This window comes from Lepidochelys olivacea, assembly GCF_965140295.1.
Source record: "Lepidochelys olivacea isolate rLepOli2 genome assembly, chromosome: 2".
NCBI lineage: Eukaryota > Metazoa > Chordata > Testudines > Cheloniidae > Lepidochelys > Lepidochelys olivacea.
In genome coordinates, this window is record NC_140412.1 from 146101612 (window position 1) to 146245790 (window position 144179).

A 144179-nucleotide genomic window follows, 5' to 3' on the forward strand; every position below is an offset into this window, starting at 1 on the left:
GGCTGTAACAAACGAAGGAGGAAGGGTGAGGGAAACCATAATAAAAACATGTGTTTTCATAGGCCAGCTAAGTAAACAACTAAATTGTTTTGAGACTGTCATTTTGCCAAAATATATATAGATAAACAAACAAACAAAACAATCAGAAGTCCCTACATCCATTTACTTAGGCACTATCATCTGTCAGTTTCCCGTAGGTTGTTGGAAGAAGTGGGTCTTGCAGAAGAGGGATTTGGAGAAGAGGGTAATGGCTTTATGGAATAATTTGGGGAGGATGTTTTGCATAGAAGATGTGGGGCAGAAGAAAGCACAAAGATGCTTATGAAAGAACTGGACAAGGGGGCAATGGAGGCTGGCAGCATTGGTGCAGGGGTGGAGGGGGTGAAGGGAACATTCTTTTGCAAAATGAGTCAGATACTTTTAAGGTTGATTAATGCATTTTTGCTTCTCCAATTAAGAAATGAGAGGCAAACCTGTGCTGTACTGGCCCTACAACACTCTGATTTATAGTTAATTCATTTGTGCTTTTCTGTTCTGTGCAGCTTTAAATCAAGCCAAAACCCCACAAAGCACCATAAATAGTTAGAAATGAAGACTTCCGTGCCGTTAAAATGTAACCAGAGACTGTTCAGCCATTTTGATTAAAAGCAGTGGCCTACTCTTGTGTTAGGCATGTAATGGAGAGTTCTCTAAAAACACATTATATTTTTTTTCTGGACGGCATTTTACAATCAATAATGTCCTGCTTTCTATTAAAAATGCTGCCAGAGCAGGCATTATGTATCAGTAAGATTTCTAGTGTTTCACAGTAATACATCTAATAATTTGAAAAGAAAATTAGCCTAAAATGATTGAAATCTTGAGGCAATGAAACGGTACTGGTGATTTTATTCAGAATGTGTCCAATATGATTTTCCATTTGGATTCCACATTTTTAAGCTGTTTCAATATATTATTATAAACATTATCTCCAGATTTTATGGAGTCTTAGAAAGTTTTTAAATTATTGAACAAAAGAGAAAAATTAAATCTTAATGATTAAATAACAGGACATTTATATACATCAGTGGGTTTTCTCAGATACGGGGCTCAAAGTACATACAATGTCTATTGAGGAAAAATAAAAAATTCAACCATGCAAATCATCTTTACAAACCAATTGTTCCACTTTCTTTGAAAAATCTGACTTTTACTTTGTTACTGGCACATCATTTTAAAATGACTCATAAATTTTAAAGGTTCATTTATGTTTTTTGGTTTTAGTATTGCCGTTGAAAAGCTGACAGGCAAACATGCTGTTGTAGGAGTACTGCATTGTACTGGGAAGATAAAAACTATTCTACCATCAACGACTTTGAGCCCTATAGTGGGTGCATCTGGTATCTGACATATCACCTGATCTAATCACACTGGTTTATCTCTGAACAACAGCATACCACAATACCAGCATAGATAGAACAATTTGACCAATTGCGTGATTTCATTTAACAGTTTTTCAACACCAGAATCTTTCATTGTTATAATTCTGCTTTTATGAATTAAAGGTCATATATAGAGCACACATGAGGTCTAAATTTAGTCACAGCAGACCACAGCTCCACATAAAGACACATCTTCAAGTTATGTTGACCTGCTAGGAAACAAAGATAAACAGCACAGCAAACATGTACCTGCAATGCACTGCTTCCCTATTAAATATTAACTGCTTCATTTCTACATTTAAATGAACTGAGCAGTAATGGATGGAATTTCCAGTACTGATGTCTGGTGCTGCTGTCATGGAAAGAAGACGAAGACAATATGGCCTGCATGGAGCAAATGACACAATCATAACATCCGCTCTAAAGTGACTTAAAGATGACCATTCGCCAGTCCTAAAACATAATCCTAAACAGCATTTGTTTTCTCTCCCTCTGTAAATAGATCAAATTATTTAAATGTCTCCTTGACATTCATGGTATCTAACAGAAGCTGAAGTAGAAAAGGATGGGTGGTGTACAGCACTGAGGAGATAGCATAGTACTTGGTTTTGTTGTTTTGTTTAGCATTGATGTGCAGGGTGCAAATATCAGCCATCAGAAACGGGAGGAGTGACCCACCCATATTTTTCATGGGTCTTCACTAAACTCTTAAATGTTGCTTCAGCTTCCTTACGACTGAAGGACTTTTTTGATTTGCCAGCTTTTCTGCAGATACGGCCCTGCACCAAAGAAAGAGAAAACATTCATTAAAGAGGTGAACACACAGGTCAATTCCAATTTAAGCATTGAACAAGTAAAAACAATAAGAATTCACAAATGGTATGTCATAAAACACTCAGTTGGTATTAGTATTAGACCCTTATGTCCTCTGTCTGATCACAAATGCTTGAGTAGGTCTGACTGTCCACCCAGCAGAGAACAACGATACTCAACATTGTTAGAAGACAGGCAGACACACAAAAGCAGCCCCTTATTATAAAATAGCTAACTGCTGAATAATGGGAGCAGGGAGAAAGGTAGATGGCTTTCAGGAAATCTCCTACCGCTATATAGATGTAAAAGCACATTTGCGAATTGAGAGGGCTCAAGTTCTGCAGCTTTCCCCACCAACACTGTTACTAATCTTCTCCTTTGCCCTTCCCAATTCCCTCCCACCAACTTAGTCTGGTGCTTCCCTAAGGCATATCAGCCCCAGGGGTTGGAAAATGCTTTCTTAATGACCCAAGATTGTGTAAAAGCTCAAATAATGCCATACATGATTATTGTCATTAATATTTACAGTTGATCAAATTACGATTTACGGACAAATCAATGAGTATTAATGAATTATATTCTTATTGAGGTTACTAATGCCCTTCTTTTCCTCTGCAAACAGGAAAATGTTATCTTTCATGGTTGATTAAATGCTGTTTCCAATGTAAAAAAGTAGCTTACAATATGAATGTGCTTTTAAGTGTATCCTGTATTATACCCAAATGCTGCAAAGCACACGATTCCTAGTTATCTGTTAATTTTTCTGTAATCAGACCGTCTCCATATAAATTCATTTTTAATATAAATGTGCAATTTACCAATAAACAGCCCAATCCTGCACTTCTCTGGAATACTGTGATTTACTACCATGTGTGGTAAGGAACTTATGCAGGATAGTAAGTGCCAGTCCTAATAAAAAACATGAATATCATGCAATCCATGCCTTCTGTGCATTATGAAAAAGGTCATGTGTTGTCCATTAATAATGCTCTGAATGATCCAGTCCTCCATGAATAATTTATGACTAAAATACTCAAAGATATTCTCCAGAGGAAACTGCCAACATGGTAAATTGTCCCAGTGATAGCATAGTAACATCACTAAACAACAGGACACTTTTCCTGCTGATTCAGCATAGTTTCCCTCTGATAATCTGAACTGAAAAAAATAAATGGACCAACACCCAGCCCTATTCTTTCTTAAATATAAGAACAGACTTAGTGTAATATTCCAAATTGGATTTAAAAGACCAACCTGCCCATTTCTATTTTTGTGACTTATACATATCATTAATTTTATGATAAATGAAAATCTAGAAATTCAAACTCCTTGCATCTTCGTTAAGGCAGAATTAAATATGGGTATCAAATGTCTGACAGGACACTATTTCAAAAGCATGTTTGACATGACACCCAAGTAATAGGCTGTTAACAGCTTATCCCATATAATAATTGTAGAATAATTTTGCACCTTTGCTGAGAGTATGAATTAAATTATTTGTGAAATCAGCAGGCTAAACAGACACTAGACAATAATATAACTGCAAATGTATTCCACTATACAATAATATTGATCTTAAAAATGCTAATTTGTATTGCATATATCAGGGGAGGGCAAACTACAGCCCGTGGGCCGGATCCAGCCCAACAGGGCTTTCAATCCGGCCCGTGGGATTGCCAGCCCCGTGGCACAGCAGGGCTAAGACAGGCTCCCTGCCTGCCCTGACCCCGCACCACTCCCGGAAGCAGCTGGCACCACGTCCCTGCAGCCCCTGGGGGGGGGGGGGCGGGGGCTCCGTGCGCTGCCTCACCTGCAGGCACCCCGCAGCCACTACTGGCCGGGAACGGGGAACCATGGTCAATAGGAGCTTCGGGGGTGGTACCCACAGGCGAGGGCAGCACATCGCAGAGTCACTGCCAGACATGTTGGCAACTTCCAGGAGCGGCACGGGGCCAGGGCAGGCAGGGACCCTGCCTTAGCCCCGCTGCGTGACACTGCCACCCCAGAGCCACTCGAGGTAAGTGGCCCCAGACTGGAGCCTGCACCCCAAACCTCTCCTGCACCCTGCACCCCAACCCCTGCCCTGAGCCCCTTTACTCCCTGCCTTGAGCCCCCTGCCCTGAGCCCCCTTCTTCACCTCAACCCCCTCCTGCACCCCAACCTCCTATCCCAGCCCTACATTCATGGCCCTGCACAGATGTGGTCCTCTGGACAAAAAGTTTGCCCACCCCGGGCATATTTCCAATAAGTAAAGATTTATTTAGATTATTAAACTACCACTTTATCATAATTGTTTGACAATCTGATTTGAAAGCCTTTGTTAGATAGAACAAAAATGATCTGATAAGTGGTTGCTCTTGTGCAACAGTGTTACACTGAGCAGTAACCAAGGAATATATCCTATTCTTCTACACTTTGCTGAAAATCGGGATAGGTCACAATTTTTGATTCCCATATTTTGGTCCTGATTTGTTAACCCTCAGTTGATAGACAGAAAAATGGAAATTGGTTTCAGGGAATTAGTGTTCTTTTATTGGTAAGTCTGCATTTCTTGTTGACTTTTAACAATAGCTAAGTAATTTGAACTGAAAATTGCCATCTCTAATTACATGCAACTGATTATACTGAATAAGCAATTGAGTTTGGAGTTAAAATCAAGAGTATAAAAATCAAAATGGAACAAACAACCCCTTCCCTCCCAAGACCTACACCCCAGCAACTGTTAAAGGTTTGAGCATTGGCCTGCTAAACCCAGGGTTATGAGTTCATTCCTTGAGGGGGCCATTTAGGGATCTGGGGGCAAAAATAGGGGATTGGTCCTGCTTTGAACAGGGGGTTGGACTCCTGATCTCCTGAGGTCCCTTCCACCCCTGATATTCTATGATAAAGGTGTTTTAATAGTCACAGACCAGATGTTCTCAAATTGTGATTGGTTGACAACTGGTGGTCCACAGAGCACTTGCTAGTGGATTCCAAAAAACTGACTGATCACATTCTCCTTTTCCTTATTTCTAGCTGCTAACTGCACTAAAAGGCAACTAAAAATGCATTAAACACTGTTCCTACTATTCATTTTCTATTTAAACAATTTTTGTAGTTTCCACAGGGATAGCATGATGTTTCACTTAATTCAATTTTATCACAATGTCCAAAATATTAAAATTAACTGACAGAAAACAAACAAACTAGTCAGGACTGTAAACTGAAAGGAATGAGGATAAAATAGAGAGTTATTTGAAAAGGGTCAGGTCAGGTTTTCTTTTTCTAGAAAGATATCACAATACAGTACAGAAATGTTTCCTATTGCTAATTACTATTAGACGTTAGTAAACTAGTTAATATTAAAATGACATTAAATTCATGTAATAAAACCTCTACCAATGTGGAATTTTTCCCAGTACAGTATATTTTCCAGTGTTCCCTTCAAAATGTCTCAAATGATAGGGCTTTTGTTACAATTGCTATGGTATAACTGAGAATTTTAAAGTTTACCTTTGAAAATTGCACTAACACATACATTTGTGTAAATACATTTTCCCAGAAAATATTCATTTTCAGTTTGAGAGAAGTAATATATAAATGCATTTAGTGATATTCAGCATCTTTTCAAATGTTCATGGGTGCAAAATCTACTGTCCCCTTCTTTCCAGAAACACTAATCAGATTGATTTAATGGAAACACAACACATTCTGAATGGTTAATTCAGCTGAGGTAACATTCTGGGTTTGTTTGTTTTTATATTAAATATTTTCTCCTTTTTATCCTAAACCAAACAAGCATAGGGAATGTATTTGTACTTAGAGACACATGAGAAAAAGGAAAAATATGAAGTCTATCAGAAAATGAGTCCAACAGCTTCCACTTAAACTCCCACAGGAACTGATCTAGTTAGATATCAGCATGTTTTAAAAGTCTCATCAACTGAAAGTTTTTGGAACCTGACACATTTTGTCCACTCTTTAATTTTCACAGATGCAGCTATTACCATTCTAGAGGTGCCCAGAAATAGAATTTTTGGGGAAAACATATGCCATCTTTTCTCTACAGCAAACAAGCTACACAATATGCAATACAACTAAAATATCAAAGATATAAATTCTGAAATCCCCTCTGATACTAAATGGGGGCTCTGTGACTGTGGGGCCTGTTTTCATTCCTTTATCCGCTCATGCATCCAGGCAGAGTTCCTCTGGGTGGCATCTGCTGGCTCCTTGGATATCCTTTGAGGAGCAGCGGGTGCTGTCTGGGGTTCTCTGCTCAGTGTCACCTTCAGGTTCCCTAGTTTTGGCCCTTTGACCCTCACACCTGTTCCTGTTATTTTCCTTTGTTGTCCCCTGAATTTAGTTGAGTTCTGGGCTCAGGAGCTCCTCCCCAGACTGGAGGGAAAGGGACTTTTAGCTGTGGGCTGGCTTATGATCCCAGCACCCAATAAGATCATTCTCGTGCTGCCCTCTGGCTCTGCTGTATCACTATATATATATAACTATTATTATGGTTGCCCCAAATTTCCCACTTGCTTATAACTTGGTAAAACTTTAAGCATTCTGATTGAAATTTTCCATTTTCTATGTCAGCTATCTGCCTTTGGCTCCATCTCCCCCCGCCCCCCCCAGCTAACTGGTACAGCTGTTTCCAAGAACGCGGCTAGGGAAAAATGTTTTCTTCCCCCATGTTAAAAAATTCTTGAGATCTTTTCTTTGAAATGCTCTAGCATTTCCATGCACTGGAGCAGGAACATGACATTTGTTTGGTGGGGGGCATGGCCTTAGCATCAGGGAGTTCCTTTTGCTATATCTGTGAAAATCCACCCACATTTGCCAAGTTATAAGCCTTTGAAAATGGCAATTCATACAAAGGGTGCTGGAACATTTTTATAGTGAGGGTGCTGAAAACCATTGAACAAAATTGTAAACCCTGTATATGATGGAAACCACTTCAAGCCAGGGGGGGCTGGCAGTGCCTATGATTCAAACGTTTATAATGGGAAGTATCAGGCAACTTCTTAATGTGTGATACTATCAGCCCCACCTATAATATATTTTAAAGCTGCTATTTGAAAATGTAGCAATCCTAACCTTTGCAGGTGCCTTTTGGCAATTGAACATCATAAATGGCCAGCACTAGCTGTATCTTGATTGCACATCCTATGCTTTATCTAAACTAGGGTCATCTTTTTTCTTGCCACTTCCCAGTTCAGGATTGGTAAAACTAAACTAAACAAGGGTGCCATCCCGTAAACTCTAAAGCACATGAATAGTTATTGCTCCCAGGAGCAAGGACTAAGTGCATGACTAAAGATTTGAAGTATCAGGCCCTAATTCATAAAAGACCAATTCTGAGTTGAATTTGATCAAAATGTTCTATAAAACTTAAAAGCAACAGAAAACAAGGAAGCTTTTCATAAAGGCAGTTAAAACAAATGTACCTCCCAAAAGTGCCATCAGCTGTTTCCATATACTACTAAAATATGAATGAATCATTTTTAAGGATTGGTGAGACCCTTTTCATAATGAGCTAATTGAGGTTAAAATAAAGAAATATAGAGGACAACAACACTTCCATTTTTTATCATCATTTATTTATGTAAGCAGAACTTTGAATTGCTTCTTTTTTAAAAAAAGACTTAATTTAGTATATTTAAACACAAGTCGAATTATATTAGCCTTACTGAGATAAACAACCCAATTGACTTCTCTGTGGCTACCTGAAAAAGGCAAGCAGAAATTGGCCATCCACCACTCAAAAATCAGATGTAGGTCCTGCTCCCACTGAAGCCAAAAGCAAAACACCCACTGACTTCAGGGAGCAGGACCAAGCCTTTAAAAAAGATATTCAAAAGCTACACAAAAATATTAAAATACTAGCAGAATTTCACACAAACCATTACCAAGTTAGCCCACATTACCAGCTTTATGGAATAATTTTTCACTTTGTCAAGGTTCCTCCCCCACTCTGAACTCTAGGGTACAGATGTGGGGACCTGCATGAAAAACCTCCTAAGCTTATCTTTACCAGCTTAGGTCAAAACTTCCCCAAGGTACAAAATATTCCACCCGTTGTCCTTGGACTGGCCGCTAGCACCACCAAACTAATACTGGTTACTGGGGAAGAGCTGTTTGGACGCGTCTTTCCCCCCAAAATACTTCCCAAAACCCTGCACCCCACTTCCTGGACAAGGTTTGGTAAAAAGCCTCACCAATTTGCCTAGGTGACTACAGACCCAGACCCTTGGATCTTAAGAACAATGAACAATCCTCCCAACACTTGCACCCCCCCTTTCCTGGGAAATGTTGGATAAAAAGCCTCACCAATTTGCATAGGTGACCACAGACCCAAACCCTTGGATCTGAGAACAATGAAAAAGCATTCAGTTTTTTACAAGAAGACTTTTAATAAAAAATAGAAGTAAATAGAAATAAAGAAATCCCCCCTGTAAAATCAGGATGGTAGATATCTTACAGAGTAATTAGATTCAAAAACATAGAGAACCCCTCTAGGCAAAACCTTAAGTTACAAAAAAGATACACAGACAGAAATAGTTATTCTATTCAGCACAATTCTTTTCTCAGCCATTTAAAGAAATCATAATCTAACACATACCTAGCTAGATTACTTACTAAAAGTTCTAAGACTCCATTCCTGGTCTATCCCCTGCAGAAACCAGCATATAGACCGACACAGACCCTTTGTTTCTCTCCCTCCTCCCAGCTTTTGAAAGTATCTTGTCTCCTCATTGGTCATTTTGGTCAGGTGCCAGCGAGGTTACCTTTAGCTTCTTAACCCTTTACAGGTGAGAGGAGCTTTCCCCTGGCCAGGAGGGATTTCAAAGGGGTTTACCCTTCCCTTTATATTTATGACACACTTATATATTTTGCTATTGGTACTTTGAGAAAATTATTACTGACTTGTAGTTTGGCTATGAAAGACTGTCATGTCAAACAGAAAACTTCAGCAAATGATTTGTGTTTTATATTGAAGCCTCTCATTTTTTTCTCATGTTTTAAAAATATCTAATTTGTTCACAGGATCTGTGCTTAAGTAAGGGGTGTAGGGGCAAAGGCTTTGGTTTTGTGGAACATTGAGGCTCCTACTATGGAGAGAGGTGGCTGTATGGTTCTTGCATCCTCTAGATCAGTAGTAGGGTTACCAATCTCGAGTGATACAGGGGATCCCTGGTATACATTGGGGTTGCATTCTTGAAAAGGGCAACAGATACCAAAATGATGGATATCGGGGAATTTTTCCCCATAGGAAATAATGGCCCAGTTCTCGCCCACTCTTCTGAGCATGCCTTGTCCCCGCTCCTCCCTCTCCATCCCAATGCCTCCTGCATGCTGCTGAACAACTGTTTTGCAGAATGCAGGAGACGCTGGGAGGGAGAGGGAGGAGTTGATCGGCGGCCTGTGGGGCCGCTGGTGGATGGGAGGCACTGGGGGGGTTGGTGGGGCTGTTGGTGCTGGCTGCCGGTGGGTGCTAAGCACCCATGGAAAAGCAACGCAAAAGATGAAGCAGCAAGTTGCAAGCGACAGATATACGGATCAAGACCAATGTGAATTGGAACACGTTCTCCTATTGATGAGCAATGGATATTGATGCAAAGGGGGAAACATATACTGGGGATCTCCTGTAGATTATCTGGAATAGCAGGAGTGCATAATCACGAAGGGTGAGGGTAATAATGGGGCAATCATGGTACAAACACCCAAATATGTAAACCAACCTCAAGGTGTCATGCACATGACAAATCCAAGGACTTGTTGCCAAGAAGGCCAATGGCATTTTGGGATGTATAAGTAGGGGCATAGCGAGCAGCTCGAGGGATGTGATCGTTCCCCTCTATTCGACATTGGTGAGGCCTCATCTGGAGTACTGTGTCCAGTTTTGGGCCCCACACTTCAAGAAGGATGTGGATAAATTGGAGAGAGTCCAGCGAAGGGCAACAAAAATGATTAGGGGTCTGGAACACATGAGTTATGAGGAGAGGCTGAGGGAGCTGGGATTGTTTAGCCTGCAGAAGAGAAGAATGAGGGGGGATTTGATAGCTGCTTTCAACTACCTGAAAGGGGGTTCCAAAGAGGATGGCTCTAGACTGTTCTCAATGGTAGCAGATGACAGAACGAGGAGTAATGGTCTCAAGTTGCAGTGGGGGAGGTTTAGATTGGATATTAGGAAAAACTTTTTCACCAAGAGGGTGGTGAAACACTGGAATGCGTTACCTAGGGAGGTGGTAGAATCTCCTTCCTTAGAGGTTTTTAAGGTCAGGCTTGACAAAGCCCTGGCTGGGATGATTTAACTGGGAATTGGTCCTGCTTCGAGCAGGGGGTTGGACAAGATGACCTTCTGGGGTCCCTTCCAACCCTGATATTCTATGATTCTATGATTCTATGACTAGGAGGCATGTAAGGAAAAAACATTTTTAATTGTCTATATACTAATGATAGCAGCCTAGATAATAAAGAATAGTTGTAAAAGCGGCAAAGAGTCCTGTGCATCTTATAGACTAACAGATGTATTGGAGCATAAGCTTTCATGGGTGAATACCCACTTCGTCAGGGACTCTTTGCCGCTTTTACAGATCCAGACTAACACGGCTACCCCTCTGATAAAGAATAGTTGGAGATGCTTGTGAATGATAAAAAATATGATACAGCTGATATTACTGAAACTTGGTTGGATAGGTCATATGACTGGAACATAAAAATGTATGGTTGCAACTTGTTTCATAAGGACAGGAAAAAAGGGGGAGGGATGATACTTCAAAGACACTATCACGGGTCACAGACTCATAGACAATTCAGAATCACAGGACCCCAAATGCTTTATGGATTAAAGTTGTAACTAGTAAAACTAAATTTGGGGTACTGGTGGGCATATGTTACAGAGTTCCAAATCTCACTAGAGAACAGGAAAACTGCTCCTTAAGCATCAGTTCGTAATATGTAGAAAGAAAAACTGGGTTGTCATGAGTTGACTTCAATTGGGGGGATATTTGCTGGACATCTCATGCAGCCAGTTCCAAAACTTTGTCAGAATTTTTAAAAATCATACATAACTGAACACAAAATACCTTGCACACAACATGGGGTGACTCAGTATTAGTCTCATTCTCATGGACAAAGAAGAGTTGATTGCTAACCTAAAAATTAGCGGTTGTCTGCATACCAGTGATCATGATCTGACTACCTTTACATTGTCCAAACAGAATATGGCACCACCTAATAATATATATATATTATATATACAAGGAACTATACAAGGACCAAGTTTCCAAATGTAAAGCAATTGTCTGCATAACTGACTGAGAATATTTGTTTAAAGAGGGAAGTGTTAATGACAACTGGGAATTGTTCAAGAATAAGTTACAAGTTAAAAATATAGGTGACTGATAATGGAAGCTAAAGGAACCAATGAAATATCAATGGCCAATAGGATTAAAGACAATAAGAAAACATTTAAAAAACATATCAGGAACAAAAACAAACAAACAATAAAATCCTACGTCAGGTATAGGTCCACTGCTAGATGCAAATGGTAAAACTGTAAATAGGGATATAGAAAATTCAGGAATCCTTAATAGACATTAATGTTCTATATTTGGAATGAAGCGGGAGTCTGTATCTGTCACAAATATAAAGGGAAGGGTAAACCCCTTTAAAATCCCTCCTGGCCAGAGGAAAAATCCTCTTACCTGTAAAGGGTTAAGAAGCTAAAGGTAACCTCGCTGGCACCTGACCAAAATGACCAACGAGGAGACAAGATACTTTCAAAAGCTGGGAGGAGGGAGAAAAACAAAGGGTCTGTGTCTGTCTGTATGATGCTTTTGCCGGGGACAGAACAGGAATGGAGTCTTAGAACTTTTAATAAGTAATCTAGCTAGGTATGTGTTAGATTATGATTTCTTTAAATGGCTGAGAAAAGAACTGTACTGAATAGAATGACTATTCCTGTCTGTGTGTCTTTTTTGTAACTTAAGGTTTTGCCTAGAGGGATTCTCTATGTTTTGAATCTAATTACCCTGTAAGGTATCTACCATCCTGATTTTACAGAGGTGATTCCTTTACTTCTATTAAAAGTCTTCTTGTAAGAAAACTGAATGCTTTTTCATTGTTCTAAGATCCAAGGGTTTGGGTCTGTAGTCACCTATGCAAATTGGTAAGGATTTTTACCAAACCTTCCCCAGGAAGTGGGGTGCAAGGGTTGGGAGGATTTTTGGGGGAAAGACGTGTCCAAACCACGTTTCCCAGTAAACCCAGATAAAGTTTGGTGGTGGCAGTGGAAATCCAAGGGTAAAATAATTTTGTACCTTGGGGAAGTTTAACCTAAGCTGGTAAAAGTAAGCTTAGGAGGCTTTCATGCAGGTCTCCACATCTGTACCCTAGAGTTCAGAGTGGGGAAGGAACCTTGACAGTATCCATCCCATATAATGTTGTGGATGCAAGAGAAACTTTACCATCTATAACAAAAGAAAATGAGAGGAAGCATCTGATACAATTAAAAATTTTAAAATCAAAAGGCTTGGATAGCTTATTCCCAAGATTCTTAAAGGAGCTAGCTGAGAAGCTCTATGAACCATTAATGTTAATTTTTAACAAATATTGGAAAAAAGGGGAAATTCCAAAGGATTGTAGGGCTGCCAATGTAATTCCAATATTTATAAAGGTTAAAGGGGACAACCCAGGAAACTATAGACCAGTAAGCCTCATATTGGTCCCAGGTAAAATAATGGAACAATTAATTTGAAGTTATCCACAAAGATTTAGAGGCTAAAAATATAATTAATGCCAGTCAGCATGGTTTCATGAAAGGTACGTCTTGTCAAACAAACCTGCTGTTTTTTTGACAGGGTTATAGGTCTGGTTGATAAAGGCAAGTGTGTTGATATAGTATACCTAGATTTCTCCAAGGCATTTGACTTGCTATCACATAGTATTTTGATTAAAACAGTTGCATTAAATGGAACTAACAGGGCGCAGATTAGATGGATTAAAAACTGGCTCACTGACAGATCTCAAAATGTATTTGTCAAAGGGGGGGGGATATCAATGAGCAGGGCCGTTTCTAGCAGGATCCATCAGTGATCAGTTCTTGGTTCAAAACTATTCAGTATTTTTATTAACAATCTAGATGATGTTATAAAATTATTGCTGGTGAAGGTTTCAGATATCACAAAGATTGGTAGGGTAGTAAATAATGAGGAGGACAAGTTGGGCAAGATTCACAAAGGGACTTAGGTGTTGCAATGCTCAGTGTCACAATGCCTAATTTTAAGTGCCTAGAAAATCATTCGGATTCACGAGGCCTGAGTCAAGTGCTCAAGCTCCCTATACAATGAATGGAGGGAGAGGAGAGCCCGAGAATGGGATTCATGAAAGCCAGCATGCTAGGTGGTTCCCTGTCTAAACTGGCCAATGAGAGAGATGTGTCCTCAATCCCAGTCCTCTCAGGAAGTTTAGCACCTAAATTTAGGTTGGAGGGAGGGGCCTATGTCTGCTTGGAGTTCACAGTTCTGAATACTGTCTTAAGAATTAGGCATTAGAGGAGGATCTCTTTGTAACTTTTAGCCCATTGATTAGGGTATTCACCTGGGATGTGGGAGACTACCTGGTTCAAGCCCCCCCACTGCCTCAAAAAGAGAAGGCATTTAAACATGGCTCTGCCACATTACAGGTGGGTGCTATAACCACTGGACTATGGGATATTCTGTTGCGGCACTGCCTCAATAGTTCCAATTTAGATAAATATTTAAAGAGTCATTGAGTGAGAAAAAGAGAGCGAGCACATATAAGAATGAATCTATTACCTGGTAGTTATAGCACTCATGCAATATGTGGGAGACCTAGGATCCAGTCCCCCTGCTCCAATGTACACTAAGTTTAAAAGTTATGAGGGAGGTCCCCCGTCCCTACTGCTGTCTAGTGTGGAATTAAGAATGCTCTAAGCATGCCTACTGGATTGGGACTCACAGGCAAGTTAGGTTGGGGAATGGCTATTTTCCTCCATTTTATGAATCACACTGGTGCTCGAGGCATCTGGACACCTAGAATGAGGGAGCAGTGTGCATGCCTATAGGTGAAATGTAAGTGCCTAGAAATCTTTTACTTCAAAATCTTAAATTCTGAGTGAGTTTAGGAGTCAAGGTTTGACAGCAGCTGAGCAGAGGGATTTTGTAAATTCCAATGGCAGTTAGGTAACCAAGTCACTTTGTGAATTCAGCCCATTATTGTTTCAGAGTGACCTGAATCACCTGGTCACAATCCAATAAAGGGAATTTTAATACAGGCAAATGCAAGGAAATACATCTGAGAATAAAGAATGTAAGTTAAATCTATAGGATGGGGGACTGCCTTGGAAAGCATTGACTCAGAGAAGAATTGTAGATAAACACCTCATCATGAGCTCTCAGAGCAATGCTGTGGCAAAAAGGTTTAATGCACTCTTTCGGTGTATAAAAAGGGGACTATCAAAAAGAAGTAGGGAAGAGACCTTGCCTCTGTATACAGCAGAAGTAAGACCGTGACTAAAAACCTGTGTCCAGTTTTGGGGTCCACACTACAAGAAGGATGTGGAAACATTGGAGAGAATTCTAAGGAGGGCCACAAAAAATGATCAAGGGGCCAGGAAAGAGGCCTTACTTTGTGAGGCTTAAGGAGCTCAACTTATTCAGTTTAGCAAAAAGGCGGTTGAAGGGTAACTTGATCTCTGTGTCTAGGTTCCTACACATGGAAAAGATATCTGATACTGGGGAGGAGGGCCAGGGGTGGTGCTTTTCAACTTTGCAGAAAAAAGCATAACAAGACCAATGGCTGGAAATGGAAGTTAGACCAATTTAACCTTGAAATAAGATGTAATTCCTAGAAGTGAGGGTGATTAAATATTGGAACTGCTTACCTGGGGACTCGCCATCACTTGGAGTCTTTAAAATGATATTAGATCTATTTCTAAAAGATATGCTGATATCCACCTATGGGATTATGTGTGCAGGGGCAGGGAGTGGACAGGGAATGGGGTGGACTGGATGGTCGTACTCAGTGGGGTAGTCCTAAACTGCAGTTTCCCTTGTCAGCTTGGCTCTCTAGCCCTGCTCCCACACTGCTTTCTAACCTTACCCTGACACTGCATGGGGAGAGGCATATAGCAGTGTGGGACTGGGCACAGTGGGGTAGTGGAGACAGAACACTGTTCCAGTAGGGGTCCTTTCTGGTCTTGGATCTGTGAATCTATGAATACCCCTGTTCATCCCCTTCCTTCTCAGGACAAGGGGAGAACAAGAATCTCTGCATTTTGTCCTCAGTTTACTCAGAACACTTCCAGCTCTGCATTATGACTGAAATAGAATCTCATGCTTCAGGAAGGCATTTTTCCCCTCAGTGCACAACTGGACAGCTGTAGTCTGCGTTTTGCTTTATACCACCCTCTGAAGCATCAGAAATTAACCACAGCTAAAAGCAGGACAGGACGGCCTAACTGTATGGATCCACAGGTCTAGAACCCAGCACGCTAGGCTATTAAGAGAACTGACACTGCTCTACTGCCACTGGAAAGCCATATAGAATAGCATCCAACAATTCCTGGAGAATTAGGCACTGCAGAAAGTAATGCCTGAAGAGGCCAGAGCAACAGAACCCTGCAGCTGCCTGATTGGTCCACACCAGGAAGTTGGCCTAAGGGGCAATCTGAGCAAAAATGCAAATTGTTACTGACTTTGTCTTTTACACAGGCTTGCTCCTGACTTTGACTCTGGCCTGGCTTGACCTTGGTACCCTCTCTTTATTTGGCTTACTAACTAGTCCTGACTCCTGCCTTTGACCCTTGCCCTGTAGATGCTACTAGGCTGGCTACCTATGCCCTGGCCATTACACTAGTGCTCTGAGGTGGTACACAGAATCTTCTTTCTTACATGCTTGGCTGGTGTGTCTTGTTCATGTGTTCAGAGTCATAATCAGCATTTAGAATTTGGAAGGCATTTACTCCCAGGTCAGAATTGCAGGGATCATAGGTGTTCCGCTGGAGCCTGAGGCATTGATTAAGATCATCTCAATGTATCTTGAGCATTGGTGGCTCCTTGATCTCTCCTGTTCTCTGCCTGTGGCACCCAACAATTTAATCTCCTGAGGACTGAAATGCTTAGTCTAACTCAAGATATTGAGCTCACTATAGGAGTATGGGTGAAATGTAGTGGCATGTGATATGCTGGAGGTTAGACTATACGATCTAATGGCCCCTTCAGGTTTTAAACTCTGTGAAATTATACATATGGAAAACACATTTTCAGCATCTAGGCCACTGTGCAATATTATGTTGATTTCCCTGCAACAGACTTATTGTGTTGCCCAATAGTCATGCTGTTGCAAAATTCAGCTAGAGTAATAAAGTGGTTCCCATTTATTTTAGTGGGCTGCTCTTTATATAAATAGCTGTGAAGACCTGCTTAACTTCAGACCAATAATAGCTGAGTGTGGTTCAGGCTCTCCTAATTTCCCCTAATCCCTTTCTGATAGTTATAGAATGCTGAACCTCATTCTATGCCACCCCCTCCACTAGTACAAGACTAATGGCATTGCCTAGCTGGATTTCAGTGTAGTTGAAGGTAATCAGGGTGACTATCCTATTGACTTCTACAATAGTTCCTAAGTGACTAAGATATTGCAGGACTAAGCTTTGTGTTAGCAGGGTGCAGAACTTATGGGCTTGATCCTGCTTTCCTTACTGATTTCAATGGCAGATTTCAGGAAAGCAATAATTGCAGGATTGTTGAAACGCTAAATGCCACAGATGATTTATGAAAAATAGGGTCTCTACATTCTCATGTATAACTGCCAGTGGAAAAATTACTCTAAAATTATTCCCAGGATATTATAGTAATCACTGGTCACATAACCTATAGTATATGTCACATTTGTTCAGTTTTCTAAAAATACAATATTTCTAATATCAATATTTGACATAAATTATTTTTCTTTCCTGTGACACTGTATAATTGAAGATGACCATTTGTGTCATTGTCGCTACCACTGTTATACAAATCTTATACAAAGTATATCATAGGTGTCAATGGAAAAGATACTGTCTATCAAGTATGATTATCCTTGTTAAATCCATTTATCATTGTTTGGGGCAGTAAATTTCCATGCACATGGCAGAGGATATAAAAGATACTTGAGACATCTCCATTATGCTTCATTCCTGCTCCAATTCTCTGGACTGTGGATTTACAACTAAAAGGAGTATTTTGAACAATGGACTGAGGACCTTCCAATCTTTTGGAAGCTATCAAAGAGACTTTTGCAGGCCAGCAGTCTATTCCATCACTGCTATGATCCTGGTCTATGAACACTGAAAATCACTTGTATGTATCTGATTCCTTAACCATTCAGTAACTCTCTCCTTTTCTTAATAAAATATTTAGTTTACTAAGGATTGGCTGACAGCCTGATAGTTGGGTAAGATCTAAGATACATATTGACCTGGGGGGTGTCAAATTGGTAGAACCTCATATATGGGGACCTGTTTGTCTGGATGGGAGCCAAGGGCTGGAATGCCTAAATGGGAATGTGTTTGGCTTCTGATTAACCAGTGTGGTGCTGCTCCTTTGTTACTGGTTTAGTGAATCTAATTATAGAATGTGGAAGTATAACATTGTATAAGGGGACATGCTGGATACATTGTATATGAGAGGGCATGCCAAAACATGTTACAAAGTATCTGAGGGAGCATACGGTAGGGACAGTTAGCTTTTGAATGGAGAAGCAATTAAGATAGAGCCAGCACATCTAAGAAGCAGGCATCAGAATGGAAGGTATGAAGGGCAATTAGTTAAGTTAACTGGAAGCTGTTAAAGGAGATTGTTAAGGGTGGCAGGTAATTGAAGATACGTGACTGGTCTCAGGGATCTCAAAGGGTGGTGACTAAAATCTTTTTCTTCTTTTATCTGTAACTTCTCTGTAACTTGTTCTCCAAAAAACTGTATAAATTAAAAGACACAAGCCCCGCTCGGGGGACTCACTTCTAAATGTATTAGCAGAGCAGCTTTGCTAATAAAACAGAGTGGTCTGATAAATTGTGAGTCTGAGTCAAACTTTGACAATTTGGAGGTTCTACTGAGATGGCAAGCGGCTTCACTGAGGCTGTGTTATCCCTGACTGCCTTGCAGGATGATCGTGGCAGCCGGCGCCTGGACGCTTAGTCCAAGCGATCCTCCACAAGACAGAAAGGTACACAGCAGCAGCGCAGTCTACACCATTGAACTTGTTGGTTCCCACTCTGTTCGGGTAGGGGTCTTTGGATCCAGCTTCTGGAATCAGACGTCTCAGGTAATTATTATTTTTGTGCTTTAACCAGTTTGAGGACTGTCTTGTCTTTGTGTCTATCCGTCTTCCCCATGGTGTGTGTGTGAATCTGGGAGCCATCTCTGTCCGGAGACTGGCTGACCAAGGGGTCCCCGTCCCCACGGTCTGAATAAGTGGAATCTGCACAGCTGCAGCCGCACCACACCTTGGGTATAACCCCTGGTGTGAAAGCAAGGGCAGTTGAGGCAGTAGCCTGTGGGGTCCTTTCTGTGTGTTGCACCGGGTACCGCTCTGCTGAGCCTGAATTTCCTTCTTGTGTGAGTGCTGTGTGAAGTCCTCCTGGATGGGTAATCAGAAGTCTAAGGTAGAACAGTTCCCTAAGGGAAATCCAGCTTATTTTATGTATTTTAGGAGGGGTCTGGACTCTTGTAGGTTTCTTGAAAAATGGTCCAAATTAGTTCTAGAGAACCCCAAATTACAGTGGCCACTGTTAGGTTCTTGGGACAAGGATCGAGTGGACGCTTTAAAAAGCAAACTCGTCCTCCCAAAAACCAAATTGGAGAGAGCAGAAGTAGACTGCTTCATGCAGTGGTGGGAAGAGGCAAATCATAGATGGACCGAGTCAAAACTCACCTCTCTTAAAAATTCTATCAAAAAAACCTAACAGTTCAATTGGATGCAGTCTCTCCCACCACTAGTCCAAGCGCTCCCCTTTGCCCAGTCCTGTGCAATGATGCTGATCAAATCCGACCCCCACCATACTCCTGCGCAAATAAGAAATCAGAAAAGGAAAAATCTTCAGTGACTACAGATAATGAAAGTGAAGAAGATACCCTCATTGGCCTCGCAGCTCTGCAAAATATTATGAAGAAGAAATCCAAAGCAGTCTGCAAAGATTCTCTTGACATCTCTTCTTGGAAAAGAGAACCTGATGGGAGGTTAATGAGAGACTCTGATCAAACTGTTGTGGTACCCTTACGAGTCCTTAAAATGGGAGAAAGTGAGTCCATATGGGATTATAAGCCCTGGACTCATACGGAACTTTTATCTATAGTTAAAAATTTTCCCAAACCACAGGAAAACTCTGTCAAATTTGCTGAGGAGTTTCTGTTAATCTGTGAAACCTATGAACCCTCTGAGACAGATCTCCTCCAACTGTGTAAATTGTTAGCTCCTGGCAGTTATTATGAAAAATGGTTGGCTGCCGCAGACTGGCCAGCTGAGGCACGCCACTCAACCATAAAAAGTACTGGCCCAGATTCGGCATACAGAGACCGGTGTATGGCTCTTTGGAAGCGCCTGCATCAAGCCATTCCCAAAGTGTGGTCTCCTAAAACAAACTGGACAGCAATACGTTGCTGTAAGCAAGGGCAAGGAGAAAGCCCAGGTGACTATAGGTCCCGGCTAACTGATATTTTCCTACAACATTCAGGAATACAAGAGCCCGATGTAAATGGGCAGGGGGCCTTGGCACATGCATTTGTTGATGGTCTTCTCCTTGCCACAGGCAGCATGTTAAAACGAATAAGTGTGGGATGGGAAACTGAAACCATGGACAAATTGCTGGCAGTAGCAGAGCATTGCCACTGCACTTTAAAAGGAAAGGAGGAACAGTCCTCCCAAAAGTTAATGGCTCTGCAGATACAGCATTATTCAGGACTAAGCAGACCACACCGGGGACAGGGACGGGGTTGCAGAAGGGGGCGGGGGGCTGGATTAACTGGGGTTTGTAACAACTGTAAACAGCCTGGTCACTGGAAAAAAGAGTGTCCAAGACAACCTAATAATTGTATGGGAAATCAAGTGAACCCCCCGCTGGTTCCTCCAGCTGATCCCCAACCCTATTTTCACCCCAACAATGATGGAATGCTGGGGAACCTCACAAAGTTTTAGTTCCCTTATTACCTCTGTCCCCTACTGGAGAATGTGTCCTGACTGTAAATGATCTCTCTCTCCCTTTCCTTGTTGATACTGGAGCTTCTCTTTCTACAATCCGCACCACTGACTTGCCTGAGGTTCCCCGATCTGGAAAATCTGTGTCTGCTGTTGGCATTACAGGGATCCCTACCTCTTTTCCCCTCTCAAAACCTTTGTCTGTTCAGGTCGGTCCCCACTCTGAGGAGCATGCATTCCTCCTCTCTGATTCCACCCCTGCAAACCTTCTGGGATGGGACTTGCTATGCAAACTTGGCTGTTCTATTTACTGATCCCCAGATGTATCTGCAAATCCCTCAGTCTATCTGCAAATCCCTCAGTCTTCCTTATGTGATTCTGTAGCCTCCCTGCTGTCTGAAACTTCCCTCTCCACTCCGGTCCCTTGCTGTCCCTTAACTCCATCCCTAGAGCACCTAATCTCTCAGGTTCCTTCCTCCCTATGGCCATCTCACCCATCTGAAGTGGGCCGATTAAATACTGACCCAGTTCGGATTACTGTAGACAATTCCAAACCTCTGCCTCGCCTGTCTCAGTATCCTTTGAATCCTGAGGCAGAGGCTGGGATTGCTCCAGTTATATCTGCATTAAAAGAACAAGGAATTATTGTCCCTTGTTGCAGCCCCTGTAACACCCATATCCTCCCAGTTCAAAAGGCTGAGGGCAAATCGTGGCAATTTGTTCAAGACCTTTGAGCTATTAACCGTATTGTCATACCTTCTTTTCCAGTGGTTCCTAACCCTGCTACAATACTAGCGTCTATTCCTCCAAATGCAACCCACTTTACTGTTGTAGATTTGTGCTCCGCTTTCTTCTCTGTCCCAGTTCACTCTGAATCCCAGTATCTCTTTGCCTTCTCCTACAAGGGTCAGCAATATACATGGACTACCCTTCCCCAGGGGTATACAGAGAGTCCATCCTATTTTTCTCAAGCCCTAGCCAGGGATCTCGCTGATCTGGTTTTCCCATCAGGATCCACACTGATCCAATATGTGGACGACTTACTCCTGTGCTCCCCCTCTCTGTCTGCCTCAGAAACTGATTCACTAACACTTCTCACAGCTTTAGCAAACAAGGGTCATAAGGCTTCTCGCACAAAATTGCAGCTCTGCCAAACCTCTGTCACATACCTAGGCTTCCTTCTCTCCCAGGGCTCCCGTTCACTCTATCCAGCCCGGGTACAAGCCATCCTTGGCTTTCCCCAGCCTTGCTCTCCACGCCAGGTCAGAAAATTCTTAGGCATGACAGGGTTCTGTAGGCAATGGATTCCCCAATATGCTTCTCTGGCTAAACCACTCCAAGAACTCACTCGATCCTCTGTACCTAACCCCATGCCATGGCCACTTGAAGCAAATGCTGCTTTCATCTCCCTTAAGCAGAATTTAGCCTCTGCCCCACCTTAGGGTTACCTAACTATGACAAGCCTTTTACCCTTTTCTGTCACGAACAATCTGCTTGTGCCCTCGGGGTTCTTACTCAGGAGCACGGTGACAGAAATAGCCTGGTGGCTTATTTTTCTGCAACCTTGGACCCTGTAGCCCAGGATTTACCCCCTTGCCTACGCGCTGTAGCTGCTGCAGCGCGCCTGGTCAAGATGTCTGAGTCCCTTGTCCTCTGCTCTCCTCTCACTCTCATGGTTCCCCATTCTGTGGAAACTCTCCTTCTGCAATGCAACACTGCTCACCTCTCCTCTGCTCGCCTCACTAGGTATGAACTTTTGCTGCTTTCAGCCTCACATATCACTATTAAGCGCTGCTCCCGGCTAAACCCTGCTACCCTCCTTCCTTTACCTAGTAATGGTGAACCCCATGACTACCTTGCAACTGTCTCCGCTATCACTGTCCCGCGCCCCGACCTTTCAGATGTACCTCTCCCTAACTCTGACCTGGTATTATTCACTGATGGGTCCTGTTATAGAAATGACCAAGGCCACCTTCTTGCAGGGTACGCTGTGGTCTCTCTCTCTGAGACCATAGAAGCTGCGCCCTTACCCTCTGTGACCCCTGCCCAGGTGGCTGAACTGATTGCTCTAACCTGTGCCTGCTTTCTAGCCGAGGGGCTCTCTGCCACTATTTTTACTGATTCTCGGTATGCCTTTGGGGTTGTGCATGACTTTGGCACCCTCTGGCAGACTCGAGGTTTTCTTACCCCTACTGGTACCCCTATCAAGAATGGCCCCTACATTGCCGCCCTCCTGTATGCAGTTTTACTACCGTCTGCCTTGGCAATTGTTAAGTGTACTGGCCACTCAGCAGCAGACACCGAGGTGGCAAAAGGTAATGCACTTGCTGATGCTGCTGCAAAACATGCCGCCACTATAAAACCTTCACCAGAAGCGTTTCTTGGTCTCCTCTCTGTCTCTGTAATGCCACCATCCCTGTCTCATCTTGCTCAGCTCCAGGATTCTGCCCCAGAAACAGAGAAAGACTCCTGGAGTGCTTTGGGTTGCTCTTTGCATTCTGATTCCCTTTGGCGATTGCCCACCGGTACATTTGTAGCCCCCCTCTCACTCCACCCGTCTCTAGCCGCCCTGCTACATGATGTTTTGCATGTCGGCAAGGAGGGGATGGTCTCTGCTATGAGTAAGGCGGGGTGGTGGGCTCCCCATTTCAGCTCCTTTGCAACCTGCCACTGTGCCGCTTGTGTTACTTGTCAAAGCCACAATGTAGGCAAATCTGTAAAAGTAACACAAGGGTTCCGGGGTTTGCCTCAAGCACCTTTCCTACACTGGCAACTTGATTTTGTACAAATGCCAAAGTGTCAGAAATATGAATTCATTTTAGTTATAATATGTCTGTTCTCGGGTTGGATTGAAGCCTTTCCCTGTCGCAAAGCTGATTCATTGTCCGTTGCAAAATGTCTGTTAAACCACATTATCCCTACCAAGAGAATTCCTGCCACTTTGTCTAGTGACCGGGGAACACATTTTACTGGAAAAATTGTTCAACATCTAAACCAGGTATTACATGTCACCCACCTGTTGCACTGCCCTTACCATCCACAGAGTGCAGGGGCAGTTGAAAGGCGAAATGGTTGCTTAAAAATAAGCTGGCAAAAAGCTGTAGTTCCACAGGGTTAAACTGGCCAGCTGCTTTACCACTGGCCCTTATGGAAATTCGGTCATCCCCATCCCAGAGACACAAATTGAATCCATTTGAAATCATCATGGGACGCCCTATGCGAACAATGGCTACTATTACCCCAGCCCCAGACCTCAACCTAACTCACAGCACACTCCTCCAGTACTGCAAAGGGTTAATGCAAGTTGTGAGCTCCTTCCATTCGCAGGTGCGAGCAGCTTGGCCGACGGAACCCACCTCTGCTGCCTGTCACACTCTTGAGCCTGGTGATTGGGTCTACCTGCGGCACCACCTTCGGAAGCACGCCTTGGAACCCTGGTGGAAGGGTCCATACCAGGTACCGCTCACCACCCAGACAGCAGTGAAATTATCCAGCATCGCTGCATGGATCCATGCCTCACAGTGTAAGCCAGCGCCACCTCAAGGGGACCAAGCACCTCTGCAAGACCACGCAGAACCAGCTTCAACCCCAGAAGACAAAGAGGAACAGCCTGCAATACCTTACAATCTGCGCTCTCGTAAGGGTTGCCAGAAGCAGAGGGTAAGCAGACAGCAGGACCCAACAAACAAGAAGCAGTAGTGAGCCTAGCGTCTGCTGCCTGGTGGACGTAAAACCATGACTGAGGTTCCCTTGAAAGGGGTTGTCGGAACCAGAAAGGGTCCTGCTTCCAACACGTGTCCTTTGAGAAGCTTAATCCTCAGCTACTGTGTCCTGAGGGTCTGGGGAATCCAGAGTGACAGTGACAATTCTTTCATCCAACAACAGGTGCAGATAGCCCAGATCCTGAATATTTCTAATTGCTGGGTCTGCAGCCACATCCCAGCTCACTCACAAGCTAGTATCCCCACCATGGCAATCCCTTTGAATTCCTCAGAGCTTATTGGAGAACCCTATCCACTTAAAAGGACATAGAAGGAAAATGACACTTGGGGGCTGGGAAAAACATATGTTCCTAAACTTATAAGTGTGGTGAAAGGAAAGGGCCACTGGTGCTGGGTGTGTAATGGGACAGGGCTGAATCTAGGGAGGAGCAGCTGTCTCCAATACATCGTGTCCCATGGTATATGGGACTATTCAAACAAGGCTGGAGAATGGCGAACTGGGTATGGAAAGATAAACTTCCTCTCAACCTGGGACCAAACCAAAGATTCAATCTCTTGCTCCCCCTACAGCCTCCCTGAGAAAAACAGCACCATCTACAAATGTCATGTGAATCCTACTTCTTCTCCCAGTGAAAATCATCCTGTGCCCTTTGGGGGATACTATTCCTCCTTCATAAATTCTTACATGTCAAAGGGTTGCAGTCAACCCTTCCCAGCTTTAATGGGACATTATTGGGTTTGTGGGGAAAATGCTTACACTGAGTTACCAGCAAATTGGTCAGGTATCTGTTATCCTGCTCAGCTTTTCCCACAATTCCGGGTGCTTCAATCCCTCCCACGAAATCGCCTCCGTAATTTCAGGCGAAAAAAGAGGGACTTGCCAGATGCTAAATGGTATGTGGATAACATAAGCCCCCTAACTTGGGAAGAAGCGGTTGGCATTTCTTTAGTCCCAGTGAGGGAGGGGGGTAATCCACCATGCAAAAAGGCTTTTAAGGTTACAAGCGGTGGTTGAGATCATGGTCAATGAAACAGGAGAGAGCTTAAAAGCTCTAGCCAAAGAAGCAGGAGCGGTCCGACAAGTGGCCCTCCAAAACTGTCGGGCATTAGATATAATACTGGCAGCCAAAGGAGGGACCTGTGCTCTAATTGGAACAGAATGCTGTGTATACATACCTGATAATACTAATGAGGTAATTAATTGTGCTAGCCATCTGGAGCAAATTGCATACCTTCCCCACGAAGAACCAAGTTCCTTGTGGAAATGGATAAGTAACTTATTCAATTTCTCTAGTCTGGGAAACTGGTTGTTTCAAAGAATCCTGACTATCCTATTTGGAATTCTAATAATCTTTGTGTGTTTTCAATTGATTTCTTGTTGTATCCAAAACTGCACAAGACACACCATCCATCAGGTTACCCCTAACCAGAGTGCTAATCTAATGTTGTTAAATGTCACCAGTGAAAGTAATGAAAAAGAACGATTGATGTATGAAATCCAGTAAGTCATTGGTCCTGGGCGTAGCCTTGACCAAAAGGGGGAATTGTGGAAGTATAACATTGTATAAGGGGACATGCTGGATACATTGTATATGAGAGGGCATGCCAAAACATGTTACAAAGTATCTGAGGGAGCACATGTAGGGACAGTTAGCTTTTGAATGGAGAAGCAATTAAGATAGAGCCAGCACATCTAAGAAGCAGGCATCAGAATGGAAGATGTGAAGGGCAATTAGTTAAGTTAACTGGAAGCTGTTAAAGGAGATTGTTAAGGGTGGCAGGTAATTGAAGATACATGACTGGTCTCAGGGATCTCAAAGGGTGGTGACTAAAATCTTTTTCTTCTTTTGTCTGTAACTTGTTCTCCAAAAAACTGTATAAATTAAAAGACACAAGCCCCACTCGGGGGACTCACTTCTAAATGTATTAGCAGAGCAGCTTTGCTAATAAAACAGAGTGGTCTGATAAATTGTGAGTCTGAGTCAAACTTTGACAACAATAAATCACCAGTTTTGGGGGATTCTCTGCCCTGTTTCTTGTAGTCTGCTCAGAGTGTGGCATTCTCAATGTGGCCCATCCCAGGCACCCACTCACATTTCCTATTATGGAAAATCTTTGTTCCATACATAATCACTTGAAAACTTTAATAAACAATCTTTGTAAACAAGGAAAGAGAGTTCCCTAACAGAAACAGCAGTACTGTTCTGTAATTGAGCTGGACTCACCCAGCAGTGCCTCCTGCTGGTTCTCCTTGGGAATTAGCTCGTCAGCCTCTGGAGTGCCCTCTGCCGTCTGGTGATCCACATTACCACTGGCCCTAGTCCCTCCCAGGACCCGGTGCCTCCTCCCCCTGGGGTGCTGCCCCCTGGCAATAAACCCCAACAATCCCTGAGGGTCTCCCCTCCCCAGGGAACCCCCACCCACTACCGCCACCTTGCCTCAGTCTTGGCTACTGCCAGTCATTGCTTAGCCCCGCTCCCCAGGGAAGACTGCATTGTATCTGCCACTCATCACAGGCGAGTGCAATTATCTTACTCACACACTTAAGTACCACTTAAACCTGTGTCAGGCCAGACCCAAGAGGCTGTGCAGTATCATAATGCTCACCAAAAACCTCGCATTCAATTAAGCAATCATGACAGTTAAATCATTTGTACATTACATATTATACATTTTGGACCAAACTATACGTCTTTATTCAATCTTTACTAGGTTCTTACTCATGCAAAATATTGACCAAAATTAATGGATGCTTTGCCTAAGTAAAAACAGAGTCAGAATTATACCTTTGTGATCCCTCTGCTTGGATCTCCCCTTTCCACATGTAAAGGGGACTCGGCTGCCTAATGGCTGTGTTCCCCCTTTGACAGATCCTGCTGATTGGGATCTGTATGGGAGAGTGGGCAGGTTGGAGGGGGTAGGGGTGTGCATCCTCTCACCCAGCCTGGTGGAGCTCACATTGGAAAACTAATACAATTGAGGGGTGTCCCTGGGACAGCCATGGCCAAACAAGATGATGGCAATAAGATTCCAATGGTGCAAAGGCCAAAACTACTGCAGAAACAGAGCTTCCACATGCAAGTCCCTGGCCTTGCATGGATCCCCTGGGATTTGTTCCAATTCTGGGGATTTTCAGAGCTTGAGGGTAGCCCCATAGACTGGTCCATGTGGACCAAACTGTCCCTGCCTCACAGAGTAGCACCTTGTGACTCCTCCCACATATTTTCTGGTAAGAGAGGACAATTAGGCCCTGAGTAAGGCCTTCAAGATTTGACTCTTATTTCAGAAGTGTGATTCTTTACAATATTTAACAAAAAAAGGCAAATCCTACACAACTCACTCAAGTGAGCAGCCCGACTAAAGTAAATGGGAACCACTTGGGTGATTCAGGCTCTTCATATAAAATTGCATCTAATCAGTTGTGATCAAAGCAGGTGTTTCTTAAGAACTCGTCTATTCAGGGTATCAGCCAAGTACTGCAAGGGAGAATTAGTTCTATGTGCCAGGAAAGTATGTTTTAAAAACAGTAATTTTTCTCAATTTTAATGATTTCACTAATTCAATCATTATTTTTAACAATATGGTACTACTATAGAATATTTTAAAAATCTTTAGAATAGTTTCCCTGTGTATACTTTGAAGGGATAAAGTGAAGATTATTTTCTCCCTGCTGTTTAAAAGAACTAAGACATCTTCCTATCTCAGTGAGTTGGAATCCCTGTGTCTCCACTCCCACTCCACAGAATAAATTTGCATAACAATACACTCTATACTTAGGACAGCAGCACAATGCACATGAACAATGTTGTTTTTTCAGCTCATACATCATTTTCCAGCATCTCAATGGTGCAAATAAAAGATGAAGTTTAAAATCCAAGCTTCATAAATTATAGTCTAAGATAGCTCTCAGATTGCTACCTGATTTTCTTCATGTATCGAAGGGCTTGCCTTCATCACGGGGAGATCAACGCTGCTGCAATCAATGCAGCAGGGGACTAACGAAGACTTGCAAAATCGATGGCAGAGTGCTCTCCGGTTGACCCCGGTACTCTAGCTCTCTGAGGGTATGTCTATACTATGAAATTAGGTTGAATTTATAGAAGTCAATTTTTTAGAAAGCAATTTTATACAGTCAATTGTGTGTGTCCCCACACTAATGCACCAAGCGCATTAAGTCGGTGGAGTGCGTCCACAGTACCAAGGCTAGCATTGCCTTTCGGAGCATTGCACTGTGGATAGCTATAGAATCATAGACTATCAGGGTTGGAAGGGACAACCCCCTGCTCAAATGGCAGGACCAATCCCCAATTTCTGCCCCAGATCCCTAAATGGCCCCCTCAAGGATTGAACTCACAACCCTGGGTTTAGCAGGCCAATGCTCAAACCACTGAGCTATCCCTCCCCCCACTATCCCACAGTTCCCGCAGTGTCTGTCGCCCATTGGAATTCTGGGTTAAGCTCCCAATGCCTGGATGGGGCAAAAACATTGTCACGGGTGGTTTTGGGTACATGTCGTCAGTTACCCCTCCCTCCCTGAAAACAATGGCAGACAATCATTTCGCGCCTTTTTTCCATGTGGACGCCACACTGCTTTCAGCAGACGGTGCAGTAGGACGCTAACCTTCGTCGTCATCCACTGCTTTTGCTGCCATTCTGCTCTCCTGCTCTCCTGATGCTATGAATCCACCTTGCAGGTCCTCTATATGACCGTCGTCATCCACCGCTTCCACTGGCACTCTGCTCTCCTGCTCTTCTGGTGGTCTCGTGGGGCCGATTCCACTGCAACTCTGCTCGGCTGCTCTTGTCTCACCATCACACAGCAAGCGTGCAGCCCACTCAGCTGTTGTGTCCTGGCAGCAGACGGTGCAGTAGGTCTGCAAAACTGGTCATCCAACCACCGCTTCCCCTGCACCTCTGCTATCCTGCAGACACCATACACAGGCAAGCATGGAGCCCGCTCAGATCACCGCAGCAGTTGCAAGCATTGTAAACACCTTGCACATTATCATGCAGTACATGCAGAACCAGAACCTGCAAAAGCAGGCAAGGAGGCGATGGCAGCGCAGTCATGAGAGTGATGAGGACATGGTCACAGACTTCTCTCAAAGCACGGGCCCCAGCAATTTGGCCATCCTGGTGCAATGGGGCAGGCTCATGCCATGGAACACCGATTCTGGGCCCGGGAAACAAGCACAGACTGGTGGGACCACATAATGTTGCAGGTCTGGGATGACTGCCAGTGGCTGTGAAACTTTCACATGAGTAAGGGCACTTTCATAGAACATTGTGACTTGCTTTCCCCTGCCCTGAAGTGCAAGAATACCAAGATGAGAGCAGCCCTCACAGTTCACAAGCGAGTGGCGATAGCCCTCTGGAAGCTTGCAACGCCAGACAGCTACCGGTCAGTCGGGAATCAATTTGGAGTGGGCAAATATACTGTGGGGGCTGATGTGATCCAAGTAGCCAACACAATCACTGAGCTGCTGCTATCAAGGGTAGTGACTCTGGGAAATGTGCAGGTCATAGTGGATGGCTTTGCTGCAATGGGATTCCCTAACTGTGGTGGGGCCATAGACGGAACCCATATCCCTATCATGAGACCGGACCACCAAGGCAGCCAGTACGTAAACCGCCGGAGGTACTTTTCAGTGGTGCTGCAAGCACTGGTGGAGCACAAGGGACATTTCACCAACATCAACGTGGGATGGCCGGGAAAGATACATAATGCTCGCATCTTCAGGAACTCTGGTCTGTATGAACAGCTGCAGCAAGGGATTTACTTCCCAGACCAGAAAATAACTGTTGGGGATGTTGAAATGCCTATATGTATCCTTGGGGACCCAGCCTACCCCTTAATGCCATGGCTCATGAAGCCATACACAGGCAGCCTGGACAGTAGTCAGGAGCTGTTCAACTACAGGCTGAGCAAATGCAGAATGGTGGTAGAATGTACATTTGGACGTTTAAAAGCTTACAAGCACAGTTTACTGACTCAGTTAGACCTCAGCGAAAGCAATATTCCCATCGTTATTACTGCTTGCTGTGTGCTCCACAATATCTGTGAAAGTAAGGGGGAGACATTTACGGCGGGGTGGGAAGTTGAGGCAAATTGCCTGGCTGCTGATTACATGCAGCCAGACACCAGGGCGGTTAGAAGACCACAGCAGGGCGCACTGTGCATCAGAGAAGCTTTGAATACCAGTTTCATGGCTGACCAGGCTACGGTGTGACAGTTCTGTTTGTTTCTCCTTGATGAAAACCCTCCCCCTTGGTTCACTCTACTTCCCTGTAAGCCAACCTCCCTCCTCTCCCCGCTTCGATCACTGCTTGCAGAGGCAATAAAGTCATTGTTGTTTCAAATTCGTGCATTCTTTATTAATTTGTCACACAAATAGGGGGATAACTGCCAAGGTAGCCTGGGAGGGGTGGGGGAGTAGGGAAGGACAAGGCCACACTGCACGTCAAAACTTATTGAATGCCAGCCTTCTTTTGCTTGGGCAGTCCTCTCGGTGGGGTGGTTGGGTGCCTGGAGGCCCTCACACCGCGTTCTTGGGCGTCTGGGTGAGGAGGCGATGGAACTTGGGGAGGAGGGCGATTGGTTACACAGGGGCGGCAGTGGCAGTCTGTGCCTTTCCTGCACCTCAACCATACACCTGAAGATATGTGTTTGATCCTCCAGTAGCCTCAGCATTGCATCCTGCCTCCTCTCATCATGCTGCCGCCACCTGTCCTCTCGTGCGTCCCTCCTGTCCTCGTGTTCATTTTGTGCTTTCCTGGACTCTGCCATTGTCTGCCTCCATGAATTCTGCTGGGCTCTTTCAGTTTGGGTGGACTACATGAGCTCAGAGAACATTTAATCACGAGTGTGTTTTTTTCACCTTCTTATCTGCGCTAGCCTCTGGGATGGAGATGCTAGTGGCAGCATTGAAACATTTGAAGCTGCGGGAGGAAAAAATGGGAAAGTAAAATTGAAAAAGACACATTGGCCATTTAAAAGGAGGGGCTGATGTTTTTGGGTTAATGTGCAGCACAAACCCACCTAACACCCCCCACCCCACACCCAATTCTCTGCAATGATCGCTTCACCCCTCCCCCCACCGCGTGGCTAACAGCGGGGATGATTTCTTTTCAGCCACAGGCAAACAGCCCAGCAGGAACAGCCACCTTTGAATGACCCCTTAATAAAATTCCCCTATTTCAACCAGGTGACCATGAATGATATCACACTCCTGAGGATAACACAGAGAGATAAAGAACAGATGTTGCTTGAATGCCAGCAAACACCAAGACCACACTCTGCCATGCTTTCTTATGCAATGATTCCAGACTACGTGTTATTGGCCTGCTGTGGTAAAGTGTCCTACCATGGAGGATGGAATAAGGCTGCCCTCCCCAGAAATCTTTTGCAAAGACTTTGGGAGTACCTCCAGGAGAGCTTCATGGAGATGTCCCTGGAGAATTTCTGCTCCATCCCCAGACACGTTAACAGACTTTTCCAGTAGTTGTACTGGCCGCGAATGCATCCCAAGTCTTCAGGGCAAATTAATCATAAAATATGCTTGCGTTTAAGCCATGTATTATACTAACAAAGGTACACTCACCAGAGGTGCCTTCAAGGTCCGGGAGCCCGGGTTGGGAGGGTACTGTCTCCAGGGTGATAAACAGTTCCTGGCTGTCGGGGAGAACCGTTTCTCTGCTTGCCTGGTGTGTGCTATCTTCAACCTCCCCCTCCTCATCATCTTCCTTGTCCCCAAAATCCTCATCCCTGTTGCATTAGACTCCCTTGAAGGAGTCCATGTACAGGTGTGGGGTAGTTGTAGGGGCAACCCCTCGAATTGCATGCAGCTCATCATAGAAGCGGCATGTCTGGGGCTCTGACTCCGAGCGGTTGTTTGCCTCTGTGGTTTTTTGGTAGGCTTGCCTGGGCTCCTTAAGTTTCACATGGCACTGCTGCAGGTCCCTGTGATAGCCTCTGTCCTTCATGCCCTTGGAGATTTTTTCAAATATTTTGGCATTTCGTCTTTTGGAACAGAGTTCTGATAGCACGGATTCGTCTCCCCATACAGTGATCAGATCCAGTACCTCCCACTTGGTCCATGCTGGAGCTCTTTTGTGATTCTGAGACTCCATGGTCACCTCTGCTGATGAGATCTGCACAGTCACCTGTGCTGATCAGCTTGCCATGCTGGCCAAACAGGAAATGAAATTCAAAAGTTCGCAGGACTTTTCCTGTCTACCTGGCCGGTGTATCCGAGTTGAGAGTGCTGTCCAGAGCGGTCACAATGGAACACTGTGGGATAGCTCCCGGAGACCAGTACCGTCGAATTGCATCCACACTAACCCAAATTTGACCCAGCGATGTTGATTTCAGCGCTAATCCCCTCGTCGGGGAGGAGTATAGAAATCGATTTTAAGAGCCCTTTAAGTTGACAAAAATGGCTTTGTTGTGTGGACATGTGCAGGGTTAAATAGATCTAACGCTGCTAAGTTCTACCTAAACTCATAGTGTAGACCAGGGCTGAGAAGAGTAAGACTGGAGAGTGTCTCCCATCGACGCAGCGCAGTAAAAACACTGCAGTAAGTCGACCTAAGTGACATCAATTCCAGCTATGTTTTTCACATAGCTGGAGTAGCGTAACTTAGGTCAACTTACCCTAGTAGTGAAGACAAGTCCTCAGTAATATTCCTTATTTTTTTTGCTTAAAGTTCAAATACTTTCAAGTGATATGCCTGCTACTTAATGATTATTACCTTTGTCATTTCTTATCATCTTGCATACTACTAAATGTGGCTCTCAGTCATGGTTCTAAAGCAAAAGTTGTCCTCACCACCCATGCCTGAAGTCATTCACCTGTGGTAAGCCCAGGAGGCATAACCAATTAATAGAAAGCAATCACATACTAAATATAACATATAAAGCTCTGTGTGGTTTGGGTTCTGGCTATCGTAGGCCTTGTCTACACTACAAAATTAAGTCCACCTACATTAGGTCGATGTACATCTTCCACAGTAATTACTGTGGCGGTTCATGTCTACACTATGCCTCCTGTGAAGTGGTGCGCATCCTCACCATCATGGGATACCAACAGCCCAAGCTGTGAGCCCCACGCAGGGCTGATAGCCAGCAAGCAATGTAAGTAACGCAGTGTCTACAGAGATACTGCGTCACCCTAACTATGTCAACCTGTGTAGTGGGCGACTTACACTGGTGGGAGCAACATTGTACTGTAGACACTTACAGAGTTAGCTCAATGTAAATTGCCTTACGTTGACCTAATTCTGTAGTGTAGACCAAGCCTCTGACTACCGAGCTTCCTAGGGATAACTGCAGCAGTGGAAATTAGCTGATGGGTCCATGCAAACAATCCTTAGATTGAATGTTTGGAGGTTAGTGAAGGCTCATGGATCTGGAATTCATTTCCACTGTTCATATCTGAAAGAGGTGCAGTCTATCAAAAAGGCCATCTGTTTGCTCAGGCTTTTGCTTCAGAGGGTAAAGGTGGGAGATATTTAGATTATGTTTAACAGCTGGATTCTGTGACTGAATCTCATTTTAATAAAATGATATTAACTAATGTTGTTGTGTTTTTAAGTTTCATACATGCAGAGTCAACTGTGATGGGTGCACTTTTAAAAATGGAAAAATAGATTAGTAACAAATTAATTTATATAGCATACAGTATATTTATATAGTATACACTCTAGTATACAATCCATAGACAGTTGAAACAAATTATTTTTGAAGATGCCTGAATGTACACTTTACATTATAACCTGAATTACAAAATGTTATATATTAAAAAAAACAACAACCTGGATTGATCAGCTTAAATCAAGCACTAGATACTTAAACATGTGAGAACACTCCCAGCTATTTTTTTCCTATTTTTCGGACATTAGGTCCGGTCTGCATTCTCATACTTGTCCTACTTGATACAAAAACAAACATATATACTTTACAATAGGGAAGCTTTACAAATGGCACAAGCTGCAGGGTTACCATTTAGCTGGTAATTATCTTAAACTATTTTGTCCCCTCACCCAGATAGAGAACACATGAAACAAGTGACTAAAGGCAGGAGAACCCACCAGTATTACTAATCCAATCCAGGGTCCTGAAACAATTAAGTAATGCTTTCCTGCTACTTCAGCCATTTTTAAATAAAATGGTGATTTGTGATTTCTTATTTTCACATTGACATCCCTACTTCTTTCATCATTTTACTAAAACAGATTCAAGCATTATATTGTGAAGCAGCATGGCTTCATTTGACTTCTCAAACAGAACTTTTTTTTAACATGTAGCAAATAGGAAAAAATTCTCTTGAAACTGTATTAGTTCACTAAAGAAAACAAGTTATGCTTTTTTTCTGGAGGTGTTCTGGTTTAGTTGAACGTGCTAAGGACCAAGGTGCTAAGGACTTAAAAATTTCTTGCTGAGCCTTAGGGATGTTCATTATTTTATCTGATTATCATTTACAGAAGGCCAATGGCATTTTGGGATGTATATGTAGGGGCATTGCCAGCAGATCGAGGGACGTGATCGTTCCCCTCTATTCGACATTGGTGAGGCCTCATCTGGAGTACTGTGTCCAGTTTTGGGCCCCACACTACAAGAAGGATGTGGAAAAATAGGAAAGAGTCCAGCAGAGGGCAACAAAAATGATTAGGGGACTGGAACACATGACTTATGAGGAGAGGCTGAGGGAACTGGGGTTATTTAGTCTGTGGAAGAGAAGAGTGAGGGGGGGACCTGATAGCTGCTTTCAACTACCTGAAACGGGGTTCCAAAGAGGATGGATCTCGACTGTTCTGAGGTAGCTGATGACAGAACAAGGAGTAATGGTCTCAAGTTGCAGTGGGGGAGGTTTAGGTTGTATATTAGGAAAAACTTTTTCACTAGGAGGGTGGTGAAACACTGGAATGCGTTACCTAGGGAGGTGGTGGAATCTCCTTCCTTAGATATTTTTAAGGTCAGGCTTGACAAAGCCCTGGCTGGGTTGATTTAGTTGGGGATCGGTCCTGCTTTGAGCAGGGGGTTGGACTAGATGACCTCCTGAGGTCCCTTCCAACCCTGATATTCTGTGTTTCTATGATTCTATGATACAGTGTTTACACAGTTTGCAAAACTGCAAATAAAATGGTTCAATTACTTTTACAGCAATAGTAACTGCTTTGGGATAAATTTTGAAGAATGCTTGTTTGCAAGTAACAAGATAGCAACAGTGTTTGAAGGGATATGCACTGATTTCAATCATGCATCTTAATATTAAATAAATGTGAGCTACAGCAGACACTCTGCTTTTTTATTACAGTTATATGACTGGCACTACTCCCATCTCCTTTATTCAGTGAATAATAGCATTTAATATTGTCAGGGCAGTATTTACTATTCTAGAATGATTTACAAATTTCTAAAGACTTAAGAAAAATAAAAGGACTTCACTTCATCTGCTACAAGTTACATGTGCAGTTCCCTCAGGCTAGCCACATAGATGTAAAAGGTTCTGCTGGGTCAAGAGTGCTCCAAGACAACAAAAGATATTCACTCCAGGACCTGATGCAGTGTCAGATGATGATATTCAAATGTATTCTTCTAAAGTTATCTTAACTCTTTGAGTGAAATCCCAACCCCACTAAAGTCAATGGGATTTTTGTCATTTATTTCAGTGGGCCAGGATTCAAACTCTGGTGCAGGCAGTTAGGCCTGGTCTACACTAGGAAATCAGGTTGATCCACAGCCCGCGCGATGCAGTTAAACTGACCTAACCTCCCAGTGTAGACAACAACACTAGGTTGATGGGAGAATTCTCCTGTCGATGTAGCTACTGCCTATCAGACAGGTGGCTTACCTATGCGAACAGGAAAACCCCTTCTGTCAACATAGGTAACATCTTCAGTGAAGCACTGCAGTGGTTCCACTGCAATGTTTTAACTGTAGACAAGTCCTTAGGCTTTGCTCACCAAACTGTCAGCAATGAGTACAGCAGGAATCAATTACACAACAATAATAATAAATAAATAATAATAATAACCCTTCTTAAAGTACAGTTCTTGGCCCAATAATCTTTTTAAAAGAGAGATCCAGAGTTAAGGCAGAAAATATGGGCACAGTTCTTCGAGGTATTGAGAACCTCCTGCAAGGTGCTAAGCACCCTCAGCTCCCAATGGAACTGGTCTCATGCCAGTAACTCACACCACTGTGCTTAAAGAAGGACTCAATTCCGCTCCTTCTGAGGTTAATGGAAGTTTTGCCATTGACATCAATGGGAAAAAGACTGGGTCCTATTACTTTTACATATCAAATATACTATTATAACTCAATGTAAAAAGCTGGAAGTCCATAAATCTGATTTTCTTTCATTGTGGAATTTACAGTTTTAATCAGGCTATTAATATTAATTTGCAACAAATGTTTTGTATAAACATCCCTGTCTTTTTATGCTTTTTTAATATATAAAGGAAAGACCAACTTGCAAATGTATGAAATATTCTGATCAATTTTAGCTCAATGACATGATTCATTTTAATAACTCTTCTCTTGTGTCAATATTAGTTTGCATACTAAAAAGTCAACATTATATAATCTAAATACTCTATAGTACATGTGCAGTAATCTAATGGAACTTAGAGCATGTGTTAAATATGCAAACTAAAAAGGCTTTCAAAGATAGCTTTATAAATATCAGTATCATGACCTTTTTTATTTGGTAAAGGTAGTAATCTTGTTGACTAAGTAAGTTATTTTTACGTGTGTGTTCTTTGAGATACGGACAATACTTCCTATAGAAAGCTTGTCTATTTCTTTTTCCTAACTAGTCAAGTAAAATAATTACTTGTCTTGTTTTATTTCATTTAGTTAGTTAGTTTTGTGGCCAGAAAAATCTTTTATTTTTTTCCAAAATAAAAACAAAACAAAACAAAATCCCAAAGCAGTGCTAGAGCTGAAGGCTCCAGTCCTTCAAAGGGACTACTCAGGTGCTTACATTTAGGCAGGACTAGAGTCTTCGAAAGCAAGGGCTTGATCCTGTGCCCACTAAAGTTAACAGTAAAATTCTCACTGGCTTCCATGGTGCAGGATCAGGGCCTATACACACACAACCTTTTTGTTTTTGACACTCCTAAAATATATAAATAGCTGGAACAACTTACACAAAGATAATAAAAATAAACAAATGTATGTTTCCCAGTGAGATGTTGTATGGCAAACTCTAAACCATGGCAAATTTTTAGAGCAAGTTATAAACAAGCATGATAGGTCTGGCTTAATGGTTAGAGTTCACTTGCTTAGTTTTTGTTTTTGACAAAACCCTAATACGAGAAATATACTGAAAAGCATTTTTATGCTCAGCACAAAACTTAAGCATTCCCTCTACAGTGTTGGAAACTAACACAGAACAGCATTATTGTGCATAAATATCAAAAAGTGGGCTTGACTAGAAACAAAAAATGAAACTAACCAGCCTAGTTATATTGTTCAAACTGGTAAAAGTGAAAAAAGTAGGCAAACATCTCAAACGGTGGAAAGCATATTAAAAACTCAATCCTGCATTCACACACTTGAGTAATTTTGCTCACATAAGGTGTCTTATTAAAGATACATACTTGCCTAATTGCTTACAGGACTGGGGCATATATATTTAGAAACCTTTCATGTGAAATACTCTACATTCTTAATAGTTAGAATATTTAACATATGTTATTATATGCATCCGATGAAGTGAGCTGTAGCTCACGAAAGCTTATGCTCAAATAAATTGGTTAGTCTCTAAGGTGCCACAAGTACTCCTTTTCTTTTTGCGAATACAGACTAACACGGCTGTTACTCTGAAACCTGTTATTATCTTAAGTCTTCTTTTAACAATGTAAGTGCTACTTTTGATCCTGATCCCGTAACTGTTCTCTGAGCCAGATCCACATTCCATTAAAGTCAAAGACTCCCACTCAATTCCATAGGAACAGAATTAAGCTCATATTGGGCCAGACCCTACAAGAGCTCCATGCATCACATTCCCTTGAAGATAACACCCAATATAAGGGTTAATGCACAGGCTAATGGTGACTACCAAGCTGGAATTCAAATGCGGAATTCTGATGCTGCATTATTCTGGCATATTTTATGATAGCTTCATAATCCGTCAATGGAACTGTAGGCTAGTAATTATCATTTACTCTTGCACTGTCATTTCTAGTCTACAGAAGGTGCTTACTCTTTCAAACCCTTATTTAAATAATAATGATATTTAGCATTTTCATAATGTTTTATACGCTACACCATTGTACAGGCATTAGTTAATTAATCTGACATGAATCATCCTTATTTGTGCAGGTAGTTTCACTGAAGTCAATGTGACTACTTGCAGCATGATAAGAATTAACCATGTATATTTTTGCAGGATCAGTAGTTATATATTTTCAACATTTTATATTCTTATGACTTTATGATATTAAACTAATAGTCAAGAGAAGATCATGTTTAAAATATAAAAATGGAATTTGGATTCTAAAGTGTCTGTACTTTCAGCTGTTGCACTTATGCAATGGAATCAAGATTATATAACATGAGTCTGATTACAAAAAATATGGCTCTCATTACACAGTGCATGGTTTCTATTACAGGATAGTAATCTATCACAGATTATCAGGCTATAATTGACAAGTATATATTATATTACTGTTAATATATATTTTAACTTGCATTGCACAGTACACGGCTTTCAAATTTCCCTTTTATGGCTACTTGCCTATTAAATTATTGGCAATAATTTTAAGAGACCATTTTTACTTTATCTCACAAATACACACCAATTTACATACAGGACTTTTTCATATTAAATACCTAAGATCAAACTGCTGGCAAACCTATAATAAATTTTGGCTTGAACAGGTTTATTTCAACAAAAAAGAAAAACTTTGCTTTGAAGAAACCATCCTTCCTTTGCAATCAAAAAACAGAATTTTATTTCAGAAATCCTTTTGGTGATTAAAAGAAGATTGTGAAATTTTACAGTGTGTTCAAGACTAATGTTTAATTGATTAGTAATCTAAGTATTTTATTTAAAGTGTTTCATATTGAGCCATGTTATGAATAAACAAAATATTTAAAACAAAATTATGCCATTAAACCTGTTTTGACCCTTTTCAGTTTAGGGGTAGAAACAAACCACAGAAAAATATTACAATAGTTTAAGAACTGGTTTGATAGATTTTAACATAATACTTCTCAATCCTTATTCAAATACAATGAGAAACACGATCACTGTAAAAAGAATGAAAAACAAATAATGGGACATAACAAAACAGATCCTACTGAGGTTTAATATACCACAGATCTATTATAAATTAAGTAAGCCTCTTTTTTATGGGTAGATGTTTCTTTGAATTCCAAGGTGACCTATGGAAATTGACATCTTCAAGTGAAACAAGGCATACAGTACGAACTAATTGAATAAATGAGTAGCAGACCTAGAAGCCAAACTGAAGGAGGAGGTGAGGACTGTGGAAATGTCTTTCCCAAAAGGGTCAGGCAAGGTTCAAGTAAAGTAATCTAAATAAACACCTCCTTTATGGGCCAGTCTGTGAAGCTACTGATGAGCAGTTACTCACACAAGCAGTCCCATTAATGAATGTGAGTAAATCTGTAACAATAATTATTTATTAAACAAAAGATCCACCCAAAAGATTCCAGTGAATTTATTTACCTTTGTCCGAAGGAAAAAACACCATTTTCCATTGTCTACTATTACTAGAGGACATGGACCTGTGTGTGTGGGCTAAGTGGAAAGACAACATTTCAAGGACACACTAAATGATCAGAAAACCACCTTACATAGACACAGGCAACTTGCCCATTGTAATGAACATAAAGAAGGACTGGCTACAGATCTCACAAAAAATATTTATTCATCAAAATCTCACTTCCAATGGTGTTCTAAGGGAGAAAGAGAAAAAGGAACACAACAGTAATATTTCTTCTTGGCTAAGAGCAAATGGAGTATCGTTTGATATCTAATACATCCTCTGTTGAGGACCTACATATTTTGTTCTGGCTGGAGGATCCAAAAGATCTTTTCCAGGGCTAGCCATTATGAACCTAATGTATAGTGAACAATTATTTGATTAGTTTTTTAGACAACAAATTTAAAGCTGCACAACAGTGTTGATAGCTCAGCACTGGGCAAGAATTGTAGCTTGAGTGTAACTATTGTCAAAGAGGCAAACCTATGTTTAGAGCTATCAAAAACCAGGTGCTGAGGGAGTCCCAATAATTGCCCACTATCCCATCCAGTAATTTATCTGTGCAGTGCTTTGGAGGCCAGGAAGAAGCCAGACAAAAAGTCTGGAAGCAGCAGTTCAAGGCAGTGTATCTTAATACAGTGATACTTGTGTAAAGTAGGAGGCCTGCAAGTCTAGGCTGACTAGTGGAGGGAGGCTTTAGTTCAAGATAGAACAAATGACACCTGAAATCTGGAGGATAATTTGCTCAACACAAAGGGATTGTCTGCTGGGGATGGCTCTTCCAGCATCTTTCACTACCCAGCTAGCAAATTATAATGTCAGCTACAGGACAAAGTATATAAAAGGGGAGATAAAACCATTCCTTTCAGACCTCTCCACACCCTTTCCCCCATTGTTACCGTTGCATATAACTGAAACCAGAGGCTCTCCAAGCACCTGACCCACATGACTGACCCTATCACCCCTGTGCAGCAGGGAAGTGTAATTATCCCCATTTCACTGAGGAACAGGGAGAACAGGTGACCCATCACCTTGGTATCTTGACCTGGCCAAGGTCATACAGGGAGCCATTGGCCCAGGAGGTCAGGGCCAGAGAGCAGGCTGTGCGGGAATTGGGGCTTAAACCCCTGCAAGTAAGGAAACAGCTGACACGGCACTGAACCCCGGGTCCTCAGCCCCTTACCTGACCCTTCACCAGGCTGGCTGCGAACTGCCTCATGACCGCCTCCACGGTGTAGGCGCTGGACCAGCCGCGAGGGGTGAGCAGCTCCATGCAGATGGCCCCGCCGTCCAGCACGTAGCCGTTCTCCAGGCGGGGGCTGAGCACCCTCATGAAGGGCGGCGAGAAGGGGAAGTTGTCGGGGAAGGTGAGGTTGAGCAGGATGAACTCGGTGTTGGTCTCCTTCATGTCCTGCCACAGCACCGAGTCCTTGTCCACCTGGTGCAGCTTCACGTTCCAGTCGAACAGGCTCTCGTCCACCAGCTCCACAGAGATGAAGCGGTCGCTCAGCCGGGCGATGTCCTGCAGCTCCTTCATCAGCCGCCGGCTCCGCACCTGCGTGCAGTGCTGCTGCCTGCCCGAGGGCGCCACGGGGGCAGAGCCCGACGGGGGCGGCACCAGCGGGGCAGAGCCGGCCCGGCCGCTGCTGCTCCCCCCAGGCGGCAGCTGCGGCCTGGGCTCCTTACCCGAGCCGGGCTCCTTGGCGCTGTGGTGCGGGGGCTTCTCCTTGTGGCCCCCCGAGCCGGGCTGCTGCGGCGGCTGCTTGGAGAGCTCCAGCACTTTCTTGGCCTTGTTGCCCGCTGGGCTGCCCTCCTTGCTGGGGCTGCTGCTGCTGCTGCAGCCGGCGCTGCCTTGCTGCTTGTTGCTGCTGTTCTTCTGGCTGCCCTTGGCTCGGAGCGAGGAGCCCTGCTGGCTGCTGCGGTGGTGGTGATGATGGTGCTTGGGATCCTCCGTGTCCCTGTTGTGCAGTCGGATGAGCCCGATTTTCCGGAGCAGAGTGGCCATGTTGTGTTTGGCGGTTTCTGTTGGAGCCGCTGCTTGGCGAGCCCCGGCGTGGCCCCTCTGCAGAGAGCAGGGCGCTCCTCGGCTTGAGTGAGGGCGACGGAGACGACTGAGCCCGGAGCAGGGAGGGCGGGAGAGACAGAAAGACGATGGGGAGAGGCGATGCTGCTTCTGCTCAGACGCCTCCTTTCACCGGGGCTGCTGCTGGCAGCATTGCAGCACTGTCGCCGCTCCCGGAGTCACCAGAGCTCCACTGCTATGGCCATAACCCCCCTCGAAAGGGGGGAAACCCTCTCCACGCACCGCCCCCTCCCCCCCGAGAGGTGCTTCTCCTGCAGATGGCCGGCTGCTTCCCGACTAACCTGCAGTTAATATCGAGCCAAGCCACGCCACGAGCTCTGCCCGCGGGATTTACCCTTCGCTGCCTCTTCCCCGCCGCCCCCCTTCGCTTCCCTCGCTAGCCTTGGACCTGCTCAGGTACCAGATTTCCCTCCTCCTCCAGCTGGTGAGCTAATGTCGCTCTCGATTCTGTCGGCTGCAGGTTTCTCCCTGCGGACGGTGGGATCTGTTCGGCTCCTGAGTATCCCCCTCTGCCTCCCCGTTTCCCTCTCAGCAGCGGCAGCCGGACAGCTCCTGGCCCCGGCTCTTTGTTGTGGAATCCGCTACAGCCAGGCTCCGGGCGCTGCGTGTGCCGCAGCCGACGGGGCTAGTTTGGGCTGACGGAGTAATACAGCGAGAAGGCGGGTGAGGGGGGCAGGGGAATCTCCGATCGCAGCCCAAGGCGCCCTTCGCCCTTCCCTCCGTTTACCTTCTCCTGGCACAGGGGGAGAGAGCGCTTTGGGGGGAGCTGCCCCCGCACCACGGCCGCCCTGCCTTGTTTCTGCAGGTTCTCCGCTTCTGCGGAGCTGACATTGCAGAGGCCGCTCAGTCTGTTGCTGTGCGTGCGGAGGAGGAGGCGGGACCCTGGGGAGGGGCCAGGCTGTTACTCGCACGGGGGCAGGAGCCACTGGCTGGAGGAGAATTAAAATGTTTCTTTAATAATGGTGGGGAGTTGGGGATGGGCGCCCCTTCATCCCCTCAACATGAACAGATTTCTCAGCCCACCTGCTCCCCCCAAACGCCAAGGCTAATGTGGCCCCATGGGCTTGTGACTGTGCACAGAGAGAAGACAACCCACCGTATCAGAAACGTGATCGCTGGGTGCTGGATCCATACAGTTGCTTTCCCCTTCAAAGACTGAAAAGGGAAGAGAGAAACACTTTCAGATGGGGAGGAAGAAAGGCAAAGGCTGAAGAATAATTATAGCTATTCACCAGTGAACACATAGTAATAGCTAGTGTGTGTGTCCCTGTTGGTATTATATTCTATAAAATCTATGTCAAGTCAGTACCTGATGAAGGAATAAATCTGTTACAGTATTAGATGTCCTCTGCCCTTTGGTGTGCCCTGGGGAGGCCTCCACCAGTGCCAGGTTTACAATGGTGCCATGGAGCCGGGCCCATGCTCAGAAGGGGACCTGGACTGCTCCGCTTGTACTGCGCCCCAAGACAACATAGGCCTGCCCCCCGAGGGGAAAGGGCATGCTGGCAGCACAGGGCTAGTCGGCCACTGTGCGTCTGGCAACTGCTGGTTTGTGAATAGTGCCCTCGCACTGGGCTGGGCGGAGGGGGCTGCCCCTGCCATGCTCCATTGCCCCTGGCTGGCCCTTCACTCCCCCCACCACGCTCCATTGCCTCCATGAATGGGCCCACAAAAGGTTAATCTGGCCCCGGCCTCCACTCTGGTTTGGAAGAACGGCCTGTATTGGGAAGGGATTTGTGAACTCCTTTAAGCCGTTTTGGAAACAATGTGAAGGAAACTTAGCAGGCTTCTTAAATGATATGTGCAAATTATAGTATGTTATCAGCTGCAACCGTATTTTTTGATCTGAGTAACGGCTTCTTGACACAACTGTAAGGAATTTTGGAGACACCCTTTACTTTTCATCCTTATTTTTTTCCCCTTGCTATTAATTTAACCGGTAACTTGTTTTGTCAGGTGATACTGCATGTGACAATATAGCATGTTACGACCAGTTGCAATAACCATTTTTTCATTTTATATAGTGTAAAATGCAAATTAATATAAACAGAAGAAACAAATTAATGACAATTTTATTTGGCATAATTTTAGAGAGCTTTTAGATATCAAGATCCTAAAAATAATTAATCAGTAGCATTATACAGGTTGAACCTCTCTAGTCCAGCATCCTGGGACCTGACCAATGCTGAATCAGTGAATTTTCCGAACCACGGGAGGTCAATGCAGAGTGCCAGCGGGTCTCCATAGGTGCGGGAAATAGGGGTGGTGCAGGGGGTGATGCATCACCCCCAGGCTTTGCGCCCAGTGTGGCCCCCCCCACCCGGGGACTCTGATGCCGGCCCCAAGTCTCAGTTGCCGGCCCCTCGCCCAGGGTCCCAGCTGCTGTCCCCAGGTCCTCCCCCTCCCTCTTGGAGTTTGGATGCCACAAATCAGCTGTTCGCAGCACTCTGGAGGCATTGGGAGGAAGGAGGAGGAGTTGGTAAGCGCGAGGCCGCCGGTATGCAAGCAGCGCTGGGGGAGGGGACTGAGGGGGGAGCTTGGCGCCAGCCCTGGAGCACCCACGGAGTTGTCACCTATGCCGGACCATGGATGTTAGCGGACCAGGGAGTGCAGGATTAGAGGGATTCAATCTGTATTGATTTCTCAGCTATGGTATCATTAAAGGCCTTATCCTGCAGGTGAAGTCAGTGATCCAGTGAAGTCAGGTTTCAGAGTAACAGCCATGTTAGGCTGTATTCGCAAAAAGAAAAAGAGTACTTGTGGCACCTTAGAGACTAACCAATTTATTTGAGCATAAGCTTTCGTGAGCTACAGCTCACTTCATTGGATGTCAGTGAGAGTTTTGCCTTCAGTGGAAATAGGATGGAGTCCAAAAGGAACACTGATCACTTTAAAATCATTTAAAACAAAACAAAGTTCCTTACCTCTGTTATAAATGACACTTTGATTATTAAAACTCTAATCATTTTAAACATCTATGCTGTTTGTTTACTGGTTGCCTTTCTTGAAGCTTAGACAAAGATAGTCAGTTTCAGACCTTTTAGACATCTTTTTATATCATGCCACTGATGTAAATAGCCTAGTTGACCTTATAGTAGTGGAGGATCATGCAAAGTGGAGCTCTGCTCTGTCTCTTTGTTCCCTAACACATTCCCTCCTTTCAGCTATGCTAGGGGAAGGGAGGTTTTTTGTGTGGGGATGGGACAGAAGGACAGAGCTGACATAGGAGGCAGAGATTTCACTTGCACAAGAGGAGTTCTCTGATGGCCATTTATGGCCAATATCAGTCCATTTTGTACACTTGAGCAACTCAAAGTAGACACAGTGGGTAGGAGAATCCGGCTGCTAGTATAGATAATTTTTTTTTGGCATTTGCCAGCATTTTAACCACTGTGTCCGCTAACACTGCTCAAAACAAAGATGTAATTTACTTTTGATACTTAAAACATTGGCTGCAGCCTTTGTCCTGTCTACATTAAGGCTCTCAAAGTTGCTGGTGTAGCTGACACTAGTGTTAGTGTCTGAGGAATTTTTGTCAAATTTGCCTAGTGTAAGCAAGCCTGAAAATAGCTGGGACCCAGCTCAATGAGGGGTTCAAATTTCATAACAAATACACTGAAATGAGTCCACAACTGGATAAAGAGTTTGTGGAGTACACAGAGCACTCTACTATCCTGTTAGTAATGGCAGGTGCCAAATGGCAACATACTATACACTGATTCTTGCCAATTGCCAACCACATCCCTGTTGGCCACCTTGACTGCTGCCAATCTCCACACCCTAGTTCACACTGAATGCAAACTCCATCCTCTTGAATTCCTGTACTTCCTCCACTCAGCCACAATAAAGGTCAATCACAATCCCTGTTATGGGCAAAGAGGTCTTTTCCAGCTCCTCTAAGATCTTCTCATCACCCTCCTAAGAGATACTCTATCTTACCACCAATTATTGGGCTTGATGCAAGGTAAAATTCTATGGCCTGTGTTATAAAGGAGGTCAGACTAAGTGATCACAGTGATCCCTTCTGGCCTTGGAATCCATGAGTCTATGAATTCAGTGAGCTTTGGCTAAACACCTGAGAATTTAGCCCAGGGAACTTCTCGCATAAGAACAGCCGTACTTGTCTGAGTAAAGGATGGGATCCTGGCTATGCTGCTATTGAAGTCAATGGCAACATTTCCATTGATTTCAATGGGAAGTGAGATCACACCCTGACACATGAATATACCACCCTGCCAAATTGCAGTCAGGGATTGCTTATTTCTAATTATGGCATGAACAAATTGGTAAACAACCAAACAGTATGAAAAATATACTTGTACTATATAACCCTCTGAATCTGGGCACTTGGTAATTTCTGGTCTCTTGAATAAATAACATCTATTTATTGTGTGGTACTGCAGTTCCCATGGTTCAGATAAAGTGAAGGAGAATGATTAAAATGATTCAGGTGTATGCTCCCATGCAGCAAGCGGAAGACAAAGAAATGGAACATTTCTACAAAAAGCTAGAGGAGGCAATGCAGAAAGGGTCCACCTATACAATCATTCAAGGGGACTGCAGTGCAATAATAGGTGGAAAGGAGAGTGAGAATGAAAAGTACATGGGAAAATTCAATAAAGGTGTAAGAAATGATCGTGGCATACGTCTGATTGCATTCACAGAGGCAAACCATCTCCACATAATGAACAGAATATCTCAAAAAGAACAACTGCATTGGACATGGAAAAGCCCAGGTGGAGTCACACTGAATCAGACTGATTATATATTGATGGATACAAGAAAAATCTTCAACGATGTAGCTACAATACGAGAATGACTTATGTGCAAGGCTCAGACCATCCTATGTTGGGCTCAAAACTATGCGTTGACAATGCCTACAAAGATGAGTCAAGAGAAGCCAGAAACCGAAGCAAAAATGGCACTTCAACAAAGAAGCATTTGCATAGGAAGTGAGTGAAATGGACCTCGAGTATAATGTCAACAAGGACATTGATGAGGACTATGGAGAGTTTCTCTCTCAGATAATCTCACCAGCTAAGAAGGCAAAGACATTGAAAACACTGGGACGCAAGCAGAGGATCACTGAGGAAACTGAATCTGGTGGCGAGGAGGATGCGCATGAAATTAGAAGGAAAAATGGGTGAAGAATACAGAACACTGTGCAAAGAAATTTGCGTGAAGATCAAAGAAGACCCTGAAGACTTTAGAAAGAAAAAATTGAAAGAGGCGGTTGGAAAGAACAAGCATCTGAAGAAGGTAGAAAAAGATGTTAGGCTGAAACATGTTATCCCACAGAGCTGAAAGATTAAAAAGGTCAAAGGACATTGGAAAGGAGCAAGATGAAGGAAATATGTACAAAATTCTACAATGATCTCTACTCCTCGCATGTCAATGTCCAGCATACACTGCTGCAGCAGGCTACAGAAGAAGTTCCCGACATTATGTGGGAAGAAATTGAATACGCAGTTCATAACATAAAGAGAGGGAAGAGCCCGGGAGTGGATGCTATTTGGCCAGAATACCTCGAAGCAGGAGAAGAGACTCTCTTCAAAGCTTTGGCACAATGGTTCACCATCTCCATCAATAACAAGCATATTCCAGATGCATGGAAGAAATCGAAAACAATACTATTGATGAAGAAAGGCGATTCAGAAGAATTGAGCAACTACCATCTGATCACACTCCTCTCACAAGTGTATAAGGACTTCACCCACGTCATACTCAATCAGGTTAAGAAGGATCTTGAATTCACAATAGCAGAGAACAAACTGGTTTCTGCTCAGGGTATTCAACAATTGATCACATTTACTCAGCTCGGCAGCTCATCGAAAAATGCAAGAAATCATAGAATATCAGGGTTGGAAGGGACCTCAGGAGGTCATCTAGTCTAACCCCCTGCTCAAAGCAGGACCAATCCCCATTTTTGCCCCAGATCCCTAAATGGCCCCCTCAAGAACTGAACTGACAACCCTGGATTTAGCCGGCCAATGCTCAAACCACTGAGCTAACCCTCCCCACATTGTGTATTGCATTTGTCGACTGCAAAAAAGCATTTGACTCAGTGGAGACTAACGCTGTCTCAACACACTCAATGAAATCTGAATCGACCCAAGGTAAATTGACCTGCTGAAAGAAATTATCTGCAATTGTTTGACAGAGATAACATTATTCAATGTCCCCTGCATTATTGTTATACGTAGAGGATTCAGACAAGGTGACACAGGGCATGGCTACACTGGAAACTTGAAAGCGCTGTTGCAGGAGCGCTCCTGGGGCAGCGCTTTGAAGTATGAGTGTGGTTGCGTGCGGGCCCTGGGAGAGAGCTCTCCCAGCGCTCCTGGTAATCCACCTCCACAAGGGGATTAAGCTCTGAGCACTGGGAGCACGGCTCCCAGCACTCGGAGCCTGTTTACACTAGCGCTTTAAAGCACTCTGACTTGCTGCGCTCAGGGGGGTGATTTTTCAAACCCCTGAGCCAGCAAGTTAGAGCGCTATAAAATATAAGTGTAGCCAAGCCCTCAATCTCACCAAAGCTATTTGCAGCAATACTGGAATCACTGTTTAAGAAATTGAACTGGGAAAAAGAAATCAGAACTGATGGTAACACATCTTCTCTTTGCTGATGACTGGGTAATATTGGCAAAGGGCACAGCAGAACTGGAAAACAAATTGCAGCAACTGCAAACACTTTTGCATGATATAGGGTTGGAAGTGAACATGTTGAAGTGGATGCAGAATGAGCATTGTGCAGCAGAAATCATCACTATAAATGGGAAAGTAATCGAGGAGGTCGACAAATATATTTATCTGGGACAGCAACTGAACAGACTCAACTCATTCGAAGGGTAATGCAGTAGGAGGAGAAAGGTGAGGTATACAAGTTTCAACAAAATAAAGATGTCTCAAATGGATGATGAACTCCCGTGAAGAAAAGGAGAGAACTGTTTAATTCCACTGTTCTGCCAGCAATGATATACAGAGTGGAAAGCTGGTCAACAACAAAAGTGGAGGAAGAAAAATTCACTGTCACCCAGAGAGCAATGGAAAGGCAAATGTGTAAGATATCACTCCATGATCACATACCTAATGAGATCAGAAGGCATACAGAAGTGACCAATGTAATGCAGGTGATGTACAACGCAAAGCGGAGATGGGTGGGTCATGTAGACCAAAGGAAGACAATAAGTGGAAAACCTGCATCAGTGACTGGAGTCCCACAGACCACAAGCAACTGTTGGGCAGACCAAAAATGTGCTGGGCCGATCCCATGACAAAATTCTTTGGCCAGAAATGGAAAGAATGTGCTCGCAACAAAATGGAATGATGTGGTGTCAACTTGCATTCGTGGAGAGACGGACGAGGACAAGCTAGACAAAGGTGACTGCTTTATCTTTTATGCAATATGCATTAAATTTTTTATGATAAGTTTACTGACAGAACAAAATGTTCCTTGTAACTCGGTTATCTGGGTGGCACCCCCTTGTGGCCTGCGAGGCTCTGACTACCCCACTGTGTGTCCCTGATGGTTGGGTGTTGCCCCTCGCAGATCCAGTATGGTGGCGCCTTAGTCCTCAAACCAAGGCACACTAGTAGGTCTATTCCTTCTGGGGTGTTAGAGTCCAAACAAAGGAAAACAATAAATCAGGGGCATCCGAGGATGTGTTGGATGGACTGAGCTATTCCGCTTCAGGCTTTTCTCTGTGTGCTAGTCCTTTAGAATCATAGAATATCAGGGTTGGAAGGGACCTCAGGAGGTCATCTAGTCCAACCCTCTGCTCAAAGCAGGACCAATCCCCAACTAAATCATCCCAGCCAGGGCTTTGTGAAGCCTGGCCTTAAAAACCGCTAAGGAAGGAGATTCCACCACCTCCCTTGGTAACCCATTCCAGTGCTTCACCACCCTCCTAGTGAAAAAGTTTTTCCTAATATCCAACCTAAACCTCCCCCACTGCTGTTATACCAATAAAATAAAAACCAGCAGGATCTTATTAAAGGGGAAAAGGCAAAATACCACATTTATTGTGAATACAGAAAGAATCCTAGTAAGCAGTTAGTTATAGCTATAACATTCCATTCAATCTCATATTTATTCACACATTCATTCATACACACACACACACACACAGGTTCTGCAAGGTTGTTATCATAGTTACCAGCCTTAGAGTTGCTCATGCCAAGCCACTGGCCAGGTGGCCTGGAAATGAGGAGGGAGCAGGGCCTTGTCAGATGCTCATCTGATGCTCCTGGAAGTTGGTTTGCAGAATCAGACCCCAAAGTTCTCACTTTCTAGAGTCCATTTTTATAGGAATTTCTTCCTATGCCAGTCTATGGGAATTGCTTCATCATGCTGTTACTGAATCAATCAGCAGATAGCACATTCCTGACGGCTCCGTGCTGCTATATGTTATCTTGTTCTTTGGTTCTCCCATTCTTGAGGCTGTTGGGTGGATTCCAGTCTGCCCTCCGGGGGTCGTCTGATTATTTCTACTTGACGCCTTCTTCAGATGATGGACACTGGATTCTTAGGCTGGCACCTCCCTGATCATTCAGTTATTATCCAAACCAAGCATCCATCCACATACATCCTCTATCTCTATTTTAATCATAATTGTTAATACAACAAAAGGGCGGGGAGTCTCTGGGTGCTGTTTCTGTTGTTACAGAGTATTGCTTTGAGTCTCTCTGTGTGAATTGCTTTGAGAACAGACTCTGTCTTAGAATGTACTAACGCAATTAGCAGCTTGCAAGTTTCACACATAGAGGGAGAGAAACAGTACTAAAACCCGAGAGACCTCTTAATTAGTAATACCCTGGAATTTAAACTATGGGGAATCAAACTCATTTGTGATTTTAATACAGAACTTCTTTAATATGATCCAACACTGCAACTTGAGACCATTACTCCTTGTTCTGTCATCTGCTACCACTAAGAACAGTCTAGATCCATCCTCTTTGGAACCCCCTTTCAGGTAGTTGAAAGCAGCTATCAAATCCCCCCTCATTCTTCTCTTCCGCAGACTAAACAATCCCAGTTCCCTCAGCCTCTCCTCATAAATCATGTGTTCCAGTCCCCTAATCATATTTGTTGCCCTCCGTTGTACTCTTTCCTATTTTTCCACATCCTTCTTGTAGTGTGGGGCCCAAAACTGGACACAGTACTCCAGATGAGGCCTCACCAATGTCAAATGGAGGGGAACGATTACATCCCTTGATCTGCTGGCAATGCCCCTATTTATACAGCCCCAAATGCCATTAGCCTTCTTGGCAACAAGGGCACACTGTTGACTCATATCCAGCTTCTCTTCCACTGTAACCCCTAGGTCCTTTTCTGCAGAACTGCTGCCTAGCCATTCGGTCCCTAGTCTGTAGCTGTGCATGGGATTCTTCCGTCCTAAGTGCAGGACTTTGCACTTGTCCTTGTTGAACCTCATCAGATTTCTTTTGGCCCAATCCTCTAATTTGTCTATGTCCCTCTGTATCCTACCCCTACCTTCGAGCATATCTACCACTCCTCCCAGTTTAGTGTCATCTGCAAACTTGCTGAGGGTGCACTCTATCCCATCCTCCAGATCATTTATGAAGATATTGAACAAAACCGGCTCCAGGACCAACCCTTGGGACACTCCACTTGATACTGGCTGCCAACTAGACATGGAGCCGTTGATCACTACCAATTAAGCCCGACGATCTAGCCAGCTTTCTGTCCACCTTATAGTCCATTCATCCAGCCCATACTTCTTTAACTTGCTGGCAAGAATACTGTGGGAGACTATATCAAAAGCTTTGCTAAAGTCAAGGACTTTCCATCATCCACAGAGCCAGTTATCTCAGCATAGAAAGCAATTAGGTTAGTCAGGCATGACTCACTATTGGTAAATCCATGCTGACTGTTCCTGATCACTTTCCTCTCCTTGAAGTGCTTCAAAATTAATTCCTTGAGGACCTGCTCATGATTTTTCCAGGGACTGAAGTGAGGCTGACTGGCCTTTAGTTCCCTGGATCCTCCTTCTTCCCTTTTTTAAAGATGGGCACTACATTAACCTTTTTCCAGTCATCCGGGACCTCCCCCAATCGCTGTAAGTTTTCACAGATAATGGCGAATGGCTCTGCAGTCACATCTGCCAACTCCTTTAGCACCCTCGGATGCAGTGCATCCGGCCCCATGGACTTGTGCTTTTCCAGCTTTTCTAAATAGTCCTGAACCACTTCCTTCTCCACAGAGGGCTGGTCACCTCCTCCCCATAAGGTACTGCCCATTGCAGTAGTCTGGGAGCTGACCTTGTTTGTGAAGACAGAGGCAAAAAAAGCATTGAATACATTAGCTTTTTCCACATCTCTGTCACTAGGTTGCCTCCCTCATTCAGTAAGGGGCCCACAATTTCCTTGACCTTCTTCCTGTTGTTACATATCTGAAGAAACCCTTCTTGTTACTCTTAACATCCCTTGCTAGCTGCAACTCCAAGTGGGATTTGGCCTTCCTGATTTCGCTCCTGCATGCCTGAGCAATATTTTTATGCTCCTCCCTGGTCATTCGTCCAATCTTCCACTTCTTGTAACCTTCTTTTTTGTGTTTAAGATCAGCAAGGATTTCACTGTTAAGCCAAGCTCGTCGCCTGCCATATTTACTATTCTTTCTATACATTGGGATGGTTGGTTCCTGCAACCTCAATAAGGATTCTTTAAAATACAGCTAGCTCTTCTGGACTCCCTTCCCCTTCATGTTATTTTCCCAGGGGATCCTGCCCATCAGTTCCCTGAGGGAGTCAAAGTCTGTTTTTCTGAAGTCCAGGGTCCGTATTCTGCTGCTCTCCTTTCTTCCTTTTGTCAGGATCCTGAACTCGACCATCTCATGGTCACTGCCTCCCAGGTTCCCATCCACTTTTGCTTCCCCTACTAATTCTTCCCTCTTTGTGAGCAGCAGGTCAGGAAGAGCTCTGGCCCTAATTGGTTCCTCCAGCACTTACACCAGGAAATTGTCCCCTACACTTTCCAAAAACTTCCTGGATTGTCTGTGTACTGCTATATTGCTCTTCCAGCAGATATTGGAGTGATTGAGGTCCCCCATGAGAACCAGGGCCTGCGATCTAGTAATTTCTGTTAGATGCCAGAAGAAAGCCTCGTTCACCTCATCCCCCTGGTCTGGTGGTCTATAGCAGACTCCCACCACAACATCACCCTTGTTGCTCACATTTCTAAACTGAATCCAGAGACTCTCAGGTTTTTCTGCAGTTTCATACTGGAGCTCTGAGCAGTTATACTGCTCTCTTACACACAGTGCAACTTCCTCACCTTTTCTGCCCTGCCTGTCCTTCCTGAACAGTGTATATCCATCCACGACAGTACTCCAGTCATGTGAGTTATCCCACCAAGTCTCTGTTATTCCAATCACATCATAATTCCTTGACTGTGCCAGGACTTCCAGTTCTCCCTCCTTGTTTCCCAGGCTCCTTGTGTTTGTGTTATAAGCACTTAAGATAACTTACTGATCATCCTGCTTTCTCAGCATGAGGCAGGAGTCCTCCCCTCTTGCGCTCTCCTGCTCGTGCTTCCTCCTGGTATCCCACTTCCCCACTTACCTCAGGGCTTTGGTCTCTTTCCCCCAGTGAACCTAGTGTAAATCCCTCCTCACTAAATTAGCCAGCCTGCTTGCAAAGATGCTCTTCCCTCTCTTCGTTGAGAGGTGGAGCCCGTCTCTGCCTAGCAATCCTTCTTCTTGGAACACCATCCCATGGTCAAAGAATCCAAAGCCTTATCTCCAACTCATCTAAGTAGCAAGTTGTCTTAGGCTATTGGCTGGAACCAGGCTTCCCTGGTCAAGGAAGTAGCAGAGCTCTACTCTCCTTCCTGGTCAGATCTGAACTGGGCTAGGTCTTCTCCTTTTAACTCCCCTCTCCGCACCTGAGATTGGCTGCAGGTTTAGCAGGATGTGGGATCTTTAACCCCCTCATTGCCAGTATGGGGCCTATCTACCTCATCGCATTCTCTCTCCTTCAGGATACTGCTTGGGTTATGGCTCTTCCCAACCAACTTCCCTCCATCCTGAGAGAAAAAAAATCTGCATTTTGGTGAGCACCTGCAGGCCAATGCTGTATCCAGATCTAGAAGGACTGGAGGGATAGGTATTACCACATGCTTCAGGGGCTGGTGTCTTTCATGACATGAAGCCATTGTAGCAGGGCATGATTCATTACGAGAGTGAACTTATTGTCAAGGACGTAACATCTGAGTGCTTCCATGGCCCATTTCACAACTAAGCCCTCTTCTTCTATCATGGAGTGGGCCTTTCTCTTGGGAACAATTTTCAGCTTAGATAGAGGATGGGGTGTTCCTCACCATCAATCATCTTAGACAACAATACCTCAAATTTCAGAGGCATCAGTTTGTAGGAGAAATTCCTTGGTGAAATCTAGGGTGCATAAGATTCTGCAAAGGTGATATTTTAGGGTCTGAAAGACTTTCTCATAGGCTTTTGTCCAGTGGATCTTTTTTGGGCTACTGCAGGGATCGGCAACCTTTGGCATGCAGCCCAGCAGGGTAAGCCCCCTGGCAGGCTTCGCCGGTTTGTTTAACTGCCGCGACTGCAGATTCGGCCGATTGCAGCTCCCACTGGCTGCATTTCGCCACTCCAGACCAATGGGGGCCGCAGGAAGCAGCAGCCAGCACATCCCTCAGCCCACGCCGCTTCGCACAGCCCCCATTGGCCTGGAGCAGCGAAACGCGGCCAGTGGGAGCTGCAATAGGGCGAACCTGCAGATGTGGCAGGTAAACAAACTGTCCCGTCCCACCAGGAGGCTTACCCTAGCGGGCCGTGGGCCATAGGTTGCCAATCTCTGGGCTACTGTCTTTAAGCTTAATGCTGAGGGGGCCACAATAGATGAGAACCGCAGTACAAACTGGTGGTAGTAACCTAAGAAACCCAGAAACCTGAACATCTGCTTCTTTGTAGTCAGAGTGGGCTGGACCTTGTCCACAAGAGATTGTACCTGACCTTTCCCCAAGGTATACGTGAGGTAAGGCATCTTGTCTTTGCCTACGCAGTATTGTGCAGGGTTGCTGTTAGTCCATCCTCTTTGACGGACCAAAGTACAGAAGCTACTTGCTTTAGGTGGTCCTCCCAGCTCTGGCTATAGATCACAACATTGTTGAGGTAAGCAGTGACATAACCGTTATAGACCGGAGGACGTGGTCCATTAGCTGTTGGAATGTTGCTGGTGCATTGTGTAAGGCCCATGGCATGGCCTGGAACTGATACAGGCTGAAGGGGGAGGCAAAGTCTGTTTTTTTCTTGAGATTCTGGTGTGAATGGAATTTGTGAGTATCTTTTGGGTTAAGATCCAGGGTGGTGATATATTTGGCTGCACCCAGCTGATGTAATAGTTTTTCAATACATGGCAGGGGAAATGTGTCAAACTTTTATATGGCACTGACTTTTCTAAAGTCAATGCAAAATTGGTTGGTTACATCCAGCTTAGGGACCAATATTATTGGACTCCCTAAGTCACTACAGGATTCCTCAGTTACCCCAAGGTCCAACATAGATTGGAGTTCTTGTTCCATGAGCTCTCTCAGCTTCTGGGAAAAAGGCTGCGAGTTTTCCCTGACACAGTGTCCAGGCTATGTGATGGGTGGTGAGGTGGGTTCACCCAGGCCGGGCAGAAAACACCATTGAGAAGGCAGCAATCAGCTGTTGGGCTTGGATCTTCTGCTTTGGCGCGAGATTGTCCCCAGTATTAACTGTTCTGAAGTCTGAGATGCTGTCTGTCTAAAGCCCTAACTCTAGTTCCAGAGGGTAGCAAGCTATACGTATGCCCTCCCTTGCTTTTTCCAGCTTTAGGAGATTGACATAGTAAATTTGTTTGGGCCTCCTCTTGACTGACTGCCTGATTTCAAAATTCACTGGCCCTACCTGACCAATAATTTTGTAAGGAGGCCAGTAGTTTTGACTCAGAACTAGAGAGTCAAATTTAGGAAGCAACAAGATCCCCCTATTAGAACACTCAGAGGTGGGCCCCTTTATTATAGGTTGTTTCTTGGGTGCTGTATGAACTTAGCAGATTCTCCTGTGTGATGGTACCTAAAGTCTCTTAGCCTTTTGCAAATGGTGAGGCTGTTTTATACAACACTGTCACCTTGGGGACTTAGTTCCTCCCACATTTCTTGTACTAAATCCAGAGTCCCTCACGGCTGCCTCCCATTCAACAGTTCAAATGGGGAGAATACTGTAGATGATTGTGGTACATGTCATACCACAAACAGGATGGTGATGGTGGGGAAGCAGCTGGTCCCAGTGACAAGTATCTGTGGCAAATAATTTTTTTAGTGTCTGATTAAAACATTCTACCACCCATCATTTGGGGAGGGTAGTTGACGGTTAGGAGGTACTTGATCTTCAGTGGTCAGCTTTTGTTTTTTGTTTGTTTTTACTTCAGATGTAAATTTAGTTCCGTAGTCTGTGAGAATCTCCTGAGGAACCCCTACTTGGGCAAAGATCTTCATCAATTCATAAAACCAGCTGCAGTGGCTTTGATGTTTGTGGAGCACAAAGGTAAGGCCTCAGGATATTGGGTAGCATAATCCATGATTACCAAGATTTAGCAAGAACCAGCCCACATTTTTGTTGAGTGGCCCAACCATGTCCATTCCAGTCCTCACAAATGGTATGCCAACCAAGGGGAGATGGACCAGTATAGCTGTCATAAATATACAATGGGCAGCTGAACTGAATTGCCTTACCTGTAAGGGGTTAATCTGTTCAATTAAATAGATGGCACCTGACCAGAAGGACCAATGGGGAAAGAAGATACTTTCAAATCTGGGGGGGCGGGGGGGGGCGGAGGTTTTGTTTGCGCTCTCTTTCTTTGTTTCCTCTCTGGATGGAGAGAGTGACCAAACAGGTAAAACATCTCCTAAAACATACCTGAAATGATACATCTAAAGTTACAGTAATTGTAAGTAAAGGCAAGGAAATGTGTTAGATTATCTTTTGTTTTAGCTTATGAATTTTCCCTATGCTAAGAGTGAGTTTTATTCCTGTTTTTTTTTTTGTAACTTTGAAGCTGAGCCTATAGGGGAATCCTTTGTGTTTTAAATCTTTTTATCATCCTGTAAAGTTACCTTCCATCCTGATTTTACAGAGGTGCGTCTTTTACTTTTTTCTTTATAATAAAGTTCTTCTTTTCAGAACCTGATTGATTTTAGTGTCTTAAAGATAAAGGGTCTGCTCTGTACTTATATTAAAGGCAATTGGTTGGTATATTATTCTCAAGCCTCCCCAGGAAAGGGGATGAAGACGCTTGGGGGGATATTTGGGGGAAATAGGGACTCCAAGTGGTCCTTTTCCTGAATTTTTGTCTAAATCACTTGGTGGTGGCAGCAATACTGTCCAAGGACAAGGAAAGGATTTGTTCCTTGGGGAAGTTTTTAACCTAAGCTGGTAGAAATATGTTTAGGGGATCTTTCATGAGGGTCCCCACATCTGTACCCCAGAGGTCAGAGTGGGGAGGGAACCCTGAAAATAGCCTTCGTCATTCTCTGGGGTGCAGTTAGTTGACATTCTGAGCAAGAGGTGGAGAAGTCTGGAACCTTCTTATATATCCTGGGCCAGAAAAACAGGGGCATCTGGGACACCAGGAATTAGGTTTGAACTTCCTTTGGTGATCTTTCTCTAGGTGGTACAACCACTCACCCTGAATTTCAAAATGGGGGAATACTTCAGGTAGCAGGGGGTCCACTATCTTCCCATTAAAAATGACCACTAGTACATAGGACCAACTTAAAGTCTCATCTCCTTTTTGTTCTTCAATAACGTTGTAGAACCTAATCAGGATCTCAGATTTGGATAAGGGGGTAATCCTAAACTGCAGGAAGGACAGGGATCCTAAGGAAGCAACTAGCTGCTTGGAACTCTTGCCCTCTGGCCTGGCTATGTGCTATATGAGTGAGGCCTATTGGGCCCCAAGTCAACTGAGGGGATGCCAGCTGTGAGGACCCTGTGCTCTGGGGAGATCCCAAGAACGCTGTCAGGAGGTCCCCAAAATAGTCCCAGTCTCAGTCAATAATGACTGGGTAACTGAGTGATGTCATGAGGCTGGCAATTAGGGGTCTTGTAAGCTCCTCCATGGGAAGCAGAAATTGAGTGTGGGAATATGGCTTTACATCCCCATGCAAACACTATAAGTAGATGGTGCTGCGGGGCAATCTTGGAGTTGGTACTGATGATTCTTTCATGAGGGTCAGACCCCTCTGTGTCCCTGAGATCACAAGGCCCATTACTTCTATCCAGTTTAACCAGGCTGGTCAGTTTAGCTGGCCCTGGCCAACCTGTTTGGGCCTCTGCAGTCCAGACTTACCGTAACTGCATTCCATAAACAGACAGTCCTGGTACCAGTGCCATGGGAGGCCACAATTAAAACACACATCCTGGACCTGGTTGCTGGTATGGAGGCCTCCCCATAATTTCTCAGTAATCTCTTCTGCATGGGCCTTCCCTGTGCCTGACCCCAGGATTTCCCTTTTTTGAGATTGGTGAGAGTTGGAGGATTCTTGAGCTGACCCTCAGCCAGACTATTCCAATTCCTTACTTTGAGTTGTTCATGACTCCCATGACTTCCTGAGCTTCTTAAATCCTGGCTAGGGAGGCCCTGGGTAGGGTTCTTCAGGACACAGATCCTCTTGGCCACATTTTTCATTCACCAGAGCTTATTCCTTGGCCCAGGAGGGTCCCTTTCTGGATATTGCTATCCTAGCCACCATAGAGATCTCCATTAGCTGGATTGCTTCAGTTATTGTCTCAAGCCAGTGATGTAACACCCAGTCTCCTTCCCTGACAGGGAGTACCTGTGTAAACTATTTGAGCAGAATCATTTCCACTACTTGAACCCCTACCATTGTTTTGGGTCTGATCCACTGCCAACACCAGTCTTCCAGTTTCGTGCCATCACGTGGGCCCAGGCATTCAAAGGATATTGCTCCTCCCAAAATCACTGGCTGAATGATAGCCAAAGAATCCAAAATGGCCAGTTTGACTCATGCAGAATCTTATGATATTACTGAGTCTAACCCACAATAGGCCTCTTGTGCAATTCCAGTCAAGTGTGCGGATAGTAAGATTGCCCATTGCTCATGTGCCCACCATGTTGCCCATTATGATGAGATTACTGGTTCTGTGGATGAAGGGAAAGCAGTGGATGTATTGTTTCTTGACTTTAGCAAAGCTTTTGACATGGTCTCCCGCAGTATTCTTGTCAGCAAGTTAAGGAAGTATGGGCTGGATGAATGCACTATAAGGTGGGTAGAAAGCTGGCTAGATTGTCGGGCTCAACGGGTAGTGATCAATGGCTCCATGTCTAGTTGGCAGCTGGTATCAAGTGGAGTGCCCCAAGGGTCGGTCCTGGGGCTGGTTTTGTTCAATATCTTCATAAATGATCTGGAGGATGGTGTGGATTGCACTCTCAGCAAATTTGCGGATGATACTAAACTGAGAGGAGTGGTAGATACGCTGGAGGGGAGGGATAGGATACAGAAGGACCTAGACAAATTGGAGGATTGGGCCAAAAGAAATCTGATGAGGTTCAATAAGGATAAGTGCAGGATCCTGCACTTCGGATGGAAGAATCCAATGCACCGCTACAGACTAGGGACCGAATGGCTCGGCAGCAGTTCTGCGGAAAAGGACCTAGGGGTGACAGTGGACGAGAAGCTGGGTATGAGTCAGCAGTGTGCCTTTGTTGCCAAGAAGGCCAATGGCATTTTGGGATGTATAAGTAGGGGCATAGCGAGCAGATCGAGGGACGTGCTCGTTCCCCTCTATTCGACATTGGTGAGGCCTCATCTGGAGTACTGTGTCCAGTTTTGGGCCCCACACTACAAGAAGGATGTGGATAAATTGGAGAGAGTCCAGCGAAGGGCAACAAAAATGATTAGGGGTCTAGAACACATGACTTATGAGGAGAGGCTGAGGGAGCTGGGATTGTTTAGCCTGCAGAAGAGAAGAATGAGGGGGGATTTGATAGCTGCTTTCAACTACCTGAAAGGGGGTTCCAAAGAGGATGGCTCTAGACTGTTCTCAATGGTAGCAGATGACAGAATGAGGAGTAATGGTCTCAAGTTGCAGTGGGGGAGGTTTAGATTGGATATTAGGAAAAACTTTTTCACTAAGAGGGTGGTGAAACACTGGAATGCGTTACCTAGGGAGGTGGTAGAATCTCCTTCCTTAGAGGTTTTTAAGGTCAGGCTTGACAAAGCCCTGGCTGGGATGATTTAACTGGGAATTGGTCCTGCTTCGAGCAGGGGGTTGGACTAGATGACCTTCAGGGGTCCCTTCCAACCCTGATATTCTATGATTCTATGATTCTATGTTGCCACTGCCACTCATTCAAACCTTCTGAGAAAGGCCTCTGGATCATCTTCAGGTCCCATTTTTGTTAGTCTGACTGGTACTGGGGCCTCTGTCAGATATGTGCCGGAAGACCGACTATTGTGGGAGGCTGCAGTATGGTCACCACCTGATGCACTAGCTGTTGTTGTTGCTGTTGCTGCTGAAAAATTAAATCTTGGATCAGCTGCTGGTGCTGGGTGACCATCTGCTGGAGGAGTTGCTGTAGCTGCTGCTGCTGAGTTGGCCGTTCTGTTGCATCATCCATTTCAATGGTTGCTCCATGTCCATACTGCTGGGGAGGCTTTGTTTTTTTAAAGTCCTGACCTACTCCCTTCCACAGGGGTTAGCCTGATGCCTGTATTCACCAGCAAATTTGTAAATGAACTGTTTAGATAGTGCTTCCTTGTGGCCAATCAGGGCATGACTTCCCCTCTGCAAGTCCCTGAAAGAGGAAAAGAAATAAAGAAATGGAAAAAGATGGGGTGGAGGAAGCAAAAGTAATACATATATTTCAAAAGCAAAAATAATAAATAATTGTTTTAAAGTTTTATTTAACTCATTTAGGTTCCTCCATTGTATTGGGTATCTCAGGCAGAAAAGGAGAGCTGGAAGGAGGAAATAACCAATCCTGACTTCAGAGCTGACCAAGCAGCTAAAGGATCTTCAGGCAGTTTGGAGCCCTGAGGAGAAAGGGAAATATGCCAGCATGTTAATTATTATATTTTAAACACTGACTTGTGCCATATATATGTGGAAAGGTAAATTCCCTGGTACATACCATAAAAGTACAGGAAAAGGTACAGTAAATTGTATTTTATTTTGAAAATCACTTTAAAACTACACATGCATAGTCACAAACCTCCCTTTCACCAACCCCCTTTGTCACAAACCACCATGCAACCTGCCCATCTCCTGCACTTAATTAGCCCTTCTTTGACACTCAGCTTCCACAGCCTGCACTCACATGACCCCTCCAGTCAACAAGAGTAGCATATAAGAGGCTTAAAGACCTTATCTCCCTCTCTCACACACACAACCATACACAAACTGTCTAGAGACATATAAAGCTGACTTTAAGGGCTCGATCTTAAAAGCTGTGATAAAGGTGGGAGGGATAGCTCAGTGGTTTGAGCATTGGCCTGCTAAACCCAGAGTTGTGAGTTCAGTCCTTGAGGGGCCCAATTAGGGGTATGGGGCAAAAATTGGGATTGGTCCTGCTTTGAGCAGGGGATTGGACTAGATGACCTCCTGAGGTCCCTTCCAACCCTGATATTCTATGAAATCCTGGAGGTGCAGAGTGCCCATTGTGAAGTTAATAGTAATGGAAGGTATTAACTACTTCTGAGGAGCTGATTAGCACCTTACAGGATCAGGTCCTAAATCCATTCTTCTCTGGAAGGAAATAGATCTGGACTCTTGGTTTCACAGATCCAAGCTGGTTTTGATTTGATTCTTATCTGCTTCTTCAAGCCCTTCCAGGGCTGTTCCTCCAATAGTTCTTCTTCTGCACAGTATACACTAAGGGTCTTTGTACACTGAAATATGAAGTGTGATTAAAGGACAGGTAGATATATCCACACTAGCTTGATCTGTGCTAGCATGACTAAAAATAGCAGTATTGACATGGCATCACAAGTTCCCACACAAGCTATTTATGTGAGTATGTACTACAGTAGCTCCTCACTTAACGTTGTAGTTATTATGTTCCTGAAAAATGTGACTTTAAGTGAAACAATGTTAAGCGAATCCAATTTCCCCATAAGAATTAATGTAAATGGGGGGGGTTAGGTTCCAGGGAAATTTTTTTTTGCCAGACAAAAGACATTATATAAATTTTAAATAATTTTAAACAAGCAATTTAATACAGGTATAAGTTCTAAACAAACAATTTAATACTACAATCATCACTGCTGAGAATGAAGCTTGGTTGAGGTGGTGGAGTCAGAAAGTGGAAGAGGATGGATTGTCTGGCTGCTCCTCTTGCTGTTCTTGCAAGCACAGGCACTGACTTTGCCAGGGGCAGGGGGCTCAACCCTTGGCCCATCCAGTCCACCCCTTCCCTCAAGCCCCCACCCTTGACCCGCCTCTTCTTCCCCTTTACTTCACACTCTGCATCCTTCCTCCTCCCCACTCTCTTCTGAATGCTGCAAGCCAGCTGATTGCCGTGGGCAAGAGGCAGGGGAGGGAGGGAGGGGGGAGGCATGCTGAGTACTTGCTCCCCCCCCCCCCGCCCGGGGCAATCAGCTGGTTTGCGGGACAGGAGGGAGGGAGGAGGAGTGAGGACTTGGCATGCAGGCTCCCCCTCCCTTCCCTGCCTCCTGCCCAGGGTAATCAGCTGGTTTGCATTGTTCAGGAGGCAGGGGAGGGAGGCAGGGCCTGTGCGCTGAGTCCTCGCTTCTCCCTCCTCCCCCGCAAGCCAGCTGATTGCTGTGGGTAGGAGGCGGGAGGGAGGAGGGGAAAGGTGCTGATCCCCGGGGTCTGCCGGAGGGCAGGAGGTACTGTGGGGATGGGGGTGGGGCGAAGGGAGGCTGTCAGCTGTGGAGAAAGCAGGCAGCCAAACAACGTAAGAGTGGAGCATTGCATGACTTTAAATGAGCATGTTCCCTAACTGATCCGCAACAAAACAACGTTAACCGGGGCGACGTTAAGTGAGGAGTTACTGTACTCAGAGTCCCCAGTGGGCTTCTACAGCCTGCACTGAAGTCCATGCTACCGCATCTGCACTGCTATTTTTAGCTGTGCTAGAGCAGGTAAAGCTAGGACATGCTGCAGTCAGAGGTTGGATTACAGTGCAGACATGTCTACACTATGAGCTAGGGGCGTGATTCCCCTGCTGTTCGTGTATACACACTCCTACTAGCTCTCATCAAATTAGCATGAATACAATTAGCAGTGCAGCCATGGTAGCACTGGTAGCAGCAGTGGAGGCACAGCTGAGCCACGCCAAGTACAAACCTACCTGAAAGCAGTACGTATGCAGCATGGCTCACCTGTGCCTCCAGTGCCCTACCCATGCTACTGTGGCTACACAGCTCTTTACACTTGTGTTAGCTCTATGAGAGCAGCGCAAGTATGGTACATGAACAGTAGGAGAATCGCAACCCTACCTTGTAGAGTAGACCTACCCTCGAGGCTAAGATCCTGTGCTATGCTTCTAGGAGGCGCAGAAGGTACAGCCCAAGGGTTGGGAAGCACTAACTTTGTGCCCTCCCAGTGATGGGCAGTTGCAGGCTCCCAATTATGCCCTTGGCATAATTTAGGCAGCCTTGGGGTACTTACGTCATAAGAACAAAATTTGGACAGTCTGCATATGTCAGTTGAACCCTAAAAAACACCCAAACTCCAAATGAATAAACAAAAAGCATATAATATTCACAAAAATTGTAAAGGAGCACAGAAAGTCAAGAGGAAGAGACAAAAACAGTGGCGAGAAGAATTTTATTTGGGGATACACTTTGGAATAATACATTTCAAAGATTTACTGGACTATAAAATAAAGGGGGGACAACTCCTTAGTTATCCATCACTTAGGTGTCAAAGTGAATGTTGTGTGAATGTTGGATCCTCCTGTCACAAAGGCTGGAGAGGCTGGTAGCTTAATGTCTCAAAAAAGCTGAAAAAGCTATTTAGGCAAAGATTGTGGCTTGCTAAAGTTGAGGCTTGAACACTGAAAAGCATGATTTATATAGTTTTTTATGTAACCAGACCCATCTCTTTTCTCTTGCTTAGTATCACATAAATCTATGTTCTTTATCAATAAGCTTATTCTCAGTTTTACTATAAGCCATCTCAGCACTGTTATACCGAAGTAAAGTAGGAGTTCTGAGCTAAAATTTAATAGCTTCTGTGAGAGAGACTGGACATTGCAGAGCGATGTCTCTGGGGTACATGGGAATGGGAGTTCACGGACTGTTACCTGCAAGGCAAGGTTAAGACTCGCAGCATCCTGAGGAATTTGCTGGTGAGGCAGATAGACTGGTGTGGCAAGAGCTAACACACAGTTGAAGCCCCAGCAAAACTGATTCTTGCTGAGGCACAGAAGTAACGCAGTGATGCAAGGCTCTGGGTGCCCTGAGGAGAGTGTCACACTGACATAATCCAATGACCCTTTCAATGTATTTTTATTTGTTTGATCTTCAGAAAGAACTCCCTTGTAAAACTGACAACTCTAAATGTAATTATGACATGTCCTGGAACAATACATTGTATAATTATAGAACCTGGCATCATGCAGTAAAGTACAAGTAAGTCTGTACCAGTATAACATTAGCATTTTCTCTGTCAGTCTGTACTTTGCATATTAGATAAGTAAATGTAGTCTATGTTGCTATAGTTGCTCAATTGAAATAACGGGCTAATTTACCAAGTAGCTGATGTGAAAAAAGAAAGAAGATGAATGTTATTGCTAGTGCATTCTTCAGATAGAGACTGGCATCATAGGAATCAGTGCACATTCTGCATTAATTCTACAACATATTTTGACAGTTCACATTTTGCCTCTAGTTATTTGCTTTTTTTCTACTGACATTTATTTTGTATTTGATTTATTGTTTTGTTCCCCTCCCTCACAATGGTCTTAATTTAAAGATATAAGGTAACATTTCCAAAGCTCCTACCCAATGTAGGAGCCTAAGTCCCATTTTAAAAAGTTTCTTAGGGCCATATTTTTAAAGTAATGTAGGTGCCTAAAATGCAGATAGGCTCCTAGTGGGATTTTCAAAAGTGTCCATGTGCTCAGCACATATTGAAATCAATGGGAGTTAGGAACCTAGCCAACCTATCTACATCTTTAGATGCCTAAATAGCATGGAATGTCTGACCTTAAGTACCTAAGTTACTTTTGGAAATAAGACATAGGAAGGGGAAATGGGCAAAGTTTTTTGCATTGAAGCATGTCTGAGGTCCTGCAAATTAGAGCCTCTAATTTAAATGGGGGGTAAGGATGATGGAGGGCTGCCTTTTGGTAATTCTGCCGCTCAACTGTGATTGATAAGGCCATGATCCTGCAGTCAGATCTGCTAGGAGTTCCTGTTTGGAGTTCCACTGTAGCTTTCAAGAAGTGTAAAGCTCTATACTAGTGAATATGATTGTGGAGCAGGGGGTCTAAGGTTGTAATTCCATCCTGGGGTTTTGGCAGGGGTGCTGGAACAATTTGTATAGTGGGGATGCTGAGAGTCATTGAAGCAAGCTATAAACCCTGTCTGTAATGGCAACCACTTCAATCCAAGGGGGAATGCAGCACCCCCAGCACCCCTGGTTCTAGCACGTATGGGTTCCGGTGATGTTATAATCCATAAAACTGAAGCTAGAGTGAATTCTTAGTGTTAATAGTAAACCCCAAGGCCAAATGGTAGCCTCTATTCATAAATCTTTATTGCAAGAGTACATTATTTCATTAGAGATGGACCCAATTGCCATGGTTTCCTTGACTACTTTCAGCTCGTGCTGTTAATTTTAATCCTTGACTCATTAATTTTTGGTGCTCTTTTGAGGCTTGCTCATTTTCTCTTTTTAAAAATTGTATTTATTAGTTTGGTTGCCTATTTTTCTTTTTTGTTTTAAAGTCATTATTTGATTCTTGTTTACTTTCCCTTTTTTGTTTTGTATCCTTTCTCTCTCTTTTTTGTGTGTGAACAGCCCATGCTAATTTTTAATTAATGCTTTTCCTTGCAGTAATAGCTCACCACACGGCTTCTATGTCTCTCATATAGCACTCCAATCTGTAACTGCAGTATGGGAGTCTTAAGGATCCATGCTTCTAAGAGAGGGGAAGACTGGAGTGTTAGCTCTCCTTGCAGATGATCTGAGATCTATGGGGATGGTAATGGCTTTCACAATGGTCTTCAAGTCTTTCCCCTTCATGCAGTTACAAATCATACCCTGCTGAGGGGTAAAGGCAACAGCTGCACTGTGAGGTCCTGTCTACACTAGAAATTAGGACCCATAATCCTCCAGTTTGCAGCTTCACTGATAGTAGTAATGTTGAAGGCTGTAGTGTAGACAGGACTGAGGCATTTTTACCATCATATTGTCTAATCCAGAGTCCTGTTTACAATACAGCCTATGCCATTGTTCCTGCCACTGAAGCTGTAGTGGTGATCAGTTATGGATCCTAAATTTACCAGTGTAGATGTGGCCTTTGTTCATGATTACTGAGTTTTGGAGGACTTTTGCCTTTCAGATGGGTTTTGCAGGGATCAGCTGCAGTGACTATTGAGGATCCCAAATGTCACCTCTGCTGAGTGCGATAAGGAGTTTTGCTTCCCAGTCCCTGTACTGGAAAAGCAGGGTGAGATTTTCTCACAACCCTATTGCCTCCTGCTTACTCAGTCTTTTAAGATTTAGTTTTATAATGATAGTTTGTAACACTGGTCTAGCTTGTTCCTGTACTGTCATCTTCCCAGACATCAGGCCAGGAGGACATTACAGATACTAACCTCTTGAACCATTCAATTATCTATTTAGATCTTTCATTGACAAGCAATTTTTTTCTTAAATAGGAACAGGACAAGTTTAGACCCTCCAACTTATTATTAATGCTTTTTAGTAACAATATCTAGCAATGCATTCATGCCACTTTTAATTTTCAAAGCATTGTACAAATAACCTAATTAAATTAAATTCATTAATTTAGTAGTTAAGACCTTGTATAAACCACATTTGACATTCAGCTTCCATTAAATCTCTTGCTGACAGATGCTTTAATTGATCTAGATTTGGCAAAGGTTCTGGGCCAAATTCACTCATTGCCTAGAAACTAGAAGAAATCAGTCCCCAGCAGCAGAAAGTCCACAGGAGTGGATGTGTAACTGTGCAAGCTGTCTCCATTGCCACTTTAGGACATGGAGCAGGCCAGCACCATCCACACAGTGAGGATGTAAGGCCAGGCCAGATTGCAGATGTACTGAAATGGTTTATAGAAATTTTAGAGTTGACTTCCCTGCAGCAGAAATTTCGGGGATGGGTCAGCAGAAGTACCACAGCCTACTCTCTCCTTGGTGAATTCCACCTTTTTGTACTGCCTGAATCATAGAATATCAGGGTTGGAAAGGCCCTCAGGTGGTCATCTAGTCCAACCCCCTGCTCAAAGCAGGACCAATCCCCAATTTTTGGCCCAGATCCCTAAATGGCCCCCTCAAGGATTGAACTCACAACCCTGGGTTTAGCAGGCCAATGCTCAAACCACTGAGCTATGGGGTGAGGGAATAGCTCAGTGGTTTGAGCATTAGCCTGCTAAACCCAGGGTTGTGAGTTCAATCCTTGAGGGGGCCATTTAGGGATCTGGGCCAAAAATTGGGGATTGGACTAGATGACCTCCTGAGGTCCCTTCCAACCCTGATATTCTACAAAATGAACCTGATCCAGTATATGAATATATTATAGCTGTGCTTTTGAAAAGGCAAAACTTGAAAATGTTCCCATCTTTTCACTATATTTGCATTTATCTATGATTAGTTCATTGTGAGATACAACCCAACTGTACCTCTTTACCCAACATACAGTTTAAAATTAATAATCTCTTAAAAACAGATAATGTTTATTTTGTCTTCCCTCTCAGTAAGTAATATGACATTCACTGTGCCTTGAACCAACATCCCTCATCTATTCAGTATGAGAAGTAGTTTAGAAATTATATAATTATGTAACCTTGTAAACAGTCTTGTTCAAATGGCATTCTGCCTACTTTTACAGAGGAGCAGTCAGCAACTGGACTGACACTAAGGACTGATTTCATGACAACTTGGCAACTCTTGACAATGGCTAGAACACGTTAACTGCTTTTTGCTGGAAAATGCCACTTAAGGGGTTTGGGATTTTTGTTTTGTTTTTCTGTTTAAAGTTTATGCAGTGCAGAACCTTTATTAGAATAGTACTTGTTTACATTTATTTTGCATTTACCTCTGTGCCAAGGAGTTCTATTTTATTATACTTAATTCCGGACACCCTTCTCTGATGGTTTTCAGTTGCAAGGAGTGTTGCCTTGTAGTCAGGGGCTTAGGCCCTTTGACATACTGAGGGCAGTTTTGGTAAGGGAGTCCAGGCTTCCCCATTCCCTCAGAGTCCAGCCCAGCCAAGGGCCCTGTAAGGGTGACAAAAAGTGTCTGACACCCAGGAACACCTAAGGCTGCCCTCCCTGAGACACTTTCTACCACCCCACTATTGTCAAAAATTCACAGTTTGCAATAGAAAAACATGAAGGTGATCAGCTCAGCGCTTGGCGCCTCTTTGCAGCTGGGCATGGCAGCTCTCTCCCTCTTGGGGCAGCAGCTGCCTCTTCTTGTGTCTTGACCCTCCAGCTAGGTCAGTTCAAAGTCTTTTCCCTTAAGGGGTAGTCCATAAACAAAACACAAGGAATCAACTCAAATAAACTGGGCTAGTAGGTGAGAGGGGGGGAATGTCTCTCTCTCCAGGTATAACAGAAGCAGGCCCTCCCTTTCCTCAGGAAGGGACAATCATTGAGGGAAAGATCCTGCCTTTTTCAGGAGCTGCAAGGTAGAGGTCCCTTCTCTTCCCTGAGCTGCCCAAAAATGAACTGTTCTGCTCCCTTTTAACTCCTTCCCTAGTGTGTGCATCTCTTGCAGGTGTGGCAGGGTAGGGCAAGGACAAAGCACCTTAACCCTTTGTTGCCCAGTGTGGGGTTTGTATAACACATCACACCCCCTCTACCTCAAGATAAAACCTGGGGACCCAGGGCCATTGGGATGTTCCCCCACTCCTGGGAGAAAACATCAGTATTTTGGTGAATTTTTCTGACTCTATACTGAATTTGGAAAATTATCATCTGGAACCTGTTTGACCAGTTGACTGATATGCACACTAATTCTTGAATTCAATCTGCTAGTTGGATTGTCCGTTTCTCTAGATGGCAGACAAGCTGCATCTGGCTACTTATGGGGGATGTGTCATGAATGCTGGTCCACTGTCCCCCACACTGATTCATTGTCCCTCATTTCACCATCTGTGGAAGGCATGCTGGCACCAGAGGAAGCTGGTTTTTGCTGTGCTCGTAGTACATGTGATCAAGTACTGGCACTTACAACTTTAATCAAAAATAGATTCTAACATAAACTGAAGACTGGTTCAGTTTTCCTTGACCTGACTGCAGCATACAATATGGTTTGGCATATGGGTCTTTTGATTAAATTGTCTAGAACTATGCCAAGTTGGTTAGTATGTGCAATGGCTCTCTTTCTGAGAAATCACCATCTCTGTGCACATATTGGTGATAGAACAAATGCTTGGAGACACCAGAAGAATGACCTCCTGCAAGGATCATATTGTCTCCAACATTATTCAACTTATATTCGAATGGCCTACCACATACTGGGTCTCACAAGTTTGTTTATGCAGGTGACATATGCCTCGGCATTCAGCCACACTCCTTTGAAGTACTTGACAGAGTTCTGAATGCAGTATGGGGACTATGGCTGATTATTGTTGTCTGTGGCACCTGATACCAAGTGGAAGTAAGACTGTGTTGAGTGTCCTCCATTTCCATCATGCACAAGTGGGCAGAGAGCTGGAAATCTTCTTGCCTTGAATATCGTTGATAAGAACACTGTGGCTTGGCTTGACCAGATTATATATGCCAAGTAATACTGAATTCGGAAAGAATAGGGCTGGAGAGACAGGTACTAACACATAAGCTGAGCATTTGTGTCCTTCATGGCATTTAACAACCTCAAGGGGGCATGGTCGGTGACAGGCTTGAATGGGTAACATTGCTGAGAGTCCACAACCAATTTAACAGTGAGACCTTCCTTTTCTATTACAGAATCTGCCTGTTCCGAGGGAAACAGCTTGAGCTCAAGCAGAGTACTGGGAATTCCTCTCCATTTATTTCCTGGGACAAGACGGCACCGAGTCCCACTTCTGAAGCGTCAATTTATAAAATGAATTATTTTGTGAAGTTCGGACTGTTAAGGTTAAGGAACTCCCTGAAGTCAAGGAGGTCCCCATCAAAATGTTCAGTACTGCAGAGCTCAGTTCAAAGGGCAGTGGCTTAGCCCAGGCCTGAAATACAGAAATTTCCTCCTGGGACCATGCCTGCTGCTCACGGAGTGTCTGATTTTCTGCTAGGAGCTGTACCACTTGGGACTGCAGCAGATGGTTCTCAGTTTGATGTTGCATGACCCGCTCCTGGAGATCCAGTACCCTATGGGGTCTGGTGGGTGATGGTAGACCTGCCCCCTCCATATTCCTGTTAAAGGGCTCCCACAGAGGGGGTCAGAAGCGGGTCTGGAAAAACAGATAGAACCCTGGCCAGGATTCTGAAATACTTCTTTTGGCCCAGGATTCACCAAAAATTAAAGATTTCTGCAAATCCTGCCCCAAATGCCAACTAATAGGACCTAAAGAAGTGAAAAAAGTCCCTCTTGTCCCACTCTCTTTGTCAGCATCCCATTTGAAAGGGTCAGGATGGACATCATTGGGCCCTTAGAAAAAAGTGCAGCTAGGTAAAAGCAAGTATTTGTTATAGTTTGATTTTATACTAACTGCTATCCTGGGGCAATCCCACTGTGCAAACCCAATTAAAAGACTATTTCAGTTGAACTGCTAAAAGGCTTTCTCAGAGTAGGAGTACCTAAGAAAATCCTCACTGGTCAAGGAACTGTTGACCTGAATTTATGGGCAGGTTTATTATGACTCACCCCTGCTCTGATCAGAAGACATTTAAGGTTCTTGTCCCAATTCAGGCTACAGGGATAGAGAACACATAGAGTTCACACATCGTGAGAGGACTCTCAGAGTGTATGGCAAGGACACTTATACTGAGGATAATACCAACTTGTTAAGGTCTTTATTAAAATGAATGAAAGAAGAATTAACGTTACAAAACACAGAGTCACCAAGAAATAATACAATTCTATGATCCTTGGTGGTAAATATCTATTCTAAAAGACTACTTAAGCTAGCATACTCACACCCTTCCCTGAAGACCTGGTGGTAGGAGACAGAGGACCAGCCTCATCTCTGGCATGCCCGAGGAACTGATGGTCCAGGCTTCGCAAATTGGTAGGGACTAGGTTCGAGTGTTGAGTAGCTAGCCTGTATTGCGAAGCTGAGTTGATAGCTTGACAGAAGATAGGAAAAAGCGACTACCCTGCATGGTTGTTTGCTCTCTTATAGGGTCCCGGTACTGCCCACTGCCAGAATCTAGGCCCAACCTACCATGCCCAAATCTTATTTCCTCACCCACATAAATCTTTGGGTACACTTACTCTATAGGTTAACATATTATGACATTGTAACAGGGTGCTGGCCAGGAGGTCCTGAGCCAGTCCTCTGTTAGCCTCGCTCCAATTAAGAAGCATTAATTGGGGCTGGCTGAGTATGCCTTGCCTAACTGATAGAAGGGAAGCACCTGCGAGCATCATTAGCCAGGGGCTATATAGGGCTGGCAGGAAGGAAGCAAAGGTGGGGGAGAAAGGAAAGGGAGGAGCCAAGGGGTGTGTCCCCCTACTTGCTGGGGAAGCTAGCTGTCCCCAAGGTTGCTAGTTTGGAGCGGTCTGTAAATAGAAGGTGGTGGGAACTGACACTGTAAATAAAAGGCACTGGTGACTGCACCCAGAAGAGGTCTCTGGCTGATTTGTGGGTGTAGGGGTCCCATAGTGTGAGGGCAAACAGGAAGATCCCCTTACATGTGTGGGCTTGTCTGGGATTCGAGAGTCAACCGCATTTGCTCCAACCCCTCAGACAGAGACAAACACCTACAAGATCTCTATCAAGCATTTTTACAACTACAATACCCACCTGCGGAAGTGAAGAAACAGATTGATAGAGCCAGAAGAGTTCCCAGAAGTCTCCTACTACAGGACAGGCCTAACAAAGAAAATAACAGAATGACACTAGCCGTCACCTTCAGCCCCCAACTAAAACCCCTCCAACGCATTATTAAGGATCTACAACCTATTCTGAAGGATGACCCAACACTCTCACAAATCTTGGGAGACAGGCCAGTCCTTGCCTACAGACAGCCCCCCAACTTGAAGCAAATACTCACCAGCAACCACATACCACACAATAGAACCACTAACCCAGGAACCTATCCTTGCAACAAAGCCCGTTGCCAACTGTGCCCACATATTTATTCAGGGGACACCATCACAGTGCCTAATAACATCAGCCACACTATCAGAGGCTCATTCACCTGCACATCCACCAATGTGATATATGCCATCATGTGCCAGCAGTGCCCTTCTGCCATGTACATTGTTCAAACTGGACATTCTCTATGTAAAAGAATAAATGGACACAAATCAGATGTCAAGAATTATAACATTCATAAACCAGTCGGAGAACACTTCAATCTCTCTGGTCATGCGATTACAGACATGAAAGTTGTGATATTACAACAAAAAAACTTCAAATCCAGACTCCAGCGAGAAACTGTTGAATTGGAATTCATTTGCAAATTTGATACAATTAACTTAGGCTTGAATAGAGACTGGGAGTGGCTAAGTCATTATGCAAGGTAACCTATTTCCCCTTGTATTTTCCTACACCCCCCCCCCCCCGACATTCTTGTTAAACCCTGGATTTGTGCTGGAAATGGCCCACCTTGATTATCATACACATTGTAAGGAGAGTGGTCACTTTAGATAAGCTATTACCAGCAGAAGAGTGGGTTTGTGTGTGTGATGGGTGGGGGGTGTGTGTGAGAAAACCTGGATTTGTGCTGGAAATGGCCCAACTTGATTATCATACACATTGTAAGGAGAGTGATCACTTTAGATAAGCTATTACTAGCAGGAGAGTGGGGTGGGAGGAGGTATTTTTTCATGCTTTGTGTGTATATAAAAAGGTCTTCTACACTTTCCACAGTATGCATCCGATGAAGTGAGCTGTAACTCACGAAAGCTTATGCTCAAATAAATTGGTTAGTCTCTAAGGTGCCACAAGTACTCCTTTTCTTTTAGTGAATGTGGTTGGCAGCCCAGATATGGAGAAGACCCTGCAATGGCTGTTCAAACAGCAGGAGCAGATGCAGCAGGCCCTGCAAAGTTTTCAGTCCCACCAGGCCGAGAGACAGGCCTTACTGACCTGGCAAGCAAAGCAACAGCAGAGTCTGCAAGAGTTCATACAGGAGCAGACCGGCATGCAACAGCAGCTCCTGCAAAGAGTGGTGAGTTCTGCAGGAGGGGATGCCATCTGGCCGCTGGGCTGGGGACTCTGTAAAATGAGCCCAGTGGATGATCCGGATGCCTTTCTCAGGACCTTTGAGCGGATAGCCACATGCACCGGGTGGGAGAGGGCAACCTGGGCCCTCCGACTGGCTCCATACCTAACGGGAGAGGCACAAGCAGCCTATATGGCCTTGAGCAACGAACAAGCCCAGAACTATGAGGCAGTGAGGGCGGCCATTCTAGACCAGGTGGGCCTGTTGACAGAGTGGTACCGCCAAAAGTTCTGGGTGACCCGATGGATGGTGGCAGTGTGGCTGTGGGCATATGCCCAGAGACTAATGGACTGGGCCACTCACTGGCTGAGGCCGGATACATGCATGGTGGGCGAAACAATGGACACGTTGGTCCTACAACAATTGCTGCAGAGCCTCGCCAAGAACATCCATGTCTGGGTGAGGCGTCACCAGCCTGTCACTGTCGAGGCAGTGGTCAGGTTGATGGAGGAATATATCGAGGCAGAGGGCCCCCGGGGGGAGCACTGAACCTGTAAAGGTTGGCTGGACTCAAGCTGGGGGGGCAGAAAGGGGGGCAGAAACGGTCCACCATCCCAGTGAGAATTGGGAGGAACACCCAAACAGGCCTGATAGATACCGTGTCAGCCTGTTTGCTTGTACAGAGGGGGCTGGTGAAGCCGCACTGGCTGATCGCGGGGGCAAGGCTGGCCCTCGAGTGTATTCATGGGGACAAGAGGTCCTGTCCGGTGGCCCAGGTGCCCCTAGAAGTGAGGGGCCACTTCAAATGGAAGCGGGTTGGGGTGCTGAAGGGGCTACCATACCCGGTGGTGTTAGGTAGGGACTGGGGCCCACTACCTAGGAAGAAGCGGCGAGGTGCCCTGAAGGAGGAGGCAGATATCCCTAGACCAAGGATCCCAAGTGGGAAAGATGAGCAAAGTCCCAGAAATAGCAAAGAAGAGAATCCTGGACAACAGAGCCCAGATCAATTAGACCTGCAGGAAGGGTGTATGGGGGAGCCGGCCAGCCTCAGCCCCTTGTAAGACAAGAGGGGGCAATTGGGACACTCCACAACACCACTCCCCAGGGAGGGGACCCAGAACCAGCAGGGTGGTGTAGGGGAAACGGAGGCACAGAGGGTCCCGCAGGACAGTGGGATGGATTCTGACCCCCTTCCAAAAATAAAGGCCGTACAGGGGATGGGACACCTGCAGGGGTGCGACTGGTGTGACGACCTGCAGGCAGAGGTGGAACTATGGGGGCAGCCACCCCCCGAGCAATGTACGTTTTGCGGGTGGGAGATGGAAAAAACCCCAGGGGAGGATGCCGGGCATCACCTGGCCAAGAGTGGGGAACTTCCCCGGAGGACCCCCCCCCGGGCAGAGGGGCCGAGGTCGACCGGACCTGGCGGTTCATAAGGGGGGAGGCCACGCCTAATTGACAGAAGGGAAGCACCTGCGAGCCTCATTAGCCAGGGGCTATATGGGGCTGGCAGGAAGGAAGTGAAGGGGGGAGAGAAAGGAAAGGGAGGAGCCAAGGGCTGTGTGTCCCTGCTTGCTGGAGAAGCTAGCTGTCCCCCAGGTTGCTAGTTTGGAGCAGTCTGTAAATAGACAGTGGGAGCTGACACTGTAAATAAAAGGCACTGGTGACTGCACCCAGAAGAGGTCTCTGGCTGATTTGTGGGCACAGGGGTCCCATAGTGCAAGGGCAAACAGGAAGACCTCCCTACAGACATAGACTCATACATATTAGTATTGATTATCTCATTCCTGAAACCGTTAACCGTGGCCTAACTCAGGACTACCATGTCCTGTGGTGTGCCCTGTCGTTACTGGTCTGCTCCAGACCTAAGGTAAACAGATTCAGTTCTTTGTTTAGTTCCCCAAAGTAGAGGGGGGGAACCAGAAGACCATTTATCTATGCCAAAGGTTGCAAACACTCAGACTAACTTGCTCTAGCTAATCATACAGGATACAGGCCTGTAGATTACATGCATTACAGCCAACTATTATGGCTAAATCTCATGAACAACAAACTGGCATTCAACATAAACAAAACCCAAGAAAATACTATGATTCACTAATAATAAGATACAATAACAAAATAATATGAATCAAACTAAAAGAAAACATATTGTGCAAGAAAACAAGCTAGTAAATTGGCCTTATGGGCTACAGCACCAACCTTACATCTTAGGGGCTGAAAGAAGTATGCAATCTACTAAAAATCAAGTCTTTATGTCCATCTGTCTATCACCCACCAATGGATGGTCTGGTTGGACAATTCAACCAGACCCTGAAAAGAATGTTAAAAAAAAAATATTCCTCAGGATCCCTGACATTGGGATCAGCTGATTCCTCCCCTGTTATTTGAGAAGTTCCCCAGTTATCTACTGGATTCTCCCCATTTGAACTCTTACGTGAGAGACAATGCCAGGAAATACTTGACCTGATCCAAGAGATGGGGGAGGAACAGTCTCCTAGGATGAAGAATGTGATAAAGTATATTCTGAAACTTCAGGAGAGGCTCGAAACCCTAGGGTCCTTTGCCACAGAAAACCTCCTTAGTGGATACTTCTATCATTGCATACTTCTTTCTGCCCCTAAAATGTAAGGTTGGTGCTGTAGCCCATAAGGCCAATTTACTAGCTTGTTTTATTGCACAATATGTTTTCTTTTGGTTTGATTCATATTATTTTGTTATCATATCTTATTATTAGTGAATCATAGTGTTTTCTTGGGTTTTGTTTATGTTGAATGCCAGTTTGTTGTTCATGAGATTTAGCCATAATAGTTGGCTTTAATGCATGTAACCTACAGGCCCAGGAGAGAACCTATAAGAAAAGGATGTATAGGTGCATGTTTAAGCTGGGAGATCGGGTTCTTCTTCTACTTCCAAGTATATCGTCTAAGTTACTTGCCCTAAATGGCAAGCCCATACAAAGTCATACCCCAAGCTGGGCCAGTAAACTACAAAATCAGGCAGCCCAATAAGAGGAAACTAACCTAGATCTACCACGTTAACCTTCTGAAGCCATGGAAGGAGCAAGAGAGGTTATTTATTGCTCCTTATCCCCCTGAGCCAGACCCAGTCCCCAAGTGTCCACTTCATTGGACCCAAACCCTATACAGATGCGGGAACACCTCTACCCAGAACAGAAAGCCTAAGTGAGAAGCCTTGTAAAAGTTTTCTCAACCGTGTTTGTCTCCCAGCCAGGGTGGAATCATCTCATGCAACACCATATCCAAACAGAACCAGTACCTTGTCCAGGAGAACCTATGGTCACTCCCTTCAAGAATGTGGGAGGCCATGAGGCAAGAGGTCCATGTGATGTTGGAAACAGGGGGCATTGAAGAATCCTGCAACAAATGGTGAAGTCTGGTTGTATTGGTCCCAAAGCCAGGTGGTACTATCCAGTTTTGCATAGGTTTCAAAAAAGTCAAGCCATCTCCAAATTCGATGTTTACCCATGCCCCGAATGGAAGAATTACTAGACCAGCTAGGTGAGGCCTGATATATCACCATGTTAGACCTAACCAAGCGATATGGCAGATCCCATTCACATCAGAATCACAAGAGAAACCTGCCTTTGCCATGTCGTTTGGTCGCTATCATTTTGATACCATGCCCTTTGGCTCCATGGTGCCCCAGAGATATTACAATGGCTCACAGATGCTGCTTGACTGAAATATACTGTGTGGTCTGTTTGTTTGGGGGACCATGTGCTGACCATGTATGTGCTGAGCCTAGTGACCTTCTAGGCAAGGTTGAGAGCTTCTTAAGGAGGCTTTGATCCTAAAACCCTTTAGCACCATCAACTCTTAACCAGGGGGCAGGGCTACTCAGGAAGACCAGGGATTTAAAAAGCCTGCTCTTAAGCGACCAGAGGAGCTAGGGAACAGGAGTGGCTAACCAGGGAAATTTTGCGAGGGACTTTACAGGGGGACTGTGAGTGCGGGCTAGATACACTTACCATTCTTTAAACTTAAAGCCAAAAACACCCCCTGATAAAAACAAAACAACAACAAAAGAACAAGCTTCAGGAGTAAAAAGATAGTGCAGGCGGAAGTCCAACAACAGAGTAGGGGCTATCCAGTTTATTGCACCAAATGCAGCATATATGATTACCTGTGAGCAGGTGGCTTATGTGTGTATTCGGTGCAAGGAGCTCCTAGCTCTCAGAGACCATGTACAGGCTTTGGATACTAAAGTGCCTGAACTGGAGGAGCTAAGGGAGACAGAGGAGTATGTAGATGAGACTTTCCAGGACACAGTAGAATGGTCCCACACCTGGTCTGACAGCCTCTGTGCTGTTGAGGAGGATGTCAGTTCAGGGAAGGAGGATGTCATAAACATACAGCTAAGGGTAGCCTAGAATTTCTCCTTACCTGTAAGAAGCTAAGAAGCTCAAACAGCCTGGTTGGCACCTGACCAACAGGACCAATGGGGAAAGAAGATATTTGCAAATCTTGGGGGGGAAGGTTTTGTTGTGCTCTTTGTTTTGTGTGGGGGTTCTCTCTTGGGACTGAGAGGGGCCAGATAGAAATCCATCTTCTCCAACCCATCCCACTCCAAGTCTCCAATATTGCAACCAGTATAGGAAAGCCAGGCAAGGTGGATTAGTTTATCTTTTGTTAACTTGTGAATTTTTCCTGTGCTAAGAGGGAGGTTTATTCCTGTTTTCTGTAACTTTAAGGTTTTGTCCAGAGGGGAATCCTCTGTGTTTTGAATCTGAATACCCTGTAAAGTATTTTCCATCCTGATTTTACGGGGATAATTTTTACCTTTCTTTTTTTTTTTTTTAATAAAATCCTTCTTTTAAGAACCTGACTGATTTTTCCATTGTTCCAAGACCAAGGGGTTTGGGTCTTTGATCATTTTGTAATCAATTGCTTAGGATATTATTCTCAAGCCTCTGCAGGAAAGGGGGTGTAAGGGCTTGCGGGGATTGCTGGGGGAAGAGGAACTCCAAGTGGTCCTTTTCCCTGGTTCTTTGTTAAATCACTTGGTGGTGGCAGTGTTACTTAAACCCAAGGTACAAGGGAGAATTTGTGTCTGGGGAGTTTTTAACCTAAGCTGGTACAAATAAGCTTAGGGGGTCTTTCACGCAGGTCCCCACGTCTGTACCCTAGAGTTCAGAGTGGGGAGGGAACCCTGACAGAGGACATCCAACAGGAGCAGAGGGAAATGATCCCATACTGGGGAACCTCCTTCCAGATGATGTTGTGGTATCCTCTCGCACTGAGGATACCTCTCCAGTGGAGGGAACTCCAGTTATTAGGAAGAGATATGTATTAGTAATGGGCGATTTGATCATTAGAAACATAGATAGCTGGGTTTGCGATGACCAGGAGAACTGCATGGTGACTTGCCTGCCTGGTGCGAAGGCTGCGGATCTCTCGAGGCATCTAGATAGACTTATGTGTAGTGCTGGGAAGGAGCCAGGGTTCATGGTACATATAGGTACCAGTGACATAGGGAAGGATAGGAGAGAGGTCCTGGAAGCCAAATTTAGGCTGCTAGGTAAGAGATTGAAGTCCAGGACCTCTATAGTAGCATTCTCTGAAATGCTTCCAGTTCCACACGCAGGGCCAATTAGATAGGCAGAACTGCAGGGTCTCAGTGTGTGGATGAGATGATGGTGTAGGGAGGAGGAGTTTAGATTTATTAGGAACTGGGGAAACTTTTGGGAAAGCGGGAGCCTATACAGGAAGGATGGGCTCCACTTAAACCAAAATGGAACCAGATTTCTGGCACTTAAAATTAAAAAGGTCATAGAGCAATTTTTAAACTAAGGGCTGGGGGAAAGCCAACAGGTGTGGAGGAGCATGTGGTTCAGACAGAGACATCCCTTAGGGGAGGATCTATTCATGGAGATCTCAATGTCCTAGTAAGGCGGAGAGTATGGAAGATGATAAAATACAGGTAGGATCTGATGAAAAACAGTCAAATGAAAAAAAGTCCCATTCAATTATGTCATGTAATGGCAGACAGCTAAAAAGTGACAAGTTTTTAAACTGTTTAAATACCAATGTTAGAAGCCTAAATAATAAGATGGGTGAACTAGAGTGTCTCATATTAAATGAAGCTATTGACATAACAGGCATCACAGAAACTTGGTGGAATGAGGATAATCAATGGGACACAGTAAAACCAGGGTACAAAATATACCGGAAGGAGAGAACGGGTCGTGCTGGTGTGGGAGTGGCACTATATGTGAAAGAAAGCATAGAATCAAAAGAAGTAAAAATCTTAAATGAACCAAACTGTACCATAGAATCTCTATGGATAGTAATTCCATGCTTGAATAATTAGAATACAGCTGTAGAGATATATTACTGAACACCTGACCAGGATGATGACAGTGACGTGAAATGCTCAGAGAGATTAGCGAGACTATTAAAATTAATAACTCAATAAAAATGGGGGATTTCAACTATCCCCATATTGACTGGGTACATGTCACCTCAGGACGGGATGCAGAGATAAAGTTTCTTGACACCTGAAATGACTGCTTCTTGGAGCAGCTGGTTCTGGAACCCACAAGAGGAGAGGCAATTCTTGATTTAGACCCAAGTGGAACACAAGATCTGGTCCAAGAGGTGAATATAGCTGGACTGCTTGGTAATAGTGACCATAATATAATGAAATTTAACATTCCTGTGGCACGGAAAACACTACAGCAACCCAACACTGTAGCATTTAATTTCAGAAAGGGGAACTACACAAAAATGAGGAGGTTAGTTAAACAGAAATTAAAAGGTAAAGTGCCAAAAGTAAAATCCCTGCAAGCTTTTTAAAGACACCATAATAGAGGCTCAACAGAAATGAATATCCCAAATTAAAAAACATAGTAACAGAACCAAAAAGGTGCCAATGTGGCTACTCAACTGTCAAGGTTCCTTCCCCACTCTGAACTCTAGGGTACAGATGTGGGGACCTGCATGAAAACCTCCTAAGCTTACTTTTACCAGTTTAGGTTAAAACTTCCCCAAGGTACAAACTATTTTACCTTTTGCCCTTGGACTTCCACTGTCACCACCAAACGTCTGACCGGGTTTATTTTTGAGAAAGCGTTGTTTGGAAACGTCTTTCCCCCCAAAATCCTCCCAACCCTTGCACCCCACTTCCTGGGGAAGGTTTGGTAAAAATCCTCACCAATTTGCATAGGTGAGCACAGACCCAAACCCTTGGATCTTAAGAACAAGGAAAAAAGCATTCAGTTCTTAAAAGAAGAATTTTAATAGAAGAAACAGTAAAAAAGAATCACCTCTGTAAAATCAGGATGGTAAATACCTTACAGGGTAATTAGATTCAAAACACAGAGAATCCCTCTAGACAAAACCTTAAGTTACAAAAAAACACAAAGACAGGAATATCCATTCTATTCAGCACATCTTATTTTCTCAGCCATTTAAAGAAATCATAATCTATCTAGCTAGACTACTTACTAAGTTCTAAGACTCAATTCCTGTTCTGTCCCCAACAAAAGCATCACAGAGACAGACTCTTTGTTTCTCCCTCCCTCCAGCTTTTGAAAGTATCTTGTCTCCTCATTGGTCATGTGCCAGCGAGGTTATCCTAGCTTCTTAACCCTTTACAGGTGAAAGGGTTTTTCCTCTGGCTAGGAGGGATTTTAAAGGTGTTTACCCTTCCCTTTATATTTATGGCAACAACAAAGTAAAAGAAACAGTGGGAGGCAAAAAGGCATCCTTTAAAAAGTGGAAGTAAATCTTAGTGAGGAAAATAGAAAGAAGCATGAACTCTGGCAACTGAAGTGTAAAAATATAATTAGGAAGGCCAAAAAAGAATTTGAAGGACAGCTAGCAAAATTTTTTTTCAATGTGCAGCAGCAGTCAAAAAAAGCAAACAGAATGTTGGGCATCATTAAGAAAGGGATAGATAATAAGACAGAAAATCTCATACTGCCTCTATATAAATCCATGGTACGCCCATATCTTGAATACTATGTGCAGATGTGGTCGCCCCATCTCACAAAAAGATATAGTGGAAAAGGTTCAGAAAAGGGTAACAAACATGATTAGGGGTATTAAATGGCTTCCTTATCAAGAGAGATTAATAAGGCTGGGACTTTTCAGCTTAGAAAAGAGATGGCTAGGAGGGGGGTATACTTGTGGTCTATAAAATCATGACTGGTGTGGAGAAAGTAAAAAATGAAGTGTTATTTACTCCTTCTTATAACACAAAAACTAGGGATCACCAAATTAAATTAATAGGCAGCAGATTTAAAACAAATGAAAGGAAGTATTTTTTCACACAATGCACAGTCAACCTATGGAACTCCTTGCCATAGGATGTTGTGAAGGCCAAGACTATAACATGGTTATAAGATAAAAAAAGAACTAGATAAGTTCATGGAGATCTAGATCCATCAACGGCTACTAGCAGGATGGGCAGGGATGGTGTCCCTAGCCTATGTTTGCCAGAAGCTGGGAATTGGGGAAGGATCACTTGACGATTACAAAAAGAAAAGGAAGATTACAGGTTTTGTTCATTCCTTCTGGGGAACCTGGCATTGGCCACTGTTGGAAAACAGGACACCGGGCTATTTGGACCTTTGGCCTGACCCAATCTGGCCCATCTTAATGTTCTTTCTCTCTCTGTGACTCCTGAGCACTGGTGCTAGGAACTGACAGTGCTGCAAGGGCACAGGGTGCTACCGGACAGCTGCGGGAGGCCTATTAGTCTTGACACAGACCAAGTCCGCACGCCCACTGCAACAACCTCCGCATGGCAACCAGGGCACCACGCCCCTCAGTCAGGTGGCTTCTCCGCGGCACCTAATGGCCTGGGCAGATTGACCGGAGCGTAGCTGCGCCCACGCCCGGCGACTCCCACGGAGCTCGCCTTGGGTTGTTCCAGGGCAGAGCAGGAGCCCGCGAGGCCGGGGAGCTGCCCCCCTCCCTGGGGCGCTTTCCCCGAAGCCCGGGCCTGGCCCGCCGCTGGGTCGCAGGGCGGGAACCCCGGCTTCGCCCCGCCCCCTGACGCTCTCGGGCGCGCGACCGGAAGTGGCGGCGGCGCAGGGCGATGGCGGAGAAGTTCGACTCGCTGGAGGAGCAGCTGGAGAAGTTTGTGGAGAACATCCGGCAGCTCGGCATCATCGTCAGCGACTTCCAGCCCAGCAGCCAGGCCGGGCTCAACCAGAAGCTGTGAGACCCCCGCCGCGCCCGCCCCCGGCTCAGTGGCCCCTGCGCTGGGCGTCTCCCTGGCGGCCGAGCGCTACGCGGCAGCGCCGGCCCCTTGCAGGCGCCCTGGGGCCTTATGGGAAGCGGGCGTGGGGACGCTTCCCGGAGGAGCGACGGCCTGTAACCACTTGTGGGTGGGGAGGCTTGTGGCGCCTCCTCGCCTGCAGGCGCTGTCTCGCCTAGGAGTAGTCAGGGCGGGTCTGTCGGTGATGGACCAGTGTCCACCTGTCAAGTAACGCCTGTCACGTGGCGTGGTGATCAGCAGGGAGCAGGTCTCTAACGTGCAGTTGCATTGGTGTGTGAAGAGCAATACTTAGGTTTAAATAAACTGTAAACTAAACTTTGAAGCATGGTCTATTAGCATGATTCAACAGGATGCAGTGGTGCCAAGTGTACAGCCTGACGGGAAAATATACTGATTTCCAAACCTGTTTGTAGTAGGGTCAAATCTGGGACATGTGATTGCAACAATAATGATTTATTTTGTGAGCGTCCTGTGACGATTAATTAATTCTGTTTGGAAGGGACTCATATACTCGGTATGGTGTGCTGTGTACCAAAGACCTAGATTTAGAAGTGCATTAGGAATCCAGGGCTGCACATGGAAAAGGTGCCATGAGAACCTCCAGAGAACCTTTTCATTCCCTTGTTTATTCTTGCAGCCTCTTGTAGGCAGCAACCCAACAGCAGTGAGATCAGTTATACTTTGAAGCTGAGAAAATGTAGAAGGATGTTTGTAACTAATTTGGGTCTGGTTTTATAGCCACATGATTTTTCTCTTCCCAGGAATTTTATGGTTACCGGCTTGCAAGATATTGACAAGTGCCGACAGCAACTTCACGATATAAGCGTACCTTTAGAGGTTTTTGAGTAAGTAACTTTACATCTGGGGAGCAACCTCCACACATCATCAAATTGAAGAGACAGTTAATCTTGTAGTGTTAGACATTTCCACTGCAGTTTTTGTGTTTTGTTTAATTTGACTTTAGAAATATTCCTAAAGAATCTGAAGGAAAAAGAGTAAGACAAATTATGAGTTATCCATCTATTTTCACGTCTGTTTATTTTGTCATTAATGTTTGCATAAATTGCATAACTCAAGGCTGGGAAAGAGCTTATCTAATTCAGTTACTTGGTACTGTGTATAGCTTTCCATCTCACTCTGGTTCTTTATTCAGGATTCAAATCTTGCTTTAGATTACAAGTGAAAACTAGTTTGTTTTTTATCAGAGCCCCTGTTTTTGTACGCCATAGTCACTGCATATATTTACATAATTGGCAGTCAGTTGTTAATTTTGCATTCACCTGTTATACTCTTACTGATCTAGTTTTGGGCCAAAGTTTAATGGCAGAGCTATGTGAATCAACTTATACTGCTCAGTGAGTTAGCACATTAGTCATTCAATTTCATGAATTCTAAATGACCTCAAATGTGACAAGCTGAGAAATGTGTATAGTATTGCTACTTGTAGATGGCTAAACCAGGTGGTTTCAAAACTTTCTTATAGTTCAGTCTATATTTTAATAGTTTGAGACAATATCTTTCAATTTATTTTCAATCACATAACATCCTTGTGGCAACTATAGTAATTGTTTCTGTGACATAGTAAAATTGGGGAAATACTAATGCCTTTTTAGCACTTTCTAATAAAGTAAATGTGTGACCTTTTTAAAAGAAGATAATTTGAATATTTGGTTTTTTTCATCTCCCCACTTCTGTCTACTCAGTTCTTCCCTTGATGTTCTAGCTGCTTTATTCCTTTCTCCCTGTATACCACTTTGCTACGGTTGTCACATCACTTTGCTTTGCTCTCACTGCTGGTCCATTTGCTGATGGTGACTCCTGTTTCTTCTCCAGCTTTCATGTACTTACTGGTGGTCTGGAGAGAGTTAGCTAGTCACATGGTGCTGATTCCCAGCACATTCTACAATCCTCTAGGCTCTTCACAAGGAAAAGTCTGGACACTTAGAAGCAGCCGGCCATTGAAAACCAGCACCAGATGTTTGCAGATCACTGTCAGGTGCTCCTTGGATCACAGTTTGGGAGCTGCTGGCCTAATCCACATATTAGAATGCATGCTTCAGATGGAGGAACACAAAGCATACTTGTATATGCCTTTCTTTTACTCAGTGTAATTGAGCTTCTCATTGCTGTATTTAGTGAAGATAAGGAATATCTTAACTTACATGATACACTTACATGGCATCTTTCATATTTCCAGATACATAGATCAAGGCCGTAATCCCCAGCTTTACACTAAAGAGTGTTTGGAAAGGGCTTTGGCTAAAAATGAACAAGTAAAAGGCAAAATTGACACTATGAAGGTAAGATGAGTATAATGTATAATGAGTATAATTTGGGGGGAGGGATAGTTCCGTGGTTTGAGCATTGGCCTGATGACTTCCTGAGGTCCCTTCCAACCCTGATATTCTATGATGTATTAAAAATATAATTGTGTTCTTTATAATAAGGATAGGAACCATATTTAAGTATTTCTAAGCCTTGTCATCTTTTTGGAATGATTATCAGATTTTCTTCATTAAGTGGGTTGCACTGCGGCTTATTTCCAATCTATTTATCTTAACTGATAATGTTGCAGCTTGTTTTGTAGTTATGGTCTCTAATTCTATGGTAAGGTTAAATACAAAATCAAACTTTCATTTCTATAGCCATAACACACATCTAATCTAATCTTCTTTATACAGTCTGTTCATAGAGCTGCCACCTCACTTTGATATCTAATGATGGAAAGTGTGCTGTGTAAGAGCTAGTTGGTTTTGTTTCAACTGCTATTCCATAGGTACTGAATGTATAATTTCCTAAGCATGGCTATGGTGTGCAAATTCACCATAAAACAGTTCTAAGAATAGAAAAACATGGAGGATACTTTCTAATTATCTCTTTCTAATAAAGTAAGATGGTTTCTGTTATTTGATAGTTACCCTTGTGTGACCTAAACAGTTCCCCAAAATTCAGGGTCCTGTGGGTTGTATTGGTCAGGAGGAGAAACTGTTGATTGAGCTTGGTATCTTCAATGCATTCCTGCTTATTTTACAAAAAATTCAGAGAGTCATGTTTCCCTGAACATAGCAGGAGTCAAAGAGGAGAGAGTTTCTTTGCTCACAGTTCCAAGCCTCTTTCAACCAACACTCAGCATAAAAATATCTCTAGGCTTTTATCATGCTCCCAGGCAAGCCTTTGTCCTTGACTTTCTGCTCTTTCACTGATTTTTGTTTTGTATTCTTGCTGCTTCCCTGTCTCATACACCGCTGCTAAAGCAATATTCAGTGAAGCCTCTCCATCCACATGTGCCTTGCATGTGTCTGTGTTTTGGCTGGAGGCTGCTATTGTTCCACCTTTCTGGTTTCATAAGAGTTTGAATATTTTTTCTACTTTTCGTGAGTGAAGGGCAGTTTAACCACACCAGTTTCAACAAGGTTTAACCCAACCCATAACAGTATTTTCCCCTTGTGTGATGCTAAAGGGATTAAATCAAAGTTAAAAAAAAAACAAAAAACCCAAACCCACTCTTAAACCCATGAATGGAGGACACTTTACTAACTTTTAGTAGTAACAGCAGTCTGCACTTATTCCCCTTAAATAAAAGCATTGTTATGTTTTCCAAATCTTGTTTGGCCTTATTGCCTTTGGAACACTGATGTGTGGATAATAGTTATAGATGTATAACAAGAAACTGTTGTACCTAACAGTAAAATACATCTTTTGTGAATTTTATCATCTTCAGTATGAGATGAGGCACACAGTGGCAGATGATATTAAATGGAAGTTCAAGTTGATGTTAGTTAAAATGTGTTTGTCTGAATTAGTAGTTTCTTTTCAATAAGATTGTGGGCATCCTGTTTCCTAATGTTTAATCAGCCTTAGGAATTCATTACTGAAAGATATTGAGACAGTTTTTAGCAAGACTCAGAAAAAATCTGCAGCTGAAGAATAGCTAGATTTAAATACGCACAGAGGACAGCAATATGCGTGCTACAAGACATAAATTGATCTCCAGGTTTCAGTGGTCTGTGTTCAGCCTTGTGATGTAGCCTTACATACTTGGCTAAGTGCATTATTCTTTTTATTCCTTCTGAAGTGCTGGGTGTAAGATGCTCTTTTTGGGTAGAATATCAGGCTTGGTGGACCTATTGTGATCTAGCATAATAGTTTTATGTTTAACTATATAAGTCGTATTTCTGATGGAGAGGGTGTGACTGGAGTATGCTGTATGCTGGCTATAGCCAGTTATTGGACACCATAGTACAAATTAGAGAAACTCCTAGGTTGCTCTAATCTGCGTTCAGGGTTGGGATAAAGATTCAGGAAGCCATAATTGATTGGTTCTCAGCATCTTTCCCTCCCTTACTAGAGATTTCCTACCCTTGTCCTGTGATTGTGTGAGGGAAGGAAATCCGCTGTGCTTTGCTAGGTGCTTCCCTGGTCTCAAGTAGTATCAATCAAACTTCTGTTGTTTTCTCCCTGAAGCTCCCACAGCCTGGCAGGGAAGTCAGAACTATTCTCTCCTTCCGCTGTGGTGCACCAAGCGGATGAGTTGCTGAGCTGTTGCATCAGGGAAGGGACAGCAGTTGCTCAGAGGAACTTGGCTCACATCAGAGTTGCTCTTGAGGCTTCAAGAGAAGAGCTAGGAAGCACTGGGGGAAATGGTGGAAAGGGGGCTGATTCAGGCTTCTTAGTTTACAAACTTCAGGACATGGTTCAGCACACTTTCAATTAAGTAAGTGCCGGTTTTCTTCTTTAAAATGATAGACTTGAGGGCCACAAATTGGACATCATTGCGCCAGAGCTTATCAAGAGTCTAGTTTCCTTACCTTTCTTGAAAGAGTTTGATTGCTAGTTTAGTTTATAGAAAATATAAAATAGATTTCAGGCAGTTACTATGAATAAGGGTCTTGTAAGACTTGTTTTTTCTGACTTGAATACCATTCAGTGAGGTCAAGGAATGGTAGACCTGGTTGACTATTATTTGCAAATATTTCAGTGAATAACTTACTCTGTTTGACTGGCTCCAATATATGGCCAATTTTTTTATATTCTAAAATCTTTTTTCATTCTAGAAATTTAAAAGCTTATTGATTCAAGAGCTGACTAAGGTCTTCCCAGAGGACATGGCCAAGTACAAAGCTATTCGAGGAGAAGAACCTCCTCCTTAAGACTGCCTTTGGTATGTTCTAAGATGCCTAATATTTTCATGGAACTGATAATCTTTTGTGAAAATGTTGAGCTCACTGGACAGAAGAAGTTCTTCAGTCTTCCTACTAGGCGTGTTCATGTATGTGGTTATGGGCTGTAAGGGAGCCTGATTACCACGCACTGTTTTTGGGTGGTTTTGTTTTGTTTTGGAAGCCATAATGTTTTCCTACAGACTTTTATGCATCTAAAGATTGCATTTGAAACTTCCTGTACTACTGTGTTCTTTCCACAAAAGTTGTTTGAGGCATGTGTGAGACTTGCAAGCTATTGTACGTCATTTCCCACAAAGTACATTTTTAGTATGGAAAAGAATTATGATCAAGTGCCAGCCTGGATAAATACACTTCTTTTGGAAGCTAGTTATACTTGATTATTATAATAGGCTACAGCCTATCTCATGTGGTGGGTTGGGGAGGAAGGGCGGGAATGAGAATTGACTACTATTAACTAGCTCTTTCCTGATAGTTTATAAAAGCATGACTGGACAGGACTTCTTTCTTTTTACTAAATTTCTGCTGAAATGGAAATCCATTGTCAGGTGCTGTACATCCATGTAACTTTGTCAACCACAACCAAAAAGTCCCCTTCAGTCCTGTGAATGGAAGGACAGGTGGCTGAGGATGGAAAAATTGAACATTTTCAAGGATGGCCTCCCAGCCGTGCTTGCATTTTGTTCAGCATTTGATGCAGAAACAAATCTTTTATTAAGTGTATTGCATTTTCTTTGGGCAAAATATATAATAAACACTTTGAAATGAATATTGTAGCTAGTTCTTCTAGTATGTTTCTGTTCCATACCATCTGTGACAGTCTGTACCTTGGGGGAACATATTGTATATTCTCCATATTATTCATTTTCATATAATTGTGATCTTACATATAAAGCATGCCTTGTACGGTATCAGGGGAAAGGTTATGATCTGCTGAGTCATTTCTCTATCCATATATATGTATATCATTAATGCATATGAAGTTATGAGAATTGTATTATATGGTGGTCACTAAAACATGCTGTAAGTTGTGGAATCAGACAGATATTCGCTCCCAGAGGCAACAACAAGGAAAGTAACCAATGCCCAGGCGGGGTGTCAAATAACCCATCAACAGCCATTGTCTAGCAAGGGAGCTACAATGCAATGACTCACCTGCATGAGACCCCACCAGGGGAATTGCTCAACCTTGCTTGGAGACTCCGCAGTGCCCCACAGACATGCCTGGACTCGTGTTCTGTAAGCATATGGACTGAGAGTATAAAACAGGCAGAGTGGACATATTCTGGGGCCTTCTCCTGCCCCCACCAATGCTGCAAGCAACCAAGACACTGAGAAGAAGATGACAAGACTCCAACACAGAAGATTAGCCCAGGCTTAAAGGACAAACCTGTATATTGAGGACTGCAATATCCAGTGGGGTGAGGAAAAACTGCTTAATCTAGTTGCTGCCCAGTCTAATAAGGTTGAGAGTTTAGATTGTATGCTTATATTTTATTTTATTTTGGTAACCACTCTAACTTGTTATGCTTTGACTTATAATCACTTAAAATCTATCTTTATAGTTAATAAATTTTGTTTGTTTTTGTTCTACCTGAAGCAGTGCATTTGGTTCAAAGTGTGTTACAGGCACCCCTTGGGATAACAGGCCTGCTACATATCAATTTCTTTGTTAAATTGATGAATTTATATAAGCTTGCAACATCCGGCGGGCATAACTGGATACTGCAAGACAGAGGTTCCTAGGGTTGTGTCTGGGACCGGAGATATTGGTTAGTGTCATTTGCTTGCAAGTAGCTTACATGCCAGAGGCTGTGCGTGAACAGCCCAGGAGTGGGGGCTCTCACAGCAGAGCAGAGTAAGGCTGGCTCCCAGAGTCAAGGATTGGAGAGGCCTAGGAGATCACCAGTCCAGATAACACCAGAGGGGAATGTGTCACCATCCCAATATATTTTTCAATAAAATAATAGAGAGAGCTTGTACAAATTAGCACAAGTCGCAGCTACTGTTTATTGTAGATGTTCCTTGCAGGAAAGATTAGTTTAACAGGATCACCATGCAGTGCTATAGTGCACATAGTGAAAGGCTAGCTTCACGGTGGAAAAGGCTGAAAACGTCCCTACTTTTACCATGTTAGGGAGGCGTCCAAATAGTAGCAGATATGCCTCTTGTTCTAATACTTAACATTTCACTGATGTTGGTCTGTATATTGAGATTTAATTTCAGTTTGTTTAAAATCTTGCTGAATTATTTGATCTCACTTGTTACTGTAAAGCAGCTCTCTTACCAGCAGCATAAATAGAGAATACAAAGAGATGTTATGTTTGCATTTGTTTCAAGTGACTTATATAACTCATGAAGGCCACACTTGCATATGCAGCACCTGCATGTATTCTGTATATGCTATCAGCTTTACAGCAACTGTTCTAGCTCCTATTTATATTTAATAAAACTAGAAACAGCAGTGTTTCCTTAACAAAAGAGAGGGTAGGAAGACAGTAAGTTAAGGCAGTATAAATTTCAGATTGCAATAAGTATACATACTCAGTATTGTGGGTGATTAGAAAAGAATTCAGAACGGGGAACTTATTTGTTTCAGATTGATAATAGAATCTTTTGAGGAAGGATAAACCAAGAAAGGTAATCTGGCTAAAAATAAATGAATATAACTTAAGAGTATTTGCTTTCTCACTATAGTTAGGTTTAAAATTTGTGACTATAAAGGTAGTCTCTATCTACTTTGTTTAATTTCAGTCAACTTACACATGTATACAAAACTAATAATAGAAATTTAGGGAATGTCGTTATTTTGAAATTATACCTGAATCCAGTTTTTAAAGCAGAACAGAAATCTTTCAGTTTGAAATTGTTGTCAAAGATGGAATGAATCCAACTCTATGGCATTACCTCTTGAATTTTGAATCTATTTTGGTTTATAAAACTCTGTGGTAAAGAATATAAATAGAGAGTATAAACAAAATCTTCCACTGACCTCCAAGGGACACTTTGTTCATAAAGGCAAGCAGTATGTTCTCCCAGTCCTCTGGAAAAACTTGTTTTTTTTCCTCATTTTTGCCTCACATGGTTTAAAAATGCCCTGTAAGAGAAAAATGTGATTATGGTGTATCTCTCTAGCTAATAGTATCTCTGACTATTTTGTCACTTACTCATGATGATCCCTATTAGGGCCAAAATCTAGTTCTATATATAGAATCCTAAAAGACTAGGGTTGGAAGAGACCTCAGGAGGTCATCTAGTTCAAACCCTTGCTCAAAACAGGACCAACCCTAACTAAATCATCCTAGCCAGGGCTTTGTCAAGTCGGGCCTTAAAAGCCTCTAAGAATGGGGATTCCACCACCTCCCTTGGTAACCCATTCCAGTGCTTCACCAACCTTCTAGTGAAATAGCTTTTCCTATATCCAACCTAGATCTCCCACACTGCAACTGGAGACCATTGCTCCTTGTTCTGTCATCAGCCACCACTGAGAACAGCCTAGATCTGTCCTCTTTGGAACCCTGCTTCAGGTAATTGAAGGCTGCTATCAAATCCCTCTTCTGCCCCCCCCCCCCATTCTGCAGACTAAATAACCCCAGTTCCCTCAGCCTATTTGCATAAGTCATGTGCCCCAGCCCCATAATCATTTTTGTTGCCCTCTGCTGAACTCTCTCCAATTTGCCCATATCCCTTCTGTAGTGGGAGGCCCAATACTGCATGCAGTACTCCAGATGTGGCCTCACCAGTGCCGAATAGAGGAGAATAATCACTTCCCTCGATTTGCTGTCAATGCTCCTACAAATGAAGCCAAATACGCCATTAGCCTTCTTGGCAACAAGGGCATACTGTTGACTCATATTCTATTTCTCATCCACTGTAATCCCCAAGTCCTTTTCTGCATAGCTGCTGCTTAGCCAGTCTGTCCCCAGTCTGTAGCGCTGCATGGGATTCTTCCATCCCAAGTGCAGGACTCTGCACTTGTCCATGTTGAACCACCTCAGATTTCTTTTGGCCCAATCCTCCAATTTGTCTAGGTCACTGTGGACCCTATCCCTACCCTCCATCGTATCTACCTCTCCCCCCAGTTTAGTGTCATCTGCGAATTTGCTGAGGGTGCAATTAATTCCAAGGACTGACCCCTGGGGCACTCTGCTTGATACCGGCTGCCAACTAGACATCGAGCCATTGATCCCTACCCGTTGAGCCCGACAATCTAGCCAGCTTTCTATCCACCTTATAGTCTATTCATCCAATCCATACTTCTTTAACTTGCAGGCCAGAATACTGTGGGAGACTGTATCAAAAGCTTTACTAAAGTCAAGGTATTGCTCCCAGTTATTATGATTTTTATAAACAATATTAACTGCAAAAATAAGAAAATGAGATGGCTTAAGTTTCATTTTTCTTGTAATTGTGTGAAGGATTATAGCTCACTCTTTCATATTTAGCATGTATATACCCATCTTTCAACTGATCATTTGTTAAAATTGAGTAATGAGGTGGTCACTGTTTTAAAAAATATCCCTCACAAGTACTAATTTATTTCATGCGTTTCCATCCATATTCTGCCAAATTATAAGCCTCAGAAAACTGCCATTTGCACACGAGTGGAACAGGAGCAGAAGGGATAAGAACAGAAGAGGATAGCCTGTGGGGAGGTCATGGGTGGATGAGGTAGACATGTGAGGGAGGAGGAGCAGAAATGGTTTGTAACACACTGCCCTCCAGGACCTGGAATAGAGTCCAGTATTCTTTGAGTCCCACACTTTTCTGCTAACAACAAATAGCTGTGAAACCCATAATGTCTGCATTATGGTAGTCATCATGATCACATAGTGATTTTTTTCCATGGGATCAGGCCTCATTTGGTGCACAGTTTGGATGGTGGAAAGGAATGAATCAAGAATGTAATAAATGAATTGGAAGCTGTGTAGCTGAAAGAGGCAGGGAGTGAAAAGATCTTCCTGTAGCTCACGAAAGCTTATGCTCAAATAAATTTGTTAGTCTCTAAGGTGCCACAAGTACTCCTTTTCTTCTTGTAATTAAGGCAGTCAAGTGTGCCCCTGGGAGAATAGGATTCGATCCCTGCCTTTGCCAAGAGTCCTCATGTAATAGTGGGAAAGTCACAAACCTTCACAGTAGCTTCTATGCATTCCTCACTTTCTGGGTGACCAGTTTGAGATACTTAAGGCATGATTTGAAAAGTGCTGAGCACTTTAACTGAACTCAGTGTAAGTTATTCTTTGAACAGCCCAAGGCATCCCAAACTGGGCATCCAAAAAAAGTGAATTTGATAATTTTGACCTAAGTCTCTGTGTATCACTTCCCCATTTTACAGCTTGGGATAACTATACCAATTCACAGGTGTGGTTATTAAGATAAATTAATATTTGTGAAGCATTCAGATGTTGACAGCACTAGAGAAAAGCCTATAAGCAAATTAATAATTTTTATTTGGTGCAGGGCTTGGATGCTTTGTGGTAAATAAGGCTGCACGTTGAACAGTGAGAATAATATAAAATATTGAAATGCTATTTATTCACTGGCCTACATCCATCCTGTACACTGAATGAGGCACGGGTCCTGTAGAAATATTGTAATTAAAAGATGAATCATGATGCATATGCAGAAGAGGGATGGCACAGGAAATCTTCTGGCATTTCCTAAGTTTTTTTGAGTGGTTGACTTCGCACCCGTAGTTGTCTTTTCAATGTAATTTTCAAAAAATGTAATAGACTTAAAAGTAGTATAACTGTAGCCTTAGCAAGACTGGGCCTTCATTTTCCTCTGAGCTGTAATGATTTGTGTGTGTTTCATGTGAATCTTAACGTTGATTCAGTTGATTCTGCCTATTTCTTGGGGATTAATAATGGAAAGAACTGGTACCAAAATACAGGTTGAACCTCTCATCTGGCACTCCCTGGTCTGGCAACGTCTGTAGTCAGACATGGGTGCCGACTCTGTGGGTGCTCCAGGGCTGGAGCACCCATGGGGAAAAATCAGTGGGTGCAGAGCATCCATCGGCGCCAAATTCCCCCCTCAGCCCCGTGCTTACCAACTCCTTTTCCTCCCTCCCAGCGCCTCTGGAGTGCCACGAACAGTTGATTCGTGGCATTCAGCTCCGGGAGGGAGGATGTGGGGCCGGCGTTGGAGCCTCCGGGCAGGGAGTCACACTGGGCGCGAACCCTGGAGGTGCTGCAGCACCCCCTGCACTCCTACTTCCTGCACTTACGGAGATCCTCTGGCACCCTGCATTGACTTCCCGTGGTTCGGCAGATTCTCTGGTTCTGCACTGGTCAGGTCCCGAGGGTGCTGGACTAGAGAGGTTCAACCTGAAGTATCTTTTGAGAGTGTTCACTTTGTTACTGCCTAAAGTAGTGATAGGAGCCAAATATCCCATTTATAATCTTTTTATTAAATTAGTTGCTGTGATTATCTTCAGATGAGAATCTTCAGTCTGGCATTTTGCCCTACTTTTACCCGAACCCCTTTTTCATCAGTGTTTATTCATGCCAACATCTTGTTTACTGCTGCTTTACCAAAAATTGAACCACGTTCTTTAATGTCTTTGAATAATTCAGGGATTGATTATGAAGTTTTTGAAATACACATCTTTTGCATAAAGGCAAGTTTTCTGATACTTCCTATTTTTTCATTTGTTACTGGTTACTTATGAGTTTCGTAAAATAATTGACAGGGGTGACAAATGTGGGTGGTGTTGCTGCTAGTCTCAGGAGTTCCTGTGTATTGGCATCTAGTAGGGAGTACAGCTTGCTGATTCATCAGACCTCAGTGTTCAGAAAGGTAGACCACTGGCTCGGTTCAGTGGGAAAGGTGCTCAGCCAGGTTTATTGTTGACAAAGCAAAGTCCTAGTACCCCAGCTCAGTGGTTACAGGTACACTAACACATGTATGCCTGAAACAAGGTACCAGCTCAATCAACATAACATGATGCTGTCCCCTAGGCCAGTACAAAGTGGTCCCTCCTATGACTTGTCTTATGCATTGAAACAAACAAGTTACCTATTACACTCTAGATGTTGTTAGTTACCAGCTTTGTACCTTGTACCTGCTAGTTTGAACAGAACAACGGGGTCTGTGTCTCTTGTAACATCTCTTAAGTGTTTGCTTACCTAGTTACTGAAGAGGTCTGGGTTTTCTAGTACCATCCTGGCTGTTCAGAAATGTGCTTACTCGGTTAGCAAATATCTGGTGTGTTGCTATTCTGCCAAGGCCAAGCCTAGTTTGGTTCATATGTCCAAGGCTTACAAGAGTAAATCTGAAAAATTATTTAAAAGTAAATAAATAAAGTACATCTTGAGTTATAGCTATTGACTTGCCTTTCAGCCTTGCCAGAAGGGGAAGGCTGTTAGGCAGCATTCATCCTATGAATTCTACCAAGAAACCTGTTTTGCCTAAGACGGAATAAATTGGAAAAATAAAACAATCAAGCTTTTTAATCAAAATATAAAATATTGCAGTTTGAGGGAGACAGGCTAGCCTACAGTTTTAGACATCTTTAATATTAAAATCTTGTACAACTTTTATACTTTCAAACATCAATGATATTGGCCTGTGGAAGGCATGATTTATTTTGTCCACTCCTTTAGGACAGGGGCATGAGGGCAAACTTTTTGGCATGAGGGCCACATTGGGTTTCCGAAATTGTATGGAGGGCTGGTTGGGGAGGCGGTGCCTCCCTAAACAGCCATCCGTGGCACGGCCCCTGCTGCCATCTGCCCCCCCCCCACTTCTCGCCTCCTGACGGCTCCCCAGGATTCCTGCCCCATGCAACCACCCCTTCTCCCTGTCCCGTGACTGCCCCCGGACCCCCCACCTCTGACTGCCCCATGCCGCCTCATCCAACCCCGCCTCTCATTCCTGACTGCCCCCCCGGGACCCCTGCCCCATTCAACCACCCCTATCCCCTGACCGCTTCCCAGAACCCCTGCCCCTGACTGCCCCCCACTGCACCTTTCAACCCCCCCCTTCCTGACTGTGCCCCCGGGACCCCTGCCTGTCCACCTCCCTGTCCCCTGACCGTCTATGGACCCTCCACCCCTGACTGCCCCTGCCCCCTGACCACCACCCCCTAACTTCCCTGCCCTCTCTCCAACCTCTCCTGCTCCTTTACCACGCTGTCTGGAGCACCAGTGGCTGGCGGCACTACAGCTGCACTACCCAAAGCACGAGGACAGGCAGCTGCATCGCCCAGTTGGAGCCAGCCACTGCACACCAAAGAGCACCGGGTCAGGCCAGCTCTGTAGCTGCGCTGCCGCCCACAGCATTGCGGTGGCAGTGCAGTGAGCGGAGGCTGCGGGGGAGGGGAAACAGCGGGGGGAGGGACTGGGGGCGAGCCTCCCGGGCCAGGAGCTAAGGGGCTGGGCAGGAGGGTCCCACGTGCTGGATGTGGGCCGTAGTTTGCCCACCTCTGTTTTTAGGATCAATTAAATAGTGGAAATCCTCCATGCATTCAGCAGGTTCTGTTTCTTTGTATATCATCAGTAATTGCTTCCAAAATAAACAAAGATACAACTTTTAAAAGAAATTACCATTACACCCCTCTGGGTGTGGTGCTTTATTTTTCAAGTCATTGTTTGGTAATCCTTTCTGAAAATATTATGTTCTGTTTGTGCTTAGTTAACTTTGGAATGCTTTTGAGCTTATTCAGATAAGAGTAAAAGTTTATTCTTTTCTGAATCTACCTGTCCTTTTCCATGTAAACTTCAGTTGAATGCAATAATGCTTCAGCAACTCTAGTCTTTGTGCATTTCAAATGAAAATTAGAACCCCCCCCCCAAAAAAACAAAAAAAAACATCATCATCATTATCACTTACAGATGCCTGTTGCTGTGTTAATCAGTAGGCTAAGTTTTCTGGCTTTGTTTCCATGTTCAAAATATTCTTGCTTAGCATACAATTTAGCCAGTTTTATTATTTAGCATGGTGAGCAACTAGTCTTTTTAATTTCAAAAACAAAACACTTAATTTGAAAAACAGGCCTGCTTAAAAAACTCTTGCATGTAAGGAAATGAACGCTTAAGCTGCCCACACAAATGAGTTAAAGTACATTGAAATGCATATATCATCACAACTTAGTGTAATCAAAATTTCAGAACAATTACCTTATCCAGGAGGTGTAACTTGAATTTGAAAGCAAGGATTTTTGTTTGAAGTTACAAGCTGGGAAGTCAATATGGCGTGAACTATTGAGAAGCGTGTTTTTGTTTTAAATCGCCTCCAACCTGGGTAGAATGATAGATTGGTTTAATCATCAATTAAAATCAGCAAGCAGAAAATCTTGATATAAATCAATTTTAATCGTTTTCCATTTGTATTTTATAGTTATTTTCCTAAACATTTTTCATTGCTGATTTAATTTAAAATTAAATGCAGTTGTTATACTAGATTTGACACTGCTTTCGTTAACCAGGAGGATACATTAACTATACATTTAACATACATTTCTTCAGATTCTTAACTTCTACATTTTTATTGTTAAATTTACTAGATAATTAACTTTTTACTTGTGATTTGTATCAAGCTTCATTTGGATGGAAACTGGAATTCAATTAAAGTGTACAGACAGCATTTAAAAAGTTTTATTTAACTAACAAAAAATGTATTGGATAAATACAACAGATGAAACCAAGTGTTTGTGCACATCACAGCTGAAAATGCTGACATTTGAAACAGAAATATTAGCATTTACTCCATTTTAAAGACTGAAAATGACATACGTATTTTGTGCACTACAAGACAAATTGTACCATATTTATAAAGCTTGACCTTAAGTTAGCTATTTTTTCCCCCTGGATCTGTGTATAAAAACCCAGTTTTTAACTCATGAAAGTTCGTGAAGAGGTCTCATTGATTCAATATCTCTTTGTATTTATTAAAATGATGAATATATTATACTATAGAGCCATAGAAATCAGGGTTGGAAGGGACCTCAGGAGGTCATCTAGTCCAACCCCCTGCTCAAAGAAGGACCAATCCCCAACTAAATCATCCCAGCCAGGGCTTTGTCAAGCCTGACCTTAAAAACTTCTAGGGAAGGAGATTCCACCACCTCCCTAGGTAACGCATTCCAGTGTTTCACCACCCTCCTAGTGAAAAAGTTTTTCCTAATATCCCGCCTAAATCTCCCCCACTGCAACTTGAGACCATTACTCCTTGTTCTGTCATCTGCTATCACTGAGAAAAGTCTAGAGCCATCCTCTTTGGAAGCCCCTTTCAGGTTGTTGAAAGCAGCTATCAAATCCCCCCTCATTCTTCTCTTCCGAAGACTAAACATCCCCAGTTCCCTCAGCCTCTCCTCATAAGTCATGTGTTCCAGTCCCCTAATCATTTTTGTTGCCCTCCGCTGGACTCTTTCCAATTTTTCCACATCCTTCTTGTAGTGTGGGTCCCAAAACTGGACACAGTACTCCAGATGAGGCCTCACCAATGTTGAATAGAGGGGAACGATCACGTCCCTCGATCTGCTGGCAATGCCCCTATTTATACATCCCAAAATGCCATTGGCCTTCTTGGCAGCACGGGCACACTGTTGACTCATATCCAGCTTCTCGTCCACTGTAACCCCTAGGTCCTTTTCTGCAGAACTGCTGCCTAGCCACTTGGTCCCTAGTCTGTAGCAGCGCATGGGATTCTTCCGTCCTAAGTGCAGGACTCTGCACTTGTCCTTGTTGAACCTCATCAGATTTCTTTTGGCCCAATCCTCTAATTTGTCTAGGTCCCTCTGTATCCTATGCATCCGATGAAGTGAGCTGTAGCTCACGAAAGCTCATGCTCAAATAAATTGGTTAGTCTCTAAGGTGCCACAAGTACTCCTTTTCTTTTTGCGAATACAGACTAACACGGCTGTTAGTCTGAAACCTACCCTCCAGCGTATCTGCCACTCCTCCCAGTTTAGTGTCATCTGCAAACTTGCTGAGGGTGCAATCCACACCATCCTCCAGATCATTTATGAAGATATTGAACAAAACCGGCCCCGGGACCGACCCTTGGGGCACTCCACTTGATACTGGCTGCCAACTAGACACAGAGCCATTGATCACTACCAGTTGAGCCCGACAATCTAGCCAGCTTTCTATCCACCTTATAGTCCATTCATCCAGCCCATACTTCTTTAACTTGCTGGCAAGAATGCTGTGGGAGACCGTGTCAAAAGCTTTGCTAAAGTCAAGGAACAACACGTCCACTGCTTTCCCTTCATCCACAGAGCCAGTTATCTCATCATAGAAGGCAATTAGATTAGTCAGACATGACTTGCCCTTAGTGAATCCATGCTGGCTGTTCCTGATCACTTTCCTCTCGTTCAAGTGCTTCAGGATTGATTCTTTGAGGACCTGCTCCATGATTTTTCCAGGGACTGAGGTGAGGCTGACTGGCCTGTAGTTCCCAGGATCCTCCTTCTTCCCTTTTTTAAAGATTGGCACTACATTAGCCTTTTTCCAGTCATCTGGGACCTCCCCAGATCGCCATGAGTTTTCAAAGGTAATGGCCAGTGGCTCTGCAATCACATCCGCCAACTCCTTTAGCACTCTTGGATGCAACGCATCCAGCCCCATGGACTTGTGCTCGTCCAGGTTTTCTAAATAGTCCCGAACCACTTCTTTCTCCACAGAGGGCTGGTCACCTCCTCCCCATGCTGTGCTGCCCAGTGCAGTAGTCTGGGAGCTGACCTTGTTCGGGAAGACAGAGGCAAAAAAAGCATTGAGTACATTAGCTTTTTCCACATCCTCTGTCACGAGGTTGCCTCCCTCATTTCTTCTTGTTGCTAACATACCTGAAGAAATCCTTCTTGTTACTCTTAACATCTCTTGTTAGCTGCAACTCCAGGTGTGATTTGGCCTTCCTGATTTCACTCCTGCAAGCCCGAGCAATATTTTTATACTCATCCCTGGTCATTTGTCCAATCTTCCATTTCTTGTAAGCTTCTTTTTTGTATTTAAGAGCAGCAAGGATTTCACTGTTAAGCCAAGCTGGTCACCTGCCATATTTACTATTCTTTCTACACATTGGGATGGTTTGTCCCTGTAACCTCAATAAGGATTCTTTAAAATACCGCCAGCTTTCCTGGACTCCTTTCCCCCTCATGTTATTCTCCCAGGGGATCCTGCCCATCAGTCCCCTGAGGGAGTCAAAGTCTGCTTTTCTGAAGTCCAGGGACCGTATTCTGCTGCTCTCCTTTCTTCCCTGTGTCAGGATCCTGAACTCGACCATCTCATGGTCACTTGCCTCCCAGGTTCCCATCCACTTTTGCTTCACCTACTAATTCTTCCCGGTTTGTGAGCAGCAGGTCAAGAAGAGGTCTGCCCCTAGTTGGTTCCTTCAGCACTTGCACCAGGAAATTGTCCCCTACATTTTCCAAAAACTATGGTTAGGGCTTAACACCAGCTTGCCATAAATTCAAATTTAACTGTAAAAGGATTACTTTTTAAATAAAAACTTTTAATTTAAATTTGTTAAAATTTGCTTTATTTATACAAAAATCATTGATTTTTATCCGATTTTCAAATATTCTGCAGTCTTTGTGAAAACGTTCTCCTTTTTGCCTGCAGAGTAAATGTGGTAATTTTCACACCAAACCAATTTTCCAAGCCAAAGTTATAGGAAGCTTCTTTGGCATAACTATGAAGGAGAAGAGCCTCTCAATAATAAGTTTACATATTGCAAGACTTTTTTTTTCTTCTTCTTCTTCTTCTTCTTCCTTTATTTGAATGCTTATGCAGATGTGTCCCGCCTGCTGGAAAGGAAGCTCTTCTATTAGGGCTTGTCAGTAATAATGAAAAGATCTACCATCAATCAAACATTGCCACTTCCCCCTCATCTCATAAGACCCTCTCCCTTGGGGTGTTACTTCCGGGGCAGAGATTGGCACGTGGCTGGAAGGAAGTCATATGTCTCCACTAAGAACCTCACTCTCTCCCCTGCCTTGCAACCCTCTACAAATTGGTGTCTGTTCCAGCCCTGTAAGACCTCTCCAAAAGCAGGAGTGACCAATCAGGGCAAGTTTCAGGGTGTGATGACCTGTCTGGAAGTGTTGTGCCTCCTCTAAGAACTCCTTCCACTGCTCCATACCAATCCAAGCAGATTCCAGCCTCATAGGACATTCTGGAAGGGAAATGTGTACCAATTAGAATAAGTATTGCACAAGTGTCTAGGCCAGATACTCCATTCTCTGGAGTTTAACAACTGGCTGGTCAGCAGCACTGCCCCTGGAAGTTCCTTGCTGCGTGGAGCAGGCTATCTTGTTTCAAGGGTGTGTTTTCAGAAATCATGGAAATGCTGAGAGGAAACATGGCAGCCTTTACCACCCCTGTGAGAACTAGGAGATTAGTTTGAGCTCAAAGGGTGCTAAATATCTCACAAAGTGCTACATTAGCGACAATTTGGAGGAGGAGGGAGTGGCCATGGGTAGCCCTTTGGCCTAGCTGTTGGCTGGGTACACTGGAACCTGACAGCGAGACTCATGCTATTGTGAGTCAGACCAATGAGTGTGATGTCTGGCCACCATCTGAACCTGTGGAGGAGGGCAACCAAGCCTCCTTGGAGTCACCATCGGACAAAGTGAATTAAGATGTTACTCTGGTAAATAGACTATACAAGTGGAAGTCAGGGGAGTGGGGGGTTGTAATGGGGTAGGAACTGACCTGGGGTTGTGTAAATCTAAAATAGGACTTAAAACTATTTCTTTTTTGAAAAATCTGTCAGCAGTTTGCCATCACCTTTCTAAATGCCGTTGAGAATCCCCTAGGACATCCTGGAACAGATTCACTCTCAGTGGGAATATTATCTTGCATCAGCTGTTTTTATTCATGCCTCTAACAGAGATCAAGAGGAGATGCTGGATAAGAACAAAATGGAAGAATGAGCCAGCTTGGACCCTTGGATGGTATGAGTTCACAATGTCCATTTTCCACAGCATAAAATGGCTGTAAAATGATGTGTTAAACCATGTGATTAATAAAAGATTTTTGTTTAAATTTGGTTGTGGCCCCTCCATACTAGTGTTAGTAAAAGACTTTACAACCAACAGCCATGTGTACACTGGAGGCTCTGTTAAAGAAAATATTACATCTCCAGGGAAGTTGGGAGCTTCAGAGGCATGAATCTTCTTTTTCAAGCTGCCAGAAAACCTAGTAAAACTTTGACTAGAAGACAGATAAGAGCTTGGGTTTCAGAGCAGGATGCTTACATGTTACACAAACCAGTATAAATACGTTTTTAAAGAAATAAGACTGTTACTTCAGGTGTGATGCATAATGGCAAGGCAGTGGTTTTAAGTGGATATGCAGCAGCTCTCCAAACACAACAGTGGTTTTAAGTACATCTTGACAGTGACAGAATGTCTATGTAAATATGCTTGGGCCTAAAAGACAAGATGGGTGGTGAAATATCCCAGGTCTTTATAACTGTTTTCTGGGACAGTTGCGTACCTTGAAAATTACAAACCGATTGGGGGAAAGAATTTCTAAACAAACCTTTAAGCAAATTGTTAAAGTAACATGTCCATCAGTTTGTTACTAATGAAGTCAAAGCAGGGGTTGTGGAGCGGTTTAACAAAACTTTAAAGTCTAAGACTTGGAGATGTATTACAACCAGCAATACCTTTCACTACATTGATGTGTTACCGGAGTTTATAAAGTGTTACATACAGTTCTGTGAAAACTTTGATTGTATCAGACCTTTTGATATTAACTCCTCAAATTCTCTGAAAGTATGGAAAATGGCTTATGGAGAAAGTTTTAAAATAGATCAGATTGTTTCCTCTTTTAGAGAAGGCCACTATATCTTTAAAAAAATGAGTTTTTCAAAAAGGCTATGAACAAACATTTATCACTGGAATATTCATAGTGGATGAAGCCTTAACCAAGGGACAGAGAACTGTATACCAATTAAAAGATTATGGAGATGAGACAGTTACTGGATTTTTTTTACCCTGAAGAATTAAAAAGTTAACCCACAACAGGATAGGATTTACAGGATTGAAAAAGGCCTAGCAGAGAAAGAAAGGGTGAGGACAGAAGTGGCTACCGGTGAAATGGTTGGAGTGGCCCGATAAATTTGTTGTATGGAACACATTTTCAACTCTGACATTTTGCTGTAAAAGAAAACAATTATTCCTGTAAAAAGAGGAAAAAATGAATGGGGATGGGGGGTATATTACTTTTAGCAATGCCAGCTCTGAGGTTTTTTTGCTTTCAAAACAGTAGCTTGAACTTTGCAGTACAGCAGGTTAAGTCCTTGGATCTCGCAGGAGCCTAGGGGGTGGTGATAATAGAAATGCAGTACCTGCACAGCTGGAACAATATCAATGAAGCTACCCTTCTGAAATTGCCTTTGGAGAGAAGAAATGGAGTTTCAACCTGTGACAAGGCTATCACTTGTCCATACCCAAATTACTGGATTATATGAATAATACTATGGCTAATCGTTCAGGGGAACTACCAGAGGTGGTTATGAAGTATGACCCTGCGGGTACAAAAGTTAGACTTAAATCTTCTGATGTTGCTTATCCTTTTTCTATAGGCAGGAAGCTATCTAATATATTGGGTTTGGCCAATTGCAGTGTCCAAACAAGCCCCTTCTCAAGAGACATTACGGGGGTTTCAGCTCCTTGTATCTATACACAAACATCGTAGAACACCAGTTTGTGGGGGACTTTGTTACGCTGCATCCCCATCTGAGGAAGGATCAATGAGTTTGTCACCATTATGTATGATAAACAGCATTATATCACAGTCAGTAAACATCACATCGAAACCATCACCATTGAAATAAAGACAGACCAGAAGAGACATCACTTTGCCAAAAGCATAATGACATCATCAAGCTGCACCTACTCCTGGAGAGAGAGAAGGGTTTTTAAAAAACAAAATGCTATATGGACCTGAAAAATTACAGGGACCCAACCATCTACAGAAACTTCACAAAGCCTGGGCTGGATAGGCCCTTCCTAATATCATGAGGGGAATGTTCTGTAACCTCATTTAAGAAGGGGGCAGCAATTATTAAACCCCATATAAAAACACACACAAAACATAGCCAAAGATGTAGTAAGCCGGGTCTCCTGAGCTTTTCTGGATAAGGTGGGTGGTTACCCACCTGGCCTTAGACGATCGGTAAGGCCGATAATGTATGTATATTAAAAGGAGACTTAAGAAAAAGAGAGGTGTGATGCACAGGGTGCCCAAAACCCTTTAAAAAGAATAACTTTGACATGCAGGGCCAGCCATAAGTGAAAGACCAAGAGAAAACCTGGGAGAAAGAGAAAACACTGTCCATCTGGTAATGAACATGGCTTTTTAATCAACATGGCTTTTGTTCAATGTGGATCTGAAGAGTGCATCAAATTCAAATTTAACTTGTTTCAAATAGCTCCCGCATAGACCAGCATTGAGAAAAGTATATACATTAAGGTACCACCTCTGTTGGCTGTTACGAAGAATGCCCCACTCAGCTTTCTATAGCTGGGAATGTCTTAGATCAGTGGTTTTCAAACTTTTTTTTCTTGTGACCCAGTTGAAGAACATTGTTGATGCCTGTCAAAGTTCCTTCCACACTCTGAACTCTAGGGTACAGATGTGGGGACCTGCATGAAAGACCCCCTAAGCTTATTCTTACCAGCTTAGGTTAAAAACGTCCTCAAGGTACAAACTTTGCCTTGTCCTTGAACCCTATGCTGCCACCACCAAGCGTGTTAGACAAAGAACAGGGAGAGAGCCCACTTGGAGACGTCTTCTCCCCAAAATATCCCCCCAAGCCTTACACCACCTTTCCTGGGGAAGACTTAATAAAAATCCTCACCAGTTTGCATAGGTGAACACAGACCCAAACCTTTGGATCTTAAGAACAATGAAAAAGCAATCAGGATCTTAAAAGAAGAATTTTAATTAAAGAAAAAGTAAATATCTTACAGGTAATCAGATTCAAAACATAGAGAATCCCTCTCGGCAAAACCTTGAGTTACAAAAAGAGACAAAAACAGGAATATACATTCCATTCTGTACAACCTATTTTACCAGCCATTTAACAAAAGGAAATCGAACGCATTTCTAGCTAGATTACTTACTAACTTAACAGAAGTTCTGAAGAGCATTCCTGATCTGTTCCTGGCAAAAGCATCACACAGACAGACACAGCCTTTGTTCCCCCTCCCTCCAGCTTTGAAAGTATCTTGTCTCCTCATTGGTCATTTTGGTCAGGTGCCAGTGAGGTTATCTTAGCTTCTTAACCCTTCACAGGTGAAAGGGTTTTGCCTCTGGCCAGGAGGGATTTTATAGCACTGTGGACAGAAAGGTGGTTACCCTTCCCATTAGATTTATGACATGCCCGTGACCCAACATAATATCTTTTGACTAGAGTTTTCATAAAATCATAATATTGCAATACATTTCCACTTAACCCACTTTACATAACTAAAACTAGACAAAGCCATTACTTTTAAACAAAACATATAAAGGCGATCTGGTTGAGTTTCACTTCCTTAATGTAACTGGTGGGCCTGTTTGTTCATCATGATCTCGTTCCAGTCAGGATCACAGGATGAAAGGGCTACCTGCATATCAGGTCCATTGTTCAGTCAGCTTCTATCTTTGGTTTTTAATCTTGTCATAGTTGAAAATCCCACTTCACACATGTAAGTTGTTGCGAAAGGCAGTAACAAGAGCACACTTACTTTACTTAGCAGTGGTTTGTTGCAAGGATAGGTTCCTGGGTTAGTGGTTCCACACAACAAAGTCCGTTGCTAACTGTGTCCACATATCTATTCAGGAGACACCATCATAGGGCCTAATCACATCAGCCACAATATCAGAGGCTCATTCACCTGCACATCTACCAATGTGATATATGCCATCATGTGCCAGCAAAGCCCCTCTGCCATGTACATTGGTCAAACTGGACAGTCTCTACGTAAAAGAATAAATGGACACAAATCAGACGTCAAGAATTATAACTTTCAAAAACCAGTTGGAGAACACTTCAATCTCTCTGGTCACTCGATTTCTTTTGGCCCTATCCTTTCTTTTGGCCAATTTCTTTTGGCCCAATCCTCTAATTTGTCTAGGTCCCTCTGTATCCTATCCCTACCCTCCAGCGTATTTACCACTCCTCCCAGTGTAGTGTCATCTGCAAACTTGCTGAGGGTGCAATCCATGCCATCCTCCAGATCATTAATGAAGATAATGAATAAAACCGGCCCCAGGACTGACCCTTGGGGCACTCCGCTTGATACCAGCTACTAAGTAGACATGGAGCCATTGATCACTACGCGTTGAGCCCGATGATGTAGCCAGCTTTCTATCCACCTTATAGTGCATTCATCCAGCCCATACTTCTTTAACGTGCTGGCAAGAATACTGTGGGAGACCGTATGAAAAGCTTTGCTAAAGTCAAAATACATCACGTCCACTGCTTTCCCCTCATCCACAGAGCCAGTTATCACAGAAGGCAGTTAGGTTAGTCAGGCATGACTTGCCTTTGGTGAATCCATGCTGACTGTTCCTGATCACTTTCCTCTCCTCTAAGTGCTTCAGAATTGATTCCTTGAGGACCTGCTCCATGATTTTTCCAGAGACTGAGGTGAGGCTGACAGGCCTTTAGTTCCTTGGATCCTCCTTCCCTTTTTTAAAAATGAGCACTACATTAGCCTTTTTCCAGTCATCCTGGACGTCATCTGATCACCATGAATTTTCAAAGATAATGGCTCTGCAATCACATCTGCCAACTCCCTCGGATGTAGCACCCTCGGATGTAGTGCATCTGGCCCCATGGACTTGTGCTTGTCCAGTTTTTCTAAATAGTCCTGTACCACTTCTTTCTCCAGAGAGGAGTGGTCACCTCCTCCCCATGCTGTGCTGCCCAGTGCAGTAGTCTGGGAGCTGACCTTGTTCGTGAAGACAGAGGCAAAAAAGCATTGAGTACATTAGCTTTTTCCACATCCTCTGTCACTAGGTTGCCTCCCCCATTTAGTGAGGGGCCCACACTTTCCTTGACCTTCTTCTTTGACTTATGAGGAGAGGCTGAGGGAACTGGGATTGTTTAGTCTGCGGAAGAGAAGAATGAGGGGGGATTTGATAGCTGCTTTCAACTACCTGAAAGGGGGTTCTAAAGAGGATGGATCTAGACTGTTCTCAGTGGTAGCTGATGACAGAACAAGGAGTAATGGTCTCAAGTTGCAGTGGAAGAGGTTTAGGTTGGATATTAGGAAAAACTTTTTCACTAGGAGGGTGGTGAAACACTGGAATGTGTTACCTAGGGAGATGGTGGAATCTCCTTCCTCAGATATTTTTAAAGTCAGGCTTGACAAAGCCCTGGCTGGGATGATTTAGTTGGGGATTGGTCCTGCTTTGAGCAGGGGGTTGTACTAGATGACCTCCTGAGGTCCCTTCCATTCCTTATATTCTATGATTCTATGATTCTTGTTGTTAACATATCTGAAGAAACCCTTCTTGTTACTCTTAACATCCCTTGCTAGCTGCAACTCCAAGTGGGATTTGGCCTTCCTGATTTCACTCCTGCATGCCTGAGCAATATTTTTATACTCCTCCCTGGTCATTTGTCCAGTCTTCCACCTCTGGTAAGCTTCTTTTTTCTGTTTAAGATTAGCAAGGATTTGACTGTTAAGCCAAGCTGGTCACCTGACATATTTACTATTCTCTCTGCACGTCAGGGTGGTAGAATGACTTTCTGTGTTTTCTTAAGGGACTTTGTCTCTATTTGCCACTGATTTTTGTTTATGATACAGGGTTGCTGCACTTCTATCTTTTTAGGGGTGTTCTCTCCTAAGGCTACGCTCTAATCCAGGACTAGATCTTTCAAACTGTCAAAATTGATCTTTTCGCAGCATGCTACATTCAAGGTAATCCCTTTGACTTTCATGCAGACCTTTCCTTGTGACAGCTTGCACCTGTACATTTTTGTACCATGATGTGTTTCTCTGGTGGGATTTCACTAAATAACCCCCCCACCACACACGCACATGGAGGGATTCCAGTCTCCCTCCCATCTTACAAATACCACCAAGTTTGTGTCATGGTATAGGAAACACTCTTGCAACCTGTTTAGCAGGTTCTATAGTTTTAAGTGGGCATAAATGGTGGTGAAACAAGCTATGAAGATGTTTATATTGCCAGACACTGTATAGCATTCTTTTGCATACTTCCAAGAACACGGGCTGTTTCATCATCAATAAACTCAGAAGATGAAACCTCATAAGTGGGGGGGGGGATAGATACTGACATAATTTGTGACGGTCTCTCACAATATTGGTATTAGACAGGTTGTTCTTTGGTGAAATTTACCCCACAGAGAATTAAAGAACAGTTTTAGCAATTTTTATGATCTCATGTTGGTGGAAATGTGTGACTTTTCTCTGGTAGAAATCATTAATATACTTCTTTGGTTTTTCTTCATCCATGCATGATTTAGGATACCCTGAAGTCTCTTCTTTCTGATGGAAGTGTAATTTTATGTACTCAAAAAAGAGTTTGTCAGATTTTTCTTCAAAATTCCAAATTTCATAGATTTTCACCACCATATACCCCTTTGCTATACCCCTTCAATTCCACAGTGCAACAAATCCCCATGATGGCCCTGTCCTCATAAGTGTGGGTGCATGTCTCCTGCTGCTCAATTTCTGCACAGGTACGGCATAGCAGGAATGTAAGTTTGCTACCCACTCTGATAAGTAACAATGGGGAAAAAGATGTCTTCTGAGGGTCCACTTTAACTTTTGCAATTCCAAAGTTATTTATGAGGGAGCCAAATTTGTCATGAACAATTTTGGAGTGTTCAATATTTTTTGGTTTTATTTACAAAAGGATACAGACTGATAAAACCATAATTGTGGATTTCTTCACCGGGTTTAGGTTTGTAATACAGGCAAATAGCATTAGTCCTCCCCCCAATAAGAAGATTCTTTGGCATTAGAGGTTCAGTCAATTGGGCTTTGTTTAAGAAATCTGAAAGCTCCCAATCTGTTTCTATCATCACATTCCACCCATGCTCCCAGAAGTTTTGAGTTCATACCCCTGTCTTCTGAGTTAATCAGTCATGAGCTGTTTCTTATACTAAAAAAACCCTGAAAGTTGTCCCTATCATAGTGTTCTACGTTTTTTTCACAATAACAAGTGACACAGCCGTGGGAAAAACACCCATTTAATTTGTAGGCCATACATTCCCTGTCAATGACAGTGTAACCATCCAGAAAGTAGGGTTCTATCTGTAATTCCCCATCCTGTAATGTGCATGCAATAGCTGAATATTTTCTGTGTGTGTGGTATACAACAGCCACTGAATAGCTGGAGTCAAATATCTCTTTCTGTCTGTAATAGTTGTCTGGAGGGAGAAGTGCTATGGTGTTGGACTGTAAAAACAGAAACCTACATGTAGCTGTGCAGGCAGATGCCAGTTTTATGTACTGGAAATCATCTATAAACAATTTTACCTTTACCTCTCTGAACTTACCAGACTCTTTCCCTGCAACATCTCCCACAGGCGGCGACTTTTCAAACTGCCGTAGGTTGCTCGACCCCCGGCTCTTCCCCAAGCCCTGCCCCCATTCCACCCCTTCCAGCAAGGCCCTACCCCCATCCCACCTCTTCCCACCCCTGCTCCACCCCCATCCCACCTCTTCCCTCCCAGTTCCGCCCCCTCCCCTGAGCATGCCACGTCCCCACTCCTCCCCATCCCTCCCAGCCTCCTTGAATGCCACGAAACAGCAGGCAAGAGGCACAGGAAGGGAGTGGGAGGCGCTGATCAGAGGGGCTGCTGGTGGATGCTCAGCACCCAGCATTTTTTCTCCATAGGTGCTGCAGCCCCGGAGCACCCACGGAGTCGGCGCCTATTATATCTCCGATTTGTCTTTTTCATGATTTCTTCTTTGTACAGGCTGCAGGCCCATGTCAAAATTTTGACATTCTGCTGACAATAATATACAAAGCGCTTTCTGCAAGTCAAATGTCTTATGCTGGTTGTCCCAAAACTAGTCTAGATATTCTGCTATTTACCCATCATTCTGTCAATACCATGGTGCCCCACCCCTGACATAGATCCCACATAATTTTGGTTTTTTTTAAGTATTAAAAAAAGATATGGGAAATACCTTCACAACAATCCAACTCCCATCTCCCAGCTGATAAGTTTCATAGTTGAAAAGTTTAGAGTCTATAAAATGAATGCCTAAGGACTTTAACTTTCACGAATACTCGTCTACCGTCATGAGTAATCAGTTCTGTAAACATCTTTTCCGTCGGTAATTGTCTAACAACGAAGTGTGCATGTGACAGAATACACTCCTTTATTCACTCCCTACACAGTATTGTAATCATCGTTATAGAAAGAATGCCTTGTGAGATATCATTTGAAAATTCATAATTTGCTGATGAGTATTGTCTAAAATCTGTGTGGCACCATTATATATGAAGTTATAAGATTCCCCAGTATGATGTTATTAACACATGTTCCAGAGCCCAGGCAGAAGTCAAGTCTGTCTTAAACAAAGGAAGGAATGTGTGCTTTCCTTAATTTGCATTTAAGTAGTAAACAGGGTCATCAAGCAGGGAGAGAAAACAAAGGAAGCTCAAACAGGTGAGGAAAAAGCAGCAGGCAACGTCCTTCCCCATGGACGTTTTGTCTCCTGGTACCCAGCTGGAAATGGTTTTCAAGAGGGGGGCTCAAACTATAAAAAGGAGAGACCAATATCCCAAGGCACCCCTTCCTCTCCTCCCGCCCACGTCATTCTCCGCACCTGAGAAGACAAAAGGAAACAGCCACTGGATTCTGCGGGAGCGGTCCTAACCTGAGAGTTTGGTCAGTAATCTCCTGGAGCATGTGGTGAAAGAGTTTTCTTTGCAACTAATATAATTTGTTAAATAGATGAAAGTAAGCATTTTATCTTTATTTTTCTTGTAACCATTTCTGACTTTTATATCTCATTACTTGTATTCACTTTAAAATGTATCTCTTTGTAGTTAATAAACTTGTTTTATTGTTTTATGTAGTCCAGTGTATTTAAATTGAAGTGTCTGGGTAACTTTAAGGAAATAAAATGGCATATTATTCCCTTAAACTTAAAGGAATAACAGGTCCTAATATATTTGTACTGTTCAGGAGAGGGCTGGGTAGTACAGGACATACATTTCTGGGTGTACATTTCTTGAAGATCCAGGGCTGGGGTCACTCTGCAGTATAATCAAGTCTGGTCTGAGCAAGGGTGTAGCTGGCAGGCTGAAGTTACACATAGACACTCAGGGTGTGGCTTGCATACTGGAAGGCTGATTGTGAACAACCCAAGTGGGAACTACTACAACAAAACATTGTAAGGCCCCCAAGGTTGCAGGGCAGGGGTGACATAGCCCTCCACTAGTCTGGAATGTGCCCCAGTATGTCACAATGCATCATAGCCTTTTCTGTGTTATGAATGGGTAGTCCTGGAATTATTTCCCAATAAAGGTCTTAAAAAAGCCAGATTCTTTTCTCTCTTAAATTCCCAGAATTTGTCTGGCTTTAGGCACATGCAATCGTGTCTCCTGCATGCATTCAAAATAATAAAATACATACTTTTCTGATCATTCAGACTTTCTAATGTTGTCCATAAAACACAGGTGACTGTCTACATCACCAGAGATCAGGGCCTAATACTGCTTACGGCATCTCAATTTGCATTTGTGCCCTGTGTTCATATGAGATGACACTTGGCACCTAAAGTTTAGGACAGGCATTCAACTTAGTTTTCTGATGCCAAGTCTATGTGTCTGTCTAAGCACTGCAATACAGTGTTTACCTGCAGTACAGCTAGAGCATTGTCTGCACATGTTGTGATCAAGCAGAGTCGGCACTCAAACCTGCATGTGTGTGTGACTATACAGTCTGTAGCAAAGCACAATAATTTCTCAAATCAAAAAGCTTTTTCACATCCAGAACCCCAAAATAATGTTCATCATGCAGAAGGCTGAAAAAAATCTCAGGATGCCAACCTGCCATTCCACTTTTTCTGTATAAAGCACCACTTGTATGTTGACTTGTAAATGCTGTTCAAACACTGCTACATGGCTAAGCATGACCTTTCTTTTAATTTGATCACCCCACTTTTTGATCACCCCAGCTTTCTCATTCTGCATCTGAGGGTTTCCCATCAGATCTGACAGCCAAGACACAGATTATTACTGGTGTTAGTCAGGTCTACTAAATACTGTCTCTTTTTATTGATGATTAGACTGTTGGGGATAGAATTTAAAACTATGGCCACCTCCACCCTTGTTTTTTACAGTTGTCACAACAAGGTGTAATATCCCATCAAAATGTCTCTCTCTATTATACTCTATCAGTTTAAAGGTCTGATTTAAGAAATCTTCAGCAGACAAGTCATCCCTGGTGGTTCTTCAAGTAGTGTCCCTATGGGTGTTCCACTGTACAGTAACTCCTCACTTAACATTGTTTAACAACGGTTAACGTTATTACATTGGTGATCAGTTAGAAAATATACTTGTTTAAAGTTGCGCAATGCTCCCTTATAACATTGTTTGGCAGCGCCTGCTTTGTCCACTGCTTGCAGAAAGAGCAGCCCATTGGAGCCAGCTGGTGGGGGCTTGGAACCATGGGAGCCCCCTTATCAGCTCCCCTAAGTTCCCTGTGCGGCTGTCAATTGTAGGGCAATTCAGCAGTCCCTCCCCCCCATTGCTGTGTGCTGCTCCTGCCAGCTGCCTTGGAGCTACTCTTGGGAGCCTCCTGCTTGCTGTGCAGAGTGGGGGGAAAAAGGGGTGCTAATGTCAGGGTGTCCCCCTCAGAGCAGGGAGGGGACAGGACAGGGCTCAGGATGAAGGGAACTTGCTGGCAGCAGATGCTGTCTCAACTTGCTGATCTACTTTAAAAGGCAGTGCGCTTAGAGTGGGGTCAGCGTACTTAAAGGGGCAATGCGTGTTTCTCTCACATAGTGTATGTATCTGTCTCGCTCCCTCTCACACACACACGGTGTGTGTGTCTGTCTCTCTCTGCCATGCTTTGTCTCCTCCCTCCATTTATGCTGCCTTGTAGAGTGTGAGGCTACATTAACAGCAAAGTGTTAACCCTTGAGGGCTCAGCTGAGTGTTACTTCATCATTTAGCAGTAAGGCATTCCCCAGGAAATATCCCACCGTCTGACTCCTCCAGCTCAACGAAGCTCCACAATCATCATTGCAGCGAGGAGTTAATATACTTGTATGTGCACCCCTGCACCTCTAATCAGAGATTTTTTGTTAGCCGTGTCCATTGAGCCTGCTCATGCACTCTTCCTCCCTCGTGGTCTGCCACAAGACTATTTGTTACTGCGCAGGCGAACCCTCCCTCAATTCCTCCTCAACTGGCCTTTGGCTTCCAACAGAGCAAGCAGTCCTCCCTTCCTTAGCTGCATCATTACCATAAGTAGTAGTTATTTTTGTTTCTTTTGTTCTCCTTAATAGTTAGTGACAGGTTTCAGAGTGGTAGCCGGGTTAGTCTCTATCAGCAAAAACAACAAGAAGTCCTTGTGGCACCTTAGAGACTAACAAATTTATTTGGGCATAAGCTTTTGTGGGCTAGAACCCACTTCATCAGATGCATGGAGTGGAAAATACAGGAGCAGGTATAAATACATGGAAGGATGGGAGTTGCCTTACCAAGTGTGAGGTCAGTCTAATGAGACAATTCAATTAACAGCAGCATACCAAGGGAGAAAAAATAACTTCTGAAGTGGTAATGAGAGCGGCCCATTTCAGACAGTTGACAAGAAGGTGTGAGTAACAGTAGGGGGAAATTAGTATTGGGGAAATTAGGTTTAGGTTTTGTAATGACCCAACCACTCCCAGTCTTTATTCAGACCTAATCTGATGGTGTCCAGTTTGCAAATTAATTCCAATTCCGCAGTTTCATGGTGGAGTCTATTTCTGAAGTTTTTGTTGTTGAAGAATTGCCACTTTTAGGTCTGTTATTGAGTGACCAGAGAGAGTGAAATGTTCTCTTACTGGTTTTTGAATATTATGATTCCTGATGTCAGATTTGTGTCCATTTATTCTTTTGCATAGAGACTGTCCGGTTTGGCCAATGTACATGGCAGAGGGGCATTGCTGGCACATGATGGCATACATCATATTGGTAGATGTGCAGGTGAACAACCCCTGATGGTGTGGCTGATGTGGTTAGGTCCTATAATGGTGTCCCTTGAATAGATATGTGGACAGAGTTGGCACCAGGGTTTGGTTCCTGGTTTGGTGTTTTTGTTGTGTGGTGTGTAGTTGCTGGTGAGTATTTGCTTCAGGTTGGGGGGCTGTCTGTAAGCGAGGACTGGCCTGTCTCCCAAGTTCTGTGAGAGTGAGGGATCGTCCTTCAGGATAGGTTGTAGATCCTTGATGATCTGCTGGAGAGGTTTTAGTTGGGGGCTGTAGGTGACGACTAGTGGCGTTCTGTTACTTTCTTTGTTGGGCCTGTCTTGTTGGGCCTGTCTTCTGGCTCTGTCAATCTGTTTCTTCACTTCACAAGGTGGGTATTGTAGTTTTAAGAACGCTTGATAGAGATCCTGTAGGTGTTTGTCTCTGTCTGAGGGATTGGAGCAAATGCGGTTGTATCTTAGAGCTTGTCTGTAGACAATGGATTGTGTGATGTGGTCTGGATGAAAGCTGGAGGTATGTAGGTAAGTATAGAATTCAATAGGTTTCCGGTATAGGGTGGTGTTTATGTGACCATCACTTATTAGCACTTATTAGACCTCTTGTGTGGACTGGTCCAGGCTGAGGTTGGTGGTGGGATAGAAATTGTTGAAATCTTCGTGGAATTCCTCAAGGGCCTCCTTCCCATGGGTCCAGATGAAGAAGATGTCATCAATGTAGCACAAGTAGAGTAGGGGCATAAGGGGATGAGAGCTGAGGAAGTGTTGTTCTAAGTCAGCCATTAAAATGTTGGCATACTGTGCGGCCACCCATAGCAGTCCCGCTGGCTTGAAGGTATAAATTGTCCCCAAATGTGAAATAGTTGTGGGTGAGGACAAAGTCACAAAGTTCAGCCACCAGGTTTGCCATGATGGTATCGGGGATGCTATTCCTGATGGCTTGTAGTCCATCTTTATGTGGAATGTTGGTGTAGGGGGCTTCTACATCCATAGTAGCTAGGATGGTTTTGTCTGGAAGATCACCAAAGGATAGTAAAAAGAAAAGGAGTACTTGTGGCACCTTAGAGACTAACCAATTTATTTGAGCATAAGCTTTCGTGAGCTACAGCTCACTTAATCGGATGCATTCAGTGGAAAATTAACAATATTGTTGGGTGAGTTAAGGGAACCACTGTTGTGGCCCCTTGTGGCATGTAGGAGTTTAGATAATTTAGTGTCCTTTTTCCTCTGTAGAGAAGCAAAGTGTATGTTGTAAATGGCTTGTCTAGTTTTTGTAAAGACCAGCCATGAGGGAGTTTGTGTGGAAGGTTGGGTTTTGAAGAGAGTTTCTAGTTTTGAGAGTTCATTCTTGATTTTCTTCTGTTTGTTGTATAGGATTTTGATGAGGTGGTTCCTCAGTTTCTTTGAGAGTGTGTGACACAATCTCTCAGTATAGTCTGTGTGGTGTGTTGATTGTAATGGATTTTTTACCTTTAATCCTTTTGGTATGATTTCCATTTGTTTGCATTTGGAAAGGAAGATGATGTCTGTCTGCATCTACACGAGTTTTTTCATGAAGTTGATGGATTTCCACTTCATATGGCTAAATTCAGTGCCTTGCATGGTGACAGGTTTCAGAGTGGTAGCCGTGTTAGACTGTATCAGCAAAAACAACAAGAAGTCCTTGTGGCACCTTAGAGACTAACAAATTTATTTTGGGCATAAGCTTTCGTGGGCTAGAAGCCATTCATCAAATGCATGGAGTGAAAATACAGGAGCAGGTATAAATACACTCTCATTACCACTTCAAAAGTTATTTTTTCTCCCTCGGTATCCTGCTGTTAATTGAATTGTCTCGTTAGACTGACCTCACACGTGGTAAGGCAACTCCCATCTTTTCATGTATTTATACCTGCTCCTGTATTTTCTGCTCCATGCATCTGATGAAGTGGGTTCTAGCCCATGAAAGCTTATGCCCAAATAAATTTGTTAGTCTTTAATAGTTAGTGTTTCCTTTTTACTCTGTCTGTATTAAAGAAAGAAAAAGAACTTCAGTTTACATTTCCTGCTCCCCCACTCCCCATGTTTAGAAGACACTATGTATTTTCAATTTTAGAAAAAGAAGAAAAGAAGATGAGGAGGAAAGAAGACATTTCTTCTGCATTCCTCACTGCTAGAGGATGATAGACCCCACCCAGGGGCATGCCCAGCTCCAAGAGGTGCCTCTCCTGCAAGGAGTTGATTCTTTGTGTCTGGTGCCTGGGAGAGTCCCACAGAAGTGCTTCCCCTGCCACAGCTAAAGTTCTAGTCTTGCAGGAACTGGGAGCTGAAGTTAAAACTCCTACTTATGGAGAAGGCACTTCAGTCTCCAGGTGCTGACACAAGATCATCCCTGGAACCTTTAACTTCAAAGGGGGTAAAATCGTGAAAAACAAACAACAGACTCCTCCTGTTCGTAAAAAAGGGCTCCTAGTAATTGACCAGCCAGAGGGGTTCCTCATTGCTGCCACTTCAGTACCGATGGCACCAGCAGCTCTGAAGCATGGTACCCAGAAGGGAGCCTCTGCTATGACCTCTGCTGCACCACCTGGGGAAGCCAGGGGCTCAGGCTCTGAGGCAACAGTACCTCACCCTAAGGAGAAAGACAATTACCATACCGTCTCTTACAGAACAGCACAGAGAAAACTTTTGATATCAGGTGTGACAAAACTCCCATCTAGGGAGTGCTCTGCACCTTCTCAACCATCAGTATTGACAACATACCACGGGCACTCTTCTGTGTTACCAAGTGAGCCCACAGTACCACATAAGCTCTACTACTCTGGAAACCTTTGACCCCAGTACCCAGGAAAAGACATTTACTGTACCATCTCTAAAAGAACGGTACCAACAAAACTTTCAGTACTGGGCCTGACACAGTTCTTATCTAGGGAGTGCTCTGCAGCTTCTCAACCATCAGTATTGAGAAGGTACCACGGACACTCCTGATACTGAGTCAGCCCATGGTACCGCATGAGCTCCAGTACCATGGAGACCTGATGGGTGAGGAAGAACCACAATCCCCATTACTCGGTACCTGCACATCCTGGCACCCAAAATCACTCTTGGCACTGGGCCATGTACCACCAATACCCCAATCAGCGCCATGTTACCCAGTGCCGAGTCTGACAACGACCAGGAGGTCTTTTTCCTGGCCCCTCATTGTGGTCCACCATCACAATTCAAGGGTCTGACTCAATTCCATTGAGCCAACCTACGATCATGGTATGGGCCCCCTGGGGTAACCCCATCGCCAATACCCTCCCACCCCCCATGGCCGTATTGCGATCCTTGGGTGACGTACACATCCCACATGTTGCAGCTGTCCAGTGTCTCTCAGAGAGAGTCCAACAGATGGTCTCCTATAGCCTGGCCATCCAGAGCCCCCAACCCAGGGGAGGAGGAAGCTTTTTCAGAACAGGAAGAAGGGCTCGAACGGGAAGCTACCCCTCCAGCAAACTTCTCCTCATCTCCATGAGATGAGGCTGTAATGCCTCCCCCCCAGCACTAGATGATGATTTTAAGAACTTTCTGGATCTTACCAAGAGGGTGTCAGATAAGCTGCAGATTCCCCTGCAGAAGGTGTCAGATACACGTCACAAGTTGGTGGATATTCTGCACACCTCTTCCTTATTGAGAATTGCCTTCTCAATTAATGAGGTGATTCTAGATCCTACCAAAGTCATCTGGCAGACACCAGCCTCCATTTCACCAACCAGCAAGAGAGCCAAAAAAATACTACATCCCTCCCCAAAAGGCAGACTTCCTGTTTCAACATCCGCAACCCAACTCCATTGTAGTGAATGTGGTTAATGCACGAAGCAAGCAACATCATGCCAAGTTGACCCCATACAATCGGGCTTGGCAAGATGGCGTATTTGTCGGTGACATTACAGTTCAGAGTTGTGAATTACCAAACTGTCATGGCCAAATATGATTTTATTAATTATGGGAAACTCAATGCATTTCTGGAACATTTACCAGAGACACAAAAGCAGCAGTTTCAGGCCATTCTCAGAGAGGGTCAGTTAATAGCCAGACTGGTGCTGCACTGGACGTAGCCGATACAGTGGCCTGCCTGGTCTCCATGACAGTAGTAATGAGTAGTAGTGGGTTTCTTGGCTACACCTTTCTGCAGAAGACTTCCAGTTGGAAGGACCCAAAATTCTTCACAGAGAAGACAGATTCTTCTCTCCACATCCTGAAGGATTCCCAGGCCACATTACACTCCCGAGGGCAATGTCTACACTACTGCGGGATTGACGCTGCTGCGATCAATGCACAGGGGAGAGGGGGTTGATTTAGTGGATCTAGTGAATACCTGCTTAAATCAATGGCAGAGCACACTCCGTTTGACTCCGGTACTCCACTGGGAACGAGAGGAGTAAGGTAAGTCAATGGGAGAGCGTCTCCCATCAACCCAGCACAATGTAGACACCACAGTAAGTCAACCTAAGCTATGTCGACTCTAACTATGTTATTCAGGTAGCTGGAGTAGCATGACTTAGGTTGACTTACCACGGTAGTGTAGACATAGCCTAGGAATCTACGCTGCGGGACAGAAGAGAAGATATACCTCTCAGCCACACCACAGGTCACAATCTCCTCAATACCTACCATCTCAGTGCTCATACGAGCAGCAGCGTGAGAGGACCAGGGCTCAAAATCCGAAGCAGGTCTGCATCCGAATCTGTGGCCTCTCAGACTGGCTCTGCTAAGCACTTTTGATGGGTTGGTCGAGGGCCTGAACAATTATACCTTGCAACATCAGCTGCCATCTACACACCTGTCATGTCCCTTCAGCAGTCACCTGGCCCTTTTTCACAGCGGTTGGGAGAATATCACCTCTGACAGATGGATCCTGGAGATTTTGAAGGGTTATGCTATTCAATTCATGTCCCTCCTCCATTCCAACCCTCCTTCCCTGTCCCCCTTCAGGGAAAGGTGAGGGAGGATTTGATAGCAGCGTTCAACTACCTGAAGTGGGGGGTTCCAGAGAGGATGAAACTAGGCTGTTCTCAGTGATGGCAGATGACAGAACAAAGAGCAAGGGTCTTAAGTTGGAGGGGGGAGGTCTAGGTTGGATATTAGGGGAAACTATTTCACTAGGAGGGTGGTGAAGCACTGGAATGCTTTACCTAGGGAGGTGGTGGAATCTCCATCCTTAAAGGTTTTTAAGGTCTGGCTTGACAAAGCCCTGGCTGGGATGATTTAGTTGGGGTTGGCCCTGATTCGAGCTGGGGGTTGGACTAGATGACCTCCTGAGGTCTCTTCCAACCCTAATCTTCTATGATTCTATGACCCTTCTTATGAGAAACTAATTCATCAAGAAATATATCATTTGTTATGCCTAGGGGCAATAGTGTTAGACACGCAATAGAGGTCTCCTTATGGGATGGGGAGCAAGCAGATACCAGACACAGTGTTGGTATATAATATTCTAAATACTCTTTATTGATTACAAAACAAACCTTACTCACTCCACATTCACACCTCAAACATACTATACAAGAGTCCAAAGGTCAGAATGGTCCTGCTGGCCAGTTGAGATGCCTTCCGATCATAAGATCATAAGATGCAGGGAGCCGGCGAAAACCACATCTATATCCACATGGGTCTCTGGATTAATAAACAACTCAAATTTGCAGAAATCCTAGGCAACCATTTATAGTCCATTCCATCGTGTTATCGGTTCTTTGCCTTTGTTTACTAGGCCTTCTACCCACACAATTCCAAAGAGACAATCCTGGGTGGTCTGCCATGATCGCCGGGGAGCCCGCGAGCTGGCCAGGGGCAGAGCGTGCCCGGCGTGTAACCCTTGCCCCTCCCCCCGCGCTCACCCGGCGGGGAGGGGCGCCCCCAGTTCCCGGGGGTGGGGAATTTTTTTTTTGGCAACAAAAATGATTAGGGGTCTGGAACACATGACTTATGAGGAGAGGCTGAGGGAACTGGGATTGTTTAGTCTGCGGAAGAGAAGAATGAGGGGGGATTTGATAGCTGCTTTCAACTACCTGACAGGTAGTTCCAGAGAGGATGGTTCTAGACTATTCTCAGTGGTGGAAGAGGACAGGACAAGGAGTAATGGTTTCAAGTTGCAGTGGGGGAGGTTTAGGTTGGATATTAGGAAAAACTTTTTCACTAGGAGGGTGGTGAAACACTGGAATGCGTTACCTAGGGAGGTGGTGGAATCTCCTTCCTTAGAAGTTTTTAAGGTCAGGCTTGACAAAGCCCTGGCTGCTATGATTTAATTGGGGATGGGTCCTGCTTTTGAGCAGGGGGTTGGACTAGATGACCTCCTGAGGTCCCTTCCAACCCTGATATTCTATGATTCTATGATCCAAGGAGTACCATTTCCTCCAATTCTTATACAATTTTATACCAGTCCAGGTGGTATTGTTTCCTTTTCTGATGATTTTCTGTATTTTTCTCGGAACACAAGTTTGGTTTTGCACAAATAGTTCCAATAGTCCTTGACCTTAAGTTCTTGCTTCAGTTGCTAATTTGCAACACATGTATTCATGTCAAGCACACAACATTCATACCAGGCCTCAATGACATATAACATATTACATGAATATATGAATCAAAATATATGTGTGTGTGTGTGTGTGTCTGTATCTCAACAATAGAACCAGTCCCGGTGCATCTCAGGAGCAAGGTGTTTTACTCCCATTATTTCCTGATCCCCAAGGTGAAGGGAAGTTGGAGGCCCATTCTAGATCTAAGGGCATTAAAGAAATACAGGAAGGCGCAGACGTTCAAGATGGTCATGCTAGCAGCCATTATTCCAGCTCTAGAGCAAGGAGATTGATTTCTGGCCCTCGACCTATAAGATGTCTACTTCCATATCTCAATACAACCATCACACAGGAGATTCCTACTGTTTACCTTTGGGTATGACCATTATCAGTACAGACTGTTCCACCCAGGGTATTCTCCAAGGTTCTCTCCATTGTAGCAATGCACTAACCCTGGTACAGCAATTGGAGTTTATCAGCGCCAACCTTGTTGCAGTAAAAGCGAGAGCGTTCCTCCCACTACACAGACCCACCTGGGACAGATGCCTTTCTAATAGGCTGAAGAGTTCACCTACTCCACCACAAGATTCAGGGAAAATGGCCTTCCATAGAAGTGATCCTCCATATCACTCATTTGGAGCTAAGGGCTGTCAGGAACACCTGTGCACAATTTCTGCCTTTCATCAAGAACACTCACATAAAGATCATGATGGACAATATGACCCATATGTTTTATGCAAATCACAAAGGAGTTGCCAGATCTCCCTCCCTCTGCATGGAAGCACGCAAACTTTGGAATTGGTGACTCCATCACAATGTGCTCATCTCAGCTGTCTATCTACCAGGGATACAGAACATGACAGTCTCAGTCAGAATTTTTCTCATGACCACGAATGGGAACTGAACTCAGAGGTGCTTTGAGATATATTTGCCTTTTGGGGAACTATGACTACAGATCTCTTCGCTACTTACCAGAACAAGAAATGTCCTCGTTACTGCTCCAGGGCCAGCTTGGGGAAACATTCACTGGGAGAGGACCTCATCTTCCCTTGGGACAGGAACCTCTTGTATGCCTTTACCAGTTTCCTCTTTTATCCAAGGTCCTGTTGAAAATTCAGCGAGACAACAGACTCCACTCCGAAGTCCCATATACAGTCCCATATACCATTTCCTATAACTGTTAACTCCTTTTTGTTTCCCTAGTAAGTGTTGTGGATACTGCTCGGGATATCCAGTGGCAGTCCCAAAGGGGTTTCTGTGATCCAACCCGTCACACCCATCACATTTTTAGCCTTTTAAAATATTTTTACAATGACCCTGGCCCATAACTTTTTGTCAGCAATCTGTTTTTCCTATAACTGTTAACTCCTTTTTGTTTCCCTAGCAAGTGTTGTGGATACTGCTCGGGAGTCACCTATAGTGGAGCACCCATAGGGACACTACTTGAAGAAGAAGAAGAAGAAGTTACTCATCTTGTGCTGTAATGATGGTTCTTCAAGACATGTCCCCCTGTGGGTGCTCCACAACCCGCCCTTCTTCCTTCTACTTCGGAGTTCTCCATAGGGCTCTGTGGTAGAGAAGGAACTGAGCAAGGAGAGGGGGTTCATCTACGCAGTGCTAGAAAACCTCGAGGCAGACCACAAGGGAGGGAAAGCTCATGTGTGGGCTCAACGGACACTGCTACCAAAAATCTCCGATTAGAGGCACAGGGACGCAAGCACATTTACAGTGGCATACCCATAGAGAGGCACATCTTGAAGAACCATCATTACTGCACAAGGTGAGTAACTTCCTTTTCTTCCTGCTGAAAACAAAGGGTTGTTTAAATGGCATGTTTCTGAATGTAACTGAATAAAATCATCTGGGGATAGCCTATAATTAACATAATCAAGAAATAACTGGACCCCCCCTGTGTATGGGTTCCACAACCTGCTGGTTTGAAATTATTTTTTCCAGATTGACAAAACAAAATTCTTCACAATACAACGATCTGCTAAATCTAGGTGATTCCGAATGCCAACTTCTCACTCGCTTCCTATACACAGATGTTTGGGGGACTACATCTGCATTTTCAGGGTTATTTGGGGGTTCCTCTGCAGAATCATCAGGCATACCTGCTACATCAGACACCATTTGAAAATCATCCTCCAACAGGCCATCGCTATCACATGACGCATCAGGAGTGGCTGAGAGCCTCTCTACAGAAACTTCTGGGGAATTTTCTAAATCAAACTGTGTAAGAGTCACCACTCTTAGGCCCCCACTCCAGGCCCAGATCCCCCATTCGCATTCTCAGACATGTCAGTCTGAGAGTCTCTTCCCTCCCCATTGTGACAGGGCACTCCATATGATGTTATGCAAATATGCTAATTAGTGTGAATATAATGTAACTGGAATATGCTTCATGTAAAAGATCTCTTGTAAGGCATCATTACAAAGCTTATAAGCTACTGAGTGTGTTCATCCTATTTGTATGAATGTATCATTCTTGTATCTGAAACTAGAAATATGAAATATAACTCTGAGGTCCTACTGTAATTATGCAAAGTGTGGGCCATTAATGGTGGCTTGATTATCACTACAAAAAAACTTTTGTAGTGATAATCAAGATGGCCCATTTAGACAGTTGACAAGAAGGTGTGAGGATACTTAACTTAAGGAAATAGTTAATAATTTTGTAGTGTAGACATGGCCTCAGAGTGTCACAGCTAAATACAAGATGGAACAGATGTTTCATAAGGAGTTAACATGTTATAAGAAACCATTCAAGGTGAAGTGGGCAATTAACACCTCTGCAATTGTAGGACAAAGGAAGGTTAGTGGACTATAGATTGTGGTAATGAGCAATAAATCCAGTGTCTTTGTTGAACCATGGAATATGCTCCAAGGATAAAGTCTGGGGTACACACTTTAACACACTTAAAACGACCTCCACCAAACAAGGACGCTCCACCAGAAAAGTAGATTACATCATGGAACAGGCCACCCATATATCCTGAGAGATCCTGCTTCAATATGGAAAAAAAAAACCCACACCAACCACACACACCTAGCTGTCACTGACTATCCCACACGATCCCATAGAGGGTATTTGTGGCACCCTGTACCTCAAAGCAACCCCCTGGAACCTCCATGTTCACCACTGTCATATAATTATGATATGTTTTGTACAAAGTATGCCATGTGAGGTATCGTTTTGAAAGTCTTGATCTGTGGAACATTAATATCCTGTTGGATTGTATGTGCTATCGTTATTTTTGAGGTTATGAAGTATTGCTGTATGGTGTTATTGAAATATGTTGTGAGGTTGGGAACATGCACAACCAGCATTTCAGGTACAACAATGGAGTAGCCACATGTGCTGATGGCCCATTAAAGAGAATCCACTATCCCATGAACTGTATACAATGGAGACTTCTCAGAGAGAGAACATAGACAATGGAGACTGCTTGACCCACATCATAGCAAAAGATCTTTCCTGCAAGCTGGAAGAAACTATGAAGAGAAGAAGAGACGTCATGACTTGGCCTCACTCCCAGCTACAACTCAACACCTGGAAACGTGTCTGGAGGACAAGAACTTTGAACTGGGGAGGGTGATCCCAGGCTGGAAGGCGGTTCCAACCTGTGTATTGAAGATCTGTGAACTGTTTTTACCATCTGTCAGGGTGAGACACTGCTTGATTCAAATACTATTTAGTTTATAGAACTCAGATTGTGAATTTACTTTTATTGCTTCGGTAATCAGGTTTGATCTCTATATGTTTACTATTTATAATCACTTAACATCTATCTTTCTGTAGCTAATAAATCTGTTTTATATTTTATCTAAAACAGTGTGCTTTGGTTGAAGTGTTTGGGAAATCTCAGCTCAATTTACAAAGGCTAGTGTGTGTCCTCTTCACATCAAGGAAAGGGCAGGCTGTGTAATGAACTTACACTGGTCAGGTTTCTGACCAGGGCAAGATGGTACAATTCTGGGGTATAAGGCTGGGGAACTGCCACGAATTGGCTGGAGTCTATCTATTGTTAGTTCATGAGTGGCTGGGAGAAGCATTCATGTAACTCAGTTGGGTGTTTCCCTGTCTGTGGATGACTGTGTAAGTGCAGTCATTATGCAAGGCACTGAATTTAGCCGTATGGAGTGGAAATCTATCAACTTCATGATACTCCTTTTCTTTTGACAGAGGTTTGTAGCTTTCCAAAAGCATCACAATGTGAGAGGGAGCCCAGATTGGTGGGACAGAGGGCTCAGCAATCCCACAGTCCAGATTGCACCCTGGGAACCCCATCACAGTATTATTAAACAATTACAAACCATACTCGCTGGGGCCCACATTCTGAAAGAAATCTTTCTTGACTCCCCTCTTCACATAACTTCCCAACCTCTCCACACTCATCATCCGAAGGAAGCTCATCACAGACCAGGACCCACGAAATCAAAGTGGCACCAGGCTCTGCCAGAACAGCAGATGAAAAACCTTCAGACATACCTCCACTTCTATGATGATCAATACACTCCACAACATACCATTCAAGATCCATAGTTCCTATACATGCCTATGAAAACATGGTGTACCTCATCCAGTATACTAATAGCTACAATAACAACTAACTCAACCATGAGCTTTTGACTTTTGACAAAAGGATCACTCCATATCTGACCTCTCAGTCCCCATCCTCAAAGGAAAGCTGCACAACACCTTCAAAAGACAAGCCTGGGAGCTCAAATTCTTAACTTTATTAAACACTAAAATTCATGGACTCAATAAAAACATTGGATTTATGGCTCATTATGAAAATCTATAACTAAGGCTATATTTTAGTCACTGGTATTTTTAGTAAAAGTCATGGACTGGTCTTGGGCCATAAACAAAAATTCATGGGCCCGTGACTTGTCTATGACTTTTACTAAAAATATCTGCTGTGACTAAAACTTGGGGGACAGGGGTGCTCGGGGGGGCACTCCTGGAGCACTGCAGGTGCTGTGGGAGGTGACCCAGGACTCCCATTGGTACTGAGGGAGATGGGGGTGGGCTGCAGTGCACAGCTGGGGCTCCCCACTGGTTCTTGGGGAGGGAGGGTTGGCGGGGCTGGGAGGGGCTACCTACCCAGCTCCGTGTCCCAGCAGCTCCTAGGCGGTGGAGGCAGGGACTCCTCCGCTGCTCCAGCCACAACTGCCGGCTGCTACTGCTCCCATTGTCTGGGAACCACAGCCAATGGGAGCTGTGGGTGCGGGGCCTGTGGGTGCGGGCAGTATGCAGCGTGGAGACCGCCCCCCGGCTGCCTAGCAGCTGCAGGCCCCTCCCCGAGGTAAGCGCCCCACCCCCGCACCCTGCAACCCCCTGCCCCTAGCCCTGAGCCCCCTCCCAGACACCCAAACAGCTGCTGTTGGCCCAGGGGCTGCCTGAGCCAGAGCCGCCTCCCCCACTCCAAGGGCATGCAGAGACATACCAGCAGCAGCCAGCTGCTTCCAGGAGTAGTGTGGGGCCAAGGCAGGCAGGCAATCTGCCTGAGCGCCCTGCTGTGCTGTGGGACATTTAGCAGCCCAGAGATTGTGAGGGGGCAGCCAAAGATCCTGGTAAGCCAGACAGAAATGTTAGAAGGGCCATACCCAGCCCACAGGCCATATTTTGCCCACCCCTTCCTTGGGACCACATGTTCCCTTGGGACTGCTGGAGTACAAAGCATTCTAGTTACAACCACTCCTTCTAACATGCCCCCATTACCTTGTATTGCAGGAATGATGGTATAAGAGCCTACTATGCTACTTTTAAGCCTGCTGTGGGCTCCCCCACATGGAATGAATCCCCATCCAGGACTTTGTGGCCACCATCTGCTCTCTTCACTCCCTTTGCACCACTTAATTGATACAAAGTGAGACAGAGGATCTGCTGCATAATATTTTCTCTATCCTTTTAATGATGGTTCTTCTCACCTCCTCAAACATCAATAGTGAATCATGAACAAGTTAAGTGCTTGTAATAGGGGATTATATGTTTCAAAGATATATGTTTCTGGTAATCTTCACAAGCTATTATAGTATTCTAAATGCTCCCAATTTGAGATGCCTTTTAAATGTAACATGCAGTATGCTATCTCCTGACAAAACATTTAACTGACAAGATGTCTAAGCTTAAAACTTTTCTCCTGCCAGGAGCTTCCTTGATTGATATTACATTTATCAAAGTCTGTGCTTTTAGTATCATATTTTCAGAATGGTGCTCTCTGTTGAGGTTACAGGGACAAACCATCCCGATGTGTCGAAAGAATAGTAAATATGGCAGGCGACCAGCTTGGCTTAACGGTGAAATCATAGCGGATCTTAAGCATAAAAAAGAAGCTTACAAGAAGTGGAAGGTTGGACATATAACCAGGGAAGAGTATAAAAATATAGCTCGGGCATGTAGGAATGAAATCAGGAGGGCCTAATCGCACCTGGAGCTGCAGCTAGCGAGAGATGTTAAGAGTAACAAGAAGGGTTTCTTCAGGTATGTTGGCAACAAGAAGAAAGCCAAGGAAAGTGTGGGCCCCTTACTGAATGAGGAAGGCAACCTAGTGACAGAGGATGTGGAAAAAGCTAATGTACTCAATGCTTTTTTTGCCTCTGTCTTCTCGAACAAGATCAGCTCCCAGACTGCTGCGCTGGGCATCACAGCATGGGGAGTAGATGGCCAGCCCTCTGTGGAGAAAGAGGTGGTTAGGGACTATTTAGAAAAGCTGGACATGCACGAGTCCATGGGGCCGGACAAGTTGCATCCTAGAGTGCTAAAGGAATTGGCGGCTGTGATTGCAGAGCCATTGGCCATTATCTTTGAAAACTCGTGGTGAACGGGGGAAGTCCCGGATGACTGGAAAAAGGCTAATGTCGTGCCAATCTTTAAAAAAGGGAAGAAGGAGGATCCTGGGAACTACAGGCCAGTCAGCCTCACCTCAGTCCCTGGAAAAATCATGGAGCAGGTCCACAAGGAATCAATTCTGAAGCACTTAGAGGAGAGGAAAGTGATCAGGAACAGTCAGCATGGATTCACCAAGGGAAGGTCATGCCGGACTAATCTAATCGCCTTCTATGATGAGATTACTGGTTCTGTGGATGAAGGGTAAGCACTGGATGTATTGTTTCTTGACTTTAGCAAAGCTGTTGACACGGTCTCCCACAGTATTCTTGTCAGCAAGTTAAAGAAGTATGAGCTGGATGAATGCACTATAAGGTGGGATGAAAGTTGGCTAGATTGTCGGGCTCAACGGGTAGTGATCAATGGCTCCATGTCTAGTTGGCAGCCGGTGTCAAGTGGAGTGCCCCAGGGGTCGGTTCTGGGGCCGGTTTTGTTCAATATCTTCATAAATGATCTGGAGGATGGTGTGGATTGCACTCTCAGCAAATTTGCAGATGATACTAAACTAGGAGGAGTGGTAGATATGCTGGAGGGCAGGGATAGGATACAGAGGGACCTAGACAAATTGGAGGATTGGGCCAAAAGAAATCTCATGAGGTTCAATAAGGATAAGTGCAGGGTCCTGCACTTAGGACGGAAGAACCCAATGTACAGCTACAGACGAGGGACCGAATGGCTAGGCAGCAGTTCTGCGGAAAAGGACCTAGGGGTGACAGTGGACGAGAAGCTGGATATGACTCAGCAGTGTGCCCTTGTTGCCAAGAAGGCCAATGGCATTTTGGGATGTATAAGTAGGGGCATAGCGAGCAGATCGAGGGACGTGATCGTCCCCCTCTATTCAGCATTGGTGAGGCCTCAGCTGGAGTATTGTGTCCAGTTTTGGGCCCCACACTACAAGAAGGATGTGGATAAATTGGAGAGAGTCCAGCAAAGGGCAAGAAAAATGATTAGGGGTCTGGAACACATGACTTATGAGGAGAGGCTGAGGGAACTGGGATTGTTTAGTCTTCAGAAGAGAAGAATGAGGGGGGATTTGATAGCTGCTTTCAACTACCTGAGAGGTGGTTCCAGAGAGGATGGTTCTAGACTATTCTCAGTGGTAGAAGAGGACAGGACAAGGAGTAATGGTCTCAAGTTGCAGTGGGGGAGGTTTAGGTTGGATATTAGGAAAAACTTTTTCATTAGAAGAGTGGTGAAACACTGGAATGCGTTACCTAGGGAGGTGGTAGAATCTCCTTCCTTAGAAGTTTTTAAGGACAGGCTTGACAAAGCCCTGGCTGGGATGATTTAATTTGGGATTGGTCCTGCTTTGAGTAGGGGGTTGGACTAGATGACCTCCTGAGGTCCCTTCCAACCCTGATATTCTATGATTCTCACCTACTCTAGCTTGAGATATCTGAATGCTCATTATATGAATTCTCCCTGGTGTTTACTAAACAGTGCTTTAAATATTGGTGTTGCAGAATGAAGTTCAGTGTATGAAAATATGTTCTGTTAATTTCTTTCTCAAAGGGGTCAGCTCATCCAATTTCTAGGTTCTTAAATCAATTGACGGATTGCTCCTGGGGGGTTTCAAATTCAGTATTTTAAACATTTTTTAAAATCCCTTAGTGAACAATGTGATAGGATTATATGAAATACGGTATTTGTTTTTGTATTTTGAGAGGGGAGCTTAATGGGACAATGCGGAAGAGACGGCGGGTGAAGGGATTAAGAAAGAGGAAAATGGTGGGGGTTTGGTTCAAGAAAGTGGTGGCATTGCAAGACAGAGTAGTCTATTAAATCAGACTGACTGCACTGAATCAGAAAGTTGGCAAGCTGAAATTGGCAGGTAGTGTTGAGGTAATAGCCCTGACAAAAAAAGCAACTGCATTACAGTTCAGGGGAGCACAGTACCTGTCACTGCACTCGCAGTCTCTCCTGGGAGCACCCTTTCCAAGTAACATGTCTACACCTGCACTCCTGTCAGAGTGGAACCCAGCAGTTTACCTCACTTCTAGACATCAACCCCTGTTTACCAGACATTTACCTCCAGCAGGCCTAACTGAGGAGCTGTGATCATCTGGTAAATACAGTGACAGAAAACAGCTTATGCTGAACAGAGTGTGATTTTTTTTTTATCCACAAACAGGGAGAATAGGGTTAAATTTTTTTGATTAAAAAGACTAGAATAATATAAAATTAACATGGCATAAATTAACTGGGTTAAAAACCGGCTAACTGATAAGTCTTGAAATGTAACCATAAATGAGCAATCATCATCAAGTGGGTGTGTTTCCAGTGGAGTCCCATAGGGACTGGTTCTTGGCTCTATATTATTTAACATTTTTATCCATGACCTGGAAGAAAATATGAAATCATCACTGATAAAGTTTTCAGAGGGCCCAAAAACTGCAGGAGTGACAAATAATGAAGAGGACTGGTTCAGAGTGATCTGGGTCACTTGGTAAACTGGGTGCAAGCAAACAATATGTTTTAATATGGCTCAATGTAAACGTATACATCTAGGAACAAAGAATGTAGGCCGTAGTTACAGGATGGGGGTTGGGAGGGACTCTATTCTGGTAATCAATGACTCTGCATAAGATGTGGGTGGGCATTGGCTAATCAGCTGAACATGAGGTCCCAGTGTGATGCTGTGGCCAAAAAAATTATGAGATTCTGGGATGAATAAGCAGGGGAATCTCAAGTAGCAACAGAAAAGTTATTTTACCTTTATATTTGACAGTGGTGCGACCACTACTGGAATACTCTGTTCAGTTCAGGTGCCCACAATTCAAGAAGGATATTGATAATTAGGAGATGGTGCAGAGGGGAACCATGAGAATGATTCAAGGAGTAGAAAACATGCCTTGTACTGATAGACTCAAGGAGCTAAATTATTTAGTTTAACAAAGAGAAGGTTTAGAGGTGACTTGACTACAGACTATCAGTATATACATTGGGAACAAACAAATATTTAGTATTTAATATTTAAATTCTCTGCTTCAATCTAGTAGAGAAAGGTATATATGATCGAATGGCTGGAATTTGAAACTAGACAAATTCAGACTGGAAATGAGATGTAAATTTTCAATGGAGAGAATAAGTAACCATAGGAAAAATTTACTAAGAATCATGGTGGATTCACCATCAGTGACAAATTTTAAATCAGGATTGGATTTTTTCTAAGAGATGCTCCAGAAATTATTTTGGGAAAGTTCTATGGCCTGTATCATACAGGAGGTCAGAATAAGTTATCATAATGGTCTCTTCTGGTTTTAGAACCTATGATCTATGAAAAATAACAGAAGTCTACATAGATATTATCTTACCTATGATTATCCATTCCTTACCAATTTATGTAAGCCAGACCTTATGAACCTCTCAATGTTAACTATCAAAGAGCTCACTGTTATGTAACACCAATTCTTAACAGGCCTGACAAACTCACTACATCTAGCTCACTGCTTTCATGGTATTTATCCATAAATGATATGCTAGGTCTCCAATATAAACATGTCATACTGATCCTCATAATCATTTCAGGACATATTTACAGATGTTTAAGGAGTTGTATTTTTATACTGAAAATGTGTTTTAAAGTCTGTCACCAACCAAAGAGAAAAACAGGTTTCTTCCAGGCAGGAGGTAAGATGTGTATCTTAGAGCTGATCCTGAGCGGAATCAAAAAAGCTGGTGAATATACTGTTCCTTTACAGACAGCAAAGTAATTCTGTGAGTGTTCAGTGAATACTACATGGGAATGCATAAGAGGGGCTGAAGGTGCATGTTTTGTTAACCCACAAGGCAAAGTAAGGCCTGGCATTGCTCAAAGGATATTGTTTGGGTGGCTAACAGTCGGGTGTGAAAGGGAGCAAATATTAATTGAAGCACAAGCAATTATCCCTCCTGCTGGAAGCATGGGTGTAACAAGGTAACTAACAGTCCTAGGCAGCCCCAGAACCTTCACACTTCCTTCTACCTCTCTCCAGAGGCTCAGCTTTTTAACTAATTTCAAGCTCTTTGTTTGACAACTCCACTGGAGTCATCAACATGCCTGCTGATCAGAGCATGACAGAGGCGAACTTGCAAAGGAATTGGCACCTGTGCTGTGTGTCAAGTATCACATGTAATAGGAAGAGAGGGCCTGAGATATGTGACCTGGTGTAGGAGGCTTGATGTAAGGTCTAGGGCCCAAATTATAGTCAGGCCCCACTGATATAAAGCAAAGTTAGCAAGAGTCTGGCTATGAACAAAACTCAGGCCCTATTACAAAACATGCCTACTTGCAGGTTCCCTGTCCAGCACATGAATTTAGCAAGAACATGGTTGGTGTTGCAAAAACACAAACGCTCCTAAGAAGTGCTAGGCACTGGATATTTGCATAAACACATTCCAGAAGAATCATGCCAGAACACCCCGATACCAAGTTATGGTATAAACACAGTCCCCGAAGATGATAGAGGGACACACTGATGCCTCCTAAAGATAATGTCAAGATGACTACAAGATGGATTGAACTGTTTTGATCAAACCAACAGGTGCAAGGTAAAGGGTGGTGTCAAAGTTCCTTCCCCACTCTGAACTCTAGGGTACATGAAATGCATGAAAACCTCCTAAGCTTACTTTCACCAGCTTAGGTTAAAACTTCCCCAAGGTACAAACTATTTTACCCTTTGTCCTTGGACTTCCACTGCCACCACCAAACGTTTATCTGGGTTTATTTTATTAGGAAAGTGTTGTTTGGAAACGTCTTTCCCCCCAAAATCCTCCCAACCCTTGCACCCCACTTCCTGGGGAAGGTTTGGTAAAAATCCTCACCAATTTGCATAGGTGACCACAGACCCAAACCCTTGGATCTTAAGAACAATGAAAAAGCATTCAGTTTCTGAAAAGAAGGATTTTAATAGAAGTAAAAAGTAAAAAAGACTCACCTCTGTAAAATCAGGATGATAAATACCTTACAGGGTAATTAGATTCAAAATCCCTCTAGGCAAAACCTTAAGTTACAAAAAGACACACAGACAGGAATATTCATTCTATTCAGCACAGCTTAATTTTTCAGCCATTTAAAGAAATCATAATCTAACGCATATCTAGCTAGATTACTTAGTAAATTCTAAGACTCCATTCCTGTTCTGTCCCTGGCAAAAGCATCACAAAATCCAGGAAATGTGCAGGAAATGGCCCAACTTGATTATCATGCACATTGTGTAGAGAGTTGTCACTTTGGATGGGCTATCACCAGCAGGAGAGTGAATTTGTGTGTGGGGGGTGGAGGGTGAGAAAACCTGGATTTGTGCTGGAAATGGCCCAACTTGATGATCACTTTAGATAAGCTATTACCAGCAGGACAGTGGGGTGGGAGGAGGTATTGTTTCATATTCTCTGTGTGTATATAAAGTCTGCTGCAGTTTCCACGGTATGCATCCGATGAAGTGAGCTGTAGCTCACAAAAGCTCATGCTCAAATAAATTGGTTAGTCTCTAAGGTGCCACAAGTACTCCTTTTCTTTTTGTGAATACAGACTAACACAGCTGTTACTCTGAAAAATGTCGTATGAGTTGCCCCAGAATGTGTCAATGATGCCCTCTACGGGAGGGGGACTCATTGATTTTATAAAAAGGGAGACATGAGAAGGTTCAAAAGACGATGGCAAAAAATGGATGGAATGAAGGTATGAGTATGATGGACAGCGTGTTGTGGTGGTCTTGTCAGACAAAAGAAGGATTAGAGAAGGGGATTGTAATAATATATTGTGAATATGAAAGGAAAAATTACAAGAGTTGGAAATACTCCAAAAAGCTGTTACATCAGAGCTAAATCAAAAGGCAGATTTTAACTGCAAGCTAAGTGAGCTTGAAGCAAAAAAAACAAGGCTCTAAAAGCAAAACTAAAAGAAACCAGCTCCTCTGCACACTGTATTGTTGCTAGCATACAACAAAAGGGTAATTTCACCAACTTTGGTTAGTTAGTAATACTATTAAAAACCAAAATGAAATTAATTAAAAACACCTTGAAAAACAAATTCAAAATTCGAATCTGGCACACACGGAGGAAGATCGAGATAATTGGCCTCCCCCGACCCAACCCAAAATTAAGTGCCAGTGCTCCCTTGGCCCCTCTCCAAGTGACCACTAGGTGGTCAGGGAGAGGTAAAAACAGAGTGGCCCATAAAACTTATAAGTACACTCCTCTCAGCATAGAGGAAATGAGGGGCTTACTGAAAAATCTCCCTGATCTAAAATCCAAAGACCCAAATTTAATATTCTGGAAAAAAATAAGCCAGATGGTTACCACCTATCCGTTACATCCCAGGGATCTTTATATCTTAACAAAAACTAAATGCCCTGATCTATCATGGGCCAAGATCCCTGCAAAAGGACACCAAAACAGTGTTTGGGCCTCTGTTAAATTTAAATCTGGAAATAATATGACCCGTGCCTGCACTGAGTTTAAGGAAACGGTCCAAGAAGCCTTGGGGAATGGAGTGGGTAATTGGGGACCGATTGTGGGCTGCGTACAAGCCTGCTTCTCAGTATTGAGAGAGAAAATGGGAGATGTATTCCAGCAATGCAGGCATTGCGGACCCAAAGAAAACTGATCAGGCATTTCTAAAAATGTTAAAGCAAGGTTTTAACTCCCACCTGCAAACAGTCCTTAATTTGGGAGTGAACCCAGGCTCTGATTATGAATCCATCTGTATGTGAGCCTCTGAATGCAAAGCCAGACAAGCTAAAAAAATAAAGAGCAAGCCTGCTCACGTTGCTGTGGTAACAGCAAAAAATAATGTAATTTGCTATAACTGTGGGTGTCTCGGACATACCCAAAAGAACTGCAGGCGCAAGGCCCAAAAGCCAAGTCAGGGACAGAATCGCAGCCGGTTGAGTCCCTGCAGTACCTACCTCACTGCCCTTTCAATTTGCTCCTGGTCTTGTCCCCCATCCCCCCACCTCATTGTGTTTTGAATGTGGGGAGACTGGACATTGGGCAGCTGGATGCCCAAGCTGAGTAACCTTGCGCAACCGGCCCCAACCGGTATCTCAACCAGCTGCCAACCCTTACTCATACCTAAGCAAATAAATAAATAAATAAATACGTTTAAAAAAAGGGCCAGGCTTCTAAATTCCATGACTTGCTAGAATCCAGCGCCCCTACCCCTTGATTGTCAGTACTGCTAATGTAGATATAAATCCCTTGAGGCCACACTTACAAGCATGGATAAGGGGCCGGCCATGCACAATTCTTGTGGACATGGAAGTGTCTGTTTCCATTACTGACCTCTCACTCCTCACTACTAAACAGTATATTACTATTTCAGGGGTAGGAGGTGCACAACTCATGGCTTATAAAAGCTATCCTGTTCTTGTAAAATCTAACCTATTCTTCTGGAATCAGTCTTTTTTTATGTACCTCCAAATGCAGAGGGAACTATTTGGGGCATGGAAGTCCTCTGCGACCTTGCAGCAAACTCTTAACCTCGCTCAGAGTACAGTTACATTTACTGATAAACTTATGCATACTCATACCATTCCTCACCATAACGATAAATTTCTCTCTTCTGTTGCAATTGCCAAATCTGTGGCTTTCACTTGGGACACCTCTAACTCTTGTCAAGAATTATGTTCCAGATTCCCCTCTGTTTGGCCAAAGAATAAGCTGTTTTGTAGTTTGGTGCCTGCTCATCTCTGCCCACCCATCCAGGTTACCAGTCAATTCCCTCCACCTACCAAGCAATGCCCTCTCAAACCTAAGGCTGTGGATGTGGTAGGTGACATTATTCACTCTTTACTTCAGCAAGGCATACTGGTTCCTTGTAAAAGTGCACCCTCTTAAGCCCACACATTACAATTGCACACTTTAATCTTCTTAATCCTGTTATTTTAATGCCGACTACAGGGGAATCTCATCAGTGCCCTCTTTCTGAGGACACTATTGTTAAGGAACCAACTGGGTAGCACAACTACCTGCTGCCCTTCTTTCCATGAGGGCAACCCCTAACGCTAGTACAGAAGTTTTACCCTTTCAAACTCATTACTGGAATAACTATGTCATTGGGGGAAGAATGTGTAGTCCTGGCTCCCTCCCTCAATCTCTGACACTGCACAGATATCTCAAACGCCTAAATAAAGTCTTGCGCTGCCTGAAACTAATGGTCCAAAACTGACAAGAAGCCCAGGACCCGCCAGGGACCCCCTTCTGGGTGGACATACAGAAGGACAATCAGGTCATGGTAAGAACATACAACCCTGGGGTAATTCAGCCAAAATACTGCGGCCCGCACATGGTATTGGCCCATACAAATACCTCTGTTAAAGTGCAAGAAATTCCAACATGGGTCCATAAAACCAAAATTAAAATGTATAAATAAATTCATTTTGTTTATATTGTATCCTTTTAGGTAATAAATGTGACTCCCCACGTTAATGCTCCTGGCAAACATACCTAATGCAGCCTCCTGGGACCCGCCCTGGTACATGTTACACAAGATTCCTGTTTCAAAGCTGGCCATTATGTGCAACTCCCTACAGGAGGCAGTGGCAAATGGGTAAAAAAATCAAACACTTGGCTTAACCCCAGACTGGCTTCCTCCCTGCATCTCACCGGATCTGGACTGTAACTGGGTATTTAGCTTCAGGGGATGTGGGCACACACAAATGGGACTCCTAATTTTGAAATGCAAAATCACAGAATATTAAAAAAAAAAGCCAAAAACCAAAAATGTAGCATGTTAGGTAACATTGAAAGATTTTTTTAAAAGCTCCAATTCCATACTAAATACGCTTAATTTAAATTCTGAAAGGTCATACAATTCTTGGGTCAAAGGCCAAACCACCCAAGCCCTTAAGCATACTAACACTGGGTTACCTTATGCTCTAACTGCAATTAATGTAGCCATAGAGGATTTTTACAAAATCATTGAAAAAAACTCAAATGCTATAGTCAACCTGGCCAAGTCACAAGCTAAAGGTCATGCTTGTAATATGCTGGCTCATGATCTGTTTAACACTGCAAAAGAAAACATGTTAAATGTATGCCTGGGTTTTCCCCCATTCCATATCCTTTCCTCCCCCACATTGCAGGCATTTCTACTCAACTGATAGTAGCCTCTTTACTTCCTCCATAGGATCATAGAATATCAGAGTTGGAAGGGACCTCAGGAGATGATCTAGTCCAACCCCTTGCTCAAAGCAGGGCCAATCCTCAATTTTTGGCCCAGATCCCTAAATGGCCCTCTCAAGGATTGAACTCACAACCCTCGGTTTAGCAGGCCAATGCTCAAACCACTGAGCTGTCCCTCCCCTCCTACTCACCCTTCTCCTTTAATTTCCTTCTTGTGTACCCTTCTGTTATCCCTACCCATGTGTTTCCTTCTTTCTGGTTTAAGTCTATTAAATATATAACTAACAATATGGTGTACAAAGTAGGGCTGTCCAGATATCTGGCACCATCCCCTGATAATGCTACACTACTGACAACCTTGGACGGTTGTAACTGTCTGTTTCTGTACATCGTGTGTTCCTCTTCTACCCTTCTTTCTTTGACCTCGTCCTCTTCTGTTGTTGTGGATGTCCTTCCTCTTGCAGATGGTAAAGTTGCTGTACAAGTATCCGCTACTCAATGGTGTTTCATCATCGCTGCATCTTATTACATGTATGGACTATCACAGTGCCAGGCAAACTCTTCCATGTGCCTGCAAATTACTGACTCATTTACCCTAGGTAATGTGCACCTCCCCGGTCATGTGTTCACTAGAATGACAACAGCTCCTCGATGGTATAACAACCTATACCTGAATAATACACAGGTTCAACTGGCCAAGGAGCTACTTCTCAAAGTGGTCCTGGTTGCTGCATCTGCGTTTACCACCGTTCATAACCACGTCACCAAAGGTTACATTCAAGTCCAGCTCTCCAATCAAACCACCACCCAACTGAAAGACCTGGTTCATAATGCATCCTACAGCCCCATCTCCTGGTGGACCATTGTCCAAATAACAGCTGCTGCTGCTTCTATATTTATGTTACTAACCACTCTGGTCATGTGTGGGTACTTTAGACACAGGCTTAAAAATCTTACTATGTTTCCTATCTTTACCCCCTTCCCCCAATTCCCCTCTCCCTCTCCCCTTCCACTTCTCTTGGACAACCCTAAAACAAATCATGTATATGAAAGCATTTAAAATATTAACTTTATCTCACCTAAAAGTTCGATATGTCAACAGGAGGGAATTGTCAGGCAAGAGTTAAAATGTAGCTAACAGGACACTATTACACTGTTCAGTAGCCCAAGGACACTGACAACTGTAAACACTTAATAAACTTATATGGTCAAATGTTCGCCCAGTAACTCAGTTCTTAGAACAGAACAAACCCTCCCTTCACAGCCCACTGGATATCTGTAAGCACTCATCCCTACCCCTCACCCCCACCCTGCCTCTTTCCCCTAAAAGGTAGCCATAAATGCTTGATGTAATCAGAATGACCTTCATACATACATACTATTCCTATTTTTATCTTTGTTCAGAGTTCTCTCTTAACTTGTAATAATATCTGTCTCTGTATGTACAAATAAAATAAAAGAATGTATATAACTGGCCACTGTGGCACCATATTTTTGAAGCTGTTTATCAGTCTTCCCGGTACCATGAATAAACCCCCTTCAGTATTGTCTGTGCCTGCCTGATTCTTGGGGAAAATTAATCTTTTTCCTAACAGTGAGATCAGCTAGTTTAAAGACTGGAGCCCTGTCTTCATTCAGTCTTGTCTCTTCAATGTATGCTATCAGTTATGCAAAGAGAATCCATTGCAACATCTTCTTTTTGCTCAGTTTTCTTCTCCCTGACTTTTTTGTAGACAGACCCCAAACATCTTGCATGATACTTTGCTTCTGAGGCCTAAGTACCCTGCACTTAGTTTTGCAAGCAAGTGCTGATTTTGCAGCTGAAGTACCCACTTGTGGACTCGACTCTCGGTGCTGAGGATAGAAGCTTCATGGAGGTCAAATGAAGCAGTCTTCTTTTTCTGAGGTCCTTCATGTTGGTCACTTTAACATGCATATTCCCTCTGCAGTTCATAAGGTGATCCACAGCTTTCTCAGTTCTTTTTTTTCTAAGCCCTTTTAAGTTTATTGTTAAGTTTATTGATGTAGCAGGATTTGTGCCAATGTCCATTGATTCATAGACTTTAAGGCCAGAAGGGACCATCTTGATCATCTAGTCTGACCTCCTGAGTATTGCAGGCCCCAGAACCTCACCCATCTACTCCTGAAATATGCTCAGAGGGTCTCGCTGAAACACTGAAGTCCTCAAATCATGATTTAAAGACTGCAAGTTACAGAGAATCCACCATTTACTCAAGTTCAAACCAGCAGGTGAACCCTCACTCTAGAAGAAGGCACCCCCACATCCCCAAGGTTTCTGCCAATCTGACCTGGGGAAAAATTCCTTTCTGACCTCAGATATGGCAATCAGTTAGATCCCAAGCATGTGGGTGAGACCCACCAGTCAAGACACCTGGGCAAGAATTCTCTGTAGTAATTCAGAGCCATTCCCATCTAGTGTCTCATCCCTAGCCATTGAAGATATGTGCTACTAGCAGTCACAGATGGTCCACATGCCATTGTAGGCAGTCCCCTCATTCCATTCCCTGCATAAGCTTATCAAGCTCAGTTCTGAAACCAGTTGGGTTTCCCCCCCCCCCCTCACTGCTCTCCTTGGAAGGCTGTTCCAGAACTTCACTCCTCTGATGGTCGGAAACTTGTGTCTCATTTCAAGCATAACCTTTTTGATAGCCAGTTTATATCCATTTGTTCTTGTACCGATATTGGCCCTTAACTTAAATAACTCCTCCCCTTCCCTGGTATTTATCCCTCTGATCTATTTTTAGAGAGCAATCATAACTCCACTCAGTTTTCTTTTGATTAGATTAAACAAGATAAGCTCCTTAAGTCTCCTCTAATAAGGTAAGTTCTGCATTCTTCTGATCCTCGTAGCCCTTCTCTGCATCTGTTCCAGTTTGAATGAATCTTTTTTTAAACAAGGGAGACCAAAGTTGCACACAGTATTCCAGATGAGGTCTCACCAGTGTCTTGTATAATGGTAATAATACTTCCCTCTCTCTCTGTGAAATTGCAGAACTACTAACTGTGATACGTAATCCGTCACTTAAATCACATTCTGCACCAAATGACTGGAGGCTAGCTATTATGATTCCTGTTTTTTAAAATGGCTCCAGAGGCGATCCCTGGCAATTACAGGCTGGTAAGCCTAACTTCAGTACCAGGCAAATTGGTTGAAACTATAGTAAACAGAATTATCAGACACGTAGATGAATACAATGCATTGGGGAAGAGTCAACATAGCTTTGTAAAGGGAAATCATGCCTCACCAATCAACTAGAATTCTTTGAGGGGGTCAAACAAACATATGGAAAAGAGTGATCCAGTGTATATAGTGTACTTGGACTTTCAGAAGGCCTTTGACAAGGTCCCTCACCAAAGCTCTTAAGCAAAGTAAGCAGTCATAGGAAAAGAGGGAAGATCCTCTCATAGATCATTAACCAGATAAAAGACAGAAAACAAAGAGCAGGAATAAGTGGTCAATTTTCAGAATGGAAAATGAATAGTGGTGTCCCCCCAGTGATCTGTACTGAGACCAGTGTTGTTCAACATATTTATAAGTGATCTGGAAAAGCGGGTAAACAGTGAAGTGGCAAAAATTGCAGACAACTATCTGGACTTTATACAATGTTACTCAAAAGCAGACTGCAAAGTATTACAAAAGGATTGCACAAAACTGGGTGAGTGGGCAACAAAATAGCAGGTGACATTCAAATGTCAATTGCCAATACACAATGGAAAATCCCAACAACATGTACAAAATGGTCTAAATTAGCTGTTTCCACTCAAAAAGGCTCTTGGAGTCATTGTGGCTAGTTCTCTAAAAACATCTGTTCAATGTGCAGTAGCAGTCAAGAAAGCTAACAATGTTAGGAACCATTAGAAAAAGGATAGATAAAACAGAAAATATCATAATGCCTTTATAAAAATCAATGGTATGCCCACATCTTGAATACTGCGTGCAGATCTGGCTGCCCCATCTCAGAAAAAAAAAAGATCTATATTAGAACTGGAAAAGATTCTGAAAAGGGGTACAAAAATGATTAGAGATATGGAACACCTTCCATATGAGGAGAGATTAAAAACTGGGACTTTTCAGGTGATCACTAAGAGGGAATATTATGCAGGTCTATAAAATCTCAACTGGTATGAAGAAAGTGAATAAGGAAATGTTATTTACCCCTTTACATAACAAGAGCTAGGGGGTCACCCAGTGAAATTAGTAGGCAGCAGGTTTAAAACAAACTAAAGTACTTCTTTACACAGTCAACCTGTGGAACTTGTTGCCAAAAGATGTTGTGAAGGCCAAAACTATAACAGGGTTAAAAAAAGAACTAGGTAAGTTCCTGGAGGATAGGTCCATCAACAACTATTAGCCAGGATTGTCAGGGATGCAACACCATGCTCTGAGTGTCCCCAGCCTTTCTCTGCCAGGAGCTGGGAGTGGATGTGACAGGGGATGGATCACTCAAATGATTGCCTGTTCTATTCATTCGTTCTGACAGTGGCCAATGCCACATGCTTCAGAAGACAGGATACTGGGCTAGATGGCCCACTGGTTTGATCCAGTATGGCTGTTATCTTCAGCCACAGATGATAGGATGTTTTTGTCTTTTATAAAATTTCCTGCGTGAGTTGATTCAAGAGCATAGTGATTTGTCTGGTTTCATCCACATTGTTATTGGGGCATTTACTGCATTAGATTAGGTATACCACATTATGATAGGCCTGTGTAGGATCCAAGGTGTGTTGTGGGAGGTGTTCATCATTGTAGCAGTGGAGATGTCTGCAGGTTTTGCATCTGTTGTTTCTGTCAAGGTCTGGTGTTGCCCTGGTGGGTCAGGGTGTGTTGGTCTGTGGGGAGCTTGCTTCGGATTATGAGCTTGGAGAAGCTCGGGGGTTGTTTGAAGGCCAGAAATGGGGGTTCAGAAAAGATCTTTCAGGGTGTGGTTCCCATTGAGTCTGGATTGTATTTTGAGGATATCGCATACTGGTTCCAATGGGGGACAGTAGGTGACAACTAGGGGTCTGCGGTCAAAGGAGGTTTTATATCTGTGTTGAAGCAGGTTCTCTCAGAATAAACTGGTGTCCAGTTCCATGATGCAATCTACTTCTCTGCTGGAGTGTCCTTGTTTGGTGAAGGCAATTTTGATTGAGTTAAGGTGTATATTCCAGACTTTCTCCTCAGAGCATATTCGGTGGTATCTGAGTGCCTGGCTGTAGGTAACAGATTTCTGGGTGTGTTTGGGGTGGTTATTGGATCTATGAAGGTAGATGTGGCGATCTATGTATTTCTTACGTATCATGGTCTGTAAGGTTCCATTGTTGAAGCTGATTGTGGTGTCCAAGAAGTTGCTATTAGTGTGGAAGCACTCCAAAAATAGTTTAATGGGAAGTTGGTGGATGTTGAAGTTGTGGTGGAAGTCACACATGAAAATTATAAAAGACAAAAATAACCGATCACCTGTGGGTGAACACTTTTCATAAAGTGATCACTCTATATCTGACCTAGCAGTCCTCATCCTCAAAGGAAGCCTGCGCACAACACTTTCAAAAGATGAGCCTGGGAGCTTAAATTCATAATTCTGCTAGACACTAAAAATCATGGACCGAACACTAGATTTATGGCTTATTACAACAACCTGTAACCTGCTAGCCCACGACCCTATATCCAATGACTGCAGAGGTGTTAACAGGCCACTCTACCTTATGCTAAACAATCTGTTCCATCTTGCATTTAGCTGTAATGCAAGTACCACCTTTCCCAGAACTCTGTGTGTTTCGAATGCTTGTGTCTCTCACTAGCAGAAGTTGGTCCAATAAAAGATATTACCTCACCCACCTTGTCTTTCTAATACCACGCAATAGGATTTCTGTAGATCAGAGTGGGAACCAGTGAGAGTTCACGCTTCCTTCTCCCAAACAGCTATTTACATATGTCTCTAACCCTACTCATACAAGGGAAAGAGAGAAGAGACATTCCTTCCCCAGTACTAAAAGCCTTGACTGCTAGCTGGGCACTGCTTTCCTCACTTTCTAGAACTACAACTGTCCCTTACCCTGCTATCCAAATGTCCCACTTTAATTTCCCTCCCTCCAAGACTTTGATGCAGTTGTGTGTCGTCAGTATGATAGTGTGGCCCATTCTGCACAAGATACCCATTACATGGCTATGTTCCATAATTTACTAAGTCCCTCGAAAGAGGTTTCTCCTCAATATCTGCAGGTGATGCACATGAACTTTTATTTCCCCCCCTCACAGATATTAACATAAAAATACCAGGAGGTTGGAAGCCAAACAACACAGGAAGCTGAACATGGATGAATGTAATTAGGAGAGATTTTTTTACCTGCTCACATCACTTCTCCGAGACCAGAGTAGGCCCCAAGTTTCAGCAGAAGGAACCACAATGCAGGCCATCAAATCTTTACCCACCCCCTCCTGCAATAAAACTCGCACCTATGTCTGAGCTATTGAAGTCCTCAAATCATGGTTTGAAGACTTCAGGGTGCAGAGAATCCTCCAGCAAGTGACCCATGCCCCATGCTGCAGAAGAAGGCGAAAAACCTCCAGGGCCTCTGCCAATCTGCCCTCGAGGAAAATTCCCTCCCAACCCCATATATGGCGATCAGCGAAACCCTGAGCATATGGGCAAGATTCACCAGCCAGATACCCAGGAAAGAATTCTCTGTAGTAACTCAGATCCCATCCCATCTAACATTCCATCACAGGCCATTTGGCCTATTTACCATGAATATTTAAAGATCAATTAATTGCAAAAATCATGTTATCCCATCATACCATCTCCTCCATAAACTTATTGAGTTTAATCTTGAAGCCAGATAGGTCTTTTGCCCCCACTGCTTCCCTTGGAAGGCTGTTCCAGAACTTCACTCCTCTGATGGTTAGAAACCTTCGTCTAATTTCAAGTCTAAACTTCCTGATGGCCAGTTTATATCCATTTGTTCTTGTGTCCACATTGGTACAGAGCTTAAATAATTCCTCTCCCTCTCTGGTATTTATCCGTTTGATATATTTATAGAGAGCAATCCTATCTCCCCTCAGCCTTCTTTTGGTTAGGCTAAACAAGCCAAGCTCCTTGAGTCTCCTTTCATAAGACAGGTTTTCCATTCCTCGGATCATCCTAGTAGCCCTTCTCTGTACCTGTTCCCGTTTGAATTCATCCTTCTTAAACATGGGAGACCAGAACTGCACACAGTATTCCAGGTGAGGTCTCACCAGTGCCTTGTATAACGGTACTAACACTTCCATATCTCGATTGGAAATACCTCGCCTGACGCATCCCAAGGCCGCATTAGCTTTTTTCATGGCCATATCACATTGGCGGCTCATAGGCATCCTGTGGTCAACCAATATTCCAAGATCCTTCTCCTCCTCTGTTACTTCTAATTGATACATCCCCAGCTTATAACTAAAATTCTTGTTATTAATCCCTAAATGCATAACCTTACACTTCTCACTATTAAATTTCATCCTATTACTATTACTCCAGTTTACAAGGTCATCCAGATCTTCCTGTATGATATCCCAGTCCTTCTCTAAATTGGCAATACCTCCCAGCTTTGAATCATCCGCAAACTTTATTAGCACATTCCCACTTTTTGTGCCG

The 144179-nt window shown here is 43.8% G+C and overlaps 2 protein-coding genes and 1 long non-coding RNA gene across 5 annotated transcripts; 2 read left to right on the forward strand and 1 right to left on the reverse strand.

Moving 5' to 3' along the window:
* Positions 1–1014: 1014 nt before the first annotated feature.
* On the reverse strand, positions 1015–43837 carry UBE2QL1 (ubiquitin conjugating enzyme E2 QL1). The gene is made up of 2 exons (XM_084620693.1): positions 41058–43837; positions 1015–2200 (listed from the first exon to the last, which is right to left on the reverse strand). The coding sequence occupies exons 1-2, from the start codon at positions 41877–41879 to the stop codon at positions 2069–2071; spliced, it is 954 nt and encodes a 317-aa protein (XP_084476819.1). The 5' UTR covers positions 41880–43837; the 3' UTR covers positions 1015–2068.
* Positions 42220–72154, forward strand: LOC311516534. The gene is made up of 3 exons (XR_014710434.1): positions 42220–42353; positions 56390–56505; positions 70112–72154. It is a non-coding gene; the product is annotated as an uncharacterized lncRNA (long non-coding RNA).
* Positions 72155–82497: 10343 nt separating this feature from the next.
* On the forward strand, positions 82498–101876 carry MED10 (mediator complex subunit 10). Of its 3 annotated transcripts, none has more exons than XM_084620696.1 (4): positions 82498–82644; positions 83467–83550; positions 84903–85005; positions 101722–101876. In XM_084620696.1, exons 1-4 carry the CDS (start codon positions 82523–82525, stop codon positions 101743–101745), a joined length of 333 nt encoding a protein of 110 aa, XP_084476822.1. In that variant the 5' UTR covers positions 82498–82522; the 3' UTR covers positions 101746–101876. The 3 variants fall into 3 exon arrangements, with proteins under 3 accessions (XP_084476822.1, XP_084476820.1, XP_084476821.1); XM_084620694.1 differs by having other exon boundaries at positions 101605–101735; XM_084620695.1 differs by lacking the exon at positions 101722–101876 and adding an exon at positions 87760–89484.
* Positions 101877–144179: the final 42303 nt, after the last annotated feature.

What these genes read in the sequence shown, in the direction of transcription:
- UBE2QL1 (XM_084620693.1), bottom strand. Translation starts at nt 41,879, where the DNA reads ATGGCCACTCTGCTCCGGAAAATCGGGCTCATCCGACTGCACAACAGG. An exon ending in CCAGCCTGGTGAAGGGTCAG is followed by an intron (nt 2,201 to 41,057) that starts GTAAGGGGCTGA and finishes TCTTTGGTGCAG; the next exon opens with GGCCGTATCTGCAGAAAAGC.
- MED10 (XM_084620694.1), top strand. Translation starts at nt 82,523, where the DNA reads ATGGCGGAGAAGTTCGACTCGCTGGAGGAGCAGCTGGAGAAGTTTGTG. An exon ending in GTACCTTTAGAGGTTTTTGA is followed by an intron (nt 83,551 to 84,902) that starts GTAAGTAACTTT and finishes TCATATTTCCAG; the next exon opens with ATACATAGATCAAGGCCGTA. An exon ending in GCAAAATTGACACTATGAAG is followed by an intron (nt 85,006 to 101,604) that starts GTAAGATGAGTA and finishes AAAATCTGTCAG; the next exon opens with CAGTTTGCCATCACCTTTCT.